Here is a 140,722-nt window from a genome sequence, read left to right on the forward strand (position 1 = left end):
CAGAGGGGGCTTCTTAGGGCTCCAGGCTCTCGTAGGAGGAGGAGCAGGGGACGGGGGGCATCCAAGGTCATCCAGGAAGGGTGGGGGTCAGGGGTCAGGGCTCTGGGAGGGGCGACGAGAAGCGAGGCTGGTGCTCGGGCCTCACCTATGGGCCAGCCTGAGCCCGGCTCCACTTCTGGGCTCCTGGACACAGGCTGGAGGCGATGGGCATCTGGGCAGCCGAGCAGGGGGACCTCCGCTTCAGGCCTCCAGGGACAGGGGACTGGTTTGGCTGTGCTGGGCATGGAGGGATCGAGACAGCTGAAGAAGGAAAATAAATAACACGCGCTCTCTGAAGCCGAGAGCACATTTGATGATGCATCGTGTAGAAGACGTTCACGAAGTAAATAGGGTATTAAAAACTGGCTCAATCACAAGAACTGTTTCCTGTGGCTCGACAAGTTTATAATAAACACAGTTAAACTTTTATTTATGGCACAGCTGCTAATTGCATCATAAACATTTTTTCATCAGGCAATTGCTATTTACTCATCTGCCAATCAGCTCGTTATCCCGCTACCAATAGTCCCACTTCTGGAGTCCTGCTGCCGACACTTGCTCTCCAGGGTCCACCAGCCACTGTGGCCCCCATGGCCCCGCGCCCCACCCCAGCCCTGCTCACAGGCTCTAGCAGACCTGCCTGCCCAAACCCAGCTTGTTCCTGCTGCTCCCCTGCTCTACAACATTCCATGGCTCCCTGTGGCCAGTCCCGACTGTCTGGAGGCCCTCGAGGCCCTGCACAGTGCCGGCTGTCCCCTCCTGACCACCCCCCTCCTCCAGCTCCTGCACTCATTAGCCCCTGGGTGAGCACCCCCCGCCTTGTCCACGGCCCTCTTCAGCTTGCTGGGGGCTGCCTGCCCATCTCTCCCAAGGCCGGGAATGGTGTAAAACTTGAGCCCTCATTCCAGAGGTCCCTGACACACAACTCTTGCCACCTGCTCTCTGTGTCCTGTGGGGTGGTGGCTCCCCTGGAGGCTCCCAGCTCGTGGGGCTTCGTAGAGCATTGTGCTGAGTCTTGCATTGTTCATTCTGTCATTCAGTCATCAAAAAACCAGCCTTGACCACTGCACACAGAGCACTGAGTCCTTCTTCCAGCCTGGGTGCCCCGAAGAGCTGGCCAGCTCCTCCTCCTCCCGGACACCCTCCTGGTCCTCCCTCTTCCCTCTGGCCCCAGGGCCAGAGTCGAGCCTGAGCTGGTGCTCTGGGGAGGGTGAACAGCAGACTCCCGGGTGGGGTGGGGGACCAGGGAGAGTCTTAGGATTCATATTCAGAGGTTTCAATCTCGGAGCTATTTGGGAGCTTCAACAGGCATGTGCATGTGTGTGTGTGAGCACGTGTGTGTGTGGGTACATGTGCATATGAATGGTGTGCAGGTGCCACTGATGCACACGCACACACATGCACACATGCGTGCACACGTGGGCAAGTGTATGTGGGTGTGTGCATGCATAGGTGTACATGTATGTTTGCACACACATGTATGTGTGTGTGCATGAATGTGTGTGTGTTTGCACAGAGGCCGCAGGCAGTGAGGTGGAGGCTTCCGGGGCGCTGTCAGGTCTGCGGGGAGGCAGGCAGACGTCATCAGTAGGGGTGCCTCCTCCAGCCGAACGGGCAGAGTCTGGCCTCTCCTGCTCCCGCCTCCTGATGAGGCCACCCAACAGCTCTGGTCGCAGGCCTGGACATCGGGCTGCAGGCCTGTGTGCACGGCAGCCCTGCTGGTGCGTGTTGCGTGTCAGTGGAGCCACTGGAGGTGATGAAGGTGCAGGGACAGAGCAGGTGCCCAGGAGTCTGAGCTCAGACAGGACTCTGTGGCCTGGGTCAGCCTAGAAGTTTCCACGTGGAGGAGAGATGGTGGGAGACAGGCGTCTCTGTGGCCCTCTGTGTCCAGGGTGTGCAGGGACAGCGAGAGGGCCGAGGCCTTGGCAAGAGTGACCGAGAAAGCCCTCAGCCCCTCAGCACGGAAAAGGCTGGCAGAGCATTTCCTGCAGCAGAACCTCTCCGAAGCTTCCTCTGAGGGCTCCCCCTCAGGGCTGGGGATGGAGGGTCTGGCATCTTGGAACGCCATGCTTGGGAGGGGGCATGTTTGCATTGGGGCCTCACAGGAGGACAAGGGTAGAGCCATTCCTACCCCTCAGGCTTCAGGCACTGGGGTGTCTGGCTGAAGGTAGCTAGCTGGGAAGGACGCCAAGGCCCCCAAAGAGGACTTGCTCCAAGGGAAAGGGAGAGACCAGGGCTTGACGTGAGGCCTGGGGCTTGTGGGAGGGGGACATCGACATCCTGGCACACTGCGGGATGACAGCCGGGAGCGCCCAGGCAGCAGCCTGTGGGGCCAGCGAGCAGAGCACAGCTTCCCCGGGGAGGCTGTGGTGGCTGCCCTGGCCCAGTGAGAGCCAGGTGACCCCGTCCCTTGGCCGTCCCACAGGCTGAGTCTGCACGTGGGATGGGGGCTTAGGAAGGGAAGCACCGACTGCCCCAGGGGCGGGAGGCAGCACACCCACCGGAGAGTTTGTGTCCTGAGCTGGTGAACGGGTTGTCCGATCCCCCTCCCCCATCGCCCTCTCCCCTCCGCAGTGTTTCCTGGCCCCCTCTCCTCATGGGATCCATGGGGGGACCTAGCCCAGGCCTGCTTTGTGGGGAGCAGACCTGTCAGAATTGCCTCAGAATGTGGCAGGTGCACAAAGCATCCTGGGCCTGCCGTGAGACGCTCCACGTTTGCTGGTGTAGCAGCCAGTGGGGGCGGCCCCGCCAAGCCACGGGGCGCCTCCGAACCCCTCAGACAGCCTGGCGGCCCTCCTGCCCCTCTTGCCCATCCTTGCCTTGTGTTTTGTCCTGGTGTTTAGAAACTCTCCGGGTTTGAGCCCGGCCCCCTTCTTGCCACCAGCCCCCAGCCAAAATCTGGTGGGGGGCTCCGGTCGGGCCTGGGGTCGGAGACAAAGAGCTGCCCTGGCCTGTAGCCCTGAGCGCGGAGGGCTTCGGGTGTCTGCTTGGAGTGGGGGAAGGGGCAGCCATGCTCCCCCAAGACTCTGTTTCCAATCAGTTCAATTAGTACAACTTTAAAGCAATTAGAGAGAATCAGGGGCCGGGGCTCTGCCCACCGTCCCTCATCTTTCCTCCTCCCAGCCGGGCGCCCCTCCCTGCTTGGCAGCTGCTTGGGGGGTGGGGGCGGAGGGGCAGGCACTCCCTCTCCTGAGGGTCCTTCCTTGTGGCCTGGGCCCGGGGCTTCCGGGGAGACAGGGGTCCCTGCTCCCCCCTTCTTTCTCCCTCTCTCAGACACTGGGACTGAGGACACGAGGCAGCTTGGCTTCCAGGAGGCCCTGGGCTTGGGGAGGTGGGGGCAACAGCAGAAGCCGAGGCCGAGCCCCTCAGCCTTTCCTGAGAGGGGCTGAAGAGGGGTCCTCACACCGGGGCTGGGGAGGGCCCAGGGACCACGTTGCAGAGCTGAGCATGCAGCGATGACGCGTCCTCACAGGGCCTGAGGGGCCATGGTTTTCCTCTGAGCTGCCATGGGGCTTCGGGGAGGGTATGGGTCGGGGTTGGCACTGAGGTGGACACAGCTGGCCCTGGCTTCTCTCCCTCTCCCCCTCCCCCTCCCCTCCCCTTCCCCCTCCCCCCTCCCCTCCCCTCCCCCCTTCTTCCCTGCCCTCCTTTCCCCCCTCCCCTCCCCTCCTCTTCTGCACTCCTCCCTCCCCAGCCCCACCCACTGACTCCCTAGACCCTCCTGACTTTGAGGAGGGGGCATTTGTCCCCGAGCTCTGGGGGCTGCAGGCCCTGCATGTGTTTGTCTCTGAGCAAGCCTGTGGGGTGGGGAGGGTCTGCAGCAGTGTCCTGGGGGGTGCCAACCCTGTGCCCCTTTCCTCTGCCGGTGGTCTCTAGGAGCCCCCAGCCCCCTACGAGGGCCCTGGGCCCTGGGGCCCCTTGCCTGCCCTGCCCAGCACCCTCAGAGGTGTGAGGGAACACTCTGGCACTCTGGCCTCCGCACCCCACTGCAGGCCCCTGGGGCAGAGGACGGCATGCTGGACACCCTCCTGCTCAAAGCCTGGGCCCCTCGCCAGGGCTCCCCGTGCTGCCTGGGGGGAGGGCTCCGTGCCCACGTGGCGGAGGACACGGGGCAGGTGCAGCAGCCGGGCTGACTCCGCAGACAGAGCCCTTTGTGTGGCCGCCCGGCCCCCCCACCACGTCTTCCGGCCCGGCCCCTCCCCACTCCCCCAGCCTCTCAAAGAAGGCCTGTTCTCTGGGCCACCAGCCGCAGCCCCTCAGACGTGTGGGTGTCGGCAGTCTCACCCAATGTCCTCAGCTCCTGCGGTCACCGCATTCACGCAGCCGGGCGCTGGGGGAGTGGGAAGATGTGGCTCCCAGCTCCTGGCTGAGAAATCCGAGGTCAGCTGAGAGATGACCTGTCCAGTCCAGTCTTGACGGGACAGAGCGCCAAGGGGAACTGACCTCAGCCTGTGGGGGCAGTGGGGGCGGAAGCAGCCGGGAGCAGGGGGCATGAGGGGAGAAATGCAGGGGTCCCTGGGCCAGGCGTCCTCAGGTGATGCTCTGTCGTGTGCAGCGGGAGGAGCAGTGACGGCTTGTCAAGAAGGGCCCCCTCCTGCTCTCCAGCCAAGAAGGGGGCCCTCTGGCTTAGTGGGGAGACCCCCCAAGCGCCCACACAAAGGCCGATGTGGCTCCCCTAGCAGAGCTGAGTGGGCAGGCTCGGTGGGGGCAGGGGGCTGCCCCTGGATGGCACGAGATGAGCCCCTGGTCGAGGGACCTGACTGTAGCCCCCACAGCTGGCCTGGGACAGGGGATGACCATGCCGGGGAAGTCCTCTGAGGGCAGGATGCCGAGAGGTACAAGGCTCTGGGGTTGCACAACCCAGTAAAATTCTGTCGGAAACGTCGGGACCACCCACAGTGCTGCCCTGACCACGAAGGGTGGAGGATGTCATCTCAGACCCGGGGCAGCTCTTCCTGGGGGGGACACTGGGTGGGCTCTGCCCCTCTGCCAGCTCCTGGGCTGGAGGGTGCGTCAGCCTCCCTGGGCTGGGGACCCTCATGGCAAAGGGACCTGCCTCCTGCCCTGTCCTCCCAGGAAAGGGAGGGTCTTGAACGACGCTCAGTGGCCAGGACCCCTCACCCCCTGCTCCCCCTACAGGTTTTCACTTCTTGATAAAGCAGTGTCTCGCATAACGGCCCCACATAGAGGGTAAAGGTAAAAACCACCTAACAGAGGCAGAGACCATCCCTCGCAGGAGGCAAATAGCTAGAGGCAGCTGCTGCTACCAGCCTTGTTTGAGGGACAAACTCAGATTCTGCCCTGGGCAGCTCCTCCCCTGGGAGATACCCGGGAGCCAAGCAGGGCCGGGGGCCGCGGGAGGTGCCGAGCGAGAGGCCTCTGGGCAGGGACGCTCACCCTCCACCTCGAGATGGAGGCTGCTACTGTGGCCATGGGAGGAAGGGAGTTTTTCAACAGGGACAAAGACTTGTGGGAGCCTGAGACCCCAGTGTCCCACTGTGAGGAGGGTCTTATGGTCTGAGGAGGGAGACACAGGACACGTGGCCACTGGGGTGGCACAATGAGCAGGGAGAGCTCACACCCACCAGGCCCGCTGAAGGGGGCTGGTCCCTGCGGGCTTGCTCGTGGGTGAGGGGTGGGACGCGTCTCTCCTGTGCTTTCTGCATCCCCACCCCCTTCATGGGGGCAGGAATGGTGTGTGCACACAGATGTGCACGCACATGGACATGCATAAACACAGACATGTGCACATGGACCTACACACATATGGATGTTCACAGACAGACATGCACACACAGGCATGAAAAGGCAGACAGGTATACACGCAGACATGTACACAGATGTGCACATGGATGTGCACACTTGGACATGCACACAGACACACAGATACAGATGGGTACACAAAGATGAGCAGCCACGCAGGTGTTCAGGCAGGTGTGCCCACACAGCCCCTCTGTGCCCTTCCTGGTGGCTGCTGCCATTTCCCCCATGTGTGGTCTCTGCCTTCGGGCCTGGATTTGAGCTGGCCCCTTCCTGTGAGGTGTGTGTCCCTGAGCAAAGGATCACCCTCTGGGCCCCGGCTTTCTCATTGGTAGCTGGAGATGCAGGTGGTTAATGCCCAGGGTGCGTGAGGATTTGGGGAGCTAGCTCAGGTCAGGGCTGTGCCATGTGACAGGGACGGTGAGGTTGCTCTTACGGAGGTTGGCTGCTCTCCTGGCTCCTTTGTGCTGGAACATAGGAGGGGCAATGGCTTCTGTTTGCCGTGGGCACCGATGGGGGTCCTCAAGGTCTGCAGCGTCACTCCCCGATGCCCCAGCAGGCCCCCCTGTGGTCAGCAGTGCTTAATGTCCCCTCTCATGGGTGCAATTTGGCCTGTCCTCTCCTCAGCCAGGCCTGCTGGGGCAACCCCACAGACCCCACACTGTCCAGTGGCCCTCACAGACCTAGTCAAGAGGCCAAATGACTCGGAGTGGTGGGCAGCCAAGGGGGGTGGTTCCAGGGAGCCAAGAACTTTCACCTCTTGGTTCACAGACAAGGGCTGCTGACCCTGGGTGGCTTGGCTGGGTGTGGACAGGCCTCTCGGAGCCCACCCACCACACCTCCAGAATGGTAGATTCATGGCAGGGAGGCTCTGCCCCCCAAACCTGAAGGGCGGCCCGTACGAGGCCGTGGTCAGTGGCCAGGAGTCACGCATCTCAGGGAGTTACAGCATGAGAGGACGCCCAAAGCACGGCCTCCCTGGTGCTAACAACGGTGGCTGGTGTACCCCAGTGTCACACACACCTCTTGCACCCCCTCAGTCTGCTGGGCAGTGGGGTCCCTGGATGAACAGGTGTGACCTGCCTCGCCTGAGGGGGTGGCATGGACCCTGGCTGAGTGGCGGGACCTGGGGTAGAGCCCGGCCCAGCCTGGGAGAGGCTCGGCATTGGAGAGGTTAACTATGGGGGTGGGGGGCCGCACTGTGGCTGCTGAGGCAGGCCCTGAGCTGGAGGAAACCCAAGCAGTGGTCCCCTTTCTGATGACAGGGACCCGACAGCTTCAGGGTTTTTTGCATCACAAGGGTGACCCAGCCTGCTGTGAAGTGGGTGTGGCCCCCGTGATGGGGAGAGCAGGGTGTGTGTGGGCTGCGTGGCCTCATCTACAAGGTTCTTGTTTCTGGGTGTGTGTTCCCCACTCAGGTCTGGCTAGGGTGGGGGGCACTTCGCTCTCACCCAATGAGAGTACAGACAAGAGAGGAATGAAGACTGCTCCAGCTCACAGAGCAAGTTCAAGGTAACTACCTGGAAGTAGGTGGCCTGTCTGCTTCTCTCCCTGTCATTCATCTTATTCCACCCATCTATCCTTCCATCCATCCATTTATCCATCAATCCATCTACTTACCCACCCACCCACCTATCCTTCTATCCATCCATCCATTTTTCCATCCATCATCCATCCATCCATCATCCATCATCCATCCATTCATCATCTATCCATCCATCCATCATCCATCCATCAATCCATCCACCCATCACCCATCCATCCATCCATCATCCATCCATCCATCCATCCATCATCCATCAATCCATCCACCCATCACCCATCCATCCATCCATCATCCATTCATCCATCATCCATCCATCATCCATCCATCCATGCATCCACTGATCACCTATCCATCCATCCATCATCCATTCATCCATCATCCATCTATCCATCCATCCATCATCCATACATCCATCCATCCACCGATCACCTATCCATCCATCCATCATCCATTCATCCGTCATCCATCCATCCATCTTCTATCCATCCATCCATCCATCATCCATCCATCCATCATCCATCCATCATCCATCCATCCATCTATCTATCATCCATCCATCCATCCATCCATCCATTCAAGTACCACTGAGTGACCCTGTGTTGAGTGGAGTACAGGCACAAACATGAGGATCGGGCAGGCACTGTTGGGGGGTGCTGTCAGGATTGGGTGGGCACTGTTGGGGGTACTGTGGAGAAGTCACCTTGAGTTGGGGGAGTGGGGAAGAATGGAAGCACATCTGTGACCTCACTGGGACTGCCAAGGGTGGGGACCCAAGACAGGTGCATTCATGGGGGCTGGGTCAGGGTGGCTCCTCCAAGGAGATGCCCCTGCAGTTGGGGTGTAAGGAGGAGGTGGAGCCTGCTCTGAGGATGGGCAGAACGTCGGGGTGCATGGGGCTGGGCCTCTTCAGACAGGTTCTGGAGGCTGCGTGGCAGGCCCCACCGAGGGGGTGTGGGCGGAGGGTCCTCAGCACACAGTCATTGCTGATTTACATTTAAAAACCTCTCTGGCTGCTCTGGGGAGAACTTGGAACACCAATCGGGCCATTCAACATTCGCTCACTCATTCAGTCAGTCGTCCAATATTGAGGAGCACACTCGACACACAGGGAACTTTTCTGGGAACTTGGAGCACCCGTGCCCAGGCAGCACCACATCCCCATCCTCGGGGAGCTTCTGTGTGTGGGGAGACAGACGAGTAGATGACACTTGCGGTAAACCGTAGTCTGTGTTCTGTCTGAGGGTGATTGGTGGACGGTGCCAGGGCAGGTGGGTCAAGTTCAGCCTTGTCGAGAGGGCGGCACTGGAACAGAGACCTGGGGGTCATGAGGGGCCAGTTCCGTGGATTTCTGGGTGCAGGGTGCCTGGACATAGGGACGCAGCAGCGGGGGCCAGTGTGGAGGACACAGGGAGCTGGGCTGGTGCGCTCATGTAACTGAGAGGCTTCGGAAGTGAACGGATTCAGGTTTGTGCTGGGAGGTGAACTGAGACTGGCTGAGGAAGGGGAGGCCTGTGTCTTGTTCTTCACCCTCCAAGGCAGCCCCACCTCCCTGGGGACAACGTGCAGGTCTGGGTTTGGCTGCGCCCTGGGCCTGCCCTGCCCCTTTGTGGGAAAGATGCACTGGCTCACGAGCCTTCCAGCCCCAGGCCCAGGCCAGGGCCACCGAGGTCAGCAAAGAGGAGGCACTTTTAACCTAAAGGCACACACACCAGGTGGACACCAGATGAGCCTCCGTCCTGGCGTCCGCCTTCTGTGTGGCACTGGGAAAATCATCTCTTTGTGAACATCGGGCTCATAGATGGTGGGTCTCACAGGAAATGGCTGGATTGGCAGAACTGTGCAGGATGCCCTGCTAATTTGGAGCCTAATTTTTGATTTGAAAGCGAGTTGTAGGTTATGGCCTGTGTTTCTGTGGCCCCCTCAGAGTCAGGTCAGGGAAGGCACAGGACAGGGTGCCAAGGGGAGCTGCATTCTGTGCACCCTGGACATTCAGACTACTCTGAATCCACCTGGGTGTCTGCATAGTTTTAGGACAGTGTGTGCACGTGTGCACATATGTATGCCTGTGTGCGCACATATGTATGCCTGTGTGTGCGTGCCTGGACATGCGTCTGTGCATGTCTGCGGATGTGTGTGCATGCGCATGCATCTGTGCACGTCTGTGCGTGTACATGCACGTGTGTGTACCGGTGTGTGTGTGTGCATCTGTGCACATCTGCATGTACATGCACGTGTGTGTACCGGTGAGTGTGTGCATCTGTGTACATCTGTGCATGTACATGCAAGTGTGTGTACCTGTGCGTGTGTGCATCTGTGTACGTCTGTGTGTACATGTACGTGTGTGTACCTGTGCGTGTGTGCATCTGTGTATGTCTGTGTGTGTACATGCACGTGTGTGTACCTGTGCGTGTGTGCATCCATGCATGTTGCATGTCTGTGTTACATGCCTTTGCATGTCTGTGTGTGCCTGTGCATGTGCCTGTGCACGTCTATCAGTTGGCACCTCCCACCCCCATGTGCACAGGTTCACTCCTTGCGGGTCTGCACGGGGACCCCTGATGGGTGCTCCTGCACAGGTCCCATTCTCCATAGGATGCCATGGTTATCGAGCCTCCTGCAAGTCTCTGTGAGGGATGCAGGCCAGGAGATGAGACTTGGTGAATCAGCGACGTGGCTCCAATCAGGGCTGGAACCCTGCCTGCCCCGGGCCCACCTTGCCCTGCACCTCAGGGAAGCCGTTTGACCTTTCTGAGCCCATAACCTGGGGATATCAGCCTGATCTTGCCATGCCGTGCTGATTCGATGAGATGATGTGTGAGGGGTGTCCTTTTTATTGTCACAGTTAGTGCTTTCTCCAAACTCTAACCGGCCCAACGTTGGGTTTCCAAGGCTATGTCGAGGCTGTGTACACGGGTCGCCAGCAACTTCATGCAAAGCATGAGCAGACTGATGCGGGACACTGATTACGTGCTTCGACTTGGCGGGCCTGGGCTGGGGGACCTGATCAGCCCCTGGGGAGGGTGGTGGGCACGGGCGACAGCGCCCTCCACAGCCCCCCAGGCCTGAGAAAGTGAGGCCGGAGGCAGGCCCCATTTCCTCACCCCAAAGTACAATCGTTGGGGAGGGCTTGCCGGAGAAAAACCCCACCCCCGTGCCTTACCCGTACCCTCCACCCTCTTCGTCACCGGAGCAACTCCCGCACCTTTTCAATCAACCTTCACGCCCTCTCAGAACCAATCCAAGCCTTTAACCCCTACAGCTACCCCGCCCTCTAAACCACCCGATATAAGCTTGTACTCTCCCCTAATAAACTCTCTTGGCTTCTTCATCCTAAAAGAAAGGTGTCCCGCCTGTTCCTTTCTCGCCGCCCTCCATACTTTGCACGCCTCCGCCAGGGACCGGGCCCAGTCCCCCGCCTCGCCCTCGCCTCCGGGAAAGAGCCCCCGCCGCCGGTACCCTCCGAGCAATCCTGAGAGCCTAGGATTTAGCAACCGGCCGCCACTCCCCCCCCAATAGACAAGTCAACGACGACCGCAGACTGAGTTCAAGCATCCTGTTCTCTGCTCCGCAGCCCTGCTTCAGGGTTGGGGCTTGGGACGCCGGCCAGGGAGGGGGGCTTGAACCCTGCCCCCAGGATCTAGTAACCCCTCCCAGGTGGGCACTGCAGCTGCTGCAGGAGGAGGACGCTGCCCCTGGCCCCCAAGCCTCCACCCTGCACCCACACAGAATTTGCACACCGTGCCAGGTGTCTGTTCGCAGACAGGAGCACAGGTGGCCTGACAACGGCCACGAGGATTGTGGTCTTCTCTGGTCACTCTCCCATCCGGGGCTGTGGTCCGGCAGCCTTGCGGCAGGGCCCTGGGAGAGGGGCTTTGGTGTTTGGGGCTTCGGGGGACTCCTTGCTCTGCCCTTTATCCCCCAGGAACTTGGTCATATTGGGCAGGGTCTCTGTGCTTGTGCTCCGCTTTGCTGAAGCTGCCGAAAAGCAAAAACCAGAAATGGATTGGCTTTTATAAAGGGGGTTTATGAGGTTACAAATTTACAGCCCTAGGGCCATAAAAGTTTCCAAACTGAGGCATCTACAAGAGGATCCCTTTGCTGAGGGAAGTCCGAGGGCGTCTGGAGCACCTGTCTGCTGGGAAGGCGTGTGGCTGGTCCTCTGCTCCCAGGTTGCTTTGCTTTCAGCTTTTGATTCCAGCGGCTTTCTCTCTTAGCATCTGGGGGAACCTCTCTCAGTTTCTCCAGGGCAAACTCTGGGCTTCATCTCTTAGCTTAGCTCTCCAAACATCCTTCTGTCTGTGTCTCCAAGCATCTGGGTCTGTGTGGGCCCCTGAGCTCTCGTAAGGACCTCAGTAAACTAATTAAGACCCACCCTGAACTGATGGGGGCCACACCTCAGTGGACACAACCTAATCAAAAGGTCCCACCCACAATAAGTCCGTGTCCACAAGGGTGGATTAAAAGGACATAGGCTTTTATGGGGTCGTAAGAGATTCAAACCAGCACAGCTGGGAAAGCGGACCCTCTTGCCCATCCCCATTTCGGCCTGAGGGGCTGGTGTCCACATACGTGGGGGCCCTGGATGGGCAGGGGCTGCTGTGCCTGAGTGTGTGTGCATGTGTGTGGTGGGTGTGCAAGGGCTGGGATACCTGGCACTTGAATTGCGTTGGGGTCCGGGGGATGGGGTGGACTGCGGTCTTGGGCAGAGCTGTGGGGTCTGGCTCTGTGGGGTGCCCCGGGACACAGGTGCTGGGCACAGATGAGGGTTCCCCATGTGCCTTCTCCCTGGGTGCTGGGCTGTGTTGCCCCCTGAGCAGGGTTTGGCCACATAGGGCTGGGGGTGCTGGTAGGGGTGATGTGAGCCCAGCCCCTCCATTCCAGTTTCCTCTCAGGCTCTGTGTCCCCAGCGGGGGAGGGCGATCTGGACTTGGGGCCCCAAGGCCTGTGCTGATGGTGGGGGTCACCTCTGTGCGCTCCAGGCACCACGTCAGGCTCTCGGCCAGGGATCAGCGTGTCCAAGCTGCTCGGGCACCTGGAGACAGATTCCTGGGAGGAGACGTTCTCCCGACCTGGCCGGGCCTGCTCCCTGGAGCCCCGTGCCCCGGCCTTGGAGGCTCCTCTGGGGGCCGCAGCTCTTCCGGGCCCCTCCCCGTGAGCCCTGACACTGTGGCCAGGAGCAAGCAGACTCCGCCCCGACCTGCCCCGACAACCGCCCTCCCTCCCTCCCTCGCTCCTTCCCTCCAGTCACCTGGCGCTTATCTGCAAGGCCATCTGCTCCGGGAGGCAATTCCAGAGCCATTTAAAGAGAGCCTGGAGCGGCTGCGGCCGGCCCTGTGTCCTCAGGCGTGTGCGGTGACTCTCGGCAGAGGGGAGAATGAAGAGGACAGCCAGGGAGGTGCCCCCAGGCCCTGGAGGCCTGTCTGTCGCCACCACAGCTCCACCCCCTTCCCTTCCTCTCCTGCCTGCTTGCCCCTCTGTCCTTCTCGCTCATTTCTCTCTGGCTCCGTTCCTCTTGCCCTTGGCTCACTGTCGTCCACCACCTTCCCTGCCCTGGGGTCCTGGATGCTCCCCAAACCACCAGGTGACCCCTGCGCCTTGCCCAGAACCCTGGCACGCCCTCAGCTCGCTCCATGAGCCCCAAGCCCCCAGCCCCTCAACCCAAGCCCCCTACCCATGCCCCCACCTGAGTCCCCACCCCGAGGCCCTCCCTTGATCCCCTGAGCCCCTCGCACTGGACTGAACGTATCTTTCCCCTGGCTGTGCCCTCCAGACACCCTACCTGGGTCAGTTTCCCTGTCAGGAGCTCGCCTCCTTCCCCCAGCCCCCCAGACTGCGGCTGCGTCCTCAGCCCTTCTCTCTCCCCCCACTCCCTCCCACCTGCTCTCGGTCCTATTCAGCTGCCCCTGCCCTGCGGGCCCTCTGAGCTCTGCAGCATCCCGACACCAGCCTGAAGTGGATGAGGATGCGAGCTGCCACCTGGGCTGCTGCCAGTTCTCCTTAGATCTGACCTAGATAGCGCATGCTGCAGGACGAGCCCTCTCCTCCCCGGCTGTGGCAGTGACAGTGACTCTCTCCAGCTGGCAGGGACCGTCCTTCCGTTCCCCTGGACTTGACCTCTCTCCTGTTCTTTGGTGCAGCCCCTCCTTGGAAGAGGGTTTGGGCTGTTGCTAAGTCTGCTGCCCACAGATGCCAGCTCCTCGGGCCTGGGTACCCCCAGAGGCCCAGGGTCCATGACCCCGTGCCGGGGGCCAAGCTGGCTCAGAGGTGACAGGCCACCCAGCTGCGGCCCCTGCTCTGGCCACAGCTGACCCCAAAGGATGGCTTGACCAACCCCCCACCTCCTTGTGGAGTCGTCACTTCAGGGCTCTGCTGAGACCCCTGGCAGATGCTGACCTGCCTCTCGTCGCCGGTAAGGCCCTGGCAGCTGTGTCCGGGAGTGTGAGGAGGGGACCCAGCAGGACAGGGGACCCCAGAAACCCTTCCAGCCCACACTGCCGAGTGCACGGGGCCCTCAGGGCATCCTGCCGACGTGGGGCCGCGGGTCTCCCGTGGGGGGTGAGGGGGCGGCTGCTGCGCTGACAGAGGCCCCGAGAGAGGCTGGGGGACGGTGCCCACGACGGGAGATCCGCATCCGAAAGAGAGGTTGGGGACCTGTGGGGGCCGAGGCGTGGCCTCCAAACGCTCCTCAAAGCCTTGTGCCTGGGGGGTGGGTCCTGTCGGTGCTGAGACAGACTCTGGCTCCACGGGGGGGGGGGGGACCCCAAGACCCTCCCACGCGCAGCCCCTCCCAGGGAGCCTTCAGAGAACCATCCCGTCTTTGATTCCAAATGTGTCCGAGTCATCACGTGATGGACTATAAGGCCATCTGGTTCTCCCCCGCAGTAACTTTAAAAATCAATCTTGGCCAGCTGTACCCAAAGATCTCCCCCAAGGTTAGGGTGTCCCCAGTCAGGCACAGGGACCTGAAGTCGCCAACGCAGGGAGCTGCTGGCATTCTGGGGCCTCCGAGGATGGCATGAAACCACAGTGGGGCCAGCCCTGCTTTACAGGTGAGGAAACGGAGGCCCAGAGAGGGAGAGAACCTGCCCAAGGCTGCCGCTCTCCAGCCAAATGCATCATCGCTGAGAAGGAGACCGGGCCGGGGACACTCCTGACCCTCACACGCCTCAGCCCGACAGCACCTGTGCCACCTGCCCCGTCCCCCTCTACCTGCCCCTGCTCTGCCATCTCTCTCTCCGGCTTCTTAAAAATCTCACCTTCTCCTGGGTCCCTCCTCTGCCTGGGGTGTCTCCAGCATTGCACCCCACTTGACTCTGCTCCCCAAGTGCCTACTCCACCCTTGGCCGGTCCCCTCCAGGGGACTTCCGCCCACCCCCATGGAAGCTGCTTGCACTGTGGACCCCAGGACCCCTGCCCCCCCAGGCGCTCGGCCCGCTCACCCACGGCACTGCATTTCCTCAAACGCTGATGATGCAGCCTCCATCCCCAGCACGTGCCGCCCTGAGCCCCGACTCGGAGCCGGCTGCCTGGTCAGAGGTCCTGGGTATGGTAGATGCTCAGCCACAGCGTCGGATCTGGCAAAAATCTGTCCCTGGAAAGTGGCTCTGCCGTCCACCCAGTTGCTCGGGCAAACACCTGGTGCCCCTCATGGTCCCTCTGCTTGCGCCCCAAATCCAAACCCTTGGGTACACAGCCCATCCTCCGGAGTGGACCCAAACTCGCCACCCAGCACCTTCTTGCACGTTTCCCTTTGGACCACACTGCCCATTTCCCGCCCAGCGGCTGGCTTGCGTGGAAAAGTAAAATGGGCTTTTGTGATGGCACAGCCACGAGGTGAAGGCCAGCTTTCCACGCCAGACCAAAGCCTCCCGTGGCTCCGAGGGAGGGAGGAAGATGCCAACACAGAGCAGACTGTCCTCACTCCTCAGGCCCACGAAGGGCACCGCCCGTGTCTGGCTCCACTGGGGGATCCGTGGGTCCTTCTCGACCCCCCACCCAGGGCTGTGTGGAACTGCTCCAGCCGGCCTGACACCCTCTGCCCCAGAGGGATGTGCCAGGGCCTGGCCCAGGAGGCCGATCTGTCCGCGCGGACCCCCGGGTCCATCCTGCCCACTGGTCTGGAGCCCCGTCTTCCCCTTCCCCCTGCACGACAGAGGGAGCGAATGGGCCCTTCCCCAGGCGTCTTCCTGCGTCAGCCTCGTCAGCAAAAACAGGGGCGGGGGACAGACAGGAGGCACCTTGAGAAGCCTCAGGCATGAGGGGATGAGTGGGGAGGCAGGTGAAGGGACAGCAGGCATGCTCCTCTTCCTCCTCCTCCTCCTCCTCCACCTCCTCCTCCACCTCCACCTCCTCCTCCTCCTCCACCTCCTCCTCCACCTCCTCCTCCTCCTCCTCCTCCTCCTCCTCCTCCACCTCCTCCTCCTCCACCTCCACCTCCTCCTCCTCTACCTCCTCTTCCACCTCCACCTCCACCTCCTCCTCCTCCTCTTCCTCCACCTCCTCCTCCTCCACCTCCTCCTCCTCCTCCACCTCCTCCACCTCCTCCTCCTCCTCCACCTCCTCCACCTCCTCCTCGTCCACCTCCTCCTCCTCCTCCTACACCTCCTCCTCCTCCTCCTCCACCTCCTCCTCCTCCTCACCTCCTCCTCCACCTCCCTCCCTCCTCACCTCCTCCATCCTCCTCCACCTCCTCCTCCACCTCCTCCTCCTCCTCCTCCACCTCCTCCTCCACCTCCTCCTCCACCACCTCCTCCTCCACCTCCTCCTCCTCCTCCTCCTCCTCCACCTCCTCCTCCTCCACCTCCTCCTCCACCTCCTCCTCCACCTCCACCTCCTCCTCCACCTCCACCTCCTCCTCCACCTCCTCCTCCTCGTCCTCCACCTCTTCCTCCTCCTCCACCTCCTCCTCCACCTCCTCCTCCTCCACCTCCTCCTCCACCTCCTCCTCCTCCTCCACCTCCTCCTCCTCCACCTCCACCTCCTCCTCCTCCTCCTCCTCCTCCTCCACCTCCTCCTCCTCCTCCTCCTCCTCCACCTCCTCCTCCTCCTCCTCCACCTCCTCCTCCTCCTCCACCTCCACCTCCTCCACCTCCTCCTCCTCCTCCTCCACCTCCTCCTCCTCCTCCTCCTCCTCCACCTCCTCCACCTCCTCCTCCTCCACCTCCACCTCCTCCTCCTCCACCTCCACCTCCTCACCTCCTCCTCCTCCACCCCACCTCCTCCTCCTCCTCCACCTCCTTTTCCTTCACCTTCACCTCTTCCTGCCCAGGATGGGTGGTGGGGAAAGGATTTGTTCAGTTTTCCTCCCTCCCTGTGGCTGTGGGTTGCATTGGGGAAAGGCCAAGTTCACCTCAGTACTGACCCTTCCTCTGTCTGGTCCCCACCACGTTCTGGGCCTTCCCTGGTGCTGCTCTCTCACCTGCAGACAGTGCTCCCTGGGCTCTGGTTCTACCAGGACCCCCCGTTTCCACCTTCCCACGGACCCAAACCTGAAGCTCAGGTTACTGGGTGAGGGGGAGGTGAGAAAGGTGGGAGGAGGGCAAACTTTGGGTCTTCATCCGCTTCCGCAGCAGGCTGTGTTGTCCTCCCACTTCCCATCGTGAAGCAGGGGAGGCATGATGGGGCTTCAGGAGGGCGGGGGCTGGGAGCTGGAGCCATTGTCTGGGTCTGAAGCCCTCTGAGTGTCTGCGAGCCTCACCTCCTCCTCGGAGGCCAGGGCAGCACTCATCCGTGTTTGTCGGCTCCCAGCCCTGACTGGCTGGAAGCCGGGGGCTCCGGGACACAGAAGTTTGTGTGGCAGCTTTTCCAGCACTAAGCGACTCGTGCCCGGCTCCCATGAAGCGCCGCCAGCCTGGATGACACTCAGGGGGGCTCTTCCTGGGTGCGTACCTGCCTCCAGCACCACCCTCTGCTCACATCATCCTGCCAAGAAGCTGGGGGGCTGATTAGTTGTGTTTGTCTCTCCTTCAGTGCTCAGTGCTCTTCTGGGCAGCCAAGAGGTGACAGACACGTGTTCCTTCCCAAGCAAGTTCTGGGGCCCCTGGAAAAATGTTGGGCATGCTCCCTTCCAGCTGGCTGTGCAGCTCGAGGGTCACTCACCATGCAAAGCCCTGTCTGAAGGTTGGAGGTGGGCACTGGGAGGGTGGGGAGTGGGCTGTACTACTCTGCACACACACCCTCCCCTCAGATAAGGGCTGGCCTTGACTGTAGGAGGCTGTGATGGGAGAACTCATGTCCCCTCACGTCCTTGATCTGAGTGTGTGACCGGAACTTCCTTCGGGCTCACTGCAGCAAGGGGGCTTTATGAGGCTGACCCCACACCGAGGGTCAGCATGCATGTGTCAGTGCAAAACACTCACCCAGTGTTTGAGCAAGAGTATCTGTGTGAGTGTACATAGTGTGTTCACATTGTTCACACAGTGTCAGATGAAAGGGTTGTGTGTCTGATGTCTCAGCATGAAACAGTCTCACAACATAAACCAAAGAGTGTGTATATATGAGAGAGTGAGAGGCCTCGCAACCTGTGTGCAAACGTGTGTGAGTCTGGGGGCAGTGTAAGGCAGGCACACAGAGTCAGCCCAAAGTGTCGGCAAAAGTGGCTCTGCGTTTTGTTTGCTCCATCTGCCAGGGCTGCCTGGGGCAGCAACCCCCATCCTCAGCTGCTCACATGCAATATTAATGCTGACCATCTCTCCCACACACACGGCCCTAATTGTCGTCTGCGGCGCTACGGCAAGGCGCCCATCTGCAGGGAGGCTTTCAGAAGGAAACAAGGAAACCCTCACCCCCAGCTGGTCACCGGAGAAGGTGGTGCCAATTACAGATGCAAAAAGTTTAGACCAAAATTACTTGAAAGAGTTTTTATAAAGCAAATGAACTGACACTTGGAATGTCTGTGTGCAGATTTGCGCAAGTAATTACACTTTATTTGTAATGATCTTACCAGCTCACACAAAGCACTTTCTTAGAGTGCCCGGCTGTAGCCGTGGGCCCCCACCCCCTCCGCAGAATACAAGGACCCACCAATTGGACAGAAGTCGTTTTCCTCAGGATCGTCCCAAACTTAGAATTAAACAGCCACATGCAACTGTCCCCAAATGTTTGCAAAGTGAAACCTAAAGGAGCAATGTATCCCGTGCCTGCTTATGAACAAGAAAATGGTTTATGATTTTTATAATCCTGACGATTGCTTCACCCCATGTAAGTGCTTCAGGTTGCAGCCTGCTGGTGCCCCTTAGGAGCACGGATCCTCTGAGTCGGGGAGCCTCTCCCGCCCAGGCCCCGCGCTGCGGAGGGCGCTGTCCAGAGTGCTGATCGCGCGGCGGCCCCACCGGGCCGGTCCCTGCCCTGCCCCGTGCCTGCTCTTTTGTTCTCTTGATGGTTCAGCTAAAGATTTTGAACGTTTGCTCATCAAAGTCCCTCTTCTGAACTGGCTCCTTCAGTTTTAACCACCCAGTGGGAGCCCCCAGGGCTCCAGGTTCTGGGAACAGATCTGACGTTTCCAAGGATGTCCTGGGCACTCAGCCCCGGACACCCTCAGGTGGGGTCTGGAGGTCCTGTCTCTGGCTGCCAGAGATTCTCATCTCGGGAAGCCCATTGCTAATCAAGGGGGAGAGTGTTAAATGCAGAAAGACTTAAGTTCGTACAAATATAATTTCTGTCACCTGAAAAAATAATTATGCCACACAAGGTCTTTTTGTTCACATATTGATTTCTCCCTGTGGCCTTCTCTGTTTTGTTGTTGTTTCTTAAGTTTGACTATTACATTTCTGAATTAAACAGCTTTCACAAAACATTGGGTATTGTTGGGGAATAAAGCTGATTCAGCACCGACCCTCCCTTTGATTCTATCTTCGAGGGGGAACAATGGAGCACGGGCTGCCCTGAGCCTGCAGCTTGCCGATAAGGGTTTAATCGAATTTCTGAATGCCAAAGGTTTGGGATGTAAAATATCCCAGCACTCACAGTGTGTCCAGAGGAGATAGCAAATGGCTTTTCAGGAGTGCTCTCAACTGAATATGCCCTTTTGTGCTAATGGATGTGAGCTTACGAAAGAATAAAAAAACGGTAGGCCGTCAGGAGCTGCAAACTGTTCTTATTTGGTTAATTAATGTTTCATCTCAAGTTTGACCAGTGTGGGTTTGAGCTTATTTCTTCTTGCTCAGTCTAAAAGACTGTCCTGTGTATAGTTTGTGTTTTATTTGTTGAGAATAATGTGTGTGCATGAAGATATAATATACTTGCTTTTAAGATGAGGCTCATTGGTTTACACGTAATTGTGAGAACACACACTGCATGTTAAAAATAATTGCTCATGGAAGAATAGTTTCAGCTGATTTTCAAAACATACTCTCTTAGAGAAACCTATGTGTTCTAGTTTTGTTGCCATGTTTTTGGTGGCCTGAGCCCTTTAGTACTAATTAAGTTGGGAGTGTTGTGTTCCTGCATAATTTACTAAGAAATAGTATTTTCTGTCAGTTGGACTCTGCACGGAACTTGTGTGCCATGATTTTTCCTGCGCTCTCCACCTGACCGCAGCGCAGTGTCTGTGCTCATGACTGCCCTTCCGTTTTTTTCCTGTGTTTCACTCTGTATTTCCTCACATTCTGACGTGGTGACGGACAATTCCTTGCGTGATTGACCTGGAAGAAAAAGGAATTTGGATAGTAAGCTCCTGCTCCCAGACACTCTTACTGAGGACATTCTTACATTTATCTCAGACTGTGGGAAAAAAATCACAAACTGAGACGAGAAAGTGACAGTCGGTTTTGCTTAAAGAGTGGGTGGGAACTTCCGTTGTGTGTGTTATGGATTTTTCTCTCTTGATTTTCATTGGATAGCTCATTTCAGGCAGTTTTAAAAAGACTTGGGAAGAGACAGAACAGAAAACTTGAGCGAGGCACTTCTCTCTGGCAGGGATAAACTTTGTGTTCTAAGGGGCAGGATTTCTGTGCCTGAGGGAGTCTCCAAATCCTCTTTGAGAGGAGTTCATTATTTTAAAAATTAAAATAGAAAAGGAAAGTGTGAAAAGAAGAAAAGTGTCTTTTCTCGATCTATCCTTTGTGTGTCTTTTCTGTTGCCTGTGGCGATAGACACCTTTTATGCACTTAAAAAAATACTTATCCATTTAAGTCACTGGCACTTGAATATTCAGATAAGCCAATATGTAATCCTGCCGGTTCATCTGGGAAATAGCTTCTGCAGTCCACGCTTTATGGCAATAGGTCATATTCCTAACCACCAATAAATATTGTGGAGCACTTCTGCTGTACCGTGCTAACCCGGGCATCTGTCATTCCCCGGTTGCTGCTATTAGGAATTATTGGACTGTACCACTGGCAGAGAAAGCAGAGGGGGGTGAGGACAGCAGTTGCAACCCTCTCTAACCTTTTGTGTGTTTTGCATAAAAGAACCCCCAATCGTGCTGCATATAAATTATGAATCCATGCAGGCAAATGCAGGCACCTTCTGTGGGCTGAGGCTTGGAACAGGGAGAGAGGGGTTTCCACCGGCCCCAGGCGCCTCTCACTCCCCAAGTCAGCAGATCCATCTTTTTGATGCTATACTGTAAATTTATTTCACCTCGGAGAGTAAACAGATATATTGGAGCCCCAAGGGTTCATGGGTAGCGTATTTACAAAGCAGCCTCCCCCGCCAGCCGGTGCCGCGGCTGCTAATAACAGCGGTCATTAAGTAAATGAGACGTCGCCGTGAGCTGGCTCAGGAGTTCGCACACTGAGGGGAGAAGATATTTAATTGAAACCCGCACACGGCCGTCCCCACATGTGACCGCCGTGAGGGATGCAGCTGCCCCCGCCCCCGGCCACCCGCACCCCCATGTAAATTTCATGATTGCTTTTCCGTGATGTCATTTTGAAAGAGGACAGACAATAGCTGTGGGGAAAGGTAAGTCAATATTATGTTCTTTCGCTGACAAAGGCAGATGCCCAGTGCTTGGCTTTTCACCTTGGACCGAGACAGGGAGAGTGCGCGAGAGCAGAGCTAATTCCTAAGATGAAGCCTTTCTTTGCAGGAAAAGCAGGTCTGGGGTGGCTCTTTGAAACTGCTTTGGGGACGGAGGGCTTTCTTCTCCCTGTGTTTTCCTCCTCTCTCCCTGCCCCTCCCCGCTTGCTCTCGGCCTCCCTGAGATTCTCGCGGACATGTTCTGGGTATGACAGAAAAGACAGTTTCTGGGGGGAGCCTGGTGCTGAGACGAGAAACTTTATGGGACAAGGGAAGAGGAACAGCAGGTGTGGGGCCAGGGGCTGCCTGCCCGGGGAGGTTGACCCTCGGAGCAGGGGCTCGGGGCTTGCACTTCGTCTCTCAGGCGACGACCGCCGCCCAGGGGACGGGCCGGATGTTCGCCTGTCACCCATTTCCAAACTTAGGGAACAATATCTCGGTGCGTGCGTGTCTGTGGTGTATGCGCCGGTCTGGGGACCGGCTGCCGCACTCACTCCCTGCCCTCATTGTGTGGTCGTGGAGCCCGGGGAGTGGGGCTTGTCTGTGTTAGTGTAACTGGATTTTCACATTTGAAACTAAAAATCAGGGTTTGCAGAAAAGTCAGTTTGCGCTTTGAGCAACCTACTGCTGTGGTCCATAGAATAATGTTCCCCGGGCCCTCGACGGTGGCTCTGCCTTCGAGTCCCTTCTCTGTGAACCAGGAAAATGAACGGGGGTGGGGGGAGCAGCCCCCATTCCTGTTGGGCTGGTGACAGCCCCGAGGGCTTTCCTTGTCTCACCTTTGGGTCAGTGGACGTCGATGGACAGAGTTGAAACAAAACATGCGAGAAGTGGGCAGGCAGCGGACGGGGTCTCACGGCGTCCAAGGGGCTGCTGCAGTCACAGTGATGATGGCAACTGGCCTTTCGGGAGAGAGAGGAGAGGAATTTTGCCCTGGTGGTGTGCGGAAATCCCGGAGAAACTTTAGGGTGCCTCGGAGGCTGGTGGGCAGAGGAAACAAAAGCCAGGGCTGGGGGGAGCAGACCCTGGCAGAGAAGGATGCATTCTCCCCTCTCTGGGGCGCTGGCAGAGCTGCCCAAGGGTGGGGGCTGTGCTGAGTCCTCACCCAGCGACGCAGCCAGAGCCACTGGGTCCCAGGATTTGCCCGCAGGGGTTCTGCCCTCGGCTCTCTGGTTCTCTGGCCGTGACCATCTCCTTCTTCCATGCGGCCGGCTAATTAACGGTAAACAAAAGGGCAGAGAGCAGGCACCGGAGTATCAGCCCCTGCCTTGTGCCCCGAGTGGAGGCCGGGTCGGGGTCAGAGACAGTTTTCTTGGAAGGAGAGTGAGGCAGCCTCAGGAATGCTTCATTCCATGTGGCCTGGAGCCTGAGGCCCCTAGAGTACCTTCACCCCCGGGCTGCGGTGCAGATCACTTGGATGACGGGATTGTGGGATGCTCTCTATTCCAGGGGACTGAGCAGGAGCCGTGGAGAGCTGGACTGAGGCCTTTCCATCCGGGGTCTGCTGGGCTCCGATCCCCCTGGGCCCTGGGACCCAGATGTGGTGTCCGGAGCTTCCGACTATGTGCAGCTCAGGGGCCACAGGTTGGAGGCAGCCCAAACATTCAGAACCACGCTCCACTGCCTCCTGGAAGGTTCTGGAGAGGCAGAAGTCACCCACTGCCCCAAATGTCTCTAGAGCCCAAGGGAAGGAGGGCTGCCTCCAAGATGACCCTGCTCAGTGGGCAGGCGCAGTGCACAATTGCTATGTCCAGAGACCACAGCGGCCTTTACGAGGTCCAGTGAAGGGTTCAGGGAAAGGCTGAGGGGTGGGGTGGGGGTGCTGGCTCAAGGGTGCACCCTGGACACCAGCCCTGGGTCCAGCTCCATGTGGGCCGACTGAGCTGTCCTGGCCATGCACAGCCCTGTGTGGCCGGTGCTCTTCCTGGTACTGCCCAGAGCATTCCCCACTCCCAAGCCCCAGGAGGTCACTAACTGTGCAGATGAGGACGTGCTGACCCTGAGTGGGAGCACATGAGGAGGGGAAACAGCAGGCAGAGGGCTGAGCTGCTGATGGCTGGGGTTTGCCCATGTAGCCGACGAAGTGCCAGCGTAGGGAACCCTGCCACCCCTGGGCAGACACAGCTGGCAAGCGGGTGGTGCTGAGCTCCTTCTCCCACAGCTACTCTGAGAAAAGGAGCCCAGCTAGGGGCTTCCCCACATCTGCTTGCCCTGGAGGGTGTGGGTCAGGAGCTGTGGGAACACTTTGCTGGTGCTGGGTCAGGAAAGGACGGGAAGACCCGCTCCCTTAGAAGGGGCCACCCGGCGAGGGAGGCGCGAATGGCCCGGAGTGGTCGCCTGAGCTGTGGTGAGACTCACATTTTACTCGGGCGTCTTGGAAAGATGAGCTCTCCTCCAGTCCCAACGCCAGACCCCTTTTCTGTTGCCTTTTATCTTGTAGGAAGTTTGGCAGCACTGCCTGTGGGGAGGTGGGGATGCTCCCCTCCCTACCACTTCCCCAATGCCTGTGGGGGAACTACACCCCCAGCTGCCCACGGGGGGCACTGCCCCCTTCCACCATTCCCCAGCTGCCTGCACCCCCCGTGGCTGTGCCGAAGTCTTCTGCTTAGATCTTCACTGCTGGGCCCTTTCCTTGTGAACTTGCTCATGAATAAACCAGAAGTTTGTTTTCTACAGATGTCATTTTAATGGGATTTTTGTGCATTTACAGGAAAATTGTCTTTGAGAACCAGCAGCATTAAGGGGTTAGTCTGTCCCTAAAGTTTCTGAGAAGGAAGGAGAGTGCTGCTTGCACCTGGGCACCCGGCCCCATCCCAGGGCTGCAGAGGGGTTGGCTGGGGACAGAAAGTGCTGGCCGTGGCCTTAGCCATGTCTTCACTTCCCAGCATATTTTGTCTTTAACGGATGGCTGAGTTCCCCAAATGTCACTTTAAAGACTCAAAACAAAAATGAGGGAGAGGCATCTTCTCCTAAATAATTTCAGGTTTGCACTGAACCTACTTCAGAGAGAATAGACTCGTAAGTGCTTCCACGGGGAGCTGCGGTTTGAAAATGTCTTTCTTCCTCCCCTGGGTTTTCTTGGCCGACCTGGTACAGATTTGGGGTCCCCTCTTTCCTCTGCACATTTCCTGCAAGAAGGGTGGCTTTGCTTGTCAGCCCATCCCTTTCCATTTTTAAATCTGCACTTGAAAAAACTGCCATGAGACTTTAATCAGACAGAAAGGAAAATAAACCAGAGGGGGTTTTAATCTGCCCTGGGAAGGCTGCAAGTGCGTCCGTGACGGCCGGGATTAGCTCAGAGGAGGAGAGGTTTTCAGACACAGTGATGGGTGTCTGGTCGCCCCGCCCCCCGCAGCGTATGTGGGGGCTCAGTGTCCCCACGCCTCACACTCGTGGACGTCACTCTCCCTGTTGGGTCACCAAGGCCTGTAGGGAGCTGCATGGAGCATGTCTGCGTGGCCAGGGGCTTCGTTTGGGCTGCTGGGCCCGGGGCCAGCTGGAGGAGGGTGCATGGTGGGGACCCTTAGCAGGACGGGGTGAGGCTCAGGAGCCGGGTGGCCGATGGCTGGCTTTGCCTCCAGGTGACAGGACAAAGTGAGAACACACACATCTGAGCTGGAAGTTTGGGAGGAAAATCGGGATATGCCATATGGCCTCAGCTGCTAGCAAATTAGCCGGCCGGCTCCCACCTCCCCATCATGCTTGGCTTCACACCTGATGGTTTCAACTTGGGGCTAAGGCCCCTGGCAGAAGCCATCTGGGTCCTCTCCTCTCCCCAGTCTTACTGCCTAAAAAACATGTTAGCAGAGCCATGCGGCCCAAGGATCTTGCTGCAGTGCAGACGTGCAGGGGCCGGGCATGGCTGTGCTGCTCACACACTAGTCTCCAAGGCCCCTCTGGTCTGCACACGCCCCCCGTCCTCCCACGCCAGACCCGGAGCCCACCGCGGAGTCCCCACCCCTGCCTGGGCGGGAGGAGGGTATCCTGGCATCTTGCTGGGTTGGGGGCTTGGTGCTCTCCGGTAAAGTGGGCCCCAGGCCTCAGGCTGTGGCAGCAAGTGCCTGAGTGGCCTTGAAGGGAGACAGGTCCCTCTGAGGGGCCCTCGAGGCTTTCATCCTGGCCTCCACGTGTGACTTGCTGAGGCACTCGGGTCTCAACCTACAGGGCTTGTTTGGGTCCTGAACGTGAGGCAGAGTCCGGCCTCCTGCAGTGACCCCTGCCCTGGGGGTTCCCCTGACATCAGTACGGAGCTTGGGGACAGGGCTCTGGGCACCCCAGGGTGTTAGTGGTACGGAACAGCCCCTAGGGAGCAAACTGCTCTCAGAATAGCTGGTTTGTTAATCATCTGTTTGAATGTTGGATTTTACAATTTCTCACACATCTATTCTTACCAAAGTTTTCTTTAGGCAAAAACAGGGCCTTGAAATTGAGAGGGCCTATTTACGTTGAATGTGGGTCCATCAACTACAAAATGGGAACTAATATATCTTTTGGTTGAGAGGGCAATTAGACAAGTTTGGTTTTGCTGTTTTAATCATTGTGCCCGGATTTAATTCTCATAAAAATCCCCTGTGGGCAGACCCCGTTATCACTGTTTATCGCTGAGGGCTGAGAGGTCTGAACTGCTTCCAGAAGCGGCCCCGCCCCGCCCAGCACCCCAGACCCCGGGGGCCCAGCCCGCGACACCCCGAGATCCCTGCTGCTTCCGTCTCCGCGGTTGGCGTTGGCCTGAACGCCCCTCGCGGACCTCTCGTGGGCTTGTCTGCTGCTTGCTCCCGGCATCTGCTGTCACACGGCCCCAGGCCGGCTTCTGCAGGCCTCTCGGTGCTGGGGGCAGGAGCTGTAATGCTGGGTGATAGCAGTGGAAGGAAAAGCCACGTCAGTGCTTAGTTGAAGAATTTCCAGTTCCAAATTTCCTCCATTTTTTGCTTCTTGAAGTTGGTTCTGCCTTCTGGTAAATGGAGACCTGGTCCAGCCAGAGGGACAACATGATCCAGACTAAAGAGCTGCCTCTTTTTCCTTTTTAAGTGGTTTGATTTTGTTTTGTCTCGATTACTTAGACCTTTGGCCTCGGTCTGGCTCTGGCCTCGAGGGGGTTCTGACCAGCTGGGGTGGCTCCTGAGGGCCCATTGCAGCATCAAAATGGGTAGCTGTGAGGTGGTCCCCCAACAAGAAATCCTTGTAATTTTTAAGTGTGAAGCACTGTAAGCATTCTGCCTTCTCCTGGAAAAGAAACTGAGGCCGGGGCCCTGGGAAGTCAGGGTCTGCTCTGTGGTGCATCAGACTGAAGGGAAAAAAAAGAGAATTCTGTGGTTTGCGTTTACCCAGCAAAGCTCTGCAAGCCCCTGGAGAGCTGCACGTGAGGAGAAAGTTGCATTCCGGGTGCCTGAGCCCTGACCCTCCTCTCCCCCAGGAACGGGCCAGAATCAGACACACAGCTGGGAAGTGCTGAGCCCCTTCACGCCTCGGGGCCTGGACGCTCAGAGGTGGGCGTCCTGAGCCAGGCTCCCCCTGGGGCTGCGCCACGCTGGGAGCAGCAGGTAGGATGGGGGTCTGCCGGCTGCTCTCCAGCTCCCTGCCCCAGGGTTACCGGGGGCTGAGCAGCTCTTTGGGACTTCCAGGAACTGCTGTCTCCAAATTCAGCTCAGTGTTGGCTTGGAGACCGGCCATCCGGGTTTGGAAATAAGCACATTTGATTGTCCCCAACCCCAGTATTTGGGCCTAAAAGGAAGCAGAGGGACGTTGTTAGGTGGTGCCAGGGAGCAAACAGCTGGGACCTCGTGCTGGGGCAGCCTCGAGTGGGGCCTGCTCCTCCTCCGCCTTCTCCCTTCTCCTGCCTCTCGGTCTGGGCAGGGGTCCTGGGGGAGGGAGCACCACGGGGCACTGGGCCGAGGCTCTGGTGCAGCACCGGGGACCCTGAAGGGCACTTCGGGCACTTCTTGTCGGGCCACCTTCCTGGGCCTGGACCGAGTGCGGTTCTAAGGCAGAAGGAAGCAGCCTTCTCTCCTTTCGTCTGGACAGATGGACAGTCTGACCAGGAGAGAAGCTCCCGGGACTTGGGCATGAGGGATGCTGGAACAGAATTCCAGAGGAGGCTCCTGATTTCCAAGGGCCCTGGGGAGCCAGCCTGCAGGTGTGGTTGGGGTGCAGGGGTCCTCCACCCCAGAGACTCCAGCCCCCAGCCTCCCGCCGTCCTCTCCACCAAGATGGCTTTCCGCTGCCCTGGAGGTCGGGGCTTCCGTTTTCCAGTCCCCAGCCCGGCCCCTCCCTGCCCCATGGACAGATGACGGGGTCTGGGGTCGCCTCCGTGTGGGGCTGGGGTCCCGCTGGGACTCGAGCAAGCGGCAGGGGCAGGGGCTTCCACGGGGCTCACCTGGGCGCCCCCAGGCCCTGCCCACGTGACAGGCCGTGCGTCTCGGGCGGAGACCCCTCCCCGATTTCCCGAGGGCCTCCCCACGGCCCCAGTGACAGGTGCCTGCAGAGCCGTCCTGTGATTTGGCCCAGAAAGTCTCGTTTCCGCGCAGTTCAGTCGTTGTTTTTACAGCGTTGGGGAGGTTAAAAGAAGTAATAATAATAATAATATAAAAAAGACTCAGCCACGCAACCGCCTGCAACATGCTATTTGCATTTTTCAGGAAACACTTCTTTGAGACAAGCTGGGTGAAAGGTCATTATTTGCATATAAATGAAAGGAAAGTGGGTGATGGGGAAGTTACGTCTGTATCATTTTCTCAGCAGCGAGCTGCTGCTGCGGAGATCAGGCACAGGGCTGCATTTGGCTTTTATTGAATAGAGACCGTACCGGCGAGGCTGATTTAGAAGCAAAATAATGAGAGAAATGTGCAAAGCTGTAGAATCGCCGGCCTCCCCTCCCCCATCTCTCTCCTCTCATTTTCACCTAAACTCAGCAAAAGCAGGTCTGTCTTTGCTCCGCTCAGCAAGTCTTCATTTTACTTTTCTCTGGATTCCAGCTGAAAAAAAAGAGAGAGAGAGCAGAACGTGCCCTCATTTCCCCTCGGACCTGTGTGTTATTCCTGCCAAAAGCCCTTCCGACAGGGAGGGGCCGGATCCTCCCTCCTTGGAGCCTTGAGCCCAGCTTGAGAGAGGGGTGTGTATGGGGTTTGGGGGCAAGGGGAAAGGGCAAGAGTTGAGGGGTGAAAGGTGAGAGGTGAAAGGTGAAGGGTGAGAAGTGTGGAGCGAGAGGTGGGGTTGCCGATCAAGCAGCTCTGCCAGCTGCAGCGAGGGACATGGACAGAAGGGGAAGGGGGTGGGGAGGGCTCGGGGCCAGGGGCAGAGGGGCAGGGGCTCGGGCGGTGGGGAGAGGAAAGACTACCCACCGAAAAGAACAGGCAGAGTGGAACGCTTATACAGGAGACGCCTGGCTGAACGGAGGAGGATTTAGGGGAGACTGGAGCCCCCATTTTTCTTTTCCATAAATGCCCTGGGGGTGGGGCTGGGTCTGTTCTCCTGCGATGAAACAAGCAGACCCTGTCCCACCCTAGCTTGGAGGACGGGGTGTGCTGGGGGGGGTTCCCGCCGGCAGGTCCGAGGCTGGGACGGGGTCGCAGTGGAGGCGGATGCCCAGTTTCCAGGGCAGCCTCTGCTGTCCGTTCCCGGTGGCTGGACTCACCCAGGCCCCACCCGGCTCCGGCGCCTGTGGTAGGCTTGGGGTGGACTTGGGGGAGCCGTCCTGGGATTGCAGAGGGGGCAGCGGGTGGGGGCTGAGAGGCCGTCGCCCCCACTTCCATCTCTCCTGTCACAAAGGCTTCACAGGCCACTCCCCACGTCCGCCCCTTAATCTTAAAACTATTTTTTGAAATGATCTCAAACTTACAGGGAAGTTCCAAGTACAAAACCGTGTTTCCGGAGCAGCTGCGAGTAAGTGGCTGGCGTGATGCCGTCCGCAAGACAGGGCGCCTGGGGCTGCGTCCAACCGGGGAGGCGCTGACTCCGCGCAGCCGCAGGACACGTGCGTCTGCCTGGTCTCGGACCGGGCAGCCGTCCCCGCGTCGCCACCAAGCCCTTCCCGGCGGCTCGTCGTGCGTCCCCTCGACCCCTCGTCTCCCCGTGTCTTTCCTGACCTGGTCTCCCTGGGTTGTCTTGGAGAGGAACCTGCATCTAGCCCGTGCACGTCTTTCCCGAGATCCGGGTTGTGCCGGAACCCCCAGGGGTGGATGGTGCCAACTGGGCTGCTGGAGGGAGATGTGCCCTGCAGGACGCTCCTTTTCCCTTCTCCGTTAATCAGCATTTAGGAGGAGGCACTCTGGAACTATGGAATTGATCCATTCCTCATAAAAGTAGCAATCCATTTTTATAGTTAGCTGCACCCGTTCCTGAGTTCCTATTGTATCCAGCAGGTTCCTCTTATTGTTTATTCCGATGCTCACGTGGTCTCGGAGAGGCTTGTGGGAACCCCCATGGCTGGCTCTGTATCCTCCTGAGGTGGCCCCGTGCTCTGAGCTCACGCCCCAGGGTCATCTGTACCACCCACCCCGGCCTGGAACCATCCCCCAGGGTCCCCGCTGCTGGGTGCGCCACTGTGGGTGGGAGGGGGTGTGCAAACGCGTGCACACACAAATGCACACACCTGTGCTCACGGCTGTGCTTATTTCTGTACCAAGAAGACCCTGAGTTTGATAGCTCCAACTAAAACCACCCGGCACGGTTCATTCTGGATCTCTCCTTTCCAGACGTGTAACTTCCTCCTCCAACTGCCAGAAGCCTCGTTTCCATCATCCTTAAACTGTTTCCTTATTTATCAGCCCCCCGAAGGGGACCCACCCCATGTGACCCCCTGCCAGGCCCCGTGGTGCTCACGAGCCCCCCTTGACTCCCAGGATGCAGACCTCCCTGTCCTTCCCATCTGGGCACCTTCTACTCCCCAGTCTCCGACCCCCACACCCAGCCCCTCCTTGTACATGTCCCCCACCCTCAGTCTCTGACATCCCCCTTCTCCCCAGCAGGTGCCCTCTTCCCTACTGGTTCTCTGACACACCCATCCTTGTGGAGACCCCACACTCCACTCCAGGCTCAGTCCAGCATGGTCCCCACCGGGCACCCCGTGAAGATTTTCCGGGCACCACTCAGGCCCGACACCCCGTTCCGGCATCACCTCACCTGCCGCCCCACAGCTTCCAGACTGGATTCTCTTGGAAGGAGAGGGGCTCCTGCTTGCTTCAGGACATCCCAGCATCTCCCTAATACTGGGATAATTTCCCCGCAAGTCTGTTTCCTTGTGGATACCTGCCCCTCCTCTCGCATTCGCTGCACCTCTTACTGGTTTCCTGCTGCGCCAGGAGCCCCTCGGCCCTTGAACCCCGCAGTGACCCTCCCAGGCTGAATCGGATGCGATCACCAGGCAGTGCCACGTCCCTCCCATGTGGAGCCTCCGGTCGTCCCTGACTTCCCTTTACCAAACTCGAGGGGCCCCATGTCCTGGCCCCCACCTCGGTCTTGGCTTGCCCCATCCTCTGCGGAAACTTCCGATGTGGGCAGCCTGGTGCAGGGGTGTGCGGTGGGTTTCGGCCCAGGGTTGAGTGCCAGGGAGCTTGCGCCTCGGGTTTCAGCGTCACCTGTGCCTGGGGCCTTTCAGGGCCCTGCCTTCCTGGGGCTGAAGTGTCCCCCGGTCCGTGCTTAGCTGTGGGTCTTACTTTGTCCTCTGTGCTGGGTACTTAATGGTCCTTTTAATCTACAAGTATAATTTCCTTTAGTTCTGGGAAATAATTTTTTATTATTTAATTTATATTGTCTCCAATTTTCTTGGTTCTCTCTTTCTTGAACTCCCAAGATGATGTCAGGTTCTCCCCTTTTCTCAGTTTTTCCTCCTTATTTTCCATGTCTCTTTCTTTTTGTTCGCTTTTCTAATAGATTTCTTTGCCTCTGCCTCCCAACTTTTCTATTGTAGTTTTTAATTTGTTTCCGTATTTTATTTCCAAGTTGGGACGTCAGGCACACAGTGCTATATGCCTTCAGTCAACCCTGTGCCCGTCTCCCCTCCCGGCTTTGTCTGTCTCCCCGGCTCCTGCCTTGCCCCCTGCCGCAAGCTGTCTTTCACGCTGTGGATGGAGTGAGCACCCCAAACCTTCACCCACTCATCCAGGGCAGGTGCCCCAGGCCCAGGGGAGGTCTCAGAGACCGGCATGGCTGAGCTGCCCGAGGCTCGGGGGCTGGGTGGGGGCCTGGGTCTGTGCACACCTCAGGGCTCTCTTCGGGGCTGGGGGATGGTCTGGACCTGGGGGCCCTCTGGGTCCCGAGGGTGGAGCTCTGCACTGAGACCTTCCCCACAACCTGATGTAGCCCCTGCCATTTGAAGGAAGAAAAATGTTTTCCTACTTCTCATCTGAATGTCTCACCCACCCCTCCTTGCTGCTGCTCCAATTTAAGGTAACACCCAGGAGGCAGGGAGAAGGGGTCAGAATAGAAATGCAGAAACAGCAGAAAGCCCCCACAAGTCCAACCTTTGTCCTGCGACTCAGAGCCTGGGTGACGTGCGCTGGAACTAGGCGTGTGTGTGCGTCCTAGAGCCGGCACCAGGGATGCTGTGAGAGGCTGTTCAGCAGCCGTTTGGAAGGGGCAGTGCTGGGGCAGACGTTTCTTGGGTGCTGGTGCATTGCCTGAGCAGATTTGGGGTCCCAGGGCTGGAGGGATCAGAACTGCCATGCTCCTGGGGGTGACACTTCTCTGGGGTGCCTGGCTGGGTGGTGGGGGCACAGTCCTGCCTTCACACAACCTTCTTCCTGGCTGTCAGCACTACATACTCCAGTTAACTCGCACACCTACAGCTGTCACCCAAACAAGAATTCCAGCCTCGCATGTCAGTACGTGTAGAAAGTGAAACCCTGGTGCTTTGTGGCCTGGCCATGCCCTAGCTTCCATCCATCACCATCGAGGAAAGCAAAGAGAGCTCAACTGCCACTGTACACCCTGTTTTCAAAATGTGAGCAGCGCAATTCCTGCTTATTCACTTCCAGAATCTTCCAAGCTTGCTTTCCTCCCCTTCCACCCTGGTGGGGTGAGGCTCTCTGCTCCCTTCTGCAGGCGTCTGCTGCGTCTTTTCTGTGGGTTCGGAGTTGAGCGCCTCCACATTCCTGGCATCACTCTGGGAACCTCATCACCTGACAGGTGCCCCACTTGGAGGCACCTCCCACCTGCTTGGTGCCAACAGCGATTCCTGCCATTTTACAGAGCTCTTGAACTCCTGGACAGCTGCCTGCTCCCTTCTCAGGGTGAGGTCAAAGCCCTGGTGCCTACAGGGCTCTCCCGTCACTGCTTCACAGCAAAGAAGGGGCGTGCAGTAAGGGTCAGGTCCTGGTGGCTTTCCCGGCACTTGGGGGTCCTGCCATCCCACGTCCACCGCCTCCTGGACGACCAGAGTCACTCTCTTCTGTGCCTGTGCTCCCTGGGGTGAAAGGAGGCCCTTTAAAGGGATGGAGGCAATACAGGGCTGCGTGGGACCCAGGAGTGGTGGAATTCTAGAGAAAATAGCATTTGGGGATGCAGATCAGAAACGCAAGGGCTAAAAGGACGATGGGTGTGGCCACGGCGCACAGGGCTGCCTTCAGCAGAATCCAAACCTCTTCCAAGAAGAAGTGGTGCAGAAAGCAGGAATATTCATTTCCTGTTTTTATTGTTGGTTACTTAATGACCTTCTTTTGAAACGCTGCCGCTGTAGAAGGCTGGTTGCCATGGAGACATGGAGTGACGTGCAGGGAATAGGTGCACAATGCACTTCTTTGTCATGTCCAGCTGATGCCTTCGGCCTCTGCTTAGATGTATGAATTTATGTGAGGAATTAAATATTAACTGGAGGCCTGGCCCTGGAGAGAGGCAGAGCACAGGAGCAGGAAGGGAGCCGCGAACAGAGACAAAGGGCTGTGCAGCGCTGTGGGGCCTGGGCTCTCGCCGGAGGCTAAGTTGGGGAGCCACTTTGGGGCTGACGGGGCCCCATGTTCCTCACCAAGGGGCCCCAGAGAAGGTGTGCAAAGCAAGCCTTTTTGCATGAAGATCTGTGCTGTGAACTCTTCTGGGGCACCGAAGGACCTGGTTGTGATATGCATAATTCCTCATTAGTGAGCTCAGTTTCAAAGTTGGAGAGCTTAAATATCAAGTTTGCCCAAAGCAGACTTCACCTGGACCAGCACCCGTCCCCTTGGTTGGCACGGCCGTGTTGGTGGGCAAAAGGGCCACCGGGGCTGGGAGGGGCCGCAGAGACGTGCAAGGTGCTGGCAGTCTGCGACAAGAGCCCCAGGGTAGAGCTTTTTCTCCGGCCCCTGGAACATAACCTACTGACATTGTCGATCTTTCTGGTGGATTCCAGGAAGGTGGGACTGGACATGGGCTGTGCCTTCCACTTTCTCTACCTGAGCCAGCACAGCTGGTAAGCAGCTGTCACGTTTTCCTTCTCTGACCCTATGTGTTTTGAAACCTTCAGAAAATGAGTTCCTGGGTGAGCTGCTGAGTCAAAGGTGGACACACAGAGACAAGACCAGCAGCTGCAGGACCTCCGGAGGCCTCCAGGACAGCCACAGCAAGGTGAGGTGCTCAGAGGGCAGGGGTCTGTGTGGGGCCCCTCCTGGGCCCCTCCTGGCAAGCTGACCGTGCAAAATTCTTCTCAGCTCCCAGGCATGAAACACAGAGTCCAGATCTGGGGGCTAAACGGGAAATAGGACTGTTAACATTCTGATCACTTTTACGCTAAAGGAAGAAACACGACTTTGACTAGAATAAAACTAAAACGTGGCAGCAGAATCTGATCTCCCCACCAGACCCCTGCTTTGAGGCATGATCACATGTGGGCTCCGCACTGTGCCCCGTACCCTGTTCTCTATTCATTCCAGGCCAGGTCAGGGCCCGTCAGGGTCGGAAAGCAGACTTGGCAGAAACACACGAGATCTGCTGGCCTTGCATGATTTCACTCTTCCTAACAGACCTGCCTAGAGCTCACTGGTGGCGTGGCCTAGGTTCACCACAGTCATGCTCCAACTCTAGAACTTCCCACTGGCATGCTCTGGGTGAAGCCAGGCCCTCAGAGCCCTGCGACCCTTGGAGATGGAAGTAGATTTGCCACCTTCTTGACATGTAGACATGTTCTCCTTCAAGGGTCAGAGACGTGACCCAGGGAACAGCCACCAAGAAGGGGTGGTGCCCAAGTTATGACAGAGAAGGTCACTTCAGGATGCTTGTATTTTATTCTAAAAGTCCAACATTTCCTTTTGAATCTGGTGACTGAAATGAGCATTTTGGCTGGTCTGTATCATCTGCCTTGTTAAGCCCCTCCGTTCATATTTTTATTCCAGTAAGCTTACCAGTGCCCTGCTGAGCCATTTTGGAGCCTGGGACAAAAGGGAAACTCAGCAATACTGTCCTGTCTTTATTGAAAAACTTTAATTGATAATTGTTCATCATGGATTTTTTTTGTATTATGTTTGAATTTGAAAATATGCATTACAAAAGTATGCACCTTGATATCTGAGTTTTTCATTCCCCTTAAACTTTGCACTGAAGAAAGTGCCTCTGTCACCACCCCCCAGTCCAGCCCTGAGGACCTGAGAGTGCAACACTGACATGAGGCTATTTGGCCACCAGGGTCACCTGACTGAAGGCCAGTGGCTCTTGGGGAGTGCACTGCCACTGCCTGGAGCTGAGTCGGAGGTGGGTGAGCTGCGGCTATCCCTGAAGCCCAGGAATGGTGCACTTTCAGGCTCCAGGACCTGTGGTGGACAACATGGGACTGCTCGAAACACAACCACTGTGAAAAATCCCAGAGCCTTCTCAGGTTCTGGGGCAGCAATGACATTGTCCAAGAGTCACTTTCCCTGGCTGCAGCTTGAACAGGGAATGGTGACTGTCTTGGATGAGGAAGCTGGGGTGAAGAGTGGGTTGGACAAGGGGGCGGCCCTGTCCATGAAGGGGCTGATTTCCCAGGAGGACCACCTGGCTGGGGCAGGGCACGGGAGTGGGAGGTGTGGGGAAGCAGGGTCACCCAGCCATGTGCATGAGCCTTTGTCATCTTGGATCCAGCTGGGGGACGCAAGGGAGCCCCTGCCCGGTAGCGTGTGGGAGCAGTGCATGCTGAGGTGTTCACAGGCTGCTGCGCGCCTCTGGTTTCAGCACCAGGTATGTGGACAGCGCCGGGTGGTTTGTGAGCAGATGTTAGAGGAGGTAGGGAGTGGTGAGTGTGGGCAAGTCCTGGGCACTATGCATTAATGGTAGCTCCTTAATCCCTTCTGATTTTTTTTTTCTTTTTGAAGATTTCTTTAATAGATCAATACATTCATGTAGTTTTGTTTGTTTTCCATCACCACAATTTTTAAATTCAATTTTTAGAACATTTTCATTACTCCAGAAAAGAAATAGAAACAAAAGAAGGAAACTCAAATCCTCCCATACCCCTAAACACTCCCCCTCCATTATTGATTCATAGTATCGGTATAGTACATTTGTTACTGTTGATGAAAGAATTGTTAAAATACTACTAACTGCAGTATATAGTTTGCAATAGGTATACTTTTTCCTATATGCCGCTCTATATTAACTTCTAGTTATAGTGTCATACATTTGTTCTAGTTCATGAGAGAGGTTTCTAATATTTGTACAGTTAATCAAGGACATTCTCCACCACAAAATTCACTGTTTTATACATTCCCGTCTCTTAACCTCCAACTTTCCTTCTGGTGACATATGTGACTCTGAGCTTACCTTTTCTACCACATTCACACACCATTCAGTAATGTTAGTTATTCTCACAACATGCTACCATCACCTCTGTCCATTTCCAAATATTTCAGTTCACCCTAGCTGAACATTCTGCTCATAATAAGCAACTGCTCCTCATTCTTTAGTCTTGTTCTATATCCTGGTAACTTACATTTCACGTCTATGAGTTTACATATTATGATTAGTTCATATCAGTGAGACCCTGCAATATTTGTCCTTATGTGCCTGTCTTATTTCACTCAATATAGTGTCCTCAAGGTTTCTTCATCAACACATTTTTGTTAAGACGGTTTTGTTCACACACCGTACATTCAGTCCTAAGCAAAAAATTGATGGTTCCCTGTATAGTCATGTATTTATGTATTCACCACATTGCCACTATCTATAAAAGGACTTCTCCATTTCTTCCACAAAGAAGGAGGAAGAGTCAAAGAAGGCAGAGAGACAAAAGAGAAAGAAAAGAGAGAGAGAGAGACAGAGAGAGAGAGAGAAAATAAAACATAACAGCTAGGAAGCACCAAAAGGAAAGATAGCATTAAACTAAAGTAGAATAGAGAGTCAGACAACATCACCAATGCCTGGAGTCCCATACCCTTCCCCCGTGTCCCCCCCCCCCCCATATGCATTTAGCTTTGGTATATTGCCTTTGTTATATTAAAGGAAGCATAATACAATGTTTCTGTTAATAATAGTCTCTAGTTTACATTGATTGTATTTTCCCCACAATCCCACCATAGTTTTAACACCCTGCAATGTTGACATTCATTTGTTCTCCCTCATGTAAAAATGTATTTGTACCTTTTATCACAATCATTGAGCACCCTAGGTTTCACTGAGTTGTACAGTCCCAGTCTCTATCTTTCCTCTTTCCTTCTGGTGTCCCACATGCTCCTAACTTTCCTCTTTCCACCATACTCACAGTCATCTTTGTTCAGTGTACTTACATTGCTGTGCTACTATCTCCCAAAATTGTCTTCCAAACCTCTCACTCCTGTCTTTTCCTTTTGGTCTGTAGTGCTCCCTTTAGTGTTTCCTGTAGAGCAGATATCGTGTTCACAAATTCTGTCATTGTCTGTTTGTCAGAAAATATTTTAAGCTCTCCCTCATATTTGAAGGACAGTTTTGCTGGATATAGGGTTCTTGGTTGGTGGTTTTTGTCTTTCAATATTTTGAATATATCACCCCACTTCCTTCTTGTCTCCGTGTTGAGAAATCCGCACACAGTCTTATCAAGCTTCCTTTGTATGTGATGGATCACTTTTCTCTTGCTGCTTTCAGGATTCTCTTTTTAGCTTTGATGTTTGATAATCTGATCATTAAGTGTCTTGGCATAGGCCTATTCAGATCTATTCTGTTAGGGGTACGCTGCGCTTCTTGGATCTGTAATTTTATGTCTTCCATAAGAGATGGGAAATTTTCATTGATTATTTCCTCTATTATTGCTTCTGCCCCCTTTCCCTTCTCTTCTTCTGGGACACCCATGACACATATATTCCTACATTTTGTGTAGTCATTCAGTTCCCAGAGATATTGCTTATATTTTTCCATTCTTTTCTCTATCTGTTGTTTTGTGTGTAGGCTTTCAGGCATCTTGTTCTCCAGTTCCTGAATGTTTTCTTCTGCCTCTTGAGATCTGCTGTTGTATGTCTCCATTGTGTCTTTCATCTCTTGTGTTGTGTCTTTCATTTCCATAGATTCTGCCAGGTGTTTTTTTGAACTTTCAATTTCCACCTTATGTTTGCTCAGTGTTTTCATTATATGCTTCATCTCTTTTGCCATATCTTCTCTAAACTTTTTGATTGATTCAGTATTAGTTGTTTAAAATCCTGTATCTCCTTTGAAGTGTAAAGTTGTTCCTTTGAATGGGCCATAACTTCGTTTTTCTTAGTGTAGGTTGTAGTTTTCTGTTGTCTAGGCATCTGGTTTCCTTGATTACCCCAATCAGGTTCTCCCAGACAAGAACAGGCTCAGGTCTAGAAGGAGGCAATAATATTCTTTTCCCTGAGGGTGTCTTCGATTGATACACCACTCAAGTCACTGTGCTTTTCTGCCCAGCAGGTGGCACCTGTTAGCCTGTAACTCCAGACTGGTGTAAGGAGGTGTGGCCTGTGGCTGTTTTCCCCCAGGCTCTGGGGTCCGGTTCTGAATGGAAGGCGGGTAGTAGAGCTGGGCACCACCTCTTTCCTCTTAGGGAAGATAACCCCCCTAGGGAGAAGTCATTTACATTTTAATAGACTCTGCCTGTGCTATCTCCACCCTTGTCTGGGTCAGAGAGCTGGGAACTGAAAATGACTGAGGCTTTCTCCACTGAGCCAAAAAAGGGACAGAAATCCCTCCTTCAGGGCCAAGTCTGTGGCCACCCTTAGTTTCACCCTTCAGCCTGAGACAGCACCCGGTCCTCTGGGCTCTGTCTCCCTCCCAGAATGGTCCTCTGGCTCTCCAAGGTCAGTCATCACCAAAAGCCTCTGTCTGCTTTTTGGGGATTCATAGCTTGTATCGAGCAGTCCACGCTTGTTAATTAAAACCCCAGTTGGAGCTCAGATGAGCTGTATCCACTTGCTCAGAGAGAGCTGCTCTCTAGCACCATGAGGCTTTGCAGTTTGCTGAGGGGGTCCACAGTTTTTACTTACAGATTTTATGCTGTGATCTCGGGCATTCCTCCCAATTCGGGTTGCCATATGACGAGTGGACAGTCATTTTTGTCCCCCTGCAGTTATTCCAGATTGTTTACTTGTTGTTCCTGGTTGTTTATTCATTGTTCCAGAGGGACTAACTAGCTTCCACTCCTGTCTATGCCGCCATCTTAGCTCCACCTTCCTTTTTGACTTTTAAGGATGAAATATGGGTGTTGCAGAATTCAGGAATCAACGAGAAGGCTGATGTTGGCATGGGGGATCTGCCAGCCCACCTTCCTGCACTCAGAGTGGCTCCTCTGGCAAGGACAGACAGGGCAGATGCCCCAGTGTTAAGGGAGGGGGATGTGGCTTCTCTGGCCAAACTTGCTCAATGTTACTGCAAAACCCTGTGTGGATAGAAATTCCCTTTAAGTTGGAGTCTTTAATAGATGGAAGCATGCAGGGCTGCTTCACTGGGCATCTTATTATATAGCTGTAATTTTTAATTTGGGGGCTGGAGTGAGCCGTGATCCCATGCTGGATCTCTCCTGAGACGTGTTTGGTAATACCACATGGGGGGGGGGGTGTCCTTTCTACAACTGAAGGGAAGCAGATAACACCACGGGTTTACTCAGCTGCAAGGAGGTTGCACAGTGGGTGGAATGTCAGGAGAAATTCAGATACACAGGGGGAGATCCCCCAAAGGAGCCGTCAGGAGCCATCACTGCAAGGAACCAGGGGTGGGTGATGTCTTCAGGGGGTGGAATGGCAGTTAGAATGGAAAGCAGGATATTTGCTGGGGGTTCCTGGGTTAGGAGAACTTCCATAGGTTCCAAGTCAGAGCCTGTTTGGAGGCCAGAGATGGCTGTTCAGGTGGCAGCCACGGGGTCCGGGGTGGGCATCAGGCTGAGGCACCCATTAGAGTGCTGGGAGTGGGGGTAAGGAAAGCACCTCGTTGCTGTATTTCAATTTCTAAGTGCAGGCCAGGCAATGGCTGTGCTTCCTGCCATCTCCTGCCAGTGTCCCTCTTCCCCTCTCGCCTTCCGTGTCTTCCCTGGGTCCTTCTTTCCAGGTAGGGGCTGCCCGTGCTCTCCCCCATCAGGCAGTGCCCCCACTTCTTCTAGATCTGCTTAGAGGAAGAGAGGTAAACAAGAAACAGCCCTTGACAGGGACACTGGACTCTGGTGGATTTAAAATTTTTTCTCAGTCCTTTTTAACTTCTCCAGCTTTGTGACTTTTGGAGCACATTTTAAATAAAATAAAACCCCACTCTGCCTCCTCCTCTAGCCAGGGCTGGGTGAATGGCTCCCGGCTCCTACGCTCTGGTCTCTGCTTACCCACTCTGACCACTCCTTGCCACATTACAGGATTTCAGAGACTTCCAGCTGTCTCCGTTCATTCATTCATTCGTCTGTCTGCTGAGCCTCCTCGTGTCCATCCTTAAGCAGTACGTACCGAGCACACACACTGTTTCAGGACCTGGGGGTACCTCACTGGCAGCATTCTGCCCTCTTTCTGCAGGAGAGGGGACGGCGAACATGTGTTCCCTTCAGATCGAGATGAGGGCCTTGAGGCAAACAAGCACAGGCCACTGAAAGGGAGCTGGTTGGCTGGAGTGGGGGCTGAAGAGAAGCCACCGGCCCCGCGAGGATGTGCCCAGCTCCCCGGGCCTGGAGGCCTGCCCCCCGGGAATGTCTTCCCGAAACATCCTCCGGTGATCCCCGCACCCAGGCTGCTGCCTCCCGTGAGCGCCCCTGCCCATCCCCCCACCATGGCGACCAACCCCCAAGCCCCCTCTCGGCTCCTCCGGGCTCCTGGGGCCCGTCTCCCTCCTCCAGGAGGCCATTTCTAACTGCTTCGTGTCACACCCATCTCTCCCTTTCTTGAAATCCTTGACTCAGAGTTTACCCAGTGCACGTGGCATTTATACACTCTCTTGTGCTCTCTCTGGAGTTTTCTTTAGGAGGCTTTCGGCTACAGGTAACAGAATTCAAGTAAAAATGAGTAAGAAACGTTCATTTATCACCTCCTCCAACAAGAAATGCCAAGGTGGGCAGCTCCGGGAAGGCCAGGCTAGCACACTCCTCCGTGGTCCCCACGCCACTGACCCCAGGTCACAGAGAGCAAAGCCTGAGCCACCCGGGGCCCCCCAGCCCCCTTTCTCCATCCAGTCTTCTTGGCTGCACGTTTCTTCCCTCCACCACCAGAAGTTATCACTCCGATCACACCTGAAGGCGCCTCATCAGCCTCCCTGGGGCCACCCTGGTCTCCACAAGGCAGGTGGGCGAACCTGGTAAAGCCCAGTTGAACTGGGCCCTCCTCTGCTTGGCCCTGGTGGCTCCATGTTGCTCACGGAGGAGCCAGGTGCTTAGACAGAGCCCAGCCTTCCTCCCCTGAGCCCCTTCCCATGCTCTCCTCATCATGCGCAGCATCCTTGGGGTATCTGACACACCACACCAGCATAGCTCTGGGCCTCTGCATGAGCACAACCACCTCAGCGAGTCTCTCTGGCCACCCCACGCATTCAGCAGCACCCTGCTGACTTCGCATCTCCTCCCCTCACCCCTGTGTCCCCCTCTTCCCACCACACAGACTTCAAGGGTCCCCGGGGGGCCAGGGAGACAAAGGAGAGGACCTGATTGTGTGGGGACCAGCTGAAGATCCTGGGAACCCTGGAAAGGATGGGGTGAGGGGCTTCAAATGATGGTGGAGGCAGCTGCCAGCTCCACATGGGGCTGTCAGCGGAACTGCACTGCAGCGCCTGAGCAACCCCTTGGTGCTGCCCGGGGGCCGTCCGCTCTGAAGTTTGGGGTTATCACTGTGTTGGGGGTTTAGTTTGATGCCCAGCCGGAGACTGCTTTCCACAGCAGGGTGGAGAACTATTTGGCAATTTCGGCAGTGTCTGTAGTGTGGTCGCAGCGGCAGGGAGGCTGGGGACCGCTCTAACAGCAGACATGTGTGGCTTTGCCTTTGGAGGGGGCTGAGGCTCTGCCTGCCAGCCTCCCAAGACCAGCCCTTTTCTGAGCAGCATCCTCAGGCTGTGTGCCACCACGTGGACCCTCTCCTGGTCCCTGGGGTGGTTCCGGGGCCTGGGCAGCTTGTGCAGGACGGCCTGGGGCTGAGGCTGGAGTCCAGCCCTCTGCTGCGTGCCCAGCCACGGAGCAGGGTGTTGAGTCAGTGCACAGCTGCCGAGGAGAGGACTGGGGCCTGGCCACTGCCTAGCCTGGGCAGCTCCCCCAGGTCTGGGAAGGAGCGGGAAGCACATGTGGGGGCAGATGAGGCCCTGGAGGGAGGGACGTGCAAACCACAGTGCAAAGGCAGGGGCCCACCAGCCCGGGGCACGAGCATAGCTGGCGCTTCAGGGCCAGCACTGCTGGATGGCTGGGGGTGGCCTGGCTGCAGCCCTGCTCTGCCCTCCAAGGACTCCTTGGCTGTCCATGTGGGATGGTGGGGACGTGGCAAGGGCTGGAGAGGAGGAGGCTATTTGGCTCTGAAGGCCCTTGGAAGAACCAAGAGAGAAAGAGAGAGAGTGAGTGAGCCAGAGACTGAGAGGAAGATGAGCTGGGGGGAGTGAGGGAGAGAAGCGGGAGGCCCCGAGCTTGGGCCAGGAGGGAGCAGGCGTGGACCTGGTGTAAAGGGGAGGCTGGCGGCCCCTCGGACACCTCATGGAAAGGCTCTGAGCTTGGCATTCTGGGAGGTTAAGCAAGAGCCCATTCTTCCCCTTAGAGAAGTGGGGTTGGCCCATTGTGGGAGGCTGTGCTTTCTGGGTTCTGAATGCTTTTCTCCCGTCACAGTCTGAGATCGGGATGGGCCGTCAGGCTTTGGAGGCTGCTTACTTCGTTTTGCCATCTTGGTCCCCGAGTTTGGAAATGTCAAACTCAAAGAACTCAATTTTATCTGTGGTGCTATGCAGATGGGTTTAAAAAAATGAGCTGGCTTTTGTTGACACATCAGTGTGAGACTACTATATATTTTAAAAGAACTTACATGATTAATATCTTGAGTGAGACTAAATTTTATATGGTACTAGTAAAGCAACTTAAACAGGTGGATGAAGAGAAAATTCTCTCTTGTTAAAAGATGTGGTAAAACATGGCGCATTGGGTTTGTGACTCTCCTTCCCCATAGTGTCCACGTTTTCCTGTTGAAGACAGAACTATTGAAACCCTAATTAGAGTGAAGAAATGGTTTAAGCGGGATAGGGAATCTATGAGACGCGCTCTGGGTGGCAGAATCAAGTTGGCAATTGAAAAACAGGAACCTCAGACATCTTGCTCCATTGAGACTGTCGCGTCCTGCACGGGGAAGTGACAGTGGCCTGTCCCTGCCCTCGGCTTTGCTGTGACAAAGGGGGCTTTTCAGCCTCCGGGCCAGAGGCCACTGAGTTTTTGTGGGCTGTGCAGAAGTGGGACCCGGTTGGTTTGTGCTGGGGTCAAGTAAGGGCTTTTGAAAAAATAAATCAATGAAATATTGGGAAGTGACTCACTGTATTTGCATAACAAGCTGCTCTTTAAGGCCCCTGGAGCTGCTGCAAAGCCCACAAGTCTGGTGATTTGGTGCTGGGTGCCAGGTGCCGGGTGCCGGGTGCTTGGTGCCGAGTGCTAGGTGCCAGGTGTTGGGTGCTGGGTGCCGGGTGCTGGGTGCAGTGTGCCAGGGGCTGGGTGCTGGGTGCTGGGTGCTAGATGCTGGGTGCTAGGTGTCAGGTGCCAGGTGCTGGGTGCTGGGTGCCGGGTGCTGGGTGCAGTGTGCCAGGGGCTGGGTGCTGGGTGCCAGGTGCTAGATGCTGGGTGCTAGGTGTCAGGTGCCGGGTGCTGGGTGCTGAGTGTTAGGTGCTGGGTACAGTGTGCCAGGGGCTGGGTGCTGGGTGTGCTCTAGCCCAGCGCTGCTGCAGGCAGCGGCTTTCCATCTGCAATGTGGAGCACACCAACCTCGCAGTCATGAGGAGGATGGCAGAGAACCCATCTCTGAAGTGCTCTGAGTTCATCCAAGAAGGAAACGATGTAACTGGCTGGCAGCTGTTTCTTCACAGCTTTGCCTCCCACTGTCCGAGGTCGGCTCTGCCACCCATCACTGCCAGTTTCAAACACCTCAGAAATCAAAGTCCTGCTTCCTCGCTGGAGTGCAAGTTGCCTGGCTCTTCACAAACTCATTCTAATATTAAAGAGCCTGACATTTCCTCCCACAACCCAGGTTTTCCCCCTTTTAAAATCAAAGCTACAGGCACGAAGGGAACCTCGTGCTTATTGACCATTTGACGCAGATAAATTGCAAACGGAAAGGTGCTTGGAAGGTCATAGCTGCTAGCGTCAGCAATGGGACATGCAGCCTGCAGGCAGCGCCGTCTTTCAGCTCTGCAACCTCTCTATTCTCTGCTTTTTGAGTAATTTATCTGCAGGAAATCCAAATTGCCAAGGCATGCTTTAACCTAGCAGAATGCTTGCCAATTTCCTTGGGAAAACTGACAAAAAAAGAAAAAAAAAAGAGAAAAAAAAAGAGCCGTAGATTGCATTTCAGCTGAACACAAGGGCCTGGCATTTAGCTCCGTGGTGTGGCTCACTGCAGAAGGTGCAGCCAGCATCCCAGCTCGGCGCAGGGCACATTCGAAGGCTCATAAATGTAACGGAGTCCCTTTGACACCTGCTCCTCTCTTCACTCGATGCATGAGCTGTGGGTCCATAGGGAACCTCCGCTTTAAAATAGAAATTATTGTAATTGTCTTCTGTGCTATTTGTTGAAAGGTGGTAACGAATGCACAACTCTGGGCTCTCCCTCTACGGCCCCGAGTAGACAGATTGCATAAATTACCTCAGGTTTTGATTTTTCTTCCTTAACACATCATATAAATCATTTTACATTAGTGGGTGGCCCCGGGGAGGTCCACAAGGCAAATTTCATTTTGCTGATTTGGGGAACGCCTTCTCTCTCCCCGGGACGCCTTGGAGACCCGCCTCTCGCTGGCTGTCAGGGACTGAAGCCGTGTAGGGCAGGGCCTCTCTGCAGGGCCCTGTGCTCTCCTGCCTCCCCTTCGACAGCCTCACAAGCAGAGCCTTGCTGTGCTGGGGTCCCTGCAGGGGAGGGGGCTGGGGTGGCTGCCATGGCCCCTCCCCCTCTGCAGGGGGCTGAAGTGCCGATCAGCACCCCTACCCCACCGTGTGCGAAGACCCTCAGCCTGTCTATACTCCACCATGCGTGGGGACCCCCAGCCCGTCTACACCCCCCCAAGCGTGGGGACCCCCAGCCCGTCTACACCCCCCCCAAGCGTGAGGATCCCCAGCCCATCTACACCCTACCATGCTTGAGGACCCCTGCGGTCGCAGTTGACTCGTCTGGGGGGGGGTGGCGGCCGGTTGCTAAATCCTAGGCTCTCGGGATTGCTCGGAGGGTACCGGCGGCGGGGGCTCTTTCCCGGAGGCGAGGGCGAGGCGGGGGACTGGGCCCGGTCCCCGGCGGAGGCGTGCAAGGTGTGGAGGGCGGCGAGAAGGACCAGGCGGGCCACGTTTCTTTTAGGGTGAGGAAGCCAAGAGAGTTTATTAGGGGAGAGTACAAGCTTATATCGGGCGGTTTAGAGGGCGGGGTAGCTGTAAGGGTTAAAGGCTTGGATTGGTTCTGAGAGGGCGCGGAGGTTGATTGAAAAGGGGTGGGAGTTGCTCCGGTAACGAAGAGGGTGGAGGGTGCGGGTAAGGCACGGGGGGGGGGGTTTTCTCCGGCAAGCCCTCCCCAACGGTTGTACTTTGGGGTGAGGAAATGGGGCCTGCATTCGGCTCCACTTTCTCAGGCCCGGGGGGCCGTGGAGGGCGCTACCACCCGTGCCCCACTACCTTTCCTAGGGGCTGATCAGTTCCCCTGGCCCAGGCCCTCCAAGTCAGAACTCGATAACAGTGTCCCGCAGACCCCCAGCCCGTCCACACCCCACCCCACCATGTGTGAGGACCCCCAGCCTGTCTACACCCCACTGTGTGTGAGGACCCCCAGCATGTCTACACCCCCCCGAGCGTGAGGACCCCCCAGCCCATCTACACACCACTGTGTGTGAAGGTCCCAGCCCGTCTACCCCCCACCCCACCATGTGTGTGAGGACCCCCAGCCTGTCTACACCCCACCGTGTGTGAGGACCCCCAGCCCATCTACCCCCAGCCCATGTGTGAGGGCCCCAAGCCTGTCTATACCCCAACCCCCGTGTGTGAGGACCCCCACCCCTTCTACCCCCCACCCTACCATGCATGAGGACCCCCAGCCTGTCTACACCTCCCCATGTGTGAGGACCCCCAGCCCGTCCACACCCCACCCCACCATGCGTGAGGTCCCCCAGCCTGTCTACACCCCACCCCACCATGCATGAGGACCCCCAGCCTGTCTACACCCCACCGTGTGTGAGGACCCCCAGCCCATCTACCCCCACCCCATGTGTGAGGGCCCCAAGCCTGTCTACACCCCATCGAGTGTGAGGACCCCCAGCCCGTCTACCCCCACCCCACAGTGTGTGAGGACCCCCAGCCCCTCTACACCCCACCATGTGTGAGGACCCCCAGCCTGTCTACACCTCCCCATGTGTGAGAACCCCCAGCCCATCTATACCTCCTTGTGTATGAGGACCCCCAGCCCATCTACACCCCATTCCCCATGTGTAAGGACCCACAGCCTGTCTACACCCCACCGTGTGTGAGGACCCCCAGCCCATCTACCCCCACCCTATGTGTGAGGGCCCCAAGCCTGTCTACACCCTGCTGTGTGTGAGGGTCCCAAGCCTGTCTACACCCCATCGAGTGTGAGGAACCCCAGCCCATCTACACCCCACTGTGTGTGAGGACCCCCAGCCCGTCTACACCCACCTTGTATGTGAGGACCCCCAGCCTATCCACACTCCATCTTGTCTGAGGACCCCAGACCATCTACACCCACCCTGTGTGTGAAGACCCTGGCCCTGCCCCTGCGGCTGGCGCTCCCCAGCCCACCTGCCTCGCCCTCCCGTGGACTCCAGGACCTCAGTCCTTCCTGCCCAGATTCATCGTGGGCCCTGGATGAGGACCCTGTGGCCATGGCCACTGTTGCCCCTCTGGGCCCCGCTCTGGCACCCTCCTGGGTTCTCCTCTGCAGGCTCCGGATGGGCGCAGGGGTCAGTGCGGTGGGGTTGCCCGTCCTGCTCTGGTCCTGGGAGGAGTGGTGGACCTGTCCTTCTCCCAAGACCACTGCCCGCCTCCAGAGACCCTGCCAACGTGGAGGCCCTGGGCAGTGGCTGGTCCGAGCCGAGGCGTGAGCCCGAGGTGCACGCCGATTTCTAAGTGTTGGTACAAACCAGAGTGCGTAATACCCCATTTCTATCTTTTACATTGATTATGTGTTGAAATGATAACATTTTGGATATACTGGGTTAAATAAAATTTAATATTAAAATTAATTCCACCTGCTATTATTTTTTAACCTCTTTAATGTGGCTGCCAGGACCGTTTGAATCGCACGCTGGATAGTGCTGCCTCGGGCCCCTGTTCTGTGCATCTGGAGCCCACAGATTCAGAAACATGAGTTGGGAGCCCCTCCTGGTGGGGATGGCATGGCCAGGGGATGGGGTCCTCTCGCTGGACCTGACATCAGCAGCACATTTTGAAGCCAGGTGACACTGCTGCTAAAGGCCCTCTCTGGGGTCCCCAGGCCCAGAAACAGGACGGCCCTGGCGGTGAGAACCAGGCCCTGCACGTTGGGTCGGGGCAGCTGGAGATGGGGGCTACTGTGGGGCCAAGGGCAGGTGGGAGACAGAGGTGCCTGGTTCTTTCCTAGAGGCCAGTGGCAGCTCCTTCCTGTGCCCCCGGCCCAGCCCCTCTCCCGTCCTTCGAGTTGGTTCCTTGTCACGCTGGGGCACAGGTTCCACCTTCACCATCAGGACTCCAGGCAGCGGCAGCCCCAGCACCCCCGGCCCCAGGAGGGCCCAGTTCCTATCGGAGGGGCTGGCTGCTTTCCCCTCTACATCACAGCTGTTTTCTGCTTGCAGATGAGCTTAGAGAACGAGGACAAGCGAGCTCGCACGCGGTCCAAGGCTGCCCGAGGTGAGTGCTGCTCCCCACTGCCCCGGCTCAGGTCCCCGGCTGCCTCTCGCACGTTGCAAAGGTCACCTTCCCCCATAGTTTTGCTCAGGAGAAGCAACCCCATGGCCAAGGCTCAAGTCCCCCACGTGCTTCTCCCCCAAGCGGGGCGCTTGGTTTCACGGGCATCTTTGCTGCCTATGTCCAGCCTCTTCTGTCCTTAGGGCTGCTGCCCACAGTGGAGGTGGGGACCGTCTGCTGCACGGGCTGGCGAGGGCAGGGCCTGCCTCAGACTTTTCTGCCTCCCAAGGATCGGTCCTGACCGAGGTGTTGGGACAGACCCACAGGTCGGGGTGGGGAGGGGCTGTGCGCTCTGGACGCGTGTGGCCGGCTCGCTTCCAGGCTCTCCCTGCAGCTGAGAGCACACACGCTCCCACGCTGTGTGGCCCTCGGTGCGGGCCAAGGCTCAAGTGCATCCAGCTCCATCTGTGGCCCCAGCCGGTCACCGCTAGGGCAGTGGGCCCGGCCACTGGCCCCATGCCTCTCCCCTCTCTGGTGAGTCACGTTTCCCGTAGGAAGCAGACTTCCACCCGCAATTGGAGGAGGAGGTGCCCGAGAGCACCCGACCTGCTCCACCGCCAGGGCAGGGGGTGGAGGAGGGAGCGTGTGTCCTCCGGACATGGGTTGGAGGAAGCGGTTCGCTCCGTTAGACCTTGGAGAAGGTTCCTGGAAGGCCTGGGCCCCGCGGGAGGAGCCCAAGCTCACCACGGTTTCCCGGTTTCCCGTGCCTGTTCAGGCAAATCTAGTCGTCGCACTTGACGCGGCTGGTGCTGCCAGGCCACGGGCTTCTCTGTTCTCGCCCCAACTGCTTTCCCTCTTTCTTTTACCAGCTCCCCCGGAGACCACAGGTACAGACGTCAGGTAAGCAGGTCTCCAGCACTTGGCCGCCACGGCGGGCTGCCTCTCCACCCGGAGACCCCCCCAGCATCCCGGCATCCACGTGGGGTCCTCCTGGGGTGACACTCCCCACGACCTCCTCCTTTCGCTGGGCCCTCACCCAGCCCATCTGACCCCATTGTCCTGACTTGGCCCCCCGTCCGGAAGTCAGGGATCCGGTCACTCCACACAGCGTGTCCTCCACTGGGCTGAGGCGGAACCAGTAGCTGGTTCCCAGGGCCTAGGCAGAGCCTTGGGGTGCCGGAGACGGGAGCTGTGGGATGGGAAGGGGCGTGATGCAGCAGCACTGCCCGGCCTGGAAGCTGGCGGGAGGGGCCTGGCTTCCCTGGGGCCGGGCAGTGCCCACCCCTCGCCTGCTGCCTTTGGTCTGGGGTCTTGTCTGCTGCCCAGCAGAACTCAGGCCCACGTGTGCCCAGCAGTTGTTGAAGACAGCTGGCCTCGGTTTCCCCCTTTCCCTGGCAGGGGTGGTGACTGCATTTGGGCTGAAGCACAAGGGACAGGAGGTGACCCTGAGGGAGGACTTCTCTGGGTGTCCCTCCAGCTTCCGCCAGCTCCTCGTGTGGCCCCTCCTAGCGGCCTGCCAAGGCCTCCTCTCTGGGGAGTGAAGGGACCCTCCAGAGCCCCCTGCCCCCCCCCCCCCCCCGGAGGCGGCTCACCTCGGTGCCTGCCGCTGGGGCCACCTCCCCGATTGCTCTGAGCTTTCAGACCTCGGGGCTGTGCTTTGCTGCTTCCTCCACCCCCAGGACACACTCTCCGTATAATCTGGCAGGTTTGACGGTTTTTACACTTCCTGCTTGGGAGTAAAGATTCCCATTGGACTGTGAACAGATCCGGGGTAGGAACTGGATAGCAGCTGAATGACGGCTTTTGCCAGTTGGAACATGAGGCCCAGAGGCGAGGACCCCGAGGTTCACCCTCTACCTCGAGCAGACGGGCAGGCGGCCAGCGGCCCCTCCAGCTCTCGGAGCTGCAATGTGGAAACAGAGGGGCTGGGCTGGGGGGCCGCTCCGATGTGCTGGGAACAGGGCTGGCCCTATGAGCCCCACTTGGTAGGAGGGGAAATTGAGGCTCAGAGGGGTTCAAGTTTATGCAGCCGAGGAGCTAAATCACGTAGGCAGGGGGCTCACGTTCCCAGTCCTGTGTTCTCAGTTCCCCGGGAGCTTCCCCGCGCTGGCTGTTCTTGGAGGGAAACACAGCCTGAGGGGCTGGATGTGAAGAAGCAGCGATGCTGGAAGGGGCCAGTGAGCCCAGAGGGGCACCTATGGCGGCGGCCTTGGAGCCGGGAGGCTCAGGCCTTGGAAACAGCCAAGAACATGGAGGAGGAAGTCGGAGAGGCTGGGTCCGGCAGGGGGAGGGCAATCCTCAGGGCAGATGCGTTTGTTTTGGAGCCGAGTGCCCAGAGCTGGCAGGGCAGGCCCTGGAGGGACGTGGCCGGGTTCCGGTGCCCCTCAGGCTCCCTCTGAAGGGGGAGGCCACCGTGCACCTGGATCCGCGGCCTCAGCTCCTTGGAAACCACGAGGCCCTTGGACGTTTTAATGGAGAGATGAGGGGCCCATTCAATGACGTCTTGTGCTCTAGCAACCATCCTCCAAGCTGAAAATTGAAGCTTAGAGCCACGGGCAGGGTGGGATTCTGAGGGGAAGGGGCAGGGCGGCCGTGGCTGGTGTGGCCGGGGGAAGAGCTCCCAGGGTGGGTCTCAGGCTGCTTCCCGCGCTCAGATGAGCTGCTGTCCTGGCGCCTGCATGGACAGCACGGCGGGAGAGGGACCCTGTGCCAACAGGACTTCCCATCAACTCGCTCTTGCGCAGTCTCTCAGGGGGAAAGTCGCTGCGGGGAGCCCTGCACGAGGCATTTCTGCTCTCTGGGCGGCCGCAGGGTGTTTGCGCAGGAACCACCCGCATTGAACACTCTGGGCTCGAGGGGAGACCCCTTTGCCCATGTGGAGAAGGGAAGGACACTTCCACGGACACTGCCTCGGCCTCACCCTGGGGGTCTTCCCTCCTGAGCCGGCCTCCGTCAGGGCACCGGGTCCGCTCTCCGCCTCCAGGGCCAGGGAGATCCTTGTGGACGGACAGTGGCCACACTGTGGTCAGTTCTCCTGAGGAGCCCCACACCCTCTGCCAGGGCTGCTTCTCACGGGCTCCCTCCTCTCGGCCTGCGTCCTGAGTGCACAGGGCCCGGTGTACCTGCCGGGAGCCACGCGGGGGCCAGCGGCAGAGGGAGGACACATCCGGGCCCCCCGTCCCCTCCCGCCCGTGGTGCCCGTGGCCCCAGACCCGCCCGTGCTCTGGCAATCGCTGGCCACATGACCTTGGAGGGGCTGCGGGGGCCGCTCCCTCTCCCGGAGGCGCCTGGCCGGCTCGGCGCTGGGTGGCAGCACCAGGCCCCACAAAGCCACCATGGCGGCTGTCACCTAATTGCCTGATTAGCCCTGTGATTAATCGAGTAATTGGGACCTCCGCTCCAATCCCAGTAACAAGGAGCTGTTTGTGAAAAGTCTCAAGGCTAGATCTTGAGACAGTGGGAGCCAAGGCAGCAGGAAACGGTGATTAGGACAAGGAAAACGCACAGCGAGACATGGCTTGTCCACCTGGCTCTGTACCCTCCCTCCCTCCCTCTCTCCCCCCGGCTCCTCGTCTCCCCATCTCCCCCTCTCTGCCCTTCTCTCTTCCTCCCGGCCGCTCTTTCCTTATGCCCAGGGAGCAGATTTGGAGCTTGTCCTTTGCAACCCCCAGTGGGACCTTGCCATGGCTGCGGGAGATGGGTCCTTCAGCCCCGGGCGAGGAGTGGGCCCTGCAGCCCCGGGCGAGGAGTGGGTCCTGACCAGGGTCCCGCAGGCCTCGGGGGCCACACGGGGGGACACAGAGAAGCTCGGCTTTGGGGCCTGAGCCTCAGGAAGAGGGAGTCCCAGGTCCGGGCCCCTTGGACAGTCTTGGGCCCGGGCACCTGGAAGTCGCACTGCGGTTAGAAAAGTGCCGGCCGTGGGAAAGTCTTCCCTGTGGAGAGGGAAGGACGGCAGGTGCTGGCTTGAGGAGTCTTGAGCGTGTACATAAAGGTCTTTAACTAAACACATGCATAAACCTGGAAGGAGCCATTCATGTGTTTGGATGGGTGAGTTACGTCATTGATTTTAGCAAACTGCTGGCAGCCGTCCGAGGGGCACCACGGGGGTGGTCTACCCCTGAGGTGATGCTGGGGTGTGTGGGCCACCGGCCACCTGTGGTGACCTCTGCTGCCCCTCTCCCCAGCTGCCCCACGCCAGGATGCAGCGGCTCCGGACACGTGCGGGGGAAGTACTCCCGGCATCGCAGGTGAGGCTCGCGGGGCGCGCGGCTGCGGGGCCTCTGGGGGCGAGGCCGACGGGCAGGACAGGGCCGCTCTCTGTCCGGCCTGCAGGCCCCACGTGCTCCAGCTCGGTCCTGCCGTGGCCCAGGCGCTGGGCTGCTGTTCTGAGGTGGACCGGCTGTGGGGGAGGCGGGGGCCGGGGCGTGCGCGCCTTCCCGACGGTGTCCCCAGGCCCTCTGTGCCCAGCCGGCCCTTTCTTCCAGTTTGCAGAGCTGCCCCCTGGCCAAGAGGAGGAGGCTGGAGGGCGCTGAGGCGGAGCGCCTGGGGTCCCAGAGGAAGCCGCTCCCCCTGCGGCTGGCGCTGGGCGAGGGCTGCAGTGTGGACAGCGAAGGCAGCGAGGACGCCGAGGTGAAGGATGCTTCTGTCTCGGATGAATCAGAAGGAACTCCGGAGGAGGACGAGGCCGAGATGTCGGGACAGGAGGAGATTCATCGCCCGGAGCCAGCTGAAGGTGCTTTGTTGCTTTTTCCCCGGAATAAAGAGCGCTCAGTGCGGCCCGCGGCCGGGGGGGCCTTGCTTCGGGCGCGTGAAAGGGCTGCAGAGAAAGCCCTTCCGGCGAACAAGGCAGGTCTGTCCTGATGGTGCTTCTGGGAGAGGGGCCGCCTGGGTCCCGGGACTGAGGGGCGCACAGGCGGCAGGCCGACCCCTGTGTGCGTCTGTGTGTCTGTGCGCACGCGAGAAGACAGACGGGCCGACCGGGGGCTGTGGGACCCCTGCCGGCAGGTCTCCTGGGGGAGCCGCCATCCCAGGCTTGGCAAGCGAGGGTGGGATTCCTTTGAAGGTGGGGGCACCTGGAGAAGCTGGAGGGGAGGGAAGCGAGCCTCGGCCCTCGGTGCATCCTGATGCACGGGGGGCCCAGGGCTGTGCTTCCCGAGAGCCTGGGGGGAGCCCCAAGGCTGCATGTCCAGCCCCTCCCCTGCCTCTTGAAGGGTCTAAGGTGGGTTTTTATTTGATTTTGGGGCCGGCCCAAGGAGAGACTGTGAAGGTCCCTGTCGTCCAATCCCACAGGGCCTGGGCCTAGTTATCACCCGATGAAGCCTAGTTTTAATGCTGAAAGGTTTAGATTTGGGCCAGTTATGAAACAGATTTTAAAAATAAGATTTTCACTTTGCTTGGGGGAGTAGCTCCATTTTATAAAACAGGGTGTACTTCATGGAGAAAACGTGTGTAATATGAGAGGGACACGTATGGAGAATATCAGGGCACTCCTTAGCTTTGGCGCTAAATCAGCGCTCGGCACCTTCCTCCTGAAGTAAGGTCACGCCCCTCTGGGTCGGGGCGGTGGGCTGCGGAGGGCAGAGGTGGGGGCAGAGGCGCTCGGCCTGAGCCCACACGGCCCTCTGGTTTGTGCAGGGAGAGCCTCCGCCAAGCCGGCTCCCGGGGCCATCCCCCTGGGCAGCCCCACCGGCCCCTCCAAGGGCAGCTACAGCAGCTACCAGGAAATCATCGCCACGTCCCTCCTGGACCTGGGCCAGATCGCCAACGAGGGCTTGCCCGGGGGTGACGCGGGCAGCAGCGCAACGCACCTGGCACAGGGGGAGGCTGCAGAGGGGGCCAGCGACGAGGGCGAGGGGGACGTTTTCATCCAGCCAGAGGACGCCGCGGAGGTGGTCGAGGTCAGCAGTGAGCGGCCCCAGGAGCTGTGCCCCGAGTCCCTGGGGGGCACGGCCAGTGGAGAGTCCAGCAAGCGGAAAGACACGCTGGATCATGAGGAGGAGGAGGAGGAGGAGGAGGAGGAGGGTGAGGAGGAGGAGGAGGACGAGGATGAGGAGGACGAGGAGGATGAGGACGAGGAGGACGAGGATGAAGACGAGGACGAGGAGGCAGCCCCTGAGGTCATCTGTGAGGACGCCCCCCATGCCTCTGCCCAGAAGGCCCCCGAGCCCCCCGGCCTCCAGCCCGCCTACCCCATCGTGGTGGAGCTGCGCTCCGACGATGACAAGGACGACACCACGCACTCCCCACAGTCGGCCGCCACAGACGCCTCAGAGCCGGACGATGTGCTGACCCGCGGGAACCTGGGCCTCCTGGAGCAGGCCATCGCGCTGAAGGCCCGGCAGGGGGGCTTGGCGCGGGAGCCGGCCGGGCAGGGCCAGCCGGGCCCTGGCGACGGGAAGGCGGGGAAGGCCCTGGACGGCGCACGGAGGGGCTACTACAGCAAAGGTAGGGCAGGGGGCAATGGCCCCCACAGTCCCCTCCCCTGCCCTTCCCTGGGGCTGTGGGCTCAGGGGTCCCATTTCAGGCAGGATGGGGAAGGAGGCAGGGGTCTGCTGACTGCAGAGGGCTTGGGCCACCGCAGAGCCGCAGCCAACTGCGTCTCCCATGGGAAAGCGGTGCCTTCAGGGGTGCACGGCACTGTGGGGCAGCCAGGCAGGCAGGAGGGGTCTGTCCCTAGTGGGCAGGGGCTGTTGGCTCCAGCTCTGCCTCAAACGGGGCGGGGGAGGGAGAGATGCCCCTCGCCATGTGGTCTGTGTGGTGCAAGGACAGTCAGCCTGGGCTTCTGGGAGGGGGTTTGGGGCGGGGTCAGCACAGTGGGGGAGGGGCTGGGAGCCGGAGGACAGGCCCATCTTGGGTATCAGCTCCTGAGGACAGGCCGGCTCTGCCCTGTCCGGCCGCCATCTCAAGTGCCCGAGCTCTGGGGCCAGTGACGAGGGAGAACCAAGGGCTGTCCACGTCCGCTGGGGGCTGACTCGGGTGCTGGAGCGGAAACCAAAGGTGTGGAGGCACGGACGGGGCCTGGGCGGCGTGAGAGGCCGGACTTGAGTGAGATGGAGCTCGGAGGTGCTGTAAGCTGGAGGCTGGCAGAGACGCTGGGGACAGAGACAGAGGTTCTGGGAAGGCCTGTGCAGGCGAAACAGGCTCAGTGCACTGGTGCTGAAGGGACTCAGGGCAGGATTTCAGGTGACACGGGCCTGGGGACGAGATTGGGTTCAGTGTGTGGTGTCAGGCCGAGGCCTGTGGTGGGCAGCCCACCGATCGGAGTAGTCCTGGGCGAGCACTGAGTGGGGAAGACAGACATCGAAACACCCCAGGAATTGATATCTGGGGGACTCAGGTCAGTGGAAAAGACACTGAGGGATGCAGATGCAGTTCAGGGATGGATTTTGAGGGTGTGGGCCCAGGTGCTGTTGGGGCTGAGCCAGGAGCCCCGGGCAGGGCTGGGTCAGGGACAGATGTCGGGGCACAGAGGCAGGTGAGATTCCAGGACAGTGATGGGCAGAGAGTTACAGACTCCAGAGGCAGAAGCCGGCTCAGACTTGGATGCCAGTTCACTCCGGGCACCCAGAGCTGCCCCTGCTGGGCCCAGCCCTCACCGGGGTTGGGGGCGGCCTGAGCTTGGCCCCTCCAAAGGGGTTAGCTCCACCCAGGGGATCTGAAACGTCGGCTATGCCGGGGTCGTCCGTGTCCTGACAAAGTCCCCTCTGGCCCCACCCTTGATAGAGACCTCCCTGGGGTCAGGAGAGAGCAGATGAGGCCAATAGCCGGTGTTTGGGTCTAAATTTCTGCCCAGTCATGTGCTGGTCATGCAGCCATGAAGAAGTTACTTCACCTGTTTGTCCTCATTCCGGGAGAATCGCAGGGGCGGCTGGGCAGCGACGTCATCCAAGGCCTCGGCCTGCTCCCGGAAGCTGGTGGGCTCACAGTCCAGCAGCCGCCCGAGGTTTGCCCTTAGGAACACCGCATGTCCCGCTGCTTGGTGTCTGGGAGCACCTGGGCCTTCCGTTTCCACAGGATGGTTTCTCCAGGGCCATCTCCCCACCACCCTCCGGTGCCTCTCGGGCTTCTGGGCAGTGTGGGCCCCTTCTCTCTGGACTGCCACACGCCCCACCCTGCTCCCTGCCTCTCACTCAGCTGCCTTGCTGCCGCCAACTGGTGTTTCTTGTGTATTTCAGACTCTTCCAGAGCTGAAAAGCGTGAGATCAAATGCCCAACACCAGGCTGTGACGGCACTGGCCACGTGACCGGCCTGTACCCACACCACCGCAGCCTGTCGGGCTGCCCCCACAAGGACAGGATCCCCCCAGAGAGTGAGTGGCCATCCCCAGCCACTCCCAGACCATGGGGCTCGGGCAGTGTCCACGGGGCTCAGGCGGTGTCCACAGGGAGGAGTGACCTCCCCGGCCCTGCCCACTGTTTGCTCCTTCCACAGCCAAGCCCAGACTCGGGCCCTACGAGGTTGGGAGCACGTACCCAGTGATCCAGAGGCTGGGAGCAGGTGCCCAGTGATCTGGAGGCTGGGAGCACGTGCCCAGTGATCTGGAGGCTGGGAGCACGTATCCAGTGATCTGGAGGCTGGGAGCACGTATCCAGTGATCTGGAGGCTGGGAGCATTGCCCAGCAATCCAGAGGCTCGGAGCAGGCGCTCCGTGGTTTGCCTTGAAGTGCGTGGGCCGGAGCCGAGGAAGGGTACCTCAGATACAGAGTGACCAACGTTAAGGGGAAGGGACGGGGAGGGGGTTTCTGTGGGAGGGGAGAGGGACAGAAGGACAGGAAAAAGACAGAGCAGCAGCAAACTTGAGCTATGAAAGGCTCAGAGGAGGAAGACACTTTTGCTTCATTTTTAGGTCAGAAGCAGTAATTGTGAAAATTAAGCTTAGAATGTACTATGCCACGTAAATAGAAAGTGTGTGTGTGTGTGGGGGGCATGTGTGATTATCTCAATAGATGCAGAAAAGTCATTTGACAAAATCCAGCATTTGTTCTTGATAAAAACACTCAGAAAACTAGGAATAGAAGGGGAAATTTTTTTTAACACAGTAAAAGCCATTTATGAAAAAAAAAACAGCCAATATCAAACTCAATGGCGGAAGGCTGAAAACCTTCCCCCTAAGATCAGAAACAAGATAAAGTTGCTTTCACTACTGCTATCCAACATTGTATTAGAAGTGCCACCTGGAGCAACTAGGAAGAAAAAGAAATAAGCGGCACCCAAATTGGAAAGAAAGAAGTACCTTATACCATACAGAAAGATAAACTAAAATTGGATCAATGACTTTCATAAAAACTTTAAACTGTAAAACTCTTAGAAGGGGCAAATCTTCATGACCTGGGGTTCAGCAATGGATTCTTAGATATAACACCAAAAGCACAAGCAACAAAAGAAACAATAGATAAATTTTATTCTATCAAAACTTCATTAAAAATTTTGCACATCAGGGTAAATTATCAAGAAAGTGAAAAGACAACCTATAGAATGGGAAAAACAGTTGCAAACCACTTGACAGCTTGATATCCAGAATATATAAAGAATTTTTACAGCTCAACAACAAAAAGACAAACAATCCAATTTAAAGATTGGCAAAGGACTTGAATAGACGTTTCTCCAAAGAGCTTATACAAATGGCCAATAAGCACATGAAAAGATGCTCAACATCATTAGCCATTAGGGAAATTCAAATCAAAACCAGAATGAGATACCAGTTCATATCCACTAAGATGGTTATTATTTGGAAAAAAAGAAAAGAAAATAACAAGTGTTGGCAAGGATGTGGAGAAATTGGAACTCTAGTGCATTGTTGGTGGGAATGTAAAATGGTGCAGCCATTGTGGAAAGCAATATGGTGGTTTTCCTCAAAAATCTCAATCTAAAACTACCATAGGACCTGGCAACTCCACTTCTAGGTGTATATGCAAAGAAAGTGAAAGCAGGATCTCAAACAGATATCTGTACACCAATGTTTATAGCAGCATTATTCACAATAACCCAAAGTTGGATACAACCCAAGTGCTCATCAACAAATGGATAAACAAAATGCATCTGCACAATGGAGTATTACGTGGCTGTAAGAAAGAATGAAGTTATGAAAACTGCTGGCAAATGGAAGAAACTTGAAAACATTATTGTCACTGAACAAGCAAGACACATAAGGACAGAAATTGTCACTTATGCAAGATGGCTGGAAATAGCAGATTTGCAGCTAGAAAGCAGATTGCAGGGTGACCAGCAAATGGGAGGAGAGGGGAAGGAGTTTAGAGGGGCAAAGCACAGAACAGCTGGAGGTTTGGAAGCTGAGTCTGGGTCCTGGCACGAGGATGCAGGGGTCCTGGGGGTGGTGGGGGTTGGGGGACGTGCCTTGATGGGCCCCGGCTGGAGGGGCTGGGTTGCCCTGGCGTGGGTCTGCCCCTCCCCTTGGCTGCGCCCCCCGCCTGGCTGTGCCTGTGCCCACTGCCCAGCCCGGCCCCTTCTCTTACAGTCTTGGCCATGCACGAGAACGTGCTGAAGTGTCCCACTCCCGGCTGCACAGGGCAGGGCCACGTGAACAGCAACCGCAACACACACCGCAGGTACCTCGGTACCCTGCCCGGGCGGGGAACCCCATGCCCCACCATCCCCCCTACCTGTCTGCCGTGGGGGCGGAGGCCATGTCGGGGGGAGCCCTGGACACGGGAGGGTTTGGGGGAGGCAGAGCAGCTTTCGGACGTGCTGCTGCCTGTGCCCCTGGGAGCTGGGGGCCCGAGGGAACAGAGGGCTGCGCCGGGGAGGGCAGGAGCCAGGCGCTGACCCTGGGGGCTCCCGGAAGGGTGGAGGCAGGAAGCTCCTCAGGCTAGTTCTGAGCTGTGGGGACCTGGATGGGCTGCTCGGGTGGAAGTGCTGCGGCATGGGTGGAAGCTCCCGGACCCCACACTGGCTCTCGTGCTCGTGGTGCACCCATCTTTCTGGAATGGCACGGAGGAGCTTGGCCTAGAGGCTCACGCTGGCACGGGCCGCCAGGGCCTCCGAGGCCTGCCCTCCGAAGAGGTTAATTCCCGAGCCACGAGGTGACAGCCGGGCCACCTGTCCAGGCGGAGCCAGCGACGTGCTTCTGATGGCCAAAGTGTCTTCCCTTTGGCTCTTTTCTGAGACGAGCGTGTCCAGCCGCCCACCCCGAGGCCGCACACCTTCCGGGCCTCGCCCAGAGAGCCCTGGTCTTGTCCGTGCTGGGGTTCTGTCTGCTTCCCTGTTCCCAGGGGAATGTCAGCCAAAGGGGAGGAGCCGCAATGGCACCTGGGAGGCGGGGTGGGAGCAGGGCCCACCCAGACAGACCCTCGGGGCAGTGCCCTGCCCATAGCTGGGAAGCCCGCAGGGACGCTGCTGCTTTTTTGTGTCATTGGCTTAGAATTTCCCAAACAGAAGGCGAGCACTTCCACCCACTGAGGGTGTGAGAGGAAAACCTCTGTCCTGTAGGAATGACAGCTCCTCCGTGCACCTCTGTCCTCCGAGAGGGAGACACTGTAGCAGCCTTACTTGTACATGTTAAATGGGAGGGGGCTTGCACGTCCCCTCACACCTGCCCTGGGTCCCACTGGCATCTGTCGTGCTCCAGCTTGGGGCCCTGACGGCCAACGCCTGGAAAAGGCTGGGCGGAAGGCTCAGGCGCTCCCCCTCGTCCTTTCTCTAGCCTGTCCGGGTGTCCTATCGCTGCTGCTGAAAAATTAGCCAAATCTCACGAGAAGCAGCAGCCACAGACAGGGGACCCTCCCAGGAGTATCTCTAACTCAGACCGGATCCTCAGGTGAGGCAAACAAGGTGGGGCTGGACGGGCTCTGCTCTCCCAGCCTGTGTGTGTGTGCGGTGTGCCCCCGTGTGTCCTGTGTGTGCATGCACACACATGTAGATGCCTAGTGCTGCCCCGGGGCCTCCCAGGGGTGGAGCTGGAGGGCCCTTCAGAGAGGACACACAAGCTTCACCCATCCCGGGCCACGTGCGGCCCACCTCGGCCAGCCCTGCAGCTCCTCTCAAGGTGTCGGACCCGTCCACTGAGCCTGGTAGTGACACACATAGGAGGCGTGTGGTCCTGCTGGAAAGAGCAGACGCCACCGACCGAGGGCCACCCCTGTGGGCCGCTGACCCCTGCCCATCCTCTGCCTCCCGCAGCCCAGACACACCCACCCCAAGACGAGGGCCAGGGCAGGTGGCACTGCCCATGCTGTCTTTTCTGTGACCACTGAGCTTTGGAGGCAGCTGCAAGTGTGTGCATGTGTACACATGTGTGCGTGGCATGTGTGCATGCCTCTATGTTTGTTTATGTGTGTGCGTGTGCACATGAATGGACACAGCTTTACTCAGCCAGGGACACCTCAAAAGAGCACCCCCACTATGCCACGCAGCTCCTGCCTTGGGTGCACTCCCTGTGGACACTCTGGAGTGGAGGAGGTGCATCCTGTGTGCCAGTTGGCCTGAGCCCTCAGCCTGTGCAGACTCACACAGCTCCTGGGTGCTGAAGAGAGAACCCAGGCCAGAGCCTCAGAGCACACCAAGGCTGCCAATCTCAGGCTGTGGCATCTGCATTCCTGGGATGGGGAAGGACCTGAGGATCCTGAAGCGGGTGGTGGATGGCACAGCACAGGGTCTCATGGGCTCACCAGAAGTCACGGTGCGGCATCAGCTGTGGAGTCCACCACGCCTTAGACTGGCGCGTTGCTCGCCTGTACAGAGAAAAGTCCATTTTCTCCTTCTGAGCCTTGCGCGAACCTGGCGGGCAGTGGTGATGTTTCGCTCCGTGGCAGTCAAGAGTCCTCACTGGCCCTGGGCTCGGAAGACTCCCACCCAGCTGGTGTCAAATCCAGTCAGTGGGGCCCATGTTTCTCATTCCGGGGCTGGCGTCAGGGAAAGGCTCTGCCAGTGCTTTGCTCGAACTTGACGCACCGAGACAAGCTTCTCTGAAGGCCGGAGCCCTGGCCCAGCGAGCCTGTCAAAAATGGTTCCGCTGTGAACTTTAAAGCTAATTTGCAGTGGCCAGAAAGGGGCTGGGGTTGCCGTTAGCCCCTCAAGGCACCATTTCAACCCTGGCTTCCAGCGGAGGAGGCTCAGGGTTAGACCCAGTCCTGAGGGTGCACGAGCTCTCTATGCTTCTGACGCCCTCCCTGGGGTTTCTGAGCTCTTCTACGGTGAGAATTCTGCCTTCGAGTGACTCCCCGCCCTGTTGGACTCCGTTTGAAATATGTTCCCTGACGTTCTCTGCAGGTGGACACGGCCATGTTGTCTTCAGGGTTCTAATTGCTTTCCTCCTGCTTACACGTTCCAAAGGCTGCTCCACATGACTCTTCCCCTGGGCTTACGGAAAGCCTTCCATGGGGCCTCACCAGGAATGGGGTTGTGACAGATTCAGTAGTGGGATGTGCAGGGGGGTGTGGGCCTGGGTCTCCAGCCTCTGGGATCTGTGGGTCTCGGGGTGTGGAGAGGGCCTGGGTCTCCTGTCCCCACAGGCTGTGTCTCTGTCCCCGTGCTCCAGGCCCATGTGCTTCGTGAAGCAGCTGGAGGTCCCTCCCTACGGGAGCTACCGGCCCAGTGTGGCCCCTGCCACGCCCAGGGCCAACCTGGCCAAGGAGCTGGAGAAGTTCTCCAAGGTCACCTTCGACTACGCGAGTTTTGATGCTCAGGTTTTTGGCAAACGCATGCTTGCCCCAAAGATTCAGACCAGTGAAACCTCACCTAACGCCTTTAAGTGTAAGTTGGGGAGAATCGTTCTCATTTCTCTTCCCGTGTGGCTTCTGGGAGGGGCAGTCGACCTGAGGAACTGGTGTCGAGTCCTGCCCTGGGGCTGACTCAAGGGCTGGGGTCCCAGAATCTGACGCTTGTGGTTGTTGACCCCGTGTCTGACCCGCCTTCCTGAGGGCCTTGTGGTCGCTGGGGGTGCAGAGGTCCAAAGACTGAAGAACAAAACTTTGCTGGCCTGGTCCACCCCAGGACAGCGTCCTCTCTCCCGGTTGTCCTCAGGTAGCCTGTTTGATCTGCTTCTCTCTAATGGAGCTCATGCTTGAAATGGGGTGCCAGGTCCCCAGCACCGCGTCCGGGCAAAGCCCTCTGCCGTCCTGCCTGGGACCGTCTTGCTGGATGCAATGTGTTATTTGCAACATTAGCAACACATTTTTCTGCATAATTATACTGACAGAAATCACTTCTGCAAACCTTCAGGGATGAGCCGTTCTGCCGTTCTTGTCACTTCCTTCACTAATTTGCGGACGGCAAGTCCCTCAGCCCTGGAAACGCCCATGAAGGGGAAAAGCACCCCTGGGCGCACACGAGACTGAAATTGGCATCCAGCCTGCGGGTGGTACTGGCCCCGGATGCAGACTGAGAAGTGATGAGTTTCCTGCGTGTTAGTACTGAAAGCTGTAGTGGCGTGTCCTCCTCCCTTTGGTAGATGTGTGTGTTAGGATTTAGGTGCACACACCCCCTTGTCAGAGGACACCCCCACAGTGCCGTGGAGAGCCCGTGAGCGTCCGTGCATTTAGGCACGTAGACCTGGGACATGCCTGTGACCTTGTGACTGCTCAGAAACATCACGGCGCAAGTGACTCTGCTACAGTGTAGAGAGGATAAGGGCTGCCCTCATGTTTCGCGTTAACTTAAGTAACAATGTTGCTTTATGAAGGGTTGTGGACCCCAAATTCAGTCTACACCTGGTAACACTCTTTGATGTGTTGTTACAAAACGTTCTTACTTGAGGGTGTTCGGATCCTGCACCCTCTTGGAGGATCCTTTGCTCTCTCAGTAAGTGTTCGCTGATAGACGAGTTTTTGTTGGAGCTCACGTGGCTGCTGAAACGTCTGTGGGGTTTTTCTCTTTTTCCTCCAAATTTTAATCAGGCCAGAATGTGAGCCAATAGGAGGGCAGCGAGGGAGGGAGACGAGCCCCAGGCCTCCCTGCCCCTGCCAGCCCCGCCCTGGCCCTCTGCTTGTGCAGCCAGACCCCTCCCAAAGGCCCCTGCCCCAGGCCAGCCCTTGGCACCCGAGTGAAGATCACCCCCTTCACAGGCTTCGACTACGCGCATGACGCTGAGGCCGCGCACATGGCTGCCACGGCCATCCTGAACCTCTCCACGCGCTGCTGGGAGATGCCCGAGAACCTCAGCACCAGGCCGCAGGAGCCCCCCAGGAAGGTGAGTCTGTCCCTGCCAGAGCCCCTTCCAAGGCCAGGAGGGAAGGGCAGTGAGGCCCACACCGTGGCCCCCGTGGCGGCACATGTGCGTCCCCCGGGAGCCTGCGGGTCTGGTAGTTACCCACGTTCCTGGCTGGGACGGGCCAGGGTGATGCAAGCCGCACCCTGCCTGCAGGGCCTGTTTGTAGTGCTGTCGGGAGGTGAGAGGATGCGTCCTCCCTGGGAGCTTCAGGACTTGGTAAGACAGCTCGCGCTTCCCAGAGGCCGCCTGCTCTTGGCTTCTGCTTGGCTTCCAAGGGAAACCCTGCCTGGGCTCTAACACTCACTGACCAGAATGTCGGGACCCGCGTGCCAATCTCACCTTTGCCGTTGCAGCCCACGGACATCGAGGTGGATGAGAACGGAACCCTGGACCTGAGCATGCGCAAACACCGCAAGCGCGACGGCGCTTTCCCCAGCAGCAGCAGCTGCAGCAGCAGCCCCGGCCTGAAGTCGCCCGACGGCCCCTCGCGCCTGGCCAGCGCCAGCGCCACCAGCAGCTCCCTGACCTCCCCCCAGTCCAGCCAGGCCTCCCGCCAGGAAGAGTGGGACGGACCCTTGGACTACACCAAGCCCAGCCGCCAGCGTGAGGAGGAGCCCGAGGAGGTGGGTGCTGTGTGCCACCCATGGGGTGGGTGTGGCCGTGGGGCTGCGGGGTCAGGCTCGGAGGCAGCAGGCCTGGCTGGACAGCACGTTGGCCTCCTCCCTGCGTAGCTTCCGACAGAGCCTCTGGGGAGTCCTGCCTGTGTCCACATTCAGGGCCCTTCCCTGTCCCCCACCTGCCCCCCTACAGAGTTCTCAGCCTGGGGGCTGAGCTGCACCGTGGCCTTGCGGCCTTGCCCACACAGGGCGTGAGGTCTGGTGTGAATGTGGGGGTTGCCCTGAGGCAGAGGGGAAGAGCAGACTTTCAGAGCCCACAAGTGATGCCATGGAGCCAAGCTCTGTGTCTCTTGGACCTTGTGGACTCCCACCAAGCTGCAGCGCTCACCTGTCAGTGCAGGCAGGTGCTTGGCAGCCTGGCAGTCCCTGGAATTGACCGTGGGCTCTGAGTCCCATCCTGGCTGGCACTGCAGCTGGGGAAGTGCAGGATGCTCTCCCCTTCATACACAGCACAAGAGCCCCAGCTGTGGGCCTGCACACAAGAGGTGTGTGTGCTGCCTGGCTGAGCCCAGCTCCCAGGATGCTCAGGCTCCAGAGGCCAAGGTGGTTCCTGAGCAGCCCTGTCTGCACCAGCAATGTGGGCATCTCGTTGGCACAGCCAGGCCCACAGCCAGCTCCCCTGCAAGTCTCACCCCACCCTGGTTCTGCCTCGCATGGGCCACTCATCTTGTCCTCGTGCCTCCTCTCGGTTTCCCCATTCTACAGAGGTGCAGGCGGGCCTGAGGTTAGGTGCCCTGGCTTGGGTCCTGTGGCCACAAAGAGGCAGAGCTGGTGTGCCCCCCGGGATGCTGGCACGCAAAGTGGGGAGCCCCAAGGGAAGGGGCTGCCCCTGGTGGGCATCCACCTGAGCTGTGCCAGAGCCACCCATGTCCCTCAGCCTGTGCCATGGTGGCCTGAGCCTATCAGAGGTGGGGCTCTCAGAGTGGCCCCTTGTTCTAGTTTGCTAATGCTGCGGAATGCAAAACACCAGAGATGGATTGGCTTTTATAAAAAGGGGGTTTATTTGGCTATACAGTTACAGTCTTAAGGCCATAAAGTGTCCAAGGTAACACATTGGTAATCAGGTACCTTCACTGGAGGATGGCAAATGGCGTCCGGAAAACCTCTGTTAGCTGGGAAAGCACGTGGCTGGCGTCTGCTCCAAAGTTCTGGTTTCAAAATGGCTTTCTCCCAGGATGTTCCTCTCTAGCAAGCTTGCTCCTCTTCAAAACGTCACTCACAGCTGCACTCTGTTCAGTCTCTTTGAGTCAGCATGTTTATATGGCTCCCCTGATCAAGGCCCACCCTGAATGGGCAGGGCCACGCCTCCATGGGAGTATCCCACCAGAGTCACCACCCACAGCTGGGTGGGGCACATTCCAAGCAAATCTAATCAGCACCAAAAGTCTGTCCCACAAGACTACATCAAAGATAATGGCGTTTGGGGGACAAAATGCATTCAAACCGGCACACTCCTCATGCAGGGCTGCCCACCAGGAGCACAGCTGCACTGTGATGCCCGAGTGTTGCTCCCAGGGTGACATGAGCACCCCACCCCTCCCAGGGCCTTCCCTGTGCCCTCCCGTTCTTCCCTGCCACCACGTGCTCCCTACCTATTTTTCATTTAGTTTTTGTCCCCATTTTTCTACTCATCCATCCATACACTGGATAAAGGGAGTGTGAGCCACAAGGTTTTCACAATCACACTGTCACCCCTTATAAGCTACATTGTTATACAATCATTTTAAAGAGTCAAGGCTACTGGGTTGCAGTTTGATAGTTTCAGGTATTTACTTCTAGCTATTCCAATACTTTAAAATCTAAAAAGTGTTCTCTATATACTGCGTAAGAGTGCCCACCAGCGACCTCTCGACTCCGTTTGGAATCTTTCAGCCACTGAACTTTATTTTGTTTCATTTTGCATCCCCCTTGTGGTCAAGAAGATGTTCTCAATCCTGTGATGCCGAGTCCAGATTCATCTCCGGGAGTCATATCCCATGTTGCCAGGGAGATTTACACCCCTGGGAGTCAGATCCCATGTAGGGGGGAGGGCAGTGACCTCACCTGCTAAGGTGGCTTAGCTAGAGAGAGAGAGGGCCACATCTGAGCAACAAAGAGGCACTCAGGGGGACTCTTAGGCACAATTGTAAGCAGGTTTAGCTTGTCCTTTGCAGTAACAAGCTTCATAAGGGCAAGCCCCAAGATAGAGGGCTCAGCACACTAAACCACCAGTCCCCAGTGCTTGTGAGAACATCAGCAACGATCCAGATGGGGAAGTCCAATACTTCCATATTTCCCCCCAGCTCCTCATGGGGGCCCTGCATATATATTTTTATTCTCTGCCAAGTGACTTTGGGATGTGTTGCTATTTCACACTAACCTATACAGACCTACCAGTTCTCACTTCCTATTCCAAGTTCCATGTAATTATGGTATTTGAACAAGCTGTGTGAGTTAAATTGTTCAGGAAATATAGATCCTGCACCAAATAAACATCTCTCCCTTGGTCTCACATGGAAGTTGAAGTTTTAAAACACAGTCAGTATTGCCCTTTACCCTTTGGCCTGATTTGCCCTAGTCTTAACCACATCTGCTTTATTCATATCTCTAATTGAAGTCTGGACACTTTTTCAGCTTTTTTAACAGTTGCTGTGTGAGCTAATACTGACATTCATATCTGCTGAGCTCTAGCTCTGAGTTTCGGGTGTTGCACAGGTACCTGAAGTCCCAGGGATCTGCTCCCCGATTGTAACCCCTGCACACAGCAGCCCCCTCCCTGCCCTTATGTGTGACATTGGATTTTACTTCCTGCCGACTGTTACTCAACCCTGACCCCCCTGATGGTGGCAGCTGCGCCCAGTACACTCTGTGTCCGCAGCGCGGAGCCCGAGGCTGCACAGCCCACAGGCACTCACAGCCGTTCCCAAGCGCAGCTGTGGTCAGGGCATCACACGGGACCTGCCGGTCCTGTCATCTCGCCGTAACTCACCCTCGTCCTGTTATTCCTCTTGAGCCTGTTCGCCATGGGGTTCTGAGGGCACTGCCGTGGGGCCTGCTGGCTGAGTCCTGGGCTGGCTCAGAGGCAGCTGCACCATGTGTGCTTGGAGCTGAGGGGACCCCCGGGCTTCCTCATTTCTGGGGCGGCCCCTTCCCTGCTCAGGCAGGAGCCTGGCTGGTGGGAGGGGGTGGGGTGCCCAGCACCTTGGAGGCATTGTCGTCTGTGTGTCTGGGGCAGTGAGTCCTCTTCCCTGGCCGAGCAGCCAGGGCCCTCCTGGAAATGCCTCTTTGGACACGGCCGTGAGGGTTCCTCCGCCTCAGCCCCCCCGGGTCACTGCCCGGGCCCCCCCGCCAGCCACTTAAAACATGTCCCTGCTGGTTTTTTGCAGTCAGAGCCAGCAGCCCATTCTTTTGCTTCTTCTGAAGCAGATGACCAGGAAGTGTCGGAAGAGAATTTTGAGGAGCGGAAGTATCCCGGGGAAGTCACCCTAACCAACTTCAAGCTGAAGTTTCTCTCCAAGGATATAAAAAAGGAGCTGCTCACGTAAGTGCCCTCCTCAGCACCAGGGCTCCTAAGAGCAGATTCTACAGTCTGAAAAGGAGTGTGCTGCGTCCGGACCTGTACGGATCAGGCCTGCTCCACTGGGGCTTTCTGCTCACTCTGGCTATCCCATCACCCTCCAGCCCACCTCCCCCGGGGAGGCAAAGATCAGGGCCTGTTCCTTGAGAACCCTCCTCAGCCAGGCAGCAGGCAGCACAGGGACGAGTTTCCTCAGCTCCTTGCTGGGATGCCATCCCCTGGAAGAGACTGAGAGCAAGCAAAGCCCCAGCCCAGCCACAGAGCAGGACCAGGGTGGCCAGCTGCAGGGAGATGAGTGTCTCAGGGAGGCTCGGGGTGGCCAGAGGCGTCCCAGATCCTGTTCCCAAGCCCAACCTTGTCCTGGCCTCGTCCCTGAGCCAGACCTTGTGCCCAAGCCCAACGTCATCCTGACATCATGCCTGAGCCCAACCTCATCCCTGAGCCCAACGTCATCCCTGCACCTGACTTGCACTTGAGCCTGACCTGGTCCTGAGTCCAACATCATCCCTGAGCCCAGCCTCATCCTGAGCTCATCCCTGAGCCCAACCTCATCCCTGATCCTGACCTGCACTTGAGCCTGACCTGGTCCTGAGCCCAACCTCATCCTGACCTCATCCCTGAGCTCACCGTCTCCTAATCCTACCTCTTCCCAAGCCTGAGCTCATCCTGAGTTTATCCTGAGCCCCTGCTCCCGGGTGAGCTGCCCCTCGAGGCTGCTTCATGGCCCATGACTCAGCTCTGCCACCTCCCCACGTCCAGGGCTACCCCTCCAAGCTCGTGAGTGCCCAGGGAAGGGAAACCTTCCCAACCTGGATTTGACATAACCAGAAGCGTGTGTGGCTCTCGCCGTCATCTCAAAGCCAGATGCCTACGGCTCTCCGAATAATTGCCGCTCTGAGCTATGCTTCCTAGAGACCAGCTTCCACCACTCCACGGAAGAGGCTGCACTCGGTCCCTGGGGCACAGGCGGCCCGGGAACCCAGCCCTCCCGTGTGCCTGGAGCGCACTTCCAGGAGCCCCCTGCCCTCGGCCCTGTGTTTCCTCCTCCTCTGTCACTGCCCCCTCCTCGGGGAAGGCTGTGCTGCTTCAGGTCCGCACGGGGCAGGCAGGCCCGGCTGTGTGTCCGGCCACAGGATGCTTCAGAGGCATCCTAACTGCCCCTCAGCTTTAATGTGATCCCTTTTCCTTCTTAAGTCGTGTGGGAGAAACCAGCAGTCAGAGGCGAGGGCTGTGCTCAGAGGACGGAGTGTGAGGATGCGGGTCACCAGGGTGTGCTGCTGAGCCCGGGGCAGGCCTGGACCACGTGCCCAGCTCTGCGGCTCTGACGCTCCTTTCCTCTGTCCAGCTGTCCCACGCCCGGCTGTGACGGCAGCGGCCACATCACCGGGAACTATGCCTCCCACCGCAGGTTCGTCCCGCCGGGTCCGGCTGGCCTGGGTGCTGCGTGGTGGGTCTGGTCCTGCTCTCTCCTCTCTGCTGCCCCTGCTCACCCCAGTGTCCACGTCTTCTCTTGCAGCCTCTCTGGTTGTCCTCTTGCTGACAAGAGCCTCAGAAACCTCATGGCTGCTCACTCTGCTGACCTCAAGTACGTCTGCGCTCCCACCTCCTGTCTCCCAGCAGCACTCTGCCTCCCTCTGCTCCGGGGAGGCCTTCGCCCACCGGCTTCTCCAGGGCTCCAGCCCCAGGCCGGCCTCTCCCTCCCGGGACGGGCAGCAGAGACCGGGCCAGGGCGGGGCAGGTCCATGGGGCTGCGTGCCCGGCCTCTCCCCTCTGAGGCCGGGCCCAGCCTCTCCCGAGGACGCCTGGTGGGCTGCCTGGGCTCTGCTTTCCTCACTGCCCCAGAGATTTAGGAACAGCCCAGCACCGTCTGCAGTTGTAAATCCCGAGTGGCCAGTGGGCTGCGGACGGTGTGGCTCTTGCTAAATGAACTGGAAGCGGAAGATGAAAGAGGACCCCTCACCTCCCGCTGCTGCTCCCACTGCTTCTGGCTTGGCCACCCCTCTGTGCTCACCCCTTCTTCTGGCTGAGCTCCCTCGTCTCTGCTTCTGCCCCTTCCTGCCGCTTACATCGAGGCTGGGCCACGTGGGCACCCTGCGCCAACGAGGCTTCCGCTGGGCACGGCCATTGCCTTGGGTTTTCCTGCCTTGGGTGGAGCTGTGACGTCTCAGCCGCTGGCCCTGAGCCGTGGGCTCTCGTCAGGGCCCTTGGGCTGAGCCAGGTGGAGGCTCTGGCAGGACGAGGGCCGGCCTTATCCCCTCAGGTCCCCCTTTCCGGGGGTGTCCTCCCCTGTTGGGGGCCCTTGAGCCCAGTCCCCCAGCTTCGCTGGCTTATCCCGTTCTGGGGTCCCGCTGGGAGCAGGGACATGGTGCCTCTAAGATGAGGGGCTGGAGGTGCTGAGGCTCCCAGACCTGAGCTGGCAATGGGGCAGAGCTCCAGACCCCACAGCACCCTGCTGTGGGAATGGGCCACTGCCCACGGATGGAGCCAGGCCGGGCTCCCACCCGGGCTTTAACAGAGCAGGTTCTGAGGCTGCGGGCATGGTGGCACCCACTCATTCGGGCATTATGCCCTTCCTCCCGCCACAGCCGAGTGCTGTGTCCCTGTGGCCTCGGGGACCCCCAAGCCCCTCCGCCCCACCTCGCTGCTTCTCTCCTTTCCTTCCTCTTCTGTGCCATTTTTCTTGTGCTAGTTTCTCCAGTTTTCATTTCCGATTCTACTTTCTTTTCTAACTAGAAAAAAAGCATTTTTGTGACTTCCCAGTTTAAGGGGTTGAATAATCTCAGAGTTGTGGATGTGGCCACACGAGCAGCTGCTGTTCCCTCCCTGGGGATCTTAAGAAAAAGACCCTGGGAGGAACTTCAACCCCAAAACTCTTTTCAAAACAGCAACAAAAAATCTTCCTTATTGGCCTCGGCCCTGTTGTGGTGGGCGGCCTGGGCTGGACATGGACCCGCTCGGCCCTCTCTGGGCGCTGGACACACGTTCCTCCCTTTTTGTTTTTGCCGAGTGGCCGCCAGGCTTGGCTGTGCCCCCAGCCTGTGTGGCCCTGGGCTGAGGGGTGATAGGCCGAGGTGTCTGCACCCCTCCCCACGTGGGTGCAGCGCGGCCCAGTGTACGGTCAGTTTCCTGTTCTGAGAGGAATCCCAAGGCTTTCACGCTTTCCTTCCACCAGCACGGCCTTCCCAGCCAGGCGTTGTGTGGGGATGGGCTCCCGGGCTCCCTCTATGACCCCTGCAGGGGCACACTCGGCTCTGGCAGGGGGGTGGTCCCCCTGTCAGTCGGGCCTCAGGTGGGCCGCCAAGCCGAGCTTCTCTGAAAACAGCGATTCTCCCTCTCTGACAAACGCCGGGCCAGGCTGGAGGCAAGAGGGACCTTGGGTTCCGGGCTCTGCCCCCGGCAGGGGCTCTGCAGGAACGCTCAGGAATGCTGGCCACTGCCAGCTGCCCGGGGATGTCACCTGCTCCCCCGACGGCGTGAGCATGCACTCTTGCTCTTGGACGTGGCTCTTGGGAAGTTGGTTGAATCACGGACCCACCGTGGAGGAGCAGGTGAACTGGGGCTCTGGGAGGTCACTGTGCCTCCTTCCCGGGATCGCTGCCAGATGCATCATGGACACACATGGATATGAATGTGGACACGGATGTGGGCACAGACACAGATGTGGACATGGATGGTGGACATGGGCATGGACACAGAAATGAGCACAGCTGTGGACATAGACACAGAGGGTGACACAGACGTGGACACAGACACGATGGTGGACATGGGCGTGGACTTTGATAGCAGTTACGGGCGGATGGTGGACACAGATGTGGACACAGGTGGCAGACATGTACGGTGGACATGGATAGGCAGGACATGGTGGCGTCTTCTGGGCTACCTGCACTAGATGCCCAGGTGGGCTTGCCCTTGTGTGAGGCATTGGGTGGCACCTGCTTGCTCCTGCTGAGCCCAGAGTAGCATTTGTAGCCCTCGGCCACTGGCACTTCCCAAGAGTGACCCCAGCTGTGGTGGCAATGTCTGTCGCTGCTACCTCCTGCAACGCTGCATCTTTGACCTTATCAGATGTTCCCGAGGCTGAAAAGGAGGAACTCAGAGGAGATGTGGGTCATCGTGGCTTCCTCTGGACTGAGCCTTCTCCAGAGCCATAGGGGGCTCTGGTTCCCCTCGACAGCCTGCGGGGGCTCAGCCTAAGTGAGGCCAGCGTTGCTGCACACAGGCGTGAGAGGGACACTGTGCACCCTGATGACACTCACCAGGCTGTGTCCACAGGGTCTACCGAGAGCAGGGGACATGGCCAGCCCAAGCACTCCGGCTCCACCTGAGCCGCCACTGCCCCCGGAAGCCAAGGGCTGGCTGCAAGGAACTTGGAGTCGGTGGAGCTATTCCTACTGAAATGCAAATCCCTCTTTGCCCAAAAGGTGTGTGTTGGAAAGTGACCAAACATGACCAGGCAAAAGTGGTAGCAACAGAAAGTGGGTTTGAGTTACTCCGAGATGTGGAGGAGGAAGGATCTGATGGGCTGGCTGGTGGCCAGGCCAGGGGTGTCTGCTGGGACAGGGACGAGGGAACCCAGGAACTCCCCCACAGGGCTGGTGGAGGCTCAGGGAGGCACTCGAGGAAGGTCCTCGGGACAGGCCGTTGGGGAATCTCTGATGGGACCAGGGCAGCCTCGGCCCTTGGGGTTTGGGGGGCAGCCCAGGGAGGCAGCAGGGGCCAGGCCCGGCTTGGGGTCCTGGTCCCCCCAGTGGCTGAGGGTGCTGGGGGTTGTGTGAGGGCACCAGGACCAGCATGGCCGTGCCATGGAGTCCCTGGGGTGCCCAGGCCACCGTGCCCAGCTGCCCGTGGTGCCTGGATGAGGAGACATCCACCTCCAAGCCGAGCTCTGCGCTTGTGGGGCTGAGGACCCAGCAGGGGGTGCCCGGGAGGCGGCCACCGTGAGAGCACAGAGTGGGGAGCCCTGGGGTCTGAGCTCATGCAGCCTCTGTCGGGTGGAAACAGGGTGTCTGTGTCGTGGCTCCAGTCGCTTTGCCAAGCAACAGCCTGGCCGCGGTTCTCCCGCACGCGGAGATGAGCCTGGAAACAGGGCATGAGCTTCCCACCTCCAGCACATGCAGAAATCACACACCTTTCCTCACTGCCCATTCGGAGAAAAGCGATTTAAGAAGGCCCCATTCTTGTAATGGTAAAGGAGAGCTGCTGCCCCCTCTTGTGACACGTCTGGGTGTCTAAGTTGGCCTAAGTGTCTCTGCTCCGTCCCCCCAAAAGCCACAGTGTGAGGATGGGAGCTAGAATCTACAGCCACCATGAGGCTGCATACAGCAGGCACTTAAAAATGGGTAAATGTGCACTCACTCCCAGCAGCCCTCCCAGGAGAACATGCCTCCTCCTCTGCATTCCAGATGCTTCTCATGCCACCTGGAACCCGTGGTCTCCTTTGGAGGTGGCAGGGCCCGGGGCGGGGGGTCCATGTCTCCGCAGCGGCGGGGGCTTCTGCCTGGGCTTCCAGGTGCCCCGGGGGCAAGGGCAACGTCCCGGAACCAGGCATGCTCATCTGTGGAGAATGCCCGAGGGGGCTGGAGGGGAGGCTGGGGACCCAGGAGGGCTTCGCTCCCGGTGGAGCTGTGTGCTCGGGGGCTGGTCCCAACCCCGCTGTCTCCGCAGGTGCCCCACGCCCGGCTGCGACGGCTCCGGACACATCACCGGGAACTACGCATCGCACCGGAGGTGAGGCCCTGGCCCGGGAGGGGGCGGCGGGTCCTCCTGGGGCCAGAGGGTCTGAGCAGGCACGGACGCCGCCGACACCAGAGCCCGTTTCGTCCCCTTGGTCTGAAGTGTTGACGTCCCCAGCATCTGAGCAGGCTGCTCCCCACAGTGAGACAGGGGCAGGGACAGACGAGCGTGCCGGCGGCTGTCAGCCAAAGGCCCAGCCGTGTCTCTGCTGATTACGGCCCGGGGGCCCCCCAATGGGGGGGAGCCAGATAAAGTCGAGGGAGAGGTGAGCGAGGCAGGTGGGTGTGTGGAGACCACCCGTGAGACAAAGGCACGTTCCCTCTTTCAAAAACAGTCTGTCAGGCTGCCCTCGGGCCAAGAAAAGTGGGGTCAAGACCACGCCCACGAAGGACGACAAGGAGGACCCAGAGCTCATGAAGTGAGTCGCTGGCACACAGGGCTTGGGGGGTGGAAGAGCCGGAACCGGCCGAGTGCGCGTGCCCGTGAGGGAGGTGGCCCCGCCCTGAGCGAGGAGCTGGGGCCTCCCCACTGCAGTTAGGAAAGCCCCCCGCACAGTGGGCTGGGATGTGCCTGCCCCGGGGATCCGCGCTGGGCAGTGGGTGGGGAGGTCAGAGCCCAGGGGAGTCCTGGCCCCGGGGTGGGCGGCCCCGAAGGAGCCCAATGAGTGGGGCTCGCTGCAAGCTTTCTTCCTGTTGGGGGCTCGCCTCTGCGCACCCCCACTTACGGGTGGGGGCAAGGCTGTGCCACAGAGAAGGTGGGTTTCCTGGTACATGGGACTCTCAGAGACGAAACCAGGAGGGCCCTGGGCCAGCGGACAGTGGTCAGCCAGGCAAACGAGCGGAGAAGTGGGTGACCCCAATGCTGCCCTGTCACCCAGCACTGGGGCTGGAGCCTGTCCTGGCTGTGTGTCGTGGCTGTGAGGGCTCGCGGCTGGCCGCTGGTGGCAGGGTCCCGGCCTCGGAGCAGCTCCTCCTTCAACGGGCTCGGCGCCTGCCAGCTGCTCGGTGTAATAAGGATGCGGCTTGGTTAGTTAGTTGTTTATTTTTTGCAATAAAACTGTAACAAATGCTAAATTGATGCTGAACATGTGGTTGCTGGTATCGAGAAGGCTAACTGCTGGGGTCAGTAAAAACTAGTTTTCCTCCTGAGAATTCAGGAATTTGCTTGAGATGATAGAAACGCCACGCCATCACAGATTTAGAGAGGATCCTGCTGGCAGGATGTTGTAAGCAAATTGTGCTGCCCTTGCAAATGGCTAAAATCAAGATCAGCAATTTTGAATTAACATGGAAGAACGGATCTCCTGTTCCTAATGTGCTGTCAATTATGCTTTATAAAAACGATGAGCTCTCTGTAGCCCAGTGGGGGGGGTGACTGCAGACAGCTTGGCATGGGCTCCCCTCCCACAGACCTTAACTACGTGCTGCTGGCCGGCTCTTGGCAGATCACATGGTGGGCCCAGCTGGTCGTGCAAAGGGTCTCGGCCCAGGAGGGGCCGCTGGGGAGGGGAGCCCCTTCTTGTGTCTGCCCTGGTTTGAGATGAAGTCATGCCAGCACTTTGTGGTGGATTCCTTTTGCCATGGTTTTATAACTGGCCTTAAAGTCTGCAGGGATGCCAGTATGGGAGCCACGAGCAGCTGCTGCCCAGGCTGCGGATCGCCCCAGGGGGCCGCTGGGGCCCGAGAGGACGGCCATGCTGGCTTCTGGCCCACGGTGGCCCTGCCTGCCTCTCTCGGCCCCTCGTGCGTCCTCACTGTCACAACCACTGTCTGTGCCTTTTCTCCACCCTCCAGCCCACTCCCTAGCAGCTCCCACCCCTGCTCAGGGTGCCGGTCTCCTCCGGGCAGCCGCTCCCCACCGCCTTGACCCCTCTGCCTGCGCCCTGCCCTCAGCGCCCCCCATGCTGCCTCTTGGGAGGTGGGGCAGGGCCTGTGCCCACCACTGGCCTCTCCCGTGTGCAGGTGCCCGGTTCCAGGCTGTGTGGGGCTTGGCCACATCAGCGGCAAGTATGCCTCGCACCGAAGCGCGTCTGGCTGCCCGCTGGCTGCCCGGAGGCAGAAGGAGGGGTCCCTCAATGGCTCACCCTTCTCCTGGAAGTCGCTGAAGAGTGAGGGGCCCACCTGCCCTACTCCGGGCTGTGATGGCTCCGGCCACGCCAACGGGAGCTTCCTCACCCACCGAAGGTGACTGCCCAGGGCCCAGGTCAGGGGGCTGGTGGCGAGCGTCTGGGGACAGGTGGGCCGGCGGTGGTACCTCGTATGGTGAACGGTGGTGAGTGCTGTGGACACACAGCGCAGGGTAGGGGAGAGGGGACGGCGCCTCTGAGGCAATGGGGTCCTGGAGTGAAGTGAGGGCCGACCGCGGGTCCAGGGCAGGAGGCCACATGCTGGCGAGCAGAAGGAGCCGGTAGGATTTGCCGGGGCTACAAACGGAGCTCCCCCAAGGGTTGTGCCTTTACAAAAGATGTTTTGGGTTCCTTTGGGATAAAATCATTGCACAGAAGTGAAATTGCAAGTGGGAATCCACAGGTGTTTTTTTGCATTTTCCATCAGAAAGCCTCAATGCCAGGTCTTTTCTCACTGACCACACCCTGGAGGGTGACTGGGGTGCTCGCAGGGGGGTGAACGGAGCAGCCAGCAGCGCTCCTGCCCCTCCAGCACTGCCGGGGTGGCCAGTGGGAGCCAAGGGGAGGGGGCAGCTCGGGGAGGTGTTTGCAAACACCGGCCTTTCCCTTCCAGCTTGTCGGGCTGTCCCAGAGCGACTTTTGCTGGAAAGAAGGGAAAACTCTCAGGGGATGAGATTCTCAGCACCAAGTTCAAGACGAGTGACGGTAAAGATGCCCGCGGGCCAACTGTGCTGCCCCTTCACACGTGGGTGGAGGTTTGGGAGGCAGAGCCCGGCAAGACGCGGGGACGCCTATCCTTGCCCAATAGCGAGGGGGAGGCAGGACATTCGGCATCACCTGGGAAAATTCTGTTTTATCCCAGCAGTTAATTCCCACCAGAGTCACTCAGTTTCCCCCGTGGCCTAGGCCAGGAGCAAACCACAAATACAGACCCGAAAGCTTCCAAAGCAAACCCAGACTCTCGATCCCAGAACGAATGTGGGAATATGAGCCACGAAGGAAGATAAGCGCGGACACCAAGCGTGACGGCCCCTGCCCGGAACCGGGGGTGTCGGGGCTTCCAGACCCCTTGGCACCAGCTTCCGTGTCCGGCAGAGCATGACCCAGTCCTCTCTGTGCAGTGCTGGAGAACGACGAGGAGATCAAGCAGCTGAACAAGGAGATCCGCGACCTTAATGAGTCCAACTCGGAGATGGAGGCCGCCATGGTGAAGCTGCAGTCCCAGGTGGCGCCCCGCTCCAGGCCCCCCAGCCCCCCAACTCCACGGCTCCGCCCAGCCCCCCACTCTGCGACACGGGCCCTGCCAGCCCCCCACTCTGGGACATGGCCCCACCCAGCCCCCCACTCTGGGACACGGGCCCTCCCAGCCCCCCACTCTGCCACACGGTCCTGCCCAACCCCCCACACCGCCACACGGGCCCTCCCAGCCCCCCCACTCCGCGACACGGGCCTGCCCAGCCCCCCCACTCCGCGACACGGGCCTGCCCAGCCCCCCACTCTGCCACACGGTCCTGCCCAGCCCCCCCACTCCGCGACACGGGCCCTCCCAGCCCCCCACTCTGCCACACGGTCCTGCCCAGCCCCCCCCACTCCGCGACACGGGCCCTCCCAGCCCCCCCACTCTGCCACACGGTCCTGCCCAGCCCCCCACTCCGCGACACGGGCCTGCCCAGCCCCCCACTCCGGGACACGGGCCCTCCCAGCCCCCCACTCTGCCACACGGTCCTGCCCAACCCCCCACACCGCCACACGGGCCCTCCCAGCCCCCCCCCGCCGCGACACGGGCCTGCCCAGCCCCCCCACTCCGCGACACGGGCCTGCCCAGCCCCCCACTCTGCCACACGGTCCTGCCCAGCCCCCCCACTCTGTGACACGGGCCCTGCCAGCCCCCCACTCCACGACACGGGCCTGCCCAGCCCCCCAAATCCACGGTCCCGCCCAGCCCCCCACTCTGTGACACGGCCCTGCCCTCCCTGCCCAGTCCCCTGCCCCCGCTATGGACCACCCCTCCATCACTTGGTCTTTGGGGCAGCAGGGCAGTGAGTCTCCGGTTCGGGTTGCAGATGTCCTTGAAGCCCTCACCCCCTCAGCTTCCTCACCTGTGAGGGGCAATGGTGGGTGGAGTGGGCACCCAGTGCCGGTGACGCTCACGCTCGGTGGCTGTCAGGGCCTAGGGAGGCGGAGGTGTGCGTCGTGTTGGTCACCTGTCCTGAAAGTGGTGGGAACTGTTGGTATCAGTGGGTCCAACAGGGTTTGCAGGTCCTGGGGTTGCAGAGCTGGAAGTTCCCTCCGGTTGGCACTCCTGGTAACTTGAGTGTCCCCATCAGGGTGAGTAGCCTTGTCCGTGTTAACCGCCGCCCCAGGGCAGCAGCGTTGTCACAGCCAGCCGGCCTGGAGACGGGAGCCCTCTCTGCGCCGAGCCCGTGCAGCTGGGTGCTTGTCGCCGGCAGGTGTCCTGTCAGGGTTGTGCCCCGTCAGACGGCTGTCCTGCGGGTTTAGGGGCGGCACAGGTGTGACCCCGGCCTGCAAGGCTGGGTCTCATCGAGGTCGGCCGTTCGGTTTCCCAGGCTGCTCAGAGCAGATACCACGGCAGGGGTGGCTCAAACCATGGAACTTATCGTCCAAACCTGTGTCCACATCAAGGCGTCATCCGGCGGCTTCTCTCCCTGTTCTCGTTCCATTTGTAAAGGCTTCCAGGAGGAGGATTTGTGCCCCCGAGGGAGCTGGGCCACCCCGTAAAAGCAGCTTCATTAGGGGGCCTACCCGCACGGGTTAGATCCAAGAGCATGCTTTTGGGGTACACGCAGCTTCAGGCCAGCACAGCTGCTCCGTCGGCCTTAGTAGCCCCTCAAGAGTCAGCAGTCGGCTGGGTTGGAGCCCCTGAACGTGCTGTCCTGGGAGGGTTAGTTGTCCTGTTAGGTTAGTACTACTGACAGCGCTAGCAGCCCCATCAGGGTAGTAGTCTTGTTAGGGTTAGTAGACCTGGAGGGATAATATTCCATTTAAGACTAGTAGCCCAGAAAGGTTAGTAATCCTGTCAGGTTAGTCCTCTCAGGGGTAGTGGTCCTGTCAGGTTAGTAGTCCTCTCAGGGGTGGTAGTCCTGTCTTGGTTAGTTGTCCTGTCATGGTTAGTAGTCCTGTCAGGTTAGTGGTCATATCAGGGAAGTAGTCCTGTCAGGCTAGTAGTCCTGTCAGGTTAGTGGTCCTGTCAGGGCAGTAGTCCCGTCTTGGTTGGTAATCCTGTCAGGTTAGTAGTCCTGTCAGGTTAGAGGTCCTGTTAGGGTAGTAGTCCTGTCTTGGTTAGTAGTCCTGTCAGGTTAGTAGTCCTGTTAGATTAGTGGTCCTCTCAGGTTAGTAGTCCTGTGAGATTATGGGTCCTGTCAGGTTAGTGGTCCTCTCAGGTTATTAGTTCTATCAAGTTAGTGGTCCTGTTAGGGTAGTAGTCTTGTCTTGGTTAGTTGTTCTGTCAGGTTAGTAGTCCTGTCAGTTTAGTGGTCCTATTAAGTTAGTAATCCTTTCTTGGCTGGTAATCCTGTCAGATTAGTAGTCTGTCTTCGTTAGTAGTCCTGACTGGTTAGTAGTCCTGTCAGGTTAGTAGTCCTGTCATGTTAGTAGTGCTGTCAGGTTAGTGGTCCTGTCAGGGTACAGGTCCTGTCCTGGTTAGTAGTCCTGTCTTGGTTGGTAATCCTGACTGATTAGTAGTTCTGTCAGGTTAGTAGTCCTGTCAGGTTAGTGGTCCTGTTAGGGTAGAGGTCCTGTCTCGGTTACTAGTCCTGTCTTGGTTAGTAGTCCTGACTGGTTAGTAGTCCTGTCAAGTAAGTAGTCCTGTCAGGTTAGTGGGTCCTGTTAGGGTTGTGGTCCTGTCTTAGTTAGTAGTCCTGTCTTGGTTGGTAGTTCTGACCAGTTAGTCCTGTCAGGTTAGTGGTCCTGTCAGGGTAGAGGTCCTGTCTTGGTTAGTAGTCCTGTCTTGGTTAGTAGTCCTGACTGGTTAGTAGTCCTGTCAGGTTAGTAGTCCTGTCAAGTAAGTAGTCCTGTCAGGTTAGTGGTCCTGTTAGGGTAGTGGTCCTGTCTTAGTTAGTAGTCCTGTCTTGGTTGGTAGTCCTGACCAGTTAGTAGTCCTGTCAGGTTAGTGGTCCTGTCAGGGTAGAGGTCCTGTCTTGGTTAGTAGTCCTGTCTTGGTTAGTAGTCCTGACTGGTTAGTAGTCCTGTCAGGTTAGTAGTCCTGTCAAGTAAGTAGTCCTGTCAGGTTAGTGGTCCTGTTAGGGTAGTGGTCCTGTCTTAGTTAGTAGTCCTGTCTTGATTGGTAGTCCTGACCAGTTAGTAGTCCTGTCAGGTTAGTGGTCCTGTCAGGGTAGAGGTCCTGTCTTGGTTAGTAGTCCTGTCTTGGTTAGTAGTCCTGACTGGTTAGTAGTCCTGTCAGGTTAGTAGTCCTGTCAAGTAAGTAGTCCTGTCAGGTTAGTGGTCCTATTAGGGTAGAGGTCCTGTCTTAGTAGTCCTGTCTTGGTTGGTAGTCCTGACTGGTTAGTAGTCCTGTCAAGTTAGTAGTCCTGTCAGGTTAGTGGTCCTTTCTTGGTTAGTGGTCCTGTCTTGGTTAGTAGTCCTGACTGGTTAGTAGTCCTGTTAGGTTAGTAGTACTGTCAGGTTAGTGGTCCTGTTAGGGTAGTGGTCCTGTCTTGGTTAGTAGTCCTGACTGGTTAGTAGTCCTGTCAGGTTAGAAGTCCTGTCAAGTAACTAGTGCTGTCAGGTTAGTGGTCCTGTTAGGGTAGTGGTCCTGTCTTGGTTAGTAGTCCTGTCAGGTTAGTAGTCCTGTCAGGTTAGTAGTGCTGTCAGGTTAGTGGTCCTGTTAGGGTAGTGGTCCTGTCTTGGTTAGTAGTCCTCTCAGGATTAGCTGTCATCCTAGCGCAGTGCCCAACAGCCTGTCTTCTTAAGCCATGGGCAGATCTGAGCACAGTCCTGGTCCAGTGTCTTTGGCAAACCTCTGAACCCCTTAGTTCCCTGACTTTCTCGTGAGCGTAATGGAGATAAGAATAGGAGTGACTCTACATGGTGCTGTGAGGGAAACATGATACTGCATGGAAAGCCCTTCACCCAAGTTCTGACCTAGAGGAAGGGCCATATCTGATAGCTGGTTTTACTGAGGGATAAGATTGCAAATGACTTTAACTGCATGCATCATATATCTCTGATTTCCCCATTATGACCATTTGTCATCAGAGAAAAATCTGTAAACATCTTATTTAAAAAATAAAACTCCACTGCCCTCTACCTGCTAAATTGGGGCTGACCATGGCCGACCAGGGGCCAAAGGCAGCTGGAAGGGGCTGGGCACAGGGCTCCAGATGTGCTGGAAGGAAAGTGGAGGGTGGGTGGAGGCCAGGCCCCGCAGGGTGAGACAGAGGCCCTTTTGTGGGCACAGGGCACCGGTGGGAAAATGCTGACGCTGCTCTCTGGCTGCTGCAGAAGACAGGTTTTCTCACAGCCAGTTGCAGTCCCACCGCTTTGTCTCACTGCTCTTTTCTCCAGTAGCAGGCAGGCTTCACCTTGACTTCTTTTTAATCAAAAAGCCTGTATGAGAATCGCATCTCGAAGGAGCCTTGTTTCTATCGTGCACGTGTGGGTGCTGCATCTCCCCTTGTTTCAGAAACTGGAGACGCAAGGGGGCAGGGAGAAAGGGTGGAGCTGCCTCCTGGCTGGACCCCTCCCCTTGTCTCCTGAAGGGGTCTCTGGCTGCTGTGTGGCCTATTTTGTCCCTTCTCAGAGACTCACGGGCCCTTGATGTCAGCATCCTTGGGTAGCACAGCAGATCTCTCTTTATTTGCCAATAATCCATCTGTTCAACTACTGAACAGATGCTAACTGTCATTAGCACCCTTTAGGAGGGACTCCAGGAGCCCCCCTTCCCTCAAGTCCTGTGCAAAGGCAAAGCCAGGGAAGTCCCCAGTCCCGTTTAACCCTTTCACAGTCACGTGCTGGTCACCAGTGCTCCTGCCCAGGTCACAGAACCTCGTGGTTAGGAGGAAAGCACTTGTCCAAGCTCCCACGTGCTTGCCATTCCTTACATCAGAGGTGGCTTGTGCTCCCCACGACTTGTCTTTGTGGGAGCTTGGGGAGCACCCCCTTTCAAGACCATCAGAGAGGGGCTGTCCTTCGACCCTGGAGGTGGCTCAGGCCCTCTTGAGCATGTCTTCTCAGGCCAGACCCCGGACATGGTGTCTCACCTCCCACTCTGGCCGTGCACCTCTGCACAGGGCTGTGTTGGCCCTGAAGCCGCCCAGGGCAGGCCAGACTGCCCACGACCTTTAGCCCTGTTGTCACTGTCCCTAGTGGGGTTCCAAGGTGGAACACAGAGCACCCTTTTGGCTTCCGACTGGGGTCCCCTCCTCATGCCCTGCTGGGTACAGACAGGCAAGGAGAATGATGCTGAGCTAGGACACCCCAGTCCAGCTTTGCTCTGGGAGGTGAATTTGCCTGTTCTGCTTGCTAGAGTTTCATTTAAGATGGTGTGTTGGTCTTTTGGGTAAGATGAAGACCCAAAGTTAGCCTCAAAAACCCCACGAGACGGGTGCCGTCATCCCCACTTCACAGATGAGCAACACAGAGCAGAGCCAAGTGGCCGCCATCTCGCTCCCGGCCTCCCCACCTGGTGCCCACAGCTCTGACCAGGTCACGCACCCTGCACTTGCCTCCCTGGGGTCCCGACAGTGCTTCCAGAAGGCCTCCCGTTCCGTCCCCACCCCAGGGCACCAGGCCACTGCCGGCCCCTTGGCTCGTGGCAGGACCTCCCCACCATCTGTCCCAGAGAGGCAGGGGGAGCAGCCCAGGGGGCTGAGGAAGGAGCTAGGACCTCGTCCTGAGCACAGCTGACAGTGCCTGGGCCTGGAGGGGCAAGGGCAGGTGGCACCCCGTCTCCCTCTGGCAGATATCCTCCATGGAGAAGAACCTGAAGGACATCGAGGAGGAGAACAAGCTCATCGAGGAGCAGAATGAGGCCCTGTTTCTGGAGCTGTCCGGCCTGAGCCAGGCCCTCATCCAGAGCCTTGCCGACATCCGCCTTCCGCACATGGTAGGGGCATGGGCCTCTTAGGGGGTTCAGCAGCTCTAGGGGGTCCCCCTTCCTGTGCCTGGGCCAAAGGATGAAGCAGCAGCCCTGGCAAGTGGCCGGTCCACTGTGGCTGCGTCACGGCCAGGCCTGCCCCAAGGTGCTCTGGCTGCGCCTCAGGTGCTGTCGCCGGCCACGTGTAACCAGGGCCTAGCGAACCCCGTCCGTCCTGGGTGAGGTGGGCTGCTAGTCTGCTCTGTTTTCCAGGAGCCAATATGCGAGCAGAACTTCGATGCCTACGTGAACACGCTCACCGATATGTGCTCCAACCAGGAGTGCTATCAGAGCCCCGAGAACAAGGACCTGCTGGAGAGCATCAAGCAGGCCGTGAGGGGCATCCAGGTCTAGGCCCGTGGCCCGAGGGGCTGCCGCTCCGGACTGGGCTGGGGAACGTCTGCTCCCCTGCTCCGCCCCGGGGCCGTGGGGACTCTGGACCCACGGGGACAGTTGCTGGGCAGCCTGGGGGATGTGGGGGACGTGCGGGGAGGCCTCGGCCGCGTTTATCCAAAGGGGTGCCTAGAACTCAGTGTTTCCCACGTCGCCAAGCCATGGCTGCTCAGGGCCCCTGGCCGCTGAGGCTGGGAGAGCTGCCGGGGGGCAGGGGCGCTGAAGTATTACAAAGTGATTTATTTTTGTTTTCTGAAAGAAATCTGAAGAGCAGTTCAAAGTCTCCAGTGGAAAGCTCAACAGAAAAGGTTCTCAGGGAAGTTTTGGAGTTGCAACCACAGTATTCCTTTGTCTGTCGTAGCTGGTATGCGGTGTGGGGTGGGATGGGGTGGCAGTGTCCAGACTCAGGGCACCCCGGGGCCGTGGCTGGGGCCAGACACTGGCACTGGGACGCATCCAGGTCCGCGAGGGCCGTTGTGGTGAGAGCATTTTTAAAATTTTTGTTTGATTTAGTTTTGTGTTAAGGACTGAACAAAGCACTGTTCCAGAGGAAAAAAAATTAGGGATAGACCTTCCAGAGAATCACTCTCTAGACCACTGATGAGCATCTGTAGCCCGCTGTCAGCTCAAAGAGGTTTAGCCACGGAGAGTTCTTGAAAACCAGCCTCTAGATTCACACGTAAAACTCCCTGGGTTGGGGAAGGCCTGCAGGGGGCCCAAGGCTGTGCAGACCCTGGGGTCTCCCCACCCTTTGCTGCTGCGGCTTTCAGGCCCCCACGTCTGGGCTCGGGGATCAGGGACCTTGGGCCGGGGGCCTTCTGGTTTCCTGTGTGCCCACCCATCACAGCCACGTGGGTTCCCTCGCAGGGACCGTGGTGGGACAGCGTCAGGGCCCACAAAGACTTCACGTTTCAGTCTGTTCCAGAAAAAAAAAGGCAAAAAAAAGGTAAATTTTAATTTAGTGTGTTAAAAACACAATGTTCTTAAATGTAAATAGAGTCCAAATCAATGGTGGCTGCAATTCCGAGTTAGTATTTAAAAGTAGAGAAATTGCACTTCCTGGAAGAAATTAAAAAGTAGTTAGTTTATTCTGTAAATTATTTAATTTTGTCAAGATGTATTTATATTCACAATCTCTTATGTTAATGTTTGCTATTTATTTAACATTTTTATTTATTAATTTCATGCTATTCCAACTAGACCCCATACCAGGGCACCATGAGAGAAAGAAATGAAATAAAAGCAAAAATAACTGTGTAATTACAAGGTAGGCCGTGAGAAAGTTGTGATATAACTTCTAGTTATAATTTTGATGCAACCAGGTTATTTTTTATATATTTTGTTATTTATTCTTTTAATAGTGGAATTTTTAAAAAAGCATTTTGTAACTGAGGAGTTTTGATAATTTGGGTTTTTCCCTCTGGTCCAATGGAGAGACAGTCGTCTTTGTGTTCTTTTTCCCTTTTGCTCCCTTTGGTTTCGGCACTATAGTGGGACGTGGGCATCTGTGTCTCTTATTTATTCGCTGTGTAGTGCAGGGCGTGTGCCCTGGCCGTGCGTCTCGTGTCGTGTGGCGGCTGAGTCCTGCTCTGTGGCGGGTGCTGCCAATCAGAGGCTCCGGCCCGATCTGACGGCTGGCGCTGTGACCTCCTGTCTCGGGACGCCTGGGACCCCAGCCCCTCGAGATGTACTCGCAGGGTGATTTCCTAATAAAAGTCGACTTCGACCGTGGTTGCTGCTTGTCTGTGGTAGAGACGTGGCCCCGTCCTGATGCGCGCCAGCTTGGCTCAGGTGTTAGTGCCCCACTCCCGGGTGGGGCGGGCAGGGGTCCAGGCCCAGCACTGGCAGGGGAGGCGGTGGGGAGGGTGCCTCTTCTGTCAAGAACTGCCCCCGGGTCCTGTCCACCTCGTCCCTCTCCCTGATGCCACACGGTGCCCGTTATCATTGGCTTGGGCCTGCATTGGTTTTGTGTAACTGCTGTTTCCTCCCTCTGAGGTTCTGGGGGCACTGAAGACACTGTACCCCAACTTCCCACATGGCTGGTGTGTGCAGCTCATCCTTCCCAGGCAGCTTCTCTTAGAGTTGGGGTGAGAATGTCTTTCTGCTGGGACCCATCTCCCCAAGCTATAAGGAAGTGACAGGCAGTAGAAGAGAGTTCAGAGATTTTGGATGGAGGCAGAGCCAAGAGAGAAAGAGAAGGTAGAAGAGAGAACATGCTGATGACAGCCTCTGAGCTCCTGGATCCAGCCTCGCCTGAAGGCAGCAGACTACTCCGGACGTCCCAGTTAGGGAGGCAGTGAAGTTTTCTGTTTGTTTGGTTCTTGCTTAGGCTGGATTGAGTTAGCTTTTTGACCTCGCAGTGCACCTTGCTGTTTTCCACTTTTGTTTCAGGTGGACCTTTAGCCTTCCCAAGGGAGACTTTTGTTTTGATTTAGGGCTTCTAGTCAGATTCAGTCTGAACTGTCAACACACTTCTGCCGTCCCTGAGAATCTGGCTCTGGAGGCTGACCTAGAGCCCCGATCCAACATGCAAACAGGACCCCATTGTTGGACTCTGGGCCACATTTCCAGGGACACCTGGAGATGGTTCTTGGGGTCTGGAGGGCTCCAGCTGCTGCCTTCCCTGGGCAGAGCAGGGTTAGGGTGGAATCTGTGCAGCACAAGGGGCCCCCAGAGGAACGAGGTGCACCACCGTGGAGCCTCCCAGGGCTGAGGAGACGTTGGGCGAGGTCCCTTCAGGTCACCCTGGCTGGTGCTGGGGTGTCTCTGCCATGGGTTAAAGAACGAGAGTTGGCTGGAGAGGTGGGAGCTCTTGTGCCCCTCGCGGGACCTTGGGAGCAGAGGGGGAGGGGCCACGCAGTGCCCTGCACAGAGCAGGGCGATGCCCCAGGCAGCTTGCAGTGCAGGAGGGAAGTGCCCAGACAGCCCTCCTCATCAGGCCTGCCACTGTTCCCTCCACCCTTTGGCTTTTGCTCCTTTTCCCATGACGTTGAAACATCACATTTCAGGGGAGCCCGGTCTACACCAGGCTGATCAAACCAGCACCTCTCCCTGAGGCCATGTGGGTGGGCGGCCCCCCACCCTGCTGAGAGCCACCCATGCTCATGAGGCAGCTGGCTGGCGCTAGCCGTGCCCGGCAGGCCCCAAGCTCTAATGTGGTTTCCTTACGGATGAGCCTTTTCGGCATCTGAAGACTCCTTTGCCTACTTCTGGTACCCGCGAGGTGCCTGCTGGGTTTAAAGAGCCATGAAAACGGGGGAGGGGCGGGCCCGGGCCCCAGGGGTCCGAGCGGGTGTGAGGGCAGACCCAGAGGCACAGGGGGGACAGAGGGGGTGAGCGGGAGGCCACAGGCTGCAGCTCAGAGAGAACACTGCCCAGCCCGGGCATGGGTGGAAATGGAGGGAATCACAGGCCGCTGTCCAAACGGGGGTCAGGCCTGGCCCAGGCCAGAGGCAGCCTCGGCTTCGGCAGCGGCCTTGGGTCCAGCCTGGGTGGAACGAGGAGCCACCAGCTGTGGGGTCTTGGAGGACCTCCCAGGGAGGGGATGTTTGTGTGGCCGAGGGGCTGAGCGAAGCGAGTCCAGGGAGTAGCGGTGTGGTCTGGAGGCCAACGTGGACACAGAGCGGACCACCAGCAGCCCCTCCGGCCAGAGTCGAGCTTGGAGTCTGCGAATGACTGGCAGCCTGGCCCTGGCCTTGGCCCTGGGCTGCGCTTGCTCGCCGGGGACGACAGGAGGGAGATGTGACCCCTCGGAGGTCCATCCACGAGCCAGAGAACACTCCATCCTGCCACAAGAAGGCAGAGCTGTGGCCTCCCCAGCAGTCCAGGTGCAGCCCCAGCTTGCCACTTCCACTGTGGGATGAGCTGTGCCCCTACACAAGGCTGCCCTGATGCCCGGTCCTGAGAGGGGGAGCGTATTTGGAAACAGGGTCTTACCGAGGGACCCGGGCAGGCGAAGAGGAGGTTTAATCCAGGACAGCTGGTGTCCTTACACGAAGAGGAAATCTGGACAGAGAGAGATGGAGGGAGAGTGTCATGGGCTGCTGGCAACCAGGAGCTGGAGAGTTTCCCTGCAGTTCAGCCAGAGTGTGGCCCCGCCGACACCTGGATTCAGCCTCCAGGCCTGCGAGACAGGACGTTGCTGTTGTTCAAGCCCCTCGTTGGTGGCACCGTGTTCCGGGAGCCCTTGAAACTCAGCATCACTCCAGCCCTTGCCTCGATGAGCAACCTGCAGAGGCTCCCAGCTGGGGTGAGACCTGGGAGGCCCCCGGATAGCGGACGCTGGCGCCTGCTTCTCAAATCCACGCAGCCTCTGCACCGAATCTCCACTCAGTGCTTAGCCATAGCTTCCTCCTGTTTCCTGTTTATCACGGTGACACGCTGCACAGCTGAGGATCCATATTCCGCAATGCGGTGCGAAGGCTGGCAGCCCCGCTCATCCTGCGTGGCCCTTCCACCGCCCCGAGCTGGCTGCTTCAGGGTTTACTTCTCTGCCTTTATAGGACATATTTGCATTGCTTCTTTATGTTCAATTCTGGGCCTTATTTAGCTGTCTGTCCTTCTGCTGCCCTGTCACAACTGCACCCTTTCTGTCCATTGTCCCAACATATTGTAATTTTGGTTAAATCAACAGTCAGTGTTTACATTATTATTAACTTTACAATCGCGTCAACTAGTAAACAGCCATTACTTTTCCTTTCCTGAATGTTTCATTTTTATTGGCTTTAATAAGTGTCATAGTTTTCTATGTAATTTATCACTTTTTAAACAATGAATTACAAAACAAATGAATAACTCTTTCTCGGTCATCCAGCCTCGCCCCAAGATGCCACCAGTCTGGTCTCTCCCGGAGCTGGCTGTCATCTTCTGCCCGTCACCCTTGCTTCCCTCATGCTCGCCCCTGCCTCTCTCTGTCCCCGACACAACTGGCCTTACCTCCCTCCCTCCCATTTCAGCGCCTGCCATGTCCGAGCCTGGGTTTGTGCCAACTTTCCTGAAGGCTTCTCTCTCTCCAGCACCTTCTATGGCTCCCTCCACCCTCTGCCGGCCCTGCCTGTGCCCACCAGCCCCCTCCAGCCCCTTCTGGTTTTTGTCCTGGCACACCCTGGCTCCCCCCTTCCCTTTCCCTCTGCAGAGAACTCCCACGTCATTCCCCCCAGGCCTGCCTTTCACGGTTCTGGCACCTTCCGGGGCCCCACAGGCCCGACAGGACCACCACCAGGTCACCACAGCAGCTCCTCCTGCCCCCAGCCTGACCCTCGCTGCCGTCACTCACCCCATCTTCCCGATGCGATGCCAGTGAGCCGGCCTGCTGGGGCCGCTGCACCGAGGCAGGGGTAGAGTGCTGACTGCTGCAGTGGTGCCTCTGAGGACCGAGCCCTGAGGGGCGCTTCCCTGAGCTCTGCGGGAGCTGGGATCTGGCTGACGTGGCTCCTGAGGGGCAGTGGGGCCACAAGAGCCCCTGGGTTAGTCAGGGTTCTCTCGGGAAACAGAACCTACAGGAGATGTCTGTGAATATGAGCTTTTATAGATGTGTCTCACACAACTGTGGGGATGCACAAGTCCAAATTCCACAGGCAGGCAGTGAACTGGCAACTCTGATGAAGGTGTTTGATGAACCTCTCAGGAAACAAACTGGCAACTTCCATGAACGTGTTCGATGAACTCCTCAGGAAGTGCTTTGCTGGTCAGCTGAAGAAGTGAAGGCCCTCTGTCTGTCTCCCTTAAAAGTCTTCAGCTGATTGGATTAAATCCAGCTCATTGAATTCTCTCACTGAGGAAGACACGCCCTTCGTGGATGTGATCAGCCACAGGCGAAGTTGATTGATGATTTAACAAACCAGCTTCTGGTGTATTAACCAGCTACAAATGTCCTTGCAGTAACGGTTAGGCCAGTGCTTGCTTGACCAGACACCTGGACACCATCCCCTGGCCAAGGAGACACATGAACTAACCATCACAGCCCCACTGAGAGGAGGGTCCCGTCCCTGAGCCCCCAGCAGCACACGGACGGGAAAGCAGGTTGGGAGGCACCTGCAGGCCCCCAGCACCTCCGCCTGCAAACACGCCTCGTTGGGCCGAACTCAGAGCCGCCTCTTCATGGGGGCAGCACCTGCCAAATCAGGCACACACTGCCGAAACGAATTCCTTGTCTTCAGTTCTGTCCCAGCTCTTTCTGTAGAAGTTGTCACAGTAGCAGAGGGCGAACCTGCTAATATTTATGACCACAGCTGGCCAGGAGCCCCTCCGGAGGCGCCCGCCCCTGGCCCCATAGCCCCTGGGACCACTGTCCGTGCCCCTCAGCTCAGACCAGGGACCTGTGAGCCCAGAAGGGGGCTTTGTTCAGCCCCCACCCCATCCCACAAACAGGAGACCATGGGGCGTGCTGTGCCCAGCCACACAGGGCTCGCCGCTGAGCAGGATGGGGAGTGAAACCGGTGCCTTCAGGGCCTCCTTGGACGAGAGCCCAGCCCTCAGCCACTCTCCTTGTACAGGGGAAGATGTCCAGGGTGGGGATGCCATGTGCAGGGTAACGCCAGGGTCAGCTGCTCAGTGGGGTTTGTTTCCTCCGGCCCCAGGCCACTGCCCCATGTGCCATGTGACACTGTCTGTCACTCCTTGGGGGGAAAAGGTGCCAACCCAACAAGGTCCCCACGAAGTGGTCAGTGCAGACAGGAAACCTATGGGTCAGAGCAGAAGGGGCTGAGGGAAGGGTCCCCGGCCACCCCCGAGGTCCAGGCGGCCCCAGCAGACAGGAGTGTACAGACTGGCCCGGTCAGGATGCCCAAAGCGGGGCTGGGGAGCTCATGGCGTGGTGTTCAGAGGGGGGCTCTAGAAAACACGCCACATCCCGCCCTCGTGCCTGCCTTGGGGCTGTGTCCCTGGGGCAGCGGCCAGGGAAGGCCCAGCAGTGTGTTGGACCAGCTCCACTATGGGTACACATTCGGGAATTGTGCCAGTTGGTTGTAAAACTTCCAGTAGCTGCCAGTTGGCCATGGTGAGAGTATCCACGCCCCTCCCACAGGGCTTCCAGCATGTCGCCGAGTGGAAGACGATGCCCACCCTGCTGGAAAGTGCCAGGGTGGCAATGGCCAGGCCACCAGGGGAGCAGCACAGTGGGGAGGGGTGGGGTTGCCAGGCTGCAGCTGGCAGAGGGGGGCACAAGGGGAGGTGGTGAGGGGAGAGGGGGTGCAGGGGGACGTGGCCAGGGAGGAGCACTCCTTCCAGGGTTTGGCTCTGAACAGGGCAGGGAATCAGCAATCACTGGGAGGGAGTTTGTGAGCAGGAATGAGGTGGGGGGACACACAGCACACGTGGGATATTAAGGGGAGGGTAGAGGAAGAGGCAGGAAAACCATATGACTTTCTTCTTAGTGTCTGTTACTCTGAAACTATTTCCATTCACCCATCCTCTACCCATCTGTCCATCTTCCATCCATCTGTCTACCTATCCACCATCCATCTACCCATCCACCTATTCTGTCGATCTTCTATCCATCCACCCATCCTCCATCCATCCATCCTCTACCCATCCATTTATCCTCCATCCGCCCACCCAACCACCATCCATCTACCCATCCGTCTATCCTCCACCCATCTGTACATCCATCTGTCCACCATCTTCCATCCATCCATTCTCCATTTATTCATCCAACAAGTATTTATAAAGCTACTATGTACCAGGCACTTTTCTAACTGCTAGAAAAACAGTAGTGAGCAGACCAGGCAAAAATCCTGCCTGAATGGAGTTTACAAAGTAAGAGTTAATTACGTATTTGTGACAAGTGCTGTGGATAAGACAGGGAGAGGAGATGGGGGAGGGTTCCCTGAGCCCCTTTAGTGAGAACATCCCTGAGAATCCTGGGTCCTGGACCCTCAGAAATGTGTCTGCTCCTCAAGGACCACCTGTGTGTCCTTCAGACAGACCCCGGACCAGGAACAACACCCTGCACCCAAGTATTGCTACCCTTTTATTAAGGTGATTAATTTTAAGAAGAGAAGTTGTTTTTAAGAATTCTTTTCCAAGGAATGCAACAGTGGGTCAACATAGGAAAATCAATCATTATAATAAGCTACAAACATAGAATGAAGGAAAAAGAACACGATTATCTCAATAGATTCAAAAAGGAATTGAACAAAATCCAGCACCCATTCTTGGTGAAAACACTCAGAAAAGTAGGAATAGAAGGGAACTTCCTCACAATGATAAAGGTCACTTATGAAAATTCTACAGCTAACATCGTACCCACTAGTGAAAGACCAGAAGCCTTCCCCCTAAAACCAGGAATGAGACAAAGATGCCTCTTCACCACTACTGTTTCATATTGTACTAGGAGATAGCCAAAACAACTAGGAAAGAATAAATAAATAAAAGGTATCCAAATTGGAAATAAAGAAAAGTAAAACTATCTCTATTTGCAGACAACATGGTCTCATATATAGAAAATCCAAAGGAATTCACAAGAAAACTATTACAGCTAATAAACAAGTTCAGTAATGTGGCAGGGTACAAGTTCAACACACAAAAATCAACTGTGTTCCTATACACTGGCAATGAATAATCCAAAGAGGAAATTAAGGAAAGACTTCTATTCACAATAGTATGTAGAAACATAAAATATCTATGAATAAATTTAACCAAGTATACTAAAGACCTGTATATTGAAAACTACAAAACATTGCTGAAAAAAACTAAAGGCGGCCTAAAAAATGGCAAGATATCTCATGTTCATGGATTGGAAGAGTTAATATCATGAATATGTCAGTATTACCCAAAGCAATATACAAATTCAATACCCCTATCAAAATTCCAGCAGACATTTTTTCAGAAATAGAAAAACTGATCCTCAAATTCATATAGAACTGCAAGTGTCCCTGAATAGTCAAAATAATCTTTAAAAAGAAGAACGGGGTTGGAGGACTAACACTTCCAAATTTCAGGCTGTACTACAAATCAACAGTGATCAAAACAGTGTGGTACTGGGACAAAGAAAGATGAACAGACAGTGGGTCAGAACTGAAGGTCTAGACTTAGACCCACACATCTGGGGCCAACTGATTTTTGACAATAGTGCTAAGTACATGCAGTGGGGAAAGAACAGTTTCTTCCAGAAATGAGGCCGGGAAAACTGGCTATCCACATGCAACATAATGAAGTTAGACCTCTGCCTCACAACATACACAAAAAGCAACTCAAAATGGATCAAGGACCTAAATATTAAGAGCTAAAACTATAATGCTCCTAAAAGATAACATAGGGGCAAATCTTCATGAACTGAGATTTGGATTCTTAGATATGACACCAAAAGCATGAGCAACAAAAGACACAATAGATAAATTTGACATCACTAAAAACTTTTATGCACAAAGGAATTGTCAAGGAAGTGAAAAGACAATCTACAGAATGGTGGGGAATAGCTACAAACCATATATTGGATAAGTGCTTAATATCCAGAATATATAAAGAATTGTACAATGTGACAACTGAAAGACAAAAAAAAAAAAAATTATAAATGGGCAAAGGACTTGAATAGAATCATTTCTCCAAAGATATACAATGGACAACAAACACATGAAAAGATGCTCAATATCATTAGCCATTAGGGAAATGCAAATCAAAATCACAATGAAATACCACTTCACACACACAAAGATGGCTATTTAGAAAAACATGAAAATAGTAAGCATTGGAGCATGCTCTGGTTTACCAATGCTGCCATTATGCAAAATACCAGAAATGGATTGACTTTTATAAAGGGGGTTTATTTGGTTACAAAGTTATAGTCTTAAGGCTGTTAAGTGTCCAAGGTAAGACATTAACAATTGGGTTAATTCTGGAGAAAGGCCATTGGATTCCAGAAAACATCTGTTAGCTGGGCTGGCATCTGCTTGCTCCCCCAGGCTGGGTTTCAAAATGGTGTTCTCCAAAATGTCAGCGTCAGCTTTCTACGGTTGTCTTCAAAATGTGTCCCTCAGCTGCAGCACTAAGTTTCTTCTGTTTGTCAGCTCTTTTATATGGCTACAGTGATTTAATTAACACCCACCCTGAATGGGTGGGGCAACACCTCCATGGAAATTATCCAACCAAAGGTCTTGCCCACAGTTGATTGAGTCATATCTCCATGGAAACACTCAAGCAATAGGTTCCAACCTAATCAACACTAATACGTCTGCCCACACAAGATTTCATTAAAGAACATGGTGTTTTGGGGGACACAGTACATCCAAACTGGCACAGAGCAGATGCAGAGCAAGTCCTCATCAGCAGCTGAAGCAGTGGGGAGCCTTCTGTCCACCAAGCAGGGCAAGGCCAAGGGCAGCTGAGGCCCTATGTTCAGAAACTGAGTTCCTCCTTGCGCACAGGTTGCTATTCCTAAAATGCTTAGTATTTAAAAATCATTGTTATTGAAAAAGCAATACTTGCCCATTGTAAAAACAATCAGATAACATGTAAATAAAGTAAGAACTGGTGCTCTCAGGCAGGGCCGAGTCAGGCTGACGACAGGATTTCAATCCTTCACTCCATGTGTTCTGAGCACAGACCCCCTAACCCCCACCCTGGCAGGGACACAACAACCCACAATCCACACGGGGCAGGAGCCCCCACCTCTCCTCCCCCCGAATGCCCCCCAGGAGCTGAAGCAGGAACTGACGCTCAGGACGATGGACGCTCATAGACACCTGCTTCTACCCGCCTGCCCTGCTGTCTGCAGGGTGGCAGAGCTAACAGCTTTTCAAAATGAAATGCTACACCTTGAGGTGTGAACCCTGGAATCCTCCTGGGCCCCCTGGCACACCCAGAATTGAGCCCGGGGCACCTCACCCTGTCCTCAGGACTCCAGCCCTACACAGCTGCCCCTGAGGGGAGCCAGAGGGGCCACTGGGCACATCGTTGCCCTACAAATGACACCACCCAAACCTCTGGGGTCCAGGACCCTCCCTGTAAGCCGCTGGCTGTACCCAGCTGCCTGGGGGTAGCTGTGCCGCGGTCTTTCATGTCAAGGTGCTGCTCTGGCCCAACACCAGGCAACTCTGAGCTCAAAAGTGACTTGAGACACCGCAGGGCGGGAATCCCAGCAGGGGAGGCTGGTTCTGCAGACACAAGCCTCACGCTTGGGACTTGTCCTACCCTTGGCAACTGACCAAAGGCCTCTGCTCATGCCCCTGCCCACAGCTCACCACTGAGCTGGAGCCGACAGACAACAGCCTGTGAAGGGAGTGGTGCTGGCAGCCCGCAGCAGGAAGAGATGTGGATTTGACAATTACCTTTTCTGCATCTGAGATGATCACATGGTCTTTCCTTTTCCAGTTTGTTAACATGGTGAATTACGTTGCTTTTCAAATGCGGAACCAACTTTGCAGTTCTGAAGTAAGCCCTGCTTGGTCACAATTTGCTAAAATTTTAGAATTTTTGCACCTGTATTCATGAAAAATGTGTGTAGTTTTCTTTTCTTGCAACGTATTTATCTGTTTTAGTATCAGAGAAATGCTGGAAGAGTTAGTGTAGAGTTGGGGTTATTTCTTCCTTAATATTTGGTAAATTCCTAGTAAAGCTATCTGGGCCTGGAGTTTTCTCTAAGGGAAGTTACTAACTGCAAAATAAATTAAAAAGTAAATAGGTAGAGGGCTATATATGTTACCTATTTCTTCTTAAGTTAGCTTTGGTAGTTGATGTCTTTCAAGGAATTTGTCCATTTTATCTAAGTTGTCAAATTTATTGGCATAAAGCTTTTCACAATATTCTCTTATTATTCCTTTCATGTCTGTAGATTCTGTAATGATATCGCCTCTCTGATTCCTGATATTGGTAATTTGTGTTTTCTCTCTTTCTTGATCAGTCTTGATAGAAGTTATCAATTTTAATGATCTCAAAGAAATAGCTTTTGCTTTCATTGCTTTTTCTTTATTTGGTTTTCTGGTTTCTGTTGCATCGATTTCTGCTCTGGTCTTTATTATTTCCTTTCTTCTTCTTACCCTGTGTTTAATTTGCTCTTCTTCTTCTAATTTCTTAAGTGGAACCTGAGGTCAATTTTATTAAAATTTCCCCCCATTTGATACAGGTCTTTCTACGAATGCATCACTGATCAATGCTTGGTAATAGCCTTGGCACCAGGAGGCTCATCCCTGGGAGTCGTGTCCTACATAGTGGGGAAGATAGCGAGTTTATCTGCAGAGTTTGGCTAAGGGAAGGAGGAAGAGAGAGAGAGAGAGACAGAGGGAGGTAGGGAGAGAGGGGGAAGGAGGGAAAGAGAGAGAGGAGGAGAGACAGAAAGGGGGGGAGAGAGAGGGAGGTAGGAAGGGAGGAAGGGAGAGAGAGAGAGGAAGAGAGACAGAGAGAGGGGGAGAAAGAGAGAGAGGGAGGGAGAGAGAGAGAGGAGGAGAGACAGAGAGAGGGGGAGAAAGAGAGAGAGGGAGGGAGAGAGAGAGAGGAGGAGAAAGGGAGAGAGGGAGATCACGATAACACTTGAGCAACAAGGAAGTTTTCAGGGGGTGACTCTTAGGTCTTAATTATAATTAGGCTTACTTTTGTTATTACAGAAATAAGGTTCCAGAAACTGCCTTTGACAACAAGGACACATTTATATCCCACAGAAGTACGTAGCTACACAAAGTTCAAGACGTCCAAAGGGTCCTGCTGGGACACCTGACCTTGCCCCACATTTACATTTTATGTAACGTTTACAGGGTTATGTTAATTGATAGGAAGAGCATATTTTACACACTTGCCTTGCTTCTTGTGTAAAGTTTGCTTTTTTTCTCTTTGTTTTGCTGAAGAGGAAGCTCTGACCCGCAGCTGACATCATGCATTTTCAGAGAAGCATCAGAGTAAAAGAGTAACAAACTGCCAGGTAGGTTTGGTTGTTTCTGTGACATGCAACATTTTTCTAAGAATACAAAGTACAACCTTCTCATATTCCCCCTACTGTTGACATTTAGCATTGGTGTTGCACCTCTGATCCAACTGATGTAAGAATATTAACACATTACTGCTACCCATAGACCATATTTTGCTCCAGGTGTATTTTTCCTTGGACCACCCTATTATTAACACCTTGTAATAGTGACATACATTTGTTCTAGATCAAGTAAGACCATTAACCACAGCCATCATCCACAACAAGGTTCACTGTGTTATACAGCCCCATGTTTCATCCTCTAGCTTTCCTCCTGATGACATTCACAACCCCAAACTTCCCCTTTCAATCACAACCACAAACACAATTCAGCATAGTTAACTGCCCTCAAGATAGTGTGCTACCATGACCTCTAGCCATTTCTAAACATTTACAACCAATTTTATTAAAAATGCTGCACAAATTAAGCAGCAGCTCCCTACTGTCCACCATCATTCTATCACCTGGTAATGTATATTTTAGATATTAACTCCGTGAGTTTTTTCATTAAACGTAGTTCATATTGATAGCTGAAAAATATGTCTACCCCAGCTGAGCTTAGCAATCTACTCTTTGTGCTTAGTTCAAGAAGGACATTAACTGAACCTTCTCAGTTCTGCTTACAAAAATAAGATGAAAGAGTACTGTCAAGAACACCCTGTGGCCCAGTAAATCAGGGACTCCCTTCTCAAAAGACAAGAGTTTGACATTCTTGAAAATCAGCTAAGAGAAAAGTCATGAAGACCCTGCACATAAGAGCTTGATCTAAATCTAACCACTGAAACTGAAACAGCAAGACGTGCCTGAAACAACACAGGGTGAGAAACTGCTCGTGCCCTCCTCACAAAAACCCAACATCACCCCTGACCTGATGTGCCAACGTCTGTAACCTCAGCTCCCTTTCTTTAAACTAATAGAAACCCATGTGCCAAACAGCCTGGTGCAACTCTCCCCTGAGCACGCCTGAGCTTACCCCTTATGCATGCACTCTCTTTCTCTTCAGTAAACTTCTCTCACTTGCTTATATCTGCTTGCCTCATCTTTAAATTCCTTCTCACAATGAAATGTCAAGCCTGAAATGGAGGCTCCCAAACATGGAGCTCCAGTTACACTCTACATGTGCACCTAATAAATTTTCTGCCTGCTTACTCTGTGCTGTGCTGTGTCCCTGAATTCTTTCTTGTGGCATGGCCACAAACCTGGAAGTCAAATCTGGAAACAGTACTAGGTAGATCATACAATATTTTTCCTTTTGAGTCTGGCTTATTTCCCTGTATATAATGTCCTCAAGGTTCATCCATGTTCTTGCATACATCAGGACTTCATTTCTTTTTACAGCTGAACAGTATTCCATTGTTCAGATACACCACATTTTCTTTAACCATTCATCTGTTGATGGACACTTGGGTTGTTTCCATCTTTCTGGACTTGTGAATAATGTCACTGTGAACACTGGTGTGCAAATGTCTGTTCAATGTCCCTGCTTTCTGTTTTCTGAGTATATACTTGGTAGCAGGATTGTCAGATCATATGGCAGTTCTATATTTAGCTTCTTGAGGAACTGCCAAACTGCTTTCCAAAGCGGCTGTAATCATTCTACATTCCCACCAGCAGTGAATAAGTATTCCTACTTCTCTACATCCTTCCTAACACTTGTAGTTTTCTGTTTTCTTATTAGTGGCCATTCTAGTAGGTGTGAAATGATAACTCATTGTGGTTTTGATTTGCATTTCCCTAATAGCTAGTGATGTTGAGAATCTTTACATGTGCTTTTTAGCCATTTGTATTGCCTCTTTGGAAAGATGTCTATTCAAGTTTTTTGCCCATTTTTAAAATGGGTTGTTTGTCTTTTTATTGTTGAGTTGTAGGATTTCTTTGTATATTCTAGATATTAAGCCTTTATTGGTTATGAGGTTTCAGAATATTTTCTCCCATTGAGTAGGCTGCCTTTTAACCTTCTTGACAAAGTTCTTTAAAACACAAATGTGTTCAATTTTGAAGTAGTCTATTTATTTTTTCTTGCTCCTTGTGCTTTTGGTGTAAATTCTAAGAAACTACTGCCTACCACAAGATGCTTCCCCACATTTCCTTCTAGGAGTTTATGGTTCTGGCTTTTATATTCAGGTCGTTGATCTATCCTAAGTTGATTTTTGCATAAGTTATGAGATAGGGGTCTACTTTCATTCTTTTGGATAGGGATATCCAGTTTTCCCAGCACAATTTGTTGAAGAGACTGCTCTGTCCCAGTTGAGTGGACCTGGCAGCCTTGTCGAAAATCAACTGACAATAGACGTGAGCATCTATTTCTGAACTATCAATTTTATTCCTCTGATCAGAGTATGTCTATCTTTAGCAGGTACCACGCTGTTCTGACCACTGTAGCGCTGTAATATGCATTAAGGTCAGGTAGTGTGAGTCTTCCAACTTTGTTCTTCTCTTTCAAGATGTTTTTGGCTATTCAGGGCCCCTTATACTTCCAAATAAATTTGATAATTGGCTTTTCCATTTTTGAAAAGGAGGATGTTGGAATTTTGATTGGGATTGTATTGGATCTGTTAATCAATTTGGGTGGAAATGACATCTTAATGATATTTAGTCTTCCTATGCATGAACATGGGATGTCCTTCCATTTATTTAGATCTTCGATTTCTTTTAGTAACCTTTTGAGTTTTCTGGGTATAGGTCCTTTACATCATTTGTTAAATATATTCCTAGATATTTGTTTCTTGTAGTTGCTATCGTAAATGGATTTTTTTTTGTGTGTATACATTTAGTTTTATTGTAACAAAGCAAATTGTACACTTTTAACATTTAAATCTGAGCATCATCTCTTCTTTCCAGTGAAACAAAAAGAAAATTTAAAAATAAACAGGAACAAAATTACAATAGAAAAATGTCAATTCCAAATAAGATCCTACAGGTTCTGCTGATTCTCCCATCGAGTGGCAGGGTAAGTCATCACTGGGAGAAAATTTTATTCTAAAAGTGTCATTTTAAACTGCAAGGATGTCCATTAAACATCGCAATTAAACATGCCAAAGGAGAAGCCATGTTGTCAAAGTGCCCACTTAACTCACCCAAGCATCTCAAACCCACCCTTTGCTGACCTTCTATAACCCCATTTTTAAAAGTTTTTTTTCTTTTTTTAAACAAGAGAAAGTAGACAGATACATGTTTGTAAATGCTAACTGTTCCTATTCACATAGAGACACAGTGTAATCTCTGAGCCCAATATACAGAGAAAGGAGGAAAAAAGCTCAAATTCTACGCACTATTACACAGGGGCCCAGCACCCTCCAGCTTCCAGCAGAGTGAAGGAAGCAGAGGATTTTTCTTTTTTCCCACAGAGCATGGTGGTGTGTTGATTCCATAAAGTTTTTTTTTTGTTATTCTTGAGACAGGAAGGGATAAAAATGAGTCTGGAACAGAAATGGGTAGAGATTCTTTTCCCACTGTATTCTGTGCAAGATATTTCCCCCAAAATAAGTTGAGAACCATGGTGTAAAGGAGAGAAAAGAGATCTCAAAAACAGGGTGACTGAGCAGAAGAGGAAAAAAAAAAAAAAAAGACTGCAACTTGCTCCCAGGGACCGGAGAAAATTAAAAAGGGAAGGCTGGAATCCATCAGTGCTCTATTAGTCATCTTCTCCTTCATCCTCCACTCCTTCCTCTCCCTCATCATCACCTTCATCTTCTTCCCCTTCATCCTCATCCCCTTCTTCATCAGTATCTTCCAATCCTTTTTCTTCAACATCATCATCATCATCTTCTTCTTCTCCTCCCCCTTCTTCATCATCCGCATCAGGAACCAAACAGTCCTGTAATGGATTTGGCCAAGTATCATCTCTGATGACCTCTCCTAACCCACCTGCACCTGCATCAGAGTGGTCAGTCCACCAGGTCAAGAAGCTCTCTGGTTCTCCATGTGCCACTTCCTGCTGGCTTTATCTGTGTTTGACCTGAACGTTTTATCAAGTCCTGTCCAGATTTCCATCTGGTTTCAGTCTACTTTGAGGATGGATCACCACTCTCATTCACATGAAATTCTTTGGAGAGAACTTTATTTTCAAAGTAAGGATTTTCATAAAAACAAAAATCTATTCTGTAACCTGATTTAATACCTTCAAATTCTGTCACTTCAACTCTGGTAAAATAATGCAGTCCCTCTTCATCCTCCTTCCCAAGAAGTGCAGACACTTGTGGATGGTTGACAAATGTTGTTACCCCAAAATCTGGGACTTTGGCGATCAATTCTGACCTCTTCTGAAAGAATGGTTGGCAAAGTTTATTGTATTTCTGTTCTACTTTCAAAATCTCTTCACTGGCTTGCTCATTAAGTCTGTCTATTTCATTTCGTACTCCATCAATATATTCAACTGCTTCCTGCTGTTCTTTTTCTCCTTTTGCTAAGCCCGGAGTGGCTGATGTTTTCTCTGGCTTGGAGGCAGGAAGCAGCTTTACTTTCTTTCTTTGAGGCAGGAGTGAAGACTGGGGTTTGGGGGCCGCGCCGTTAGGGAAGTCCAGTAACCAGAAGCCAAGAGAGATGCTCATCAGGAAGAAACTCAGAGAACTGAGACTGCCCCTGCCAAACGGGTTTAAATCTGCCATAAATGGATTTTTAAAAATTTCCTCCTCAGATTGCTCAGTACTATTGTACAGACACTACTGATGTTTGCATGTTGATCTTGCATCCTGTCACTTTGCTGAACTCGTTTATCAGTTCTGGTAGCTTTGTTATTGACTTTTTTGGGACTTTCTAAATATAGGATCATGTCATCTGCAAACAGTGAAATTTTTATTTCTTCCTTTCCAGTTTGGATGACTTTTATTTATTTTCTTGCCTAGGTGCTCTGGCTAGAACTTCCAGCACAAGGTTGAAAGACAGTGGTGACAGTGGGCATCCCTGTCTTGTTCCTGATCATAGAGAGAAAGCTTCCAGTCTTTCTTGTTGCGTACAATGTTAGCTGTGGGCTTTTCATACATGCCTTTCATCATGTTAAGGAAGTTTCTTTTATTCCTATCTTTTGAAGTGTCTTTATCAAGAAAGGATGCTGAATTTTGTCAAGTGCCGTTTCTGCATTAATCAAGATTATCATGTGGTTTTTCCCCTTCGATTTGTTGATGTGGTGTATTACAGTAACTGATTTTCTTCTGTTGAACCACCCTTGCATACCTGGTATAAAACCCACTTGATCATGGTGTATAATTCTTTCCATGTGATGTCGGATTTGGTTTGCAAGTATTCTCTTAAAGATTTTTGCATCCATATCCATTAGAGACATTCGTCTGTAATTTTCTTTTCTCATGGTGCCTTTATGTGGCTTTGGTTTTAGGGCCATGTTGGCTTCATAGAATGAGTTAGGTAGTGTTCCTTCCTCTTCAATTTTTTAGAAGAGTTTGAGCAGGATTGGTGTTAATTCTTCTTGGAATGATTGGTAGAATTTGCCTCTGAAGCCGTCAGGTCCTAGCTTTTCTTTGTGGGGAGGTTTGTTTTTTGTTGTTGTTGTTGTTTTTGTTTGTTTGTTTTTGCAATTTTATTGAGATATAATCACATAGCATACAATCATTCAAAGTGTACAGTGTTTCACAGTATTGTCATATAGTTGTGCTTTCATCACCACAAACTTCGAACATTTTCATTACTCCAAAAATAAAATTAAAATTAAAATAAAAGGAACACCCCAGACATCTCATTCTTCTCCTCCTCCCATATTCATTTACCTTTTTTTAATCCAGTTTAACTGAGATATATTCACACACCCTACAGTCACCCACAGTGTACAATCAGCTATTCACAGCACCATCACACAGTTGTGCGTTCATCACCAGAATCAATTTTTGAAACTTTTCCTTACTCCAAAATAAAAATAAAAGTAAGAAAGAACCCCTAACTCTTTCCATCCCCTCCAGCCCACCTCATTCTTCATCTAATTTTTGTCCCCATTTTCCCACCCATTTCTATGCACTGGATAAAGGGAGTGTGAGCCACAAGGTTTTCACAGTCACACAGTCACACTGTGCACTCTACACAGTTACACAGTCATCTTCAAGAATCAGGGTCATGGGGTTGCAGTTTGACAGCTTCAGGTATTTCCCTCTAGTCATTCCAACACACTAAAGACCAAAAGGTGATATCTATATAGCGCATAGGAATACCCTCCAGAGTGACCTCTCGACTCCATTTGAAATCTCTCAGCCACTGGAACCTTATTTTATTTCATTTTTCTTCCCCCTTTTGGTCAAGAAGGTTTTCTCAATCTCACAATGCAGGGCCCAGGCTCATCTCCAAGAGTCATTTCTGTGGGGAAGTTTTTGATGACTAATTCAATCTCTTTACTTGCGACTGGTTTGTTGAGGTCTTTCCTTTCTTCTAGAGTCAGGCTAGGTTATTTGTTTTCCAGGAAATTGTCTGTTTATTCTAAGTGGTCTAATTTGTTGGCATAAAGTTATTCATTGTATCCTCTCATAATCTTTTTTTTATTTCTGTGGGATCAGTAGTAATGCCCTCCTTCTCGTTTATGATTTTATTGATTTGCATCTTCTCGCTTTTCTTCTTTGTCAGTCTTGGCAAGAAAAGGAAGTGTATTATATGTAATTTTAAATAAAAGAAAAAACAAAAATCTAATGAAAATGGTTGACCATAAGAGGAAGGAAGTTACAGGATGAAGGGGATCAAGGAGGGGAACTGGACTTCTCTGAATGTAGTTTTATAGTTTTGACTTTGGAAACAGAAAAACGTTTTATGTAGTTTAAAAACAAAATTAAATAAAAATGAAGCAATTCCCACCAAACTGAAAACAAAACGGAACAAATGAACTAAGTGTGTATCAGACTGGTGACTCACCCACACAGAGAGTTCTTTCTAGTACCTCTAACTCACGGTAATCTTGCTGTATCTTCCTAGTCTGACATATCTTCAGGACAAAGAGAACTGCAAAGAAATTTTAAATTGTTATCAGTAGATTTCAGTAATAATAATGATACTGTTAATCTGAAAATAGATATGTACATATATGTGAATAAAGCAAATAAGTAATTATGTTAAGGTCGTCAGGAGGTAAATTTTTCAGTGTAAGAGAAAAAAGATACAAATATAAAATCAAAGAACTTAAAGCTAAACCCTCTATTCTTAAATTTGGATCACAAATATCTGTATGAACTACCATGTTGTCTTCTCTTTAAAATGAACAGTACCCCTAGTTCTGTTCATTGGTAAGGCCTAGAAGCAATGATAACCAGTGAGAGAGCCCATCTCAGTGCTCAGATGATGGTCTCCAAGAACCCTCACCCCACCGAAAGGAGTGAGGGGCCTCAGACAACAGCTGGCTCCAGCCTAGAGCAAGATGAGCCCAAAATATCTCGTTCCAAAAAGCAAGAAGGACACGGGCAATGCCTGGGTCGTGCGAAAGGCCAACTTTGGAGGGGCTCGCTGGCCACAGACAGAACAATCCGAGCAACAAAAGGGATGGCTGCAGAGGAACAAAACACATCAGAAATGCTCCTGAGTTCATAATGCTGGTGGGAAATTTTAATTTGGTTACCCTTGGAGGCCGCTGGGTACCACTCAATATTCTAGAACCTGGTGACTAGAGGGAAAGAATCAAACATTAATTCTGCCTTCCCATTCAGGGCAATCAAATAGTTGATGAAACAAAGTGGTTCTTTATTGAAGAAATCCAATTAATAAATGCAAAAGGAATTTTGTAATTTCTAATGAAATAATGGATACAGGCGATGAGTTTTAATGGCTGCTAAAAGCCTTAGGTGAAAAGCTGAAGGGTGTATTAGACTGACAACACCGCGGGCAGAGCCCACGGTAGGGTCCGAGGGGTGGAAGCCTGAGGGGCCATCTAAGAGGCTGTTGGACCCTTCTGGTAAGAGGTGATGGGGGCGGGGGCACGGTGTGTGGAGCGATGTGCCCCCTAGCAGGGGAGAGGGTCACAGGTGGCTTCAGGGCTCCTGTCTCAGACCACCACAGGGATGGGTAGGAAGGTGTGGCAGCAGGGACATCCCTGCTCTGCAGCACTGAGTCATGAAACCAACACACAGGGCAGCAGAACACGAGGTGCAGAATGACCCTGTGGCCACGGCCAGGCTTGGCCCTGACAGCTCATGTGCCATCTGCCTGCCAAGCATCCCTGCAGCCTGAGGCCGTCAAACACAACTTTCGTCCCTCTGAGATCAGTCCCTGTCCAGCCAGGGACTTCGTCCCCTGCAAACCTTAGGATGTCGGCTTCAGCAGCACCTTCCTGACCAACCTTGAGAATGCTGGAAGTGGACACACTGTCACCCAGCACCTGAGTGCGTGCGCGCGCACACGCACACACGCACGCACGCACGCACGCACGCACGCACGCACGCGCCACACCCCGGGATCCCCCAGGCCTGGAGAAATCACACCTTGTTTCTGTCACACACAGTCTGCCTACCCAGCCTGCTGTCTAGCCTTATGTTTGCTTTTGCCAAAGCATCTCAGCTCACCCCCCCCTTCTCCTGCGGGAGTGAGGGAGTTCACCTCTGCATATCATTCCTTTCTAAGTAGCAAAAAAAAAATGTTCTTTTTGCCTCGTAGAACCCAAGGCAATTTTATGGGTGTGCTCCTCCCTCTACCCCAAAGTCCATTTCTCCAGATCCAAAAACTTGTAGCAGTGTCATGTCTTGAGAACCCACTGTGCCCTCCGTGCCGCGTCCTTGTGTCGCGTGAGACGTCTCCGGCTGCGGGTTACAGAGTGCCCTGTGCACGATGCGGAAATGCGTTGGCTCCCCTGGCTGCAAGGGCAGACGCGGACGCGGCCCATTCCATCGGTGTTTTTCTCTGCAGAGGCCCAGAAAAGAGGAAAAGCGACTGGCCCGGTGCAGGCGGGCGGGTGCAAACGAGGCCGCACGGGGCTCCCACCTCGTGAGGGTCACAGGCGGGCAGGGGTCCGCCGAGAGCCCCTCCCTCCCTGCCCAGCTGTGCTCACCGTCCGCGCGCGGCTGGGTCCCCGTCGTCCTCCAGATCGTGGCGCAAACGCTCCCGCCCGAAGCACAGCCCGCTCCGCCCGCAGCGTCGAGCCCCTGCCCGCTGCCAGCGCCGCCCTGAGCACCCCGGGCCGTCCATTTCGTCCTCGTCTGTTTGCAGTCGGCCCCTCGCTCGGTGACTCTCCATGTGTTCCAGCGGAGCCTCCGGTGCCAGGCTCAGGGTGGGCTCCAGAGAGTTTCTCGGTGATCCCGACCAAGGAACGAGCCTTTCCGGCCGGGAGGTCGGGCTCGCTCGCGGCCGGCCCGGGGCCCACCAGGCGGCGCCGTCGCCCCTTTAAAGGCCGAGCCCGGGACGCACTCGCAGGCGGGCGGTTGCGCGCGCAGGCGCAGTAGCGGCGGTCAGTGTTTACCGCGGCGGGTCGGGCGCAGACGGCGGACGGGCGCGCGGGGAAGGACGCGCCCGAGGAGCTTCAGGTCGCGGGCCGCGGAGCCCGGAGGTAGAGCCGCCGCCGCCGGCCGGGGACCAGCTGCCACCCCTCGGGTCCGGCCTGCGGCGTCTCCGGTCCCTCCTCCGCCCCCGGGCCCCCCTCTGTCTCCGTCTGTCCTCTGCCCTCTTCCTCCCCTTCTCCCCCCTGCTCTCTCCCCTCCCCTTCTCCCCCCTGCTCTCTCCCCTCCACTGCTTGCTCCCCCTCCCCTCCCCAGCCCCCTCCCCTCCCCAGCTCCCCCTCTCCCTCCCCAGCTCCCCCTCCCCTCCCCAGCTCCCTCCCCTCCCCAGCTCCCCCTCTCCCTCCCCAGCTCCCTTTCCCCTCCCTACCCAGCTCCCGCCCCACCCCCGCTTTCTCCCCCTCCCCTCTGCTCGCTCCCCCTCCCCTCCCCAGCCCCCTCCCTTGCTCTCTCTCCCTCCCCTGCTCGCTCCCCCTTCCCTCCCCATCTCCCCCCTACTCTCTCCCCCTCCCCTGCTCGCTCCCCCTCCCCTCCCCAGCCCCCCTTCCCTGCTCTCTTCTCCTCTCCTGCTCTCTCCTCCTCCCCTGCTCGCTCCCCCTCCCCAGCCTTCCTTCTCCTGCTCTCTCCCCCTTCCCTGCTCTCTTTCCCTCCACTCCCCAGCTCCCCCTGCTCTCTCGCCTTACCCCCTCCAGCCCCTCTCCAGCTCCCTCTTCCCTGTTCTCTCCCTGCTCCCCTCTCCAGTCCCCCTCTGCCCCTCCTGTCCCTTCTTTCTTGGGGGCTTGGACATCCCCGCCCTTCCCCAAGGGCCTCCCTGTGACAGGGGGGAGTCTGAGGATCCTCTCACCCAGAGCTTGTTGTTCTGATGTCCTGGGTTTCCTGTAGGTCCTGGTGCCCGTCACTCACACTCCTGAACCTACCTGCCCTCCAAATGTACAGCTTGTCCAAACCCACTAAGTAGGAAACATTTGTAATTAGTTCTATGGCAAGTCGATAGTTAAGATGGCTTAAAACAATTCTGCCCCAGGCTTTCATAAGGTGACAATTCTGTTCTGAAACATTGGCCCTCTCTAGCCCTGGCGAGTAGGGAGTGGGAGCAGAGCACGAGGACTGAGCCAAGGGCTTTAGTTGGGGAAGGAGAACTAGCCTGGTCTTGGTGCTTGGGTTTCGTTTTGTGAGGGGGGAACGTGCCTCTCAGGTTGAGGCTTTTTCCAGCGTTGCGCCGCAGAACCATCAGAGTACCATCCCTGCTCTCCTCAGTCCTGTGCCTGAGTATGTTCTCTTTTTCTTCTCAGAGTAGACAGCTCCATTCTGGATGTTTGGTAGAATGTCATCCAAGAAGGAGTGAAGCTGAGGTGACCACGGCCAACTCAGAAATTGTGCTTCAGGGAAATGGGGTCCTAGATGTGGCTGGAGGGGGCCTTAGAGGTGATGGCTCCAGTGCCTTCCATTACCGAGAAAGCTCATTTCATTATTTCCCGTTCCAGTTCTTAGAAGTAATCATCTGTTTCATTGGTCCTTCTGTTGTCAGGGCCGGGAATAGCAAGTCTCATGTACGAATGGCAGCCTTTCAAGTATTTGAAAAAATCACCGTGCATTCTTTGTAAGAGTTCTGTTCTCAAGATGAGCAGTCTGAGTTTATTCCATCATTCCGCCTGCCTGAGGTGTGGGTTTTGGGTCCCTTCGCCAGCCCATCTTCCACCGAGCAGGGACCGTCTGTCAGTGCTCCCCTTCCCTGCGGAGCCGGGTCTTCTCTGGTCTGACAGACTGCGCTGGCCTCTTGACCCCCTGAACCTGCTTCATGTTTCTGTTACACCCAAAATCGAATCCTGAGGCATTCCCAGCCGCTTCTGCTCCATTGCCTGTTCCTGTGCTCTTGCAGGCTGGTTTTTGGAAGGTGCAGTGCTGTGAAGAAGGTCTTGTTGGGGTGTGGCCAGATAATACAGGGCAGAGAATTGTATTAAGGATTGCAGCGTGTACTACATCTTTGAAAGTTGGGTGCAGCAACCTAAAAGTGATTCATCACCATTACTTTGAACAATTGGATTCATCTGGGTTGTAGAATCTAGGTGAAGGTGATAGAATTTAGTTTGACAAGGAAATCTTCAGTCTGTTGTTGGTGCTTTTTTGGTGACCTCAGAGATTGGTCAGACCAGTGATTGTTTCCAGCGTGAGGGAGCGTTACATTGCCAGGCAAAGCTGAAACTAATATTGGGCCCCCCAGGTGTCCACGTGCAGCCTCACAGTGGGAAGGACAGGCTTACTCCATAGTCATGCAGTCTATCATTTTGAAATAAACAAAGATGACCGAAAGTTTTGTGGTCAAGAATTTTGCTCACTCGAGAATTTTGTAAAGCTGTGTTTTGGTGTGGTGTGAAGCACCCACCTTGGGCAGATGGCCCTGAGTTTGAATTCTAACCTCCTCCTGTCTGTGTGACCACGAGCAAATTAACCTCATGGCCCTAATTTGCCTTTCCAACTATGTTGTAAAGCCTAAATGTGGTCCTGAAAAAGATGGTATCTGTTTTTACTAAAAGCTGACCTTCGGATAGGGAATAAGCTTTCAAAGTGAGGACAAATTCAAAGTAAGTGCTGGGTACTTAGTAGGAGGCAAAGCAAGTTCAACAACAGTGACTTTAAGATGGAAAGAGAGAGAGGCCTGCACGTTCGAGGCTTCCGGACCACTCATTAGGCTCTGTGATGAGTTAGGTCTTTTCCGAAATAGAACCTTAGACGTCCAAACTCATTCCTTCATATGCAACCAGTGACCCCAAATGTAAGGTGACTGCCCTAGGTCAGGGTGTCTCAAGACTAAGTGGCTTATCCAAGATTAAGCTCAACCCGTTTAGTACCTTACTTGATCCGTTAACAGGCCACAGACTGTCATCTAATGAGGGCTCTGAAAAAATTAAAATGAGGGTGAAATGTTAATACTTGGACCATCGTGTTGAGTTGAAAAGTAGTATTCAGGCCTAACTTCTTGATTGTGGGGCGACTCTACTGATACTCTACTATGTCATGGAAGGGACTTCAGGTTAGGCCACATCCTTTATACACTGTGTTTTCCTGCTGTTAAAAGCTTAAGATTCATCTGTGTACTCTTCAGTGCTGAGACACTCTCCCAGCATAATTGCTGAGTGTGTGTGTGTGTGTGTGTGTGTGTGTGTGTGTGTGTGAATCCTCCCTCCCCCTCCCCGTGTTTATGGTCCTCATTCTGCTGTTGAAAAGCAAGTATAAACTTTGTCATCATAAAATCATCGTCATATGTGATTCAGAAAATGTGTCAGTCTTGGTGAAGTCTGGTGATTTTTCCACCTGTTTGATCAGATCTGTTGTAAAACATTAACCGTTTCATGTCAAGTAAAGCTATTCCTTTGGGAAGTAATACATGGTTAAGTATAATATTGAAAAGCACCTTTTTGTAGCTTTAGGAGTACTGAGACGCAGAAAGCATTTTCCCTGTGAACTGTATGACGGAACGTTGTATTTTAGTCGCTGAGCTAAGAGGGGAACAGGTGCTGCACTTCTTGAAGGCAGCTGGGAGAAGGCAGGAAGTGTACTTTTCATTTTTAAAGAGCTGGGAAGGCGTAGCGTACACTTCCAGAGAGGAACTAGGAAATGGTAGCAGCTCTTCTTCCTCCTAAGATTTAGCCTTGAAATAGCTTTGTTTGCTATATTTGTCACAGTGTGTTTTATTTGGGAAGAGAGTTTTGTTTATGTTGTTTGTGCCTCAAATTTGAATACTAAAAAGATCCAGATCAACAGATTGAATGGATTCCTTGATGTAAATGGTATTTGTGTGTGTGGGGGTGGTGGTGGTAGTGGGTGATACAGGCTTGCCACATGAAGTATAGGACGTCAGTTAAATTTGAATTTCAAATTATCAACAAATAACTTTTTAGTATTTGTTATTTACCTGCATTTCAAATTTAACTGGGAATGTTTTGTTTTGTTTTGTTTTGGGCTGAATGTGGCATATCTTGGGGGTTTGGATGGGTGTTGCCAAAAGATACTCCGTCTCTATTATTTTCAGAATACAGAATTTGGTGTGGAGTTGATGTGTGTTTAGAGTGTTGATTGTTCTCACCTTTTTAATTGCAGTGCTGCCTGAGTGTAATATTGAAGATGGGAGGTGCTGTGAGTGCCGGAGAAGACAATGATGAGCTGATCGATAATTTAAAAGAAGCCCAGTACATCCGGACTGAGCTGGTGGAGCAGGCTTTCCGAGCTATTGATCGTGCAGATTATTATCTTGAAGAGTTTAAAGAAAATGCGTACAAGGATCTGGCGTGGAAGCATGGGAACCTTCACCTCTCTGCGCCGTGCATATACTCGGAGGTGATGGAAGCGTTGGACCTGCAGCCCGGGCTCTCGTTTCTGAACCTGGGCAGTGGCACTGGGTACCTCAGCTCCATGGTCGGACTTATTTTAGGTAAATCTGGAGAGAGGATTTGGAGGCACCCTGCTGTCAAAGCACCGTTTATCTTATAGTGTAGTCCCTGTGGACAGAGCAAACGCAGGCTGCGGACAGTGCATCCTCTGTGAACACAGACTGTGTGGAAGGAGCTCCTCTTGGCCACCCAGGAGGTGTCCAGTGTTGTTCAGACATAGCGATGGGGTGGACGGATGAGGAATGACAGAGGGAGGCCTGAGCGCCCGAGTTTTCTAGAGGGCTGCCTCTGGACCGTGTCTTCCCGATCCCTCTCGTGCCTGGGGCTGGGTCCCGTCCTGCCCGGCCTCACGGTCTGATCACACACCCTCCTGACGGATGGGGCAGGAGAGCCAAGGACTCGTGTCCATCTTGACCTCGTGGTGATTGCTCCGTTCACTTTAAGCACTCGGCTGTCCTTGTCACTCCGTGGAGTGACTTCAGAGTCCTTTAGGACTTACGGTTCTTCCAAGCAGTTTTTGTTGTTTTCTTTTAATAGTGAAAGAGTGAGGATGATGTGCTTTTTGTTTTCAAATAAATTTCAGGAATTGGAAGGGGTTTCAAAAGGTTGTCTTATTTGAAGCCATTTAGCATATTTCACAAAAAATTACATTGTGAAAGTATCCGTGGAAACATGGTCATTTCAAATACTAATTTAAAAATTATCAGGTAACCAAGGATTTGCTGAATTCCTACTTTGTGTTAAGCGTCATAGTGAGGGGAACAGATATTAGTTTTTACTCCGAGTAGGATGGAATGTTCTGACAGAGGCCTGTATTTTAAAACATCACTCCAAAGAGGAAGCAGGAAGCAGGCAGAGGAAGCTACTGCACGGTCAAGACGAGAGGCTTGGACCGAAGGTGGCAGTGATGAGATGGTGCACAGTAGCTGGGTTCTTTATTTTTTGATGCTGAAACTGACGTGATTTGCTGATGGGTTGAGGATGGTTATGAAAGAAAGAAATATCAATAAGGACTCCACAGTTTTTGGCTTAAGTATCTTGACATACTTGTTAAGTCAGTTGAAGGTTCTTAATTTTGGAAGTGTCAAGTAAGAATGCATTCGTGTTTTGCATTGTAGCATTGTTTCTTTGTAGTTCTTATAGTCATTTTAGAAAATCCAAACAGTAACAATTAATTTTTATAGTTAGGCAATGAAAATTTTTATTAAGTTTGTATAGTTGATATAAACTTGAAGTTTTGAGGCTGATCATTTTGCTTTAGGCTATGGATTACGACTTTAATAATTTTAAACGTGTAGTTTTTTTTTTTTCCTTTTATAAAAATTTATTTTTAATTGTAAAATATGCTTAACATAAAATTCATTTTAATCATTTAAGTGGACAATTTTTTTTACATTAAGTACAATGGCAACACTATGTAACGTTCACCACTGTGTATTTCCAGAGTGTTTTCATTATCCCAAACCATAACTCAGACTCATTTAGCAAGAACTCCTGGTCCCCCCACCCCTGGTCACCACTGTTCTGCTTTCTGTCTCTATTTGCTTATTATAAATATTTCATATAAGAGAAAAAATCACTATATTTGTTCTTTTGTGTCTGGTTTATTTCACTCAACATGAAGTTTTCAAGGTTCATTCTATGTTGTAGCATATGCCAGCACTTCACTTCTTTTTATGGCTGAATGATAATACACCACATAATGCTGTGGTATGGATATACCACAATTTGTTTATTCATTCATCTGTTAATGGACACTTGAGTTGCTTCCACATTTTGGCTATTGTGAATAATGCTGCACTGGACATTGGTGTACAAATATCTGTCTCAGTCCCTGCTCACAATTTGTTGGAGCAGAATTGCTGGATCATTGCTGGATCATATAGAAATTCTATGTTTAACTTTCTAAGGAACCACCAAACTGCATTCTACAACGGAATTTACATTCCCACAAACAATGTTCGAGGGTTCCTGCTTCTCGCAACCTCACCAGCACTTGTTCTTTTTAGTTGTTTGTTTGTTTTTTATAATGGGCATCCTAATGGATATGAAATGATATCCTGTATTTTAAGTTGCATTTCTTTAATGGCCAATGATGTTGAACATCTTTTCATACACTTACTGGCCGTTTGACTATTCCCTGTGAAGAAATGTATTTAAATCCTTGGTCTGTTTCTTAATCGGGTTGTTTGTATTTTTGTTAATGAGGTGTAGGAGTTCTTTACATATTCTGGATATTAAACCTTTATCACATATATAGTTTCCAAATATTTTCACCCACCCTGTAGGTTGTCTTTTCACCTCCTTGGTAATGTCCTTTGATGCACAAAAGTTTTTAATTTTTATGAAGTCCATTTTATCTATTTTTTCTTTTCTTGTGGTTTTGGTGTAAAACCTAAAAATCCATTGCCTACTACAAGGTCTTGAAGCTATTTCTCTGTGTTTTCTTATAAGAGTTTTGTACTGTTAATGCTTATTGTTGATCCATTTTGAATTAATTTTTGTATATAGACTGACTTTAGTCAGTATGGACATCTTAACAATATTGTCTCCCACTCCATGAACACAGGATGTCTTTTCGTTTATTTAAGTCTTCATTTTCTTTCAGCAATGTTTTGTAGTTTTTAGTGTGCACGTATTTCACTTTCTAGGTTAATTTTATTCCTAGGTATTTTATTCTTTTAGATGCTATTATAAATGAAATTGTTTTCTTGATTGCTGTTTCAGATTGTTTATTACTGGCGTATAGAAATCCAGTTGACTTCTGTGTATTTGTCTTGTATCCTGCAACTTTGTTGAGTTTATGTATTAGTTCTAAGAGCTTTCTTATGTATTCTTTGTGATTTTCTCTATATAGGATAATGTCATCTACAAATAGGTATAATTTTACTTCTTCATTCGAACTTGGATGCCTTTTATGTCTTTCTCTTGCCTGATTTTTCTGGCTAAAACTTATAGTACAATGTTGAATAATAGTGGTCAGTGGGCATCCTTGGTCTTGGGGAAAGCTTTTAGTCTTTCACCATTGAATGTGATATTTACTGTGGATTTTTCATAAATGCCCTTTATCATGTTGGGATATTTCCCTTCTTTTCCTAGTTTTCTGAGTGTTTTTATCATGAAAGGATGTTGGGTTTTGTCACACACCTTTTCTGCAGCAATTGAAATGATTATGTTTTTTTTTTTCCTTCATTTTATTGGTGTGGTGATTACGTTGATTGATTTTCTTATGTTGAACCATCCTTGCATTGCTGGAATAAATCCCACTTGGTCGTTGTGTACAATCCTTTTAATAGACTGTTGAATTTGGTTTGCCAATGATTTTCTTGAGGATTTTTGCATCTATATTCATAGGAGATATTGGTCTGTAATTTTCTTTTCTTGTCCTGTCTTCACATGGCTTTAATATCAGGGTAATGCTGGCCTCATAAAATGAGTTAGAAAGTAATCCCTCCTTTTCTGTTTTTTGGAAGACTTTGAAAAGGATTGATGTTAAATCTTCTTTAAATGTTTGCTAGAATTCAGCAGTGAACTATCTGGTCCTGGACTTTTCTTTGTTGAGAGGTTTTTAACCACTGCAATTTCTTTACTTATTATATGTCTATTTAGATTTTCTATTTCTTCTTGTGTCAGAACTGGCAATTTGTATGTTTCTAGTGAATTGTCCATTTCCTCTAAGTTTTCTAATTTGTTGATATGTAATTGTTCATAGAACCATCTTATTAATTCTTTTTATTTCTGTAAGGTTGGTAATAATTCCCCACTTTCATACCTGGTTTTAGTTATTTGTGTCCTCTCTGTTCTTTCTTTTTCAGTCTGGTTAAAGGTCTGCCAATTTTATTGATCTTTTCAAAAAAGCCATTGTTGGTTGTGTTGATTCTATTCTTTTTTTTCTGTTTTCTATTTTCTTTATTTCTGCTCTATTCTTTACTGTTTATCTCCTTTACTAACCTTGGGTTTAATTTGCTCTTGTCCTCATTTCTTTAAGTATGAGGTTAGGTTATATCTTTCTTCTTCTTTAATGTAGACATTTAGTTTTAATTGTACCTCTAAGCACTGCCTTTGCTGCACCCCATAAGTTTTGGTATGTTGTATTTTCTTTTTTGTATGTCTCAAGATATTTCCTAATTTCCCTTGTGATACCTGCTTTGACCTTTTGCTTGTTTAATGTGTTGTTGAATTTGCACATATTTTTAAGTTTTCCAATTTTCTTTCTGTTTCTGATTTCTAGTTTTATTCCATTGTGATCTGAGAGATAATTTGCATCATTTCAAAGTTTTAAAAGCTATTAAGATTTGATTTGTGGCATAACATGTGGTCTATCCTGGGAATGTTCCATGTGCACTTGAGAAGAATGTGTGTTCTGCTGTTGCTGGGTGATCCCCTGTTTGTGACAAGTTGCTTTGCTTTTGCTCTTTTCAGAATCCTCTCTTTGTCTTTGGAGTTTGACAGTTTTGCTATAATACATTTTGGTGTAGCGCTCCTAAAGTCTCTACTGCTTGGAGTTTGTCGAGCTTCCTGGGTGTGTATATGCATGTCTTTCATCAGATTTGGGAAATTCAGCCATTATTTCTTCAAACACTTTTTCTGCCCCTTTCTCTCTCTCTGTTGTCTCACAGGTTTCTCAGGCTCTGTTCCTTTTTCTTTGTTAGTTTTTCTTTCTGCTTCTCACAAGGAGTAATTTCTGTGGTCTTATCTTCGAGTTTACTGATCCTTTCTTTGACCAGTTGAAATATGCTGCTGAATCCGTCTAATGAATTTTTTTTTACTTCAGTTACCATATATGGCAGGGCCAGAATTTCTGTTTACTTCCTTTTTATACTTTCATCTCTTTATTTTCTTCACACATTTTCCTAGTTTCCTTTTGTTGTTTGTATATGAATTCCTTAGCTTGCTGAACATATTTAAGACAGTTGACTTGAAGTCTTTGACTATTCGTTCCAGTGTATGAGCTTCCTCAGGAATGGTTTCTGGCAAAGTCTTTTCCCATCTGAATGGGCTATATTTTCCTATTTTTGTGTTTTCAGATTTTTTTGTTGTTCTTGAGAACTGTACATTCCGAGTATTAACTTGTTGTAACTCTGGAAATCTAGTTCTTCCACTCCTCTGCGATTGCGTTTTTTGTTGCTGTTGTTAAGGGCTAGAGCTTGGAACAGTGGCTGCCCTCAGAGCTGGTGCCCCAGCAATCAGAGATGTCTGATCAAAATCCATGATCAGCGATCAGACATACCACCCCAGATTTTGGAGGACTAGGTCCTTACAGCCCACCCCAGCCCCAGCAAGCTGCCCCAGGAGCGCAGGCTGCAGTCCCCACTGCTGCCCGCCCCTCAGTTACGGAATGGGATGGCAGCTGCTCCAGGTAGGGTGAAATTCACCAATATTTATTGCAATTTATCCATCCTCTGTTCAGCTCTTCCCTGGGTGCTGCAGTGTACCACTAGACTCTCGAGCTCCAAAATAGTTGATTCAGACGGTTCCTGCCAGTTCAGTGGTGGTTTTGGTGGAGGAACTGATTCCTGGAGCTTCCTACTCTACCATCCTCCTACAATCTTGCAGTTTTTTAAAGCAAAATGCTCTCTGACCCTTTTCTTTCCTTGTAAGACTATTGTGTTTTTGAGGCATTGTTAAGAGACTGCAGTGCCTATATTACTTATCATTCTGGAGTCAGTGAATTGCAGTTCTCGCCATTGTACTTGAACAATTGAAGGTTCTATGACAAATTATTATTTGCAAAGGAAATGAATTATCAAACTGACTAGATTAGAAATGCTGTTGAAATAATCCAAATGCTTAGGAAAAGATGACTTAAACTTGAGGTCACTTGACATTCTCTAGAAGTTGTAAAGAAAGGGCTTAAAATTTGAGGTTGTTGCTTCTCTTTTTTGAGAGCCCCCTATTTACTGAGAGTTCATGGGGTGTTTGGAGAGCAGGTGTTTGAAGGAAGGAAAGCTGTGTTTCCTGCCGTAATGGACCTAACCTGCTGCTTTGATGTGCCCAGTAAGAAGGAAGTGACTTTGGAATTGGCTTTCAAGGATGGACAGGCTCGGATTTGAGGGAAAAGGTGGTGCTTGCCGGGCTGTGACTTGTGCTCAGGGCTGTGCTCCCTGGGCCCCTCACTTCAGTTTGCTCATCCTCGAAACCCCTCCATGCCAGTCATCCCAGAGCCACAGAGGTGGGAATGAAGTCCTTCATCTGACCCCAGCTGCCCTCTAGGCTTGACCTTGAACTGCACCTGTTTCAGCCATGTTCCTGGGCTTGTTCTGTGGGCTTCTCTCTCCTCCATGCGGGGCTTTCCTTTCCCAGTTTCTCCCAACAAGGGGAGGATATGAGACCCACTGGAGATGGGGACCTGGGAGGGCTGTCAGCAGGACGTGAGTGCGCGTGGGTGTCAGCTCCTCCATGGGGGCTGGTGGAGGGTCTACCCTCAGTGCTGCCTCCCTCAGACTCCTCCAGCCCCAGGGGATCCCCACAGAACCTACTGAGTACACCTCACTTATTAATCACCTTTGTGTTGGGGGCAGATAGGGTATGAGAGTTACTCAGTTTAGTTTTAGGCTTTTGAGAGTAGGAGCCTTTACCCATGGCTATTGTGTCTCTTATTAGAATAAACGACCTAATATGTGTTTGGTGGTGAAGATGAGGGGTTAATAAGAATATTATGCATGGAAAAACACAAGCAGATCTTCTTAGTCTCTCAGCACAATGATCCCATGCCAGGAGTCATGGAAAATGAAGTTGATGAGCTGGTAGAGGGTCTTGAAGTTCTTAAGAATTCGGAATTGTGGTAAGTAGTGAAGATGTGGCTTCTCAAGCAGGGTTGTGTCTGGTTGGAAGAATGTTCTGGCAGCAGGTCTGTGGGCAGAAGAGTGCTGCGAGAGGAAGTAGCGGTAGGCACGGTTGTCAGGGTGGGAGGCGGGACCCCTGGCTGGGGAAGGGCTCAGAGCGAGCCAGAGGGCAGAATGAGAGCTGTGGGGTAGACGGACAGATGCTTGTTTACCAGTGTTTCTCTTGGGCTGCAGGTTGAGGGCTACACTGTTGTTTTAGTGTAGCTGTCTTACAGACTGGAACCCTATAGGTCATGTTGATTTTTATATGCATATTTTAAAAATCGAGGTATAACTTACATGTGGTAAAGTGCACAAGTCCCAAGTGTGGAGCTTGATGAATTTTTGCAGTTATCTGTGCCTCCGTGTGGGTACCACCCAGAATGAGTGTGGGGTGTGTTAGCAGCACTCCTGGTAGGTAGAACCCAGCCCCTCTGGGGAGGGAGCCGCTGTTCTAACCTCTGTCCGCATAGATCAGCTCTGCTTGGTTTTGGCCCCCATGTAAATGCGTTCCACACAATGGAGAGTCAACCAAGTTGAATCGGTAGCTTGCTCTTTTACATTTGCTGGGTAGTATTCTGCTTACCCAGATTTAACTCAAAGGCAGTTTTATGCAGAGGGTAAATTTTCATCAAGTGGGCTTATAATTTTTTCTTAAACTTTGAAGAATTTTAAGAAAAAAACTTTTCCTCACAGCTATATTTCAAGTTACTGATAAACTTTCCTTTGATATAAAAAATGTTTCATTGTGACTTGGAATTATAGTTTTGTTTTAGTAATGATTAAAACCTGTTTGGGGAGGGTTATTAAATGATCACATCTGAGTACTTCGGGGACTTGTTGGAAAACAGTCTCCCCGGCGGCCTGTGACAGACACGTACAGGCTGGGAGGCTCCCCAGTTTCATTTGCAAATATGTGTTTCTTCTTCAGTGCATTGATAAGATACTGAACTCTTGTGTTTCAAACCTTGGCTTTTTTTTTCAATTTTCAAATGAATCTTTAGAAGTTTGAGAGCTGAGAGATCGAGGCTTTGGAAAGATTTGCTCACCTTTCTTTTTGGAATCAGTGATAATAGAAAAGAAATGTTTACTAAGTAGTAAGTGGGAACCACCAAGCATATTTAGAGATTAGCTTGGATAATTTAGACCCAATAATGTGTCTAAGACTTTCAAACCTTATGAATTTCTGTAATTATCTATGCTAAGTAAGATGTATTGCAATTGATAAACTAGAAATGAAACAAAGACGCAAGAGTTCTTGCCCCAGTTCTAAAAAGTTTCTTATTCTTAAACCCTTTAGGTCCTTTTGGTGTAAACCATGGGGTGGAACTTCACTCAGACGTAATAGAGTACGCAAAACAGAAACTGGACTTCTTCATCAAAACAAACGACAGCTTTGACAAGTAAGATTAAATACTAATTACTGTGGGATTAGATTAGGTTAATTAGTATTAATTAGATTAATACTAACTGCTGTGGGATTTTACACTCAAAACACAATGGGTCATTAGCATAGAAGTACTGTATGGACTTGTTGTAAGGTGATGCGTGTTGGTTATAGAAAACCTTTTTTACTTTCAGGTTTGAATTCTGTGAACCTTCCTTTGTTACTGGCAATTGCCTGGAGATTTCTCCAGACTGCACTCAGTATGACCGTGTGTATTGTGGGGCTGGTGTTCAGAAGGAGCATGAAGATTACATGAAGAATCTCCTCAAAGTCGGGGGGATCCTTGTCATGCCACTAGAGGAAAAGGTTGGGTTCCTGTCATAACTGATGTTTTTGGGCATTGTTTACCAGGGTCTGTTTTGAGTCTTTTGCGTGTGTTTTCTCTGTAACCCCTGTAACAGCCCACTCCATTTCACAAATGAGGAAACAGAGGCAGGAGTCGGGGAGTGGATTTAAACCTCACCACAAAACTATTATCACACCTAAAAAATTTAACAGTAATTCCTTAATGTCTTCATATATGCCACTAGCATTCCAGTATTACTGATTGTCTTAAAAAATGTTTAATAATTTGTTTGAATGAGGATCCATTTAAGGTCCATCTAATGTATTTGGTTGATAGATCTCTTTCAGTGTTTTTTATTCTGTAGATTCTCTTTCATTTTATTTGTTGAAGAAATCAGATATCGGTCCCATAGGGTTTCTTATAGTCTGGATTTTGATCCCTGTGGCAATGTTGAACATCTTCCTCTGGCCTCTGTCTTCCCTAGAAATTGACAGTTAGACCTAGAGACTTGATTAGATTCAGGTTTGATTTGGGTGGGTTTTTTGTCCTGTTTTTTTTTTGCACAAATACTGGCAGGTGGTGAAAGGTGTTTATGCACCCATAATCCCTGGGTATCTCTTCTCTTTGGTGCAGGCAGCTCTGCTGTTGCCCTGATCCGTCATCTCATTAGTAATTGCAGAATAAGGCATTCTCGTCCCGTCATTTCTTCATTTAGTAGCTGGAGCACTTCTATAAAAAGAAACTTGTCCTCGTTATGTATTAGGTTACTCTGAGGTAGAGTTTATACAGGGGAGACAGCATAAATTCTGATTCATAACATTTGTTTATCAGTGTTCAAAATAATTTGTTCTCTAGCACCTCTCAATGGTGGTAGAGATTTTGTATGTTTTTTAGTATCATTATGAATTAATGGATTTAAACGTACTTAATATTTCAGTCATTGCATCTGTGGTGGTTTGGAGCTGTATATACCCCAGAAAAACATGTTCTTAAAGCTAATCCATTCCTGGGGTGTGAGCCCATTGTAAGTAGGATCTTTTCACGAGGTTTCTTCAGTTAAGGTGTGGCCCAGGATGGGTCTCAGCCCTATTACTGGAGTCCTTTATAAGCAGAGTGAAACTCAGACAGAGAGAGAGAAAGCCACAAGAAGCTGAAATTTAATGGAACCTGGAAGAGAATGGAGATGCCAGGAGAGGCTGCGTGTGCATTGCCATGTGACAGAGGAGTCCAGGACCAACGGCAGCTGGCAACGAGCCCCAGAAACCAGTCTTTGTGAAGGAAGAATCACCTAGATGATGTCTTGATTTGGACTTTCTCTTAGCCTCAAAACTGTGAGCTAATTCCCATTGTTTGAGCTAACCCATTGCATGGTATTTACTTGAGCAGCCAAGGAAACTAAAACAGATTTTGGTCCCAGGAGAATGGGGTGCTGCTATTGAAAACACCAAAAATGTGGAAACAGCTTTGGAATTGGATTAATGGGTAGAGCCTGGAAGAAATGTGAGGTGATTGATAGAAAAAGCCTAGATTGCTTTGAAGAGACCGTTGGTAGAAATATGGATGCTGAACTTAACTTCTGATGAGGCCTTAGATGGAAACGATGAATGTGTTATTGGAAACTGCAGGAGAGGTAAAGTTGAATTCTGATGCCAGATGGAAAGCAGAGCTCGAAAGCGATGAACTTGTATATTTAGCTGAAGTTTCCAAGCTAAGGTGGAAGGTGCAGCCTGGCTTCTTGCAGCTTATGGTAAAATGTGAGAGGAAAGGAATGAGCTGAAAACTGAACTAGGCACAAAGAAACCAGAAATTGATGGTTTGGAAAATTCTGAGCCTATGCAGATAGTGTTCTCTGAGACTAGGGCCTGACGCAGCTCTGTCGGGGATTTCCCTGAGCTTCCGGAAAGTGAGTCCCCAGCAAATGGGGCTCCATGTGAGGGTTAAACTGAACATGGATCCAGTTGGCCATTTCAGTGTTAGGTTTGCAAATGCAGTTATGCGGGAAAGATCTATGGAAGTCCTTCTGTTTGATGTCTCGGACTCCTGTAAACTACACGTAGAGCTGACAGAGTCTTTGTGAAATCTGTATGAGCTAAACCTCTGCCAGCCTAGACTGAAAGGGACAGAGAAGGGACTAATTGAAGGAAGAGTGACTTCCAGGGCAGAATAGTGGAAGCTGAGGTCTGGACCGAAGACATCTCCTTGGGCCAGGAGCGCGTGCCCACCCACATGTGTGGGAAGGGCGGGTGCGCCTGGAGCTTGGAGGGGTAGGCTGCCACCCTGTTGCTCAGAGAGGGTGGGGCCAGTGTCCTGGGGCTTGTGGAGAGCCTGGCCACCATCCGATACAGTGTTCAGGGATAGCACCTGGAATGGGTGGAGCTGTCGTTCCATCAGGCCTTGAGGACAAAATATAAATCTGCAGGTGACTTTCAGAACTTGAAATCTAGTGGAGTTTCCCTGCTGGGTTTCAGAATTCTTTGGGACCCCGTGACCCCTGTTTTCCTGCCAGATTCTCCCTTCTGGCATGGGCATGTCTATCCTATGCCTGTCCCTCCCTTTTTTTTTTTTTTTTTTTTTTTTTTTTTTCCCAAAATTTAAAGTCAACTTTATTTAAAAATTCTGCACAAATTAAGCATCAGTGGCCCATTCTCTACCCTCATTCTATCTTCTGGTAACCTGTATTCTAGATATTAACTCCATGAGTTTGCTTACTATATTTAGTTCATAGTAGTGAGATCACACCATATTTGTCCTTTTGTGTCTGGCTTATTTCACTCAACATAATGTCCTCAAAGTTCATCCATGTTGTCACATGCATCAGGTCTTCATTTTTACAGCTGATAATATATACTACATTTATTCATTCATTGGTTGATGCATACTTGGGTTACTGCCATCTTTTGGCAATTGTAAATAATGCAGTTATGAACACTGGTGTGCAAATGTCTGTTTGTGCCCTTGCTTTCAGTTCTACTGAGTATATACTTAGTGGGAGTGAGAGATCATATGGCAGTTCTGTACTTAACTTCCTGAGGAAGCACCAAATTGTCTTCCACAGTGGCTGTACCATTTTACATTCCCACCAGCAGTGAATAAGTATTCCTATTTCTCTACATCCTCTCAAACACTCATAGTTTTCTGTCTGTTTAATAGTGGCCATTCTAGTAGGTGTGAAATGATATCTCATTGTGGTTTTGAGTTGCTTTCCCCTAATAGCAAGTGATGTTGAGCATCTTTTCATGTGCTTTTTAGCCATTTGTATTTCCTTTTTGGGAAAATGTCTACTCATGTCTTTTGCTCCTTTTTAAATTGGGTTGTCTTTTTATTGTTGAGTTGTAGGATTTCTTTATATATTTTGGATATTAAACCCTTATGGATGGAATATGTGGTTTTCAAATATTTTCTCCATTATAAAGGTTGTCATTTTACTTTATACATTTTACTTGTCATTTATTTGATGTCATTTTACATGATAAAGTCCCTTGAGGTACGAAAGTTTTAAATTTTGATGAAGTCCATTTATTTTTTTTTTTGTTGCTTGTGCTTTGGGTGTAAAGTCTAAGAAACCATTGCCTAATACAAGACCCTGAAGATGCTCCCCTACATTTTCTTCTGGGAATTTTACAGTTCTGATTCTTATATTTAGGTCTTTGATTCATTTTGAGTTGATTTTTTCACATGGCGTGGGTAGGGATCCACCTTCATTTTTTTTTTTTTTTTTTTTTACAAATGGAGATCCAGTGTTCCCAACACCATTTGTAGAAGATATTCTTTCCCAACTGAGTGGTCTTTGCCCCTTTGCCAAAAGTCAGGTGACCATAAATACGAGGGCTCTCAATTCAATTCCATTGGTCTGTATGTCTGTCTTGTGCCAGTACCTTGCTGTTTTGATTACTATGGCTTTATAAGTTTTGAGACTGGGAAGTTTGAGTCCTTCAACTTTATTCTTTTCTTTCAAGGTGGCTTTGACTATTCGGTGCCCCTTACCCTTCCAAATAAATTTGATGATTGGCTTTTCCATTTCTGCAAAGAAGGCTGTTGGAATTTTGACTGGGACTGCATTAAATCTGTAAAATCACTTTAGGTAGAACTGATGTCTTCACAGTATTTAGTCTTCCAATCCATGAACGTGGAATGTCCTTTTATTTATTTAGGATGTCTCTGATTTATTTTAGCAATGTTTGTAGTTTTCTGGATACAAGTCCTTTATATCCTTGGTTGGATTTATTCCTAGATATTTGATTCTTTTAGTTGTTATTGTAAATGATTTTTTTTTTCTTGATTTCATTGCTAGTGTATAGAAACACTACTGATTTTTGAATGTTGATCTTGTACCCTGCAACTCTGCCAAATTCATTTATTAGCTCTAAGAGCTTTGCTGTGGATTTTTCAGGATTTTTTGTATACAGTTTCATTTCACTTGCAAATACGGAAATTTTTACTTCTTCCTTTCTAATCTGGATGCCTTTCATTTCTTTTTCTGGTCTGTGCTGGTTTCAATGCATTATGTCCCCCAGAAAAAGCCATATTCTTTGATGCAGTCTTGTGGGGCAGACATTTTGGTGCTGATTAGATTTGCATGGAAATGCACCCCACCCAACTGTAGGTGATAAATCTGATGAGACAGTTCCAAGGAGGCATGGCCCCACCCATTCAGGGCCATATAAATGAGCTGATGGGCAGAGGGAACTCAGTGCAGCTGAGAGTGAACTTTTGAAGAGGAGCTACAGCCAAGAGGGACACTTGGAAGAAAGCACAGGAGCTGCAGACGAGAGTTTGAAAACGGCTGTTGAAAGCAGACTCTTGCTCCGGAGAAGCTGAGAGAGGACAAATATCCCAAGTGCAACTAAGTGTGACATTTTTGAGGAACTGCAGCCTAGAGAGGAACATCCAGAGAGAAAGCCATTTTGAAACCAGAACTTTGGAGCAGACGCCAGCCACGTGCCTTCCCAGCTAAAAGAGGTTTTCCAGACACCATTGGCCATCCTCCAGTGAAGGTACCCGATTGCTGATGTGTTACCTCGGACACTTTATGGCCTTAAGACTGTAACTGGGTAACTAAATAAACCCCCTTTTATAAAAGCCAATCCATCTCTGGTGTTTTGCATTCTGGCAGCATTAGCAAACTACAACATGGTCTAACTGCTCTGGCTAGAACTTCCAGTACGATGTTGAATAAAAGTGGTGACAGTGGGCACCTTGTTCCTGATTTTAGAGGGAAAAGCTTTCAGACTTTCACCATTGAGTATGATGTTAGCTGTGGGTTTTTCACAGAGCCCTTTATCATGTTAAGGAAGTTTCCTATTCCTAGTTTTCTAAGTGTGTGCTGGGAGGTTTTTGATCACTGATTCATTCTCTTTGCTTGTTATAAGTCTTTCGATATATTAGATAATTTGTATGTTTCTAGGATTTTGTCCATTTCATCTAGGTTTTCTAGTTTGTTGGCACAAAACTGTTCATGGCACCCTCTTGTCATCCTTTTTATTTCTGTAAGATCAGTAGCAATGTCCTCACTTTCACTCCTGATATTAGTTATTTGTATCTTTTCTTTCTTTTTTTTTTTTTTTTTGGTCAGGTTGGCTAAAGGTTTGTCTTTATCTTTTCAAAATAAGAACTTTTGTTTTTTTCTCTATTTTCTATTTCATCTCTGCTCTAACCTTTATTATTTCCTTTCTTCTACAAACTTTGGGTTTAATTTGCTCTTCTAGTTCTAGTTTCTTTAGGTGTGATATTAGGATGTTGATTTGTAGGCATTTAGAGCTATAAATTTCCTTTTGAGTACTGCCTTCACTGCTTCCTGTAAGTTCTGGTAGGTTGTGTTTTCATTTTCATTCACCTCAAAATATTTCCTAATTTCCCTAGGGATTTCTTCTTTGACTCACTGATTGTTTAATACGTATATTTGTTTTTAACACTGCTGGCTCATAGTGTGATGGTGGTCAATGACTCCCCTGACCTTGTCCCCAGATCTTTTTCATGTGCTTTCCATCAAATTTTTAAGTCTTTTTTTTCTTATATGTGAGCATCTACTTTAAGAGCTCAAACTGAGATCTCACAGATTAGCCATGATAAAATAGCTTCATTTTGTTTTGACTGCAGACTTCTGTCTGCCCTTACTGTTATAAACCTTGTGTTAACCATCCTTCCAGGCTTCTGTCATGCTTAAATTTCCTAAGCATGCTTTTTATATCTTTATGTAAGTTGCTGACAAAATTGCTGGACAGGTCAAGGCTGAGGACAGACAATTAGAGACCACTCTCAAGGATACCTTATTCAGATCAATTTCAAAAGTCTGCATGTGAGGTTTATCCCCAGCCTTGTCTGGATCCCATCGGTAGATGGCAAATTTCTTGATGCGGGGAGTTGTGGCTGCAGCTGTCTGGGCCCCACGGCAAGCCTGCAGGCAGGCTCCGCCAAGGGTGGATACCGGGAACCGGCGCCTCAAGGAGACTGCGATCACCGCCGCCATCTTGGTTTCTCTGTCCCTCCCTTTTATTTTACAAGCAGGTAACTTGTTTTCTAGGATTAATAAGTCCACAGACAGAGGAGAATTATGTCCCAGCACTGTCCATACCCATAACCAAATTTGATGAGATTTTATACTTATCATTGTAACTGAAATGACTTAAGGCCTTTAGGATGTTGTGATGGAATGAGTATATTTTGTTTTTAGAAAGAATGTGTCTTTGTGGAGTCCCAAGGGAGGAGTATGGCGGTTTGGAGGTATATGTTCCCCCAGAAAAACAAGTTCTTAAACTTAGGCCATTCCTGTGCATGCATAGCCATGGTAAGTAGGACCTTTTGATGAGGCTGCTTCAGTTAAGGTGTGGCCTACCTCAGTCAGGGTGGGTTCTAATCCTGTTCCTGGAGCCGTTCATAATAGAATGAAACTCAGACAGCGAGACAGCCATGGGCAGCCAAAGCTGCGATTCGTGGAAAACAGGCCAGGAAGGACCGTCGTGTTCCCCGCCTCATGACAGAGGAGTGGTCAAGCAAGGGCCGCCAGCAGCCGGTGTCTTCAGGAAGAAAGCGTTGCCTAGATGTTACCTTGATTTGGACCTTGTGTTAGCCTCAAAACTGCACTAGTAAATTACCATTGTTTAAGCTGACTCCTTGCATGGTATTTGCTTGTGCAGCCAAGGAAACTAAAACTTCTTCCTTATTATAAGGCTCAGATTGTCCTCTCTGACCACTGGCTGCCTTCTCAGGTGGGCTGTCAGGGCCTTTATACAACCTCAGTAGTTTTGATGACTTTGTTTCTTTCTGGTAAGACTAGATATTCCAGACTTGGTTCATATGGTTTTTTCCCCCTGAGGATTCCTGTTTCATTTCAGTGGGGCTTGGTATCTAGAGACCACAGCTGGGGCACTAGGGTTTCCCACTGCCTTTTTTAAAGCTTTGTCAGTACACCTCTCGAGCTAGGAAGTACGTACACACATGCACACATGCTTTTTTCCCTTAGTTTCATTGTTTAGTGTTTCATTTTCCTGGTGTACCTTTAGTTTTAACCCACGTTCATGTATGCTTCATGGCCACAGATAAGTACTTAGCCCTAGTCAGAAAATTTGCAGTCTTTTGCCAGTTGTTAGAAAACCATCCCAGGCATCGAATCACCTTAATTCCCATTTTTAAAAGATACAGATAGAAATTAATTAGTAACTCAGATGGTGGAGATGTGTGAAAGGGGTCATCTTTGAAGATAAAGTACTGATTTAAAAATACATTGTTATACTATATATTACACTAACTTATAGACTCATAACTTTGTGTGAAGCAGATCACCAGAAGGGCTGTAAATTAGCCTTTGGGAACATGTACTTTTTTCCCAAACTTTTTATTATAGTAATTAGCACATACATACTTTTTTAAGATAAAATAGACCTTGAAGCATGTGGGCACTTCGAGCTGAGAAGCAGGACTAGACTTGCTCACCTGAGTGTTTCCTTTCTCTCGTGTTCACAACCCTGGTCTCTAACCCCCTTAACTTACTTGTTTATCCGTAAGAGACAATAGCAGTAATCTGATTCCTGAAACGGTGTCAATTTTTTTTTTTCATTTTTTTGGTTTATATTTCTCCAGGGATGTACAGTCAAATTACTATGTTTTAAAGTCACTTGAAATAACTTTCTGTGGTGTTATGCCACTAATCTGATATACCTTTAGCCATTATTTATTTTTCTTTCAGATTTTAGGCATTGACATTTTAAGTTTAATTTTGTTTTAAAACTATGTAAAATATTTACAAGGTTTCAAAGTCAAAACAAGGAATTTTTTTCCATTCGTGTCCCCCTTACTCTGCTTCCTTTGCCTGAAAGTAACCATTTTTTTGGTTTGTTTTTAGTTTATCTTTTTATAATATATATATTTTTTTCTCTTCATAGCCTTCTTTCCAAGAATGGTAGCATGTGCTACATACTTCTTTCCCACTCCATTTACCCATCCAGATACATGAAATAGGGTTTATAGTTTTAAGTTTTATACATCATTTATAATAATAAAATATCTAAGTACTTGATGTTCATTATAAGCAGAAATTATTTTTTCATATCTTTTTGTTGGTATTTAAAGACATAATTTACTAATGGGTGTTTGTGCTCTGTTCAGAGTTTTTGCTGCTGTGAGTAGCCTTGTGCCCCGTTTCGTGGACATTCTTGTGTCTTGGTCTTCGCATCCGTGACTCCCCAGCTGTGGCCTTGGGAGTGGAAGTGCACAGCTGTCGCCAGTTGTGGTTCCAGGGGCAGTGCCTCAGCGGTGCCCCGTGTCTCGAGGGTGCCAGCTAGCCACAAGGCTAGACCCACCCCACCTTTGCTCTTCTTTTCCAGAATATTGTTTTCAACACATCTTTATTTATTTATGCAAATAATGTTAGAAATCTTTGGCTGTATTTCACATTGGCCTTTTGATTGGAATGTGGTAACATCTCGATTAATTTGAGGATTGTGGACATCTTTACAATATTTTATCTGCTCATCTGGAATAAGAAATAAGGGATTGTAGTTTTCTTTTTCTCAGGTTCATACATGATTGCTTATATTTCAATATTTGATATTTATTATAACTAGAAATTCTTTCTTAACTGTTTTTCCTGGTGTATAAGAATATGAGCAAGTCTCGATGTTCATCTACTTAATCCTTTTAGTTCTGATATTCATGACATAGTTGTATTGTTAGACAAGAACAAGACTAGCATGTGCTCTTGGCATGACAGTGTTTACCAAAAATTGTGCGTTGACCCGTGGCCAGTGTGGGGGCTGCACGGCCTCACCGAACACAAAGGGGGCCTTGTGGCGAAAGGTGTGGGTTGAATTGGGTTCTTCTTGTGCTCCTAATACTTTAATTTGAACAAATTTATTGATTACCTATACTGTAGAGAATGAGCCATCAAATTCCGGTGTTGCTGTGCTCCAGCCACCCTCCCCTACATTTTTCTGCTTGATGTTGACTTTTTTGGAGACCCCAAGAAAGGCCTAAGAATCCCCACTTTCCGCTCTTATTCTGTTGTTGTCCTTTAACTTGTTTCTCTATTTCATCTCTCTCACACACACAGACACACACAAGATGCAATTTCCTCTATCATGTATATTTCTCTGTCAAATATAAAACCAAAGTTACTCCTGGAGACCTGAATATATTCAGGCTAAACGTTTTTGCAAGACTGTTGTAAGTAACATCTATCTCCTGTCACGTCATAGCAGAGGCCCTTATTGTTGGGTTAGTTAAATATAGATATATTAGTGTCTTTTTAGACTATGCGTGGGAATGATTATATTTAAATATAAGCTACCTAGTAGTTTTGAATCTGTTTTGAATATGCTTATTTTGTCTTTGGGATAGCTGACTAAGATAACACGTACTGGTCCTTCTGCTTGGGAAACCAAAAAGATCCTGGCTGTTTCTTTCGCTCCTCTCACCAAGCCCTGCCATTCGGAGCCAGGAAAATCGAGACTTGTCCAGTTGCGTAAGTACACAGATCTGAACTTGTTTTGTCTTTTAGATCTTTTTATCTCAGAATTGGAAGGGAATCAGCATTTATAAGGAACCTTTCAGTATAAATGAGTGCTCCCCCCACAACTGAAACTGATTCTACAAGGGATTTTTAGGTGTTTTCACATTTATAATCTATTTTTAGTCTGTCTTTGGCTATTTGGGCAGTCTCTTAAATCCCTAGAGAGTCGTTTTTGGTCGTGCTGCCAAAAGCAGAGACCCCACGTGGAGTGAGGTCATGTGACCGCATGGGGACAGTGGGTTTCTTACCTCCTCCGTTGGGAAGGGCTTACGGAGAGAGTGTGTTCAGGGCCTGAGTGGGCCCCAGGCTCCTGTAGAACCTTGTGCTCCTCGGGGCTGCCATGATGGGGACCCCCTTCTGCTGACCCCGCTGTTGTTTGGATGGGAGACTCAGGTTCTCCCCGACAGTGGCCTGGGAGCCCGGCAGAGCCCACCCTTTCAGTTTCACTCCTCCGGGATCCTTACTGTAGAACATTCAGTTTTGTTTTATAAATTAAACAAAAATTCACACAGCAATGAGAATGCTGTTTTATTTAACATAAAGCTATTCAGCATATGCTCTGCTTTCCACAGGAAAAAAAAATAGAGAAAAATTATGCACAGTCCCACAACCCAGAGACAACCATTATTAACATTTTGGTGAATGCCTTTCAGAGTTGTTTTTTTTTTTTTAATTTATGAGGAATCATTTAACAAATAGTTAGTTTGCCTTGGTCTCTGCTAAATGTGAAATAGACATGGTCCTTGAAATTTGACAACTAGTGAAAATAGACTATACAGAGGGTCTTAGAGACTTGGCAGGGGCTGTGATGTTTGTGCTTGTTTATGAAAAGGAAATCCCTAAGGAGAGAAGACATAGGACTTTCTGGCCGAGGTGTAGCCTCAGCAGAGCCGTGGAGACTTGCAAAGTACTTGTTCTCCCCTGTGTGGTCAGTGTAGGGGTGAGAGAATAGGTGAGAGATAAGTTTTATTGTGTGGGCTGTGGAGAGCAATCAGATGTTTTGGGTTTTTTTTTTTCTTTATTACAGAAGTTATGGGTTACACACTTAAAAAAACGGGATTCCCATATTCCACCCTATTACTAACACCTTGCATTGTTTACAATTGATAAAAGCACATTTTTATACTTGTACTATTAACTGTAGTCCATGGTTTAATTTTGGGTTCACTGTGTTAGGCAGGTCCATGGATTTTTTTTTTTTTTTAAATTTTTATTCTAGAACCATATACACAACCTAACATTTCCCCTTTTAACAACATTCAAATATATAATTCAGTGCTGTTAATTGCATTCACAGTGTTGTGCTACCATCACTACCATCCATTTCCAAAACTTTTCCGTCATCCCAAATAGACACTTCATACATTTTAAATCTTAACTCCCTATTCCTTACCCCTCCCCATCCCCTGGTAACCTGTATTCTAGATTCTGACTCTGTGAGTTTGCTTATTCTAATTATTTCAAATCAGTGAGATCATACAATATGTGTCCTTTTGTGTCTGGTGTATTTCATTCAACGTGATGTCTTAAAGGTTCATCCATGTTGTCGCATGTGTCAGAACTTCATTCCTTTTTATAACTGAATAATTCCATTGTGTGTTTATGTCACATTTGTTTATCCATTCATCAGTTGATGGAACCCAGCGATTGCTTCCATCTTTTGGCAATTGTGAACAATACTGCTATGAACTTAGGTGTGCAAATAGCTGTTTGAGTCCCTGCTTTCAATTCTTTTGGGTATGTACCTGTACGTGGGATTGCTGGGTCACATGGTAATGCTATACTTAAGTTTCTGAGGAACTGCCAAACTGTCTTTCACAATGCTGCACCATTTTACATTGCCACCAGCAATAAATGAGTGTTCCTGTTTCTCCACATTCTCTACAATACTTATTATTTTCTGCTTTTTTAATAGTAGCCATTCTAGTGGGTGTGAAACGGTATCTCATTGTGGTTTTGAGTTGCATTTTCCTAATGGGTAGTGATGTTGAGCATCTTTGCATGTGCTCTTTGGCCATTTGTATATCCTCTTTGGGGAAATGTCTATTCATGTCTTTTTCCCATTTTTAAATTGGGTTGTTTGTCTTTTTGTTGTTGAGTTGTAGGATTTCTTTATATGTTCTGTGTATTAAACCCTTATCATATATGTAATTTCCTAGTATCTTTGTCCATTGTGTAGGTTGTTGATTTGCTTTCATGATAAAATCCTTTGAGACACAAAAAATTTTAATTTCAATGAAGTCCCAATTATTTACTTTTTCTTTTGTCACTTGTACTTTGGATGTAAACTCTGAGAAACCATTGCCCAACACAAGGTTCCAAAGATGCTTCCCTACATGTTTTAAAAATATTTTTTATTGTAGAATATAACATATATACATAGAAGTGAATAACTTTTCAAGTGCAATTTAACGGGTAGTTAGCAAATTTCAAAGCATGTTATGGGTTACAGTTCCACAGTTTCAGTTATTTCCTTATTGTGAAATATAACATATATACAAAAAGGTGGTAACTTTCAAATTACAATTTAACAAGTAGCTCTAGAAAAAATTTCAAAGGATGGTATGGGTTACAGTTCCAACATATCAGTTCTTTCCTTCTAACGATTTGAATACCCTAGCAACTAAGAAAAATAAAATTATATAGTGATTCAGTATTCATAATCCTTTGTTAAATTCCATCTTCCTCTAGTTTAATCACTTTCCTGAACTTCGGGGATATCTAGGCGACCACCCTAACCTTTTTATGTTGAAAAGGGGTGTTGAATTTATGCTAAAAGGGATGCATCTGGTTGATGTTCTTGAAGAGGCTATTGCCTCTGGGTTTGGGGACTTAGCTGCCATAGGAGTTCCCTGAAGGATTTAAGTTTCTGAAGAATAAACTTAGTGAGTACAAATTTTATAGAGTCTCAGATAGGAATCCAGGTATTCTTTAGGGTTTTTGGGGCTACTGTTGACTTGGGCTTATACTGTGGCCATTTGCCATATCTAGGTGAAGCCTACATAGGAGTAACCTCCAGGACAGCCTCTTGACTCTATTTGAAGTCTCTTAGTCACTGAAACAAAACTGTTCCAGTTTGCTAATGCTGTGGTTATGCAAAATACCAGAAATGGATTGACTTTTATAAAAGGGGATTTATTTGGCTATAGATTTACAGTTCTACGGCCATAAAAGTGTCCAAACTAAGGTATCAACAAGAGGATATCTTTACTGAAGAAAGACTAATGGCTCTGGAACACCTCTTTCAGCTGGGAAGCACGTGGCTGGCGTTGTCTTGTCCCAGGTTGTGTTTCAGCTCCTCTCTCAGCTCGTGTGTGTCCTTAGCTTAGTATCTCCAAGTGTCCTTCTGTCTGCACCTCCAAGTATCTCTTCAGAAGTCTCTCTCAGCTGCTCTTGGGGTGTTTTGTCCTCTCTTAGCTTCTGTGGAGTAAACTCTGGGCCAGCATCTCAGAGGTCGGCAAGCTTCTGGGTCTCCTGGCTTGGCACATCCAAAGTTGTTTTTGTCTCTGCAAAAGTCTCTCTATGTGAGCTCCATTTAAAGGACTACAGTGAACTAATCAAGACTTACCCTGAATGGGCAGGGTCAAATCTCCATGGAAACATTCAATTAAGAGGTCACACCCTAGTAAAAAAGATTAATAAATCTGCCCCCACAAGGTTGCATTAAAGAATATGTTTTTTGGGGGGACATAATACATCCAAACCGGCACATTCCCACCCCCTGGACCCCAAAAAGACATGTTCTTTCCATATACAAAATACACTCATTCCATCACAATATCACAAAAGCTGAAATCCTTTCAGTAACAATATGTAGGTACAAGAACTTGCCAAAATCAGTTACAGGCATGGTCTGTCCTAAGGCAAAAGTCGCCTCTAGCTGTGGAGCTGTGAAAGTTAGAACAAGTTATCTGCTGCCAATATACAAAGGATAAACTTTCTTAGGATAAATGTTCCCATCGCCATAGGGAGAAATTGAAAGGAAAACAGGGTCTGGACACTTATGGCTGTAGAACTGTAAATCTGTAGACAAATAAACCCCCTTTTATAAAAGCCAACCCATTTCTGGTATTTTGCATAATGGCAGCAATAGCAAATTGGAACAGAAACCTTACTTTGTTGGCTTTCTTTCCCCCTTTTTGGTCAAAAAGTCATTCTCAATCCCTTGATGCCAGGGTTGGGCTCATTCCCGGAATCTGTATCCCACGGCACCAGGAAGACTCATTCATCTGGGGGGTCCTGTCCCACGTTGGGGGGAGGGTGATGGATTTATTTGCAGAGTTGGGCTTAGAGAGAGAATGTCCATATTTGAGCAACAAAAGAAGTTCTCTGGAGGTGACTCCTAGGCATAATTGCAGGTGGGCTTAGCCTCTGCTCTACAACCATAAGTTTCAGCCGAGCAAGCCTCAAGATCAAGGGCTTGACTTACAAAGTAGGGGGTTCCTCAGTTCACATAGCATGTGTTATGTCCATGATAATCCATCCATATCTCACATTATCATCACTTAGTTGTAGAATTCTCATCACTCTCCATTTTAAACAATTCTCATGACCCAGAATACCTCGTAGCTCTTTTCAGTCCTTAATTATTTGTCCCTAGTATTTGTGTGGTACTAGTATGGTACTCCTATTAATTATAGTCCCTAGTATGCATCAGGTAGATTTTTCCCATATACTCTTCTGTTGTCAACTCTTTGTGCTCGTTTCATACTCTAGAAGGTATATCATCCAAGCACTTATCTATGTTTGTAGTGCTGATCTGTGGGATATATCCCTTTAAGCAACTCCTTTCATTCCTATTCACCTTCAGTGCAGCTCTGATACTTATAATCCCATTAACAAACAATCATCACCCCTATATATTCCCACACCTTTGAATTCACCATCGTTAACATATCTGAACATAACAGATAATCGTTCTCCCTCACTAGCTACTGTCTATCACTAGGTCCCCAATATTCCACATTACAAGACATTGATTTTTCATTGTTCTGGAAGTTCATAGAAGTGGCAACATGCAATATCTCTCCTTTTGTGTCTGACTTATTTCACTCAGAATAATATCTTCAGGGTTCATCCAGGTTGTCACATGTTTCAGGACCTTCTTCCTTCTCACTGCCGCGTAGTGTTCCATGGTGTGTATACACCACATTTTGCTTATCCACTCGTCTGTCGAAGGACACGTGGACTGTTTTCATTTCTTGGCAGTTGTGAACAGTGCGGCTGTGAACATCGGTGTGCAAATGTCTGTTTGTGTCACTGCTTTCACATCTTCTATACTTGTAGTGCTGATCTGTGGGAAATATGCCTTTAAGCAACCCCTTTCAATCCTGTTTGCCTTCAGTGCAGCTCTGACACTTATAATCCCATTAACAATCATCACCCCTGTACATTCCCAGTTTATTTGCAGTTAGGCTTAGAGAGAGAAGTGAAATTGCTGGATCATAGGGTAATTCAATATCTGGTTTTCTGAGAAGCCGCCAAACTGTCTTCCAGAGTGGTTGTACCATTATACATTCCTGCCAGCAGTGGATAAGAGTTCCAATTTCTCCACATCCTCTCCAGCATTTATTGTTTCCTTTTTGCTTAATGGCAGCCATTCTTATTGGTGTGAGGTGGTATTTCATTGTGGTTTTGATTTACATTTCCCTAATAGCTACTGAAGATGAACATTTTCATGTGTTTTTTAGCTATTTGTATTTCCTCTATGGGAAAATACCTTTCCATATCTTTTGCCCATTTTTTCATGCATAGGAGTAACCTCCAGGATGGCCTCTTGACTCTATTTGAATTCTCTTAGCTGCTGAAATTGTTCCAGTTTGCTTTGAGTATAAGGTCTAAGAAGCTACCTCCTATACTAGGTCTTGAAGACGTATATAATATAGTTCCCTATATTATCTTCTAAGAGTTTTATTGTGCTGTCTCTTATATTGAGGTTTTTGAACAACTTAGAGTTAATTTTTGTAAAGGGTATGAGGTAGGGGTCTTCTTTCATTCTTTTGGTTATGGATATCCAGTTCTCCCATCCACAGTTGTCTAAGAGACTGTTTTGTTCCAGTTCTTTGGCTTTGGGGGCCTTATCAGAAATCATTCGACCATGTGTCTGGGGGTCTGTTTCCTAACTCTTGATTCAATTCCATTGATCAATATGTCTATCTTTGTGCAAATATTGTGCTGTTTTGACCACTGTGGCTTTATAGCTTCACAGTCTGGAAGTGTAAGTCCTCCCACTTCATTCTTCTTTTTTAGGATGTCGTTGGCAATTTGAGGCCCCTTTCCTTTCCAAATAAATTTGATAACCAACTTTTCCAAGTCTGTGAAGTGGGTTGTTGGAATTTTGATTGGAATTGCATTGAATCTGTAGATCAGTTGGGTAGAATCGACATCTTGACAACATTTAGTCTACCTATCTGTGCCAGTTTGAATGTATTATGTCCCCCAAATGCCATTATCTTTGATGTAATCTTGTGTGGGTGGACCTACCAGTGTTAATTAGATTGTAATTCTTTGAGTGTTTCCATGGAGATGCGCCCCACCCAACTGTGGGTGATGACTCTGATTGGATAATTTTCATGGAGGTGTTGGCCCGCCCATTGGGTGGGTCTGAATTAAATTACTGGTGCACTATATAAGATCAGACGGAAGGAGTGAGCTTGCTACAGCCAAGAGGGACACTTTGAAGAAAGCACAGGAGCTGCAGATTAGAGACAGTTTGAAGACGGCCGTTGAAAGCAGACTGTTGCTCTGGAGAAGCTGAGAGAGGTCAAATATCCCAAGTGCAACTAAGAGTGACATTTTTGAGTAACTGTAGCCTAGAGAGGAACGTCCTGGGAGAAAGCCATTTTGAAACCAGAACTTTGGAGCAGACACCGGCCATATGCCTTCCCAGCTAACAGAGGTTTTCTGGACACCATTGGCCATCCTCCAGTGAAGGTACCCTTTGTTGATGGACACTTTATGGCCTTAAGACTGTAACTGTGTAACCAAATAAACCCCCTTTTATAAAAGCCAATTTATCTCTGGTATTTTGCATTCTGGCAGCATTAGCAAATTAGAACACTATCCATGATCACAGAATATTTTTCCACCTATTTAGGTCTTTTTTTATATCTTTTAGTAAAATTTTGTAATTTTCTGTGTAGAGGTCTTTTGCATCCTTGGTTAAGTTTATTCATAGGTACTTGATTTTTTTAGTTGCTATCATGAATGGAAATTTTCTTTGATTGCCTATTAGTTAGGTCATCACTAGTGGATGGGAACATTACTGACTTATGTGCATTAATCTTCTATCATGCTGCTCCGCTGAAATTTTTTATTAGCTCAGGTAGCTTTGTTGTTGAATTCTCAGGATTTTCTAAATATAAGATCAAATCATCTGCAAATAATGACAGTTTTACTTCTTCCTTTCCAATTTGGATGCCTTTTATTTCTTTGTCTTGGCAAATTGCTCTGGCTGGAACTTCTAGCACAATGTTGAATAACGGGTGACAGTGGGCATCTTTTCTCATTCCTGATCTTAGGGAGAAGGCTTTCAGCCTCTCACCGTTGAGTACTGTGCTGGCTGTGGGTTTTTCATTTATCATATTGAGGAAGATTTCCTCAGTTTCTACCTTTTGAAGTATTTTTATCAGAAAGGGATGTTGAATTTTGTCAGTTGCTTTTTTTGGCATCTATCGAAATGATCATTTGATTTTTCTCTTTTGATTTGTTAATTTGTTGAAGTATATTAATTGATTTTCTTATTTTGAACCACCCTTGCATGCCAGGAATGAACCCCACTTGGTCATGTTGTATAATTCTTTTCATCTGCTTTTGGATTCAATTTGCAAGTATTTTGTTTAGGATTTTTGCATCTATATTCATTAGGGAGATTGGCCTATAGGTTTTCTTTCTTGTAGTATCTTTTTCTGGTTTTGGTATCAAAGTGATATTAGCTTCGTAGGATGAGTTAGGTAGTGTTATGTTTTTTTTTTTTTCAATTTTTTTTTGAGAGAGTTTGAGCAGGAATCGTGTTAATTCTTTTTGGAAAGTTTGATAAAATTCCCCTGTGAAACCATCTGGCCCTGGGCTTTTATTTGTCAATTTTTGATGACTGACTGGATCTCTTTGCTTGTGATTAGTTTGTTGAGGTCTTCTATTGCTTCTTGGGTTGGTCTAGGTTGTTCATGTGTTTCCAGGAAATTGTCCATTTCCTCTAAATTATCTAGCGTTTTGGCATACAGTTGTTCATAGTATTCTGTTACAGAAGAGAGTGATGTATTGAAGTCTCCCTCTGTTATTGTAGATGTTTCTGTTGCTCCCTTCAGTTTTGCCAGTGTTTGTCTCATGTGTTTTGGAACTCCTTGATTGGGTGCATAAATATTTATGATTGTTATTTCTTTTTGGTGAATTATCCTTTTTATTAATATATAGTATCCTTCTTTGTCTCTTATGACATCTTTGCATTTAAAGTCTATTATGTCCATTATTAGTATACCTACCTCTGCTTTCTTTTGGTTGCAGCTTGTGTGGAATATTTTTTCCATCCTTTCACTTTCAGTCTCTTTGTGTCACAGGGTCTAAGTTGAGTCTCTTGTAAACAGAATATGAATATCGCTGGGTCATACTTGTTAATCCATTCTACCAGTCTGTATCTTTTAATTGGAGAATTTAATCCATTCACATTTAAAGTTATTACTGTGAAGGGAGTTCTCTTGAACCAGCCGTCTCATCCTTTTGTTTTTAGTTATTAGATCTATTTTTTCCCTCTCTTTTTTTCCTCTAAGTTACCTTTACTAATACTCTTCAGTTCTGTGCCCTCTTCCAGATCTCTGTTTATTTTCTGTTCTTTTCTCAGCTGGTAGAGCTCCCTTTAGCATTTTTTGCAGGGCAGTTCTCTTGTTAACAAATTCTTTCAGTATTTGTGTGTGAAAATTTTAAATACTCCCTCAATTTTGAAGGAGAGCTTTGCTGGATAAAGAATTCTTGGCTGGCAATTTTTCTCTTTCAGAATCCTAAATATGTCATATCACTGCCTTCTCGCCTTCATGGTGCCCACTGAGTAGACAGTACTTAATCTTATGTTGTTTCCCTTATATATGGTAATTCACTTCTCTCTTGCTGCTTTCAGAATTTTCTTCTCTTTAGCATTTGACAATCTAATCAGTATATGTCTCAAAGAAGTTTTATTTGGATTTATTCTATTTGAAGTTTGCTGGGCATCTTTTATTTGCATATTCATGTCTTATAGAAGGATGGGGCAGTTTTCCCCAACTATATCTTGAAACACTTTTCCTAGACCTTTACCCTTCTCCTTCGGGGATACCACTGATTCTTGTTTGTTTGCTTTGTGTTGTCCATCATTTCTCTGAGATCCATTTTACTTTTTTAAATTTTTTTTCAGCATTTGTTCTTTTGTGCATTTGCATTCAATTGCCTTGTCCTCTGGTTCACCTATTCTTTGTTCTGCCTCTTCAAATCTGCTGTTGTTCGTCTCTAGTATGTTTTTAATTTGATCCACAGTGTCTTTTATTTCTATAAGGTCTGCTCTTTTTTTAATTTACTCTTTCAAATTCTTTATGCTCTTCTAGAGTCTTCTTGATTTCTGTTCTGTCCTTTGCCCTGTCATTGAAGTTGTTTTGGAGATTTGTTTGCACTTCTTTAATTACTTGCTCCAAGTTTTATGTCTCTTGTGGTTTTTTAATTTGTTCATTTGGGTTGTCCATAGTGTCTAGATCTTCAAGTGCTTTGTGATAGTCTGTTGGCTTTGGGGCATTTGCTTGTCTTGATAAGATTATTTTGGGAAATGCAGGATTATTTGAGCTTGGGAGAATTTGGGAGAGCTACAGCTTGCTGCAGTGCAGTTTCCAGTCCTACCAGCAGGTGGTGCTCTCAAGCCAGTCTTGCCCGAACAACTTCTGTGTGGTGGGCGGAGTCCAAACCCACCGGCAAACCAGTCAGTGCATCAGGTCTCCATGTGCTCTGGGGACTGCTTGCCCTGGGAGTGCCATGTGGGCCCATAGCAGTTCGGCAGGGAGTCTCTCAAGGATACCCTGCAGATCAAACATGTCCTGCTCCCTGCCTGCCGTGTGCATGCGGGTCTCTGGGTTGTGGGAGGGGGTCCTGATCGTTGGTATGGTGCCCTACCCCACTTCTTGCTGATGTACCCCCTGGACTTCCTCATAGGAGCTCCTGGCTGTCTGATTATAGAGGATCACCTCCCCAGCTAACTGTCAAGGTGGGTGCACAGGAGTGGAGAGCTGCTACCCACTCCCGTGCTTGGAGTGTGGTCCTTCCCTGAACAAACTCATCCTGTCCCTCAAGGCTCCATATCTATCACCTTTTTTTTTTTTCTCCCCAGCATCTTCTCTATGTACTGTAGGGGAACCTCTATGGCCAGACATACCTCGAAATCACAGTCCTGGTTGTCCCCCAGCCCTTCTCCAGTTTCTTTCATGGAGAAGTCCGTTGTGCTGCACCTACTCCTCCGTCTTCCTGGAAGTCCTCCCTGCATTTTCTTCAAGGAATTTTGTAGTTCTGGCTCTTGTATTTAGGTCTTTAATCCATTTGGAGTTGATTTGTGTATATGGTGTGAGATAGGGGTCCTCTTTGCATTCTTTTGCAAATGGAGATCCAGTTTCCCAGTTTGTCAGAGACTATTGTTTTCCAATTGAGTGATCTTTGCCCCCTTGTCAAAAATCAGTTGGTCATGCAGTGTGATTGTGAAAACCTTGTGGATCACACTCCTTTTATCTAGTGTATGTATGGATGAGTAGAAAAATGGGGATAAGAACTAAATGACAAATAGGGTGGGATGGGGGGATGGTTTGGGTGTTCTTTTTTTACTTTTATTTTTTATTCTTATTCTGATTCTTTCTGATGTAAGGAAAATGTTCAGAAATAGATTGTGGTGATGAATGTACAACTATATGATTGTACTGTGAACAGTTGATTGTATACCATGGATGATTGTATGGTATGTGAATATATCTCAGTAAAATTGAATTAAAAATATATAAAAAAATCAGTTGATCATGAATGTGAGGGTTGAATTCTGAGCTCTCAGTTCGATTCCATTGGTCTATATGTCTTTCCTTGTGCCAGTACCATGCTGTTTTGTTTTCTGTGGATAGCTTTGGCTATTTGGGGTCCCTTACCCTTCTGTATAAATTTGATGATTGGCTTTTCCATTTCTGCAAAGAAGTTTGTTGGAATTTTGATTGAGATTGCATTAAATCTGTAAATCACTTTGGGTAGAATTCGTACCCAAACTATCATGTTTAATCTTCTGATACATGAACATGGAAAGTCCTTCCATTTATTTAGTTCTTTGATTTATGTTAGGAATATTTGTAGTTTTCTGTGTACGAGTCCTTTACAACCCTGGTTAGATACTTGATTCTTTCAGTTAGTTGCTATTGTAAATGGAATTTTTTCCTTGATTTCTTCTGATTGTTCATTGATAGTGTATAGAAACTCTGCTGATTTGGGGGCTTTGATCTTGTATCCCACCACTTTGCTGAATTCATTTATTAGCTCTAGGAGCTTTGTTGTGGATTTTTCATGATTTTCTGTGATGTAGATTTATGTAATCTGTCAATAGGGAAGGTTTTACTTCTTCCTTTCCAGTTTGGTTGCGTTTTATTTCTTTTTATTGCCTAATTGCTCTAGCAAGAACTTCCAATACAATGTTGAATAATAGTGGCGACAGTGGACATCCTTGTCTTTTTCCTGATCTTGGAAAGATCTCAGTCTGTCACCATGAAATATGTCAGCTGTAGGTTTTTCACACATGCCCTTTATCATTTTGTGGAAGTTTCTGTCTATTCCTAGTGTTTTTATCAAGATGGGGTGATGGATTTGTCAAATGCCTTTTCTGCATCAATTGAGATGATCATGTGGTTTTTTTCCTTTGGTCTGGTAATGTAGCATATAACATTAATTGATCTTATGTTGAACGAACCTTGCATACCTGGAACAAAATGCACTTGATCATGGTGTATAATTCTTTTAATGTGCTGTTGGATTCAGTTTGCTAGTATTCTGTTGAGGAATTTTGCATCTCTATTCATAAGACAGGTATTGGTCTACAAATTTCTTTTCCTTTGGTATCTTTATATGTTTTTGGTATGAAGGTGATGTGGGGTCGGCCTTGTAGAATGAATTAGGGAGTGTTCCCTCTTCAATATTTTGGAAGAGTTTTTTACTTTATTGAGACTTATTTTGTGATCTAAGATATGGTTTATCCTAGAGAATGCTCCATGTGCATGCAAAAAGAATATGTATTCTATTGTTGAGTGAAATGTTCTATACAGGTATGCCTTGTTTTATGGCGTCTTCATTGCGCATCACAGATTTTGTGTTTTTTACAAATTGAAGGTGTGTGGCAACCCTGGGTTGAGCCAAGTCTGCTGGCACCATTTTTCCCAACAGCATGTGCACAGTTCATGTCCCAGTGTGACAGTTTAGTGATTCTTGTAATGTCTCAGACTTTTTCATTGTATGTCTGTTATGGTGATCTGTGATATTTGATGCTACTTTTGTAATTGCTTTGGAGCGCTATGAACTGTGTCCACATAAGATGGTGCACTTTATCGATAAATGTGTTTGTTCTGACTGCTCCACCAACTGGCTGTTCCCCCATCTCGCTCCCCCTCCTTGGGCCTCCCTATTTCCTGAAATACAACAATATTGAAATTAAGCCCATTAATAACTTACAGTGGGGTGACATCATCAACATGGCGATGTAAGCAGTTACTGAAAAACTCCTCTCCAGAGATTCAATAGAAAAGAGGAGAATTCTGAATTGTTTGAAACTCTGGAGGAGGATATAGACTGGAGAAGGACCCTGCAGATACCAAATTGAAGAAAGAAATATCAGGTAGGAATCTTCTGTCCCGGACCAGCCGGTCCTCTCCCCTTCTCCTCACTCAGTCTTCATGTGGAAAAGGCACAGAATCAGCAGATGGGACCCCTCCCACCAGGGACACAGATTTTAAAATCTCTCATAGCAGTGAGACATCCCCCCACTGTTTGAAGACCCGGGGTCAGGGGGGGACATTTCAAGGTCCAGGTCAGTGAGGGAAA

The 140,722-nt window shown here is 52.0% G+C and overlaps 2 protein-coding genes and 1 pseudogene across 16 annotated transcripts in view; 2 read left to right on the top strand and 1 right to left on the bottom strand.

Annotated features, from left to right (window-relative positions):
* Positions 1-20,957: 20,957 nt before the first annotated feature.
* On the top strand, positions 20,958-83,401 carry MYT1 (myelin transcription factor 1). Of its 6 annotated transcripts, none has more exons than XM_037811646.1 (24): positions 20,958-21,250; positions 33,738-33,838; positions 47,621-47,675; positions 48,542-48,572; positions 51,857-51,919; positions 52,157-52,404; positions 53,307-54,116; positions 55,847-55,981; positions 58,148-58,238; positions 59,333-59,446; positions 61,166-61,380; positions 62,691-62,815; positions 62,990-63,052; positions 63,190-63,459; positions 66,879-67,033; positions 68,415-68,477; positions 68,586-68,654; positions 72,734-72,796; positions 73,137-73,220; positions 74,764-74,985; positions 75,541-75,632; positions 76,049-76,152; positions 81,847-81,990; positions 82,234-83,401. In XM_037811646.1, the coding sequence occupies exons 3-24, from the start codon at positions 47,621-47,623 to the stop codon at positions 82,372-82,374; spliced, it is 3,357 nt and encodes a 1,118-aa protein (XP_037667574.1). In that variant the 5' UTR covers positions 20,958-21,250; positions 33,738-33,838; the 3' UTR covers positions 82,375-83,401. The 6 variants fall into 6 exon arrangements, with proteins under 6 accessions (XP_037667574.1, XP_037667579.1, XP_037667580.1 ...); XM_037811648.1 differs by lacking the exon at positions 20,958-21,250 and adding an exon at positions 28,282-28,415; XM_037811647.1 differs by lacking the exon at positions 20,958-21,250 and adding an exon at positions 32,482-32,532.
* A 13,751-nt stretch (positions 83,402-97,152) lies between these two features.
* Positions 97,153-100,089, bottom strand: LOC119515402 (annotated as a pseudogene).
* Positions 100,090-104,645: 4,556 nt separating this feature from the next.
* Positions 104,646-140,722, top strand: part of PCMTD2 (protein-L-isoaspartate (D-aspartate) O-methyltransferase domain containing 2) — a 69,251-nt gene continuing 33,174 nt past the window's right edge. For 2 of the 10 annotated variants that reach the window (XR_005213025.1, XR_005213026.1), the window contains exons 1-5: positions 105,807-107,740; positions 108,808-109,138; positions 117,222-117,324; positions 117,503-117,674; positions 127,486-127,609. Coding sequence is in view for 8 of the 10 variants with exons in the window: in XM_037811302.1 (XP_037667230.1) it covers positions 107,720-107,740; positions 108,808-109,138; positions 117,222-117,324; positions 117,503-117,674; positions 127,486-127,609 (751 nt within the window). In the remaining 2 variants the exon portion in view is untranslated. Of the gene's footprint in view, positions 104,807-105,388; positions 105,786-105,806; positions 107,741-108,807; positions 109,139-117,221; positions 117,325-117,502; positions 117,675-127,485; positions 127,610-140,722 lie in introns of those variants that run through there. The other 8 variants (XM_037811302.1, XM_037811306.1, XM_037811308.1 and 5 more) reach the window with 8 other exon arrangements.

Source organism: Choloepus didactylus, chromosome 19 (assembly GCF_015220235.1).
Source record: "Choloepus didactylus isolate mChoDid1 chromosome 19, mChoDid1.pri, whole genome shotgun sequence".
Lineage (NCBI taxonomy): Eukaryota > Metazoa > Chordata > Mammalia > Pilosa > Megalonychidae > Choloepus > Choloepus didactylus.

What these genes read in the sequence shown, in the direction of transcription:
- MYT1 (XM_037811646.1), top strand. Translation starts at nt 47,621, where the DNA reads ATGAGCTTAGAGAACGAGGACAAGCGAGCTCGCACGCGGTCCAAGGCT. An exon ending in GAGGGGCTACTACAGCAAAG is followed by an intron (nt 54,117 to 55,846) that starts GTAGGGCAGGGG and finishes TGTGTATTTCAG; the next exon opens with ACTCTTCCAGAGCTGAAAAG. An exon ending in GCTCACTCTGCTGACCTCAA is followed by an intron (nt 68,655 to 72,733) that starts GTACGTCTGCGC and finishes CTGTCTCCGCAG; the next exon opens with GTGCCCCACGCCCGGCTGCG.